We start from the raw sequence: 144,179 nt of genomic DNA on the forward strand, positions 1-144,179 counted from the left end.
ATGCAGGTAATCTCTTGATCTATTGATCTATCTGTCCCAGAGGTAAAAATAGCTACTAGATGTTTTTTTCAGAAGTACCTTGTTTGGTAACTTGTTTGGTTCTATTGTCTCTTAGAGAATCACCCCACAGCTATTGAGCTAGTGACTTATGTGTCTAAGAAAAAAAACACCAATCTTATCTAAAGCTCAACATTTCCACAAGTAATTCAACATTTTTTCCTTCATTACCATGACACAAGGGCCTCTAACCGACACATCCCGGGACACTAAGGGGAAATGTAGCATAGCTATTGCACCTAACCTGCACATTTTTGGACTGTGGGAGGAAACCAGAGCACCCGAAGGAAATCCATGCAGACCTAGGGAGAACGTGCAAACACACACAAGCCGGGAATCAAACTAGGTCCCTGGAGCTGTGAGGCAGCAGTGCTAACCACTGTGCCACCGTGTCGCCCAACTACTGTGTCACTGTGCCATCCCTATGTACCCCTAACACATAAGTGCTTTTTCCCAACTGAATGCAAATCAGAGGTGATATAAGGTGATTTGACTGGGAAATATGCCAATATTTTGAACCATGACCTAGGAGAGCATCATGTAAATAGCAATGTCATGTTGTTACTGAGAACTGCTGTTGTAATCCAAACTTACTGTTCTGTAGAATGAATGAATAGATTTATAAATGTGTTTCGAATGCTGGTTCCCAGCCAAGCATCTCTGGGTGTGTTACTAGGCATGCGCTTAAATGAAAAACAAACTGAATGCCTTACAATCAATATTTCTTATCTGGAAACTAGCCATGATGACATGTTGCTACTGTTTTTAAGTACTTACAATCTAGCGATCATTTCTAAGGGCAGAATTTGTGCCGTTTACTCTGCCACTTGAAGTTATGACGCCGGATCTGTCCACAGAATCACAGAATCGTTACGGTGCACAGGGAGTCATTTGGCCCATTGTGTCTGCACCAGCTCTTCAAATAAACATTATGACTTAAGTGCCATTCCCTTGCCTTCTCCCATATCCCTGCACACTGTTCCTATTCAAGGAATCACCTAATAGCCTCTTGAATGCCTTCCTTAAACCTGCCTCCACCATACTTCCAGCCAATGCATTCCAGACACAATTCACTCACTGTGTGAATAAGATTTTTCTCACATCACATTTGATACTTTGACAAATCACCTTAAATCTGTACCCTTTCATTCTTGTTCGTTTTACAAGCTGGAACAGTATCTCCCTATCTGTCCAGCCCCCTCATCATTTTGACATCGCTATGAAATCCTCTCTTAATCTTCTTCTTTCCAAGGAGAACGGTCCCAACATCTCCAATCCATCTTCAGAACAGAAATTTTTCATCCCTGGAACCATTCTTGTAAACCTCTTCTGCATTCTGTCCAATGTGTTCACATCCTTCCCATAGTGTGGTGCCCTGAACTGTACACAGTATTCCAGCTGAAGTCGAACTAGCATCTTGCGTAAGTTCAGCGTAATCTCTTACACTCTATACCCTTATTAATGAAGCCGAGGACGCTCTCTCCGTCTCTCCTGATACCTTCAATGATCAATGGTATATGTACATACTAAAGAATGTTACTTCTTATTTTATATTACCTCTCCAATTTCATGCACCAGCTGAATATTCAGTGTGGACTCAATATCCAGATTGAGTGCTCGCTAATGTCCAAAGATGTGTCGGTCAGGTTGATTGGCCATGCTAAAAATTGTTCTTAGTGTCCTGAGATGCGTAGACTAGAGGGATTAGTGGGTGAATATGTAGGGATATGGGGGTAGGGTCTGGATGGGATGGTGGTCGGTGCAGACTCAAAGGGCTGAATGGCCTTTTTCTATACTGTAGGGTTTCTATGATTCTATGTTTCTATAATGAAATGGTGATGCATTCAAATTAGGTTCACACCTGTTATACAGCTTTAATTTAAACACCTTTCAAGCATTCCAGTTTAATGAGACAAATAAGGATAGTAATTCAATTATTTATTTATTGAACGCTTTTAGTACCAACTCAAACAAACATTTGCAACTCAATAACTCTTTACTGAACTTTACTCTAACGAAACATCACTTTCAACTGAGCTTTAAATCTTAAACTGCATTTTGACTTTAACTGAACATCAGCTTTAACTATTTAAATGAAAATAGATATACTAAATAAAACCCTGGCCAAGAAATATCCTTGATGTAGAATCTATCTTCTTGTTCTCTGAAGCATCTGTCAGGGTACAAGTCTTCTTGCAATAGCTGGTCTCTTCGAGTTATCGCTGGCAAACAAAGGACTCACATGTCTCTTTATCCACAATTCTGCACTCCCTTCCAGAAGATTCTTTGCCATCCAGCTAACTGTGTAATCAGAAACTGATCACATGGCTCAAACATTCAGTGAAATTACTCATGAATAACACCATTACACTTAATTCATTTGACATGTACCTTATATAACAGCCATAGAAATCAGAGAAGCACTCTCTGGGTTAATGTAAACAACTTCCTTTATCTGGGCCAACAAAGGAAGCTTCAGATCATAGCTCCCAGACCAGAGCCTCTTTACAACTTGCATCTGGTTTTAATCGATAAGTTGACCAAAAGTCCCAGCATACTTAGCTCTCAACCAGAATAGCCAATTTAAAGCCACTATTACCATATTGTTGTTAAATTATTGGTATACTTGTTTTTCTCCATCCACATGCCCTTCCCCAGTGTGTTCACATCACTCCACTGTTGAGGTCAGCTCAAAATCAGGAAAATCAATCTCACTGGTGAGAGTCATGCTTTTCCGAACTCTCTGCAGTTTGAGCCCACACTGCTATTCCCATGGACAGCAAATGTGAGCTCAAGATCTCATCTATAGGTTAGAGGGGTTTGAAGAAGAATTTTTGTGAAAACTAGCGGATGGTGTGATAAAGTATTTTAGTAACAAGGTATCAGTGATAGAAGTGTTCACAGTGTTCCCTGAATATCTAAATGCCAGTGGACTTGCAGAGTGACTTCATTGCGGTATCTGGAGGTGTTTTCATTAATCCAGTAACACTTCAAGCTTTAGAGGTGACAGTAGCCTGGCCAGTGTAGAATCCATGCAATACAGAAGGAGGCCATTAGGCCCATCAAGTCTGCACCAACCCCAATCCCACCCCTATTCCCATTATTCCACACATTTACTCTGCTAATCCTCCTGACACTAGGGTTTAGAACAGCCAATCAATCTAACCCACACATCTTTGGACTGTGGGAGGAAACAGGAGTGCTGGAGGAAACCCACACGGGCACAGGGAGAATGTGCAGACTCCACACAGGCGGTGACCCGAGGCTGGTACTGAACCTGGGACCCAGGTGCTGTGAGGCAGCAGTGCTAACCACTGTGCCACTGTGCCACCCACAATGAACTGCCATTACAAAGAGCTGATTTTCTGTCTGAACGCTTCAACTTCATAACCCTACCAGGAATCATACTGGGAAATCATGGATTCATTCTCATGCTTTTCCATTAATTAAAATAAATGGATGGAGAGTCATGGTGAATGTGTCAGTAAATAACCTTTATACACTCCTTGCAGCAAGAGTCCAAGCCAAATGTACGTATTGAAAAAATTAATCTGGAGGTGCTGATGGTTATACAAAGTAACAGTGATTGTGGATCAGTGGAACTACGTTATGTTTATGGTTACTCACATTTATTTTTCTAGCCCTTTCAATACTTGTCAGTATGCAGACAATACTGAGAAATTTTGTTATCATTTCTGCTTATACTGCTGAACTCTACCCAAGTGCAATGAGGAACATATGAGTCAGGATAAGCATGATAGCCTCATGGTAGTATCATCTCATCTAATTTTGTTTACCTTGGCAAGGCACCAGACTTGTACTTATGAATTATCCAAGGCTATAGAGTTACTGTATGATTTATGGTCGAGAAGGAGGCCTCTTGTATTTATCTACTTTTTTAAAAAACATATACAACAACCCAAAATGTTTCACAAAGGAACAAGTGTGACTTTATTTAAGGGTTAGAAGACATACAAAGAACTCAGTTGAAGGCGTGTTTTAAGAATTACATAAGAATCCCTCTCTCTTTTCCCTTAAGGCACCATGGACACCCATGTGAATTTTTCTCTGAAGATATGTATCATCTTTCTAGTTGATACATTCATCCAGTTTGAAAAGCTCTTTAGAATTGTCCTTTTACCATTCATCTTTCCCATCAGCATCAGACTTTCTAAATCATGGTTTCTTATGTGCGCAAAATATTCAAACTTTTTCTTCCTGAACTTGGTCAGCAGAGTCCTTTTGATCTCAGATTTTACTGGCATCTCTTCATTGCTAGTGTGACTTATCCACCATGATGGCATGGTGGCACGATGGTTAGTATTGCTGCCTCGCAGCGCCAGGGATCCAGGTTCAATTCCTGGCTTGGGTCACTGTCTGTGTGGGGTTTGCATGTTCTCCCCATGTCTGCGTGGGTTTCCTCTGTGTGCTCTGGTTTCCTTCCACAGTCCTAAGATGTGCAGGTTAGGTGGATTGGCCATGGTAAATTGTTCCTTAGGGTTGGAGGGACTAGCTAGGGTAAATGCATGGGGTTATGGGGATAGAGCCTGGGTCAGTGCAGACTTAATAGGCTGTATGGCCTCCTTCTGCACTATATGGTTCTACAAAAAGATGTCTTCATTATTCATCCCCGATACGACAATTCTGCTGCCTCAGTTCTTCTCTCCATTGCTGCACTGATTATCTCACACACAATTCCATATTTTTTCAAATTAATTTACAGGATGTGGATGTTGCTTCTAGATCGAAATTTATTGCCCACCCCTAGTTGCCCTACAGAGGGTGGTGATAACCTGCCTTTTTGAAACATTGCAGTCCGTGAGGTGTACGTACACCCACAGTGCTGTTAGGGAGGGAATCACAGGATTGTGATCCAGCAGTAGTGAAAGAATGACAATATGTTTCCAAGTCAGGGTGATGAGTGACTTGGAGGGGAATCTTCAGGTGGTGGTGTTCCCATGTACCTGCTGCCTTTGTTCTTCAATGGTAGTGGCTTTTGAGTTTGGAAGGTGCTGCCTAAGGAACCTTGGTGAGTTCCTGTACATCTTGTAAATAGTACACTTGGCTGCCCCTCTTCTTCGGTGGTGGAAGGATTAAATGTTTGTGGAAGGGATTGCAAATAAGCAGGCTGCTTTGTCTTGTGTGGTTTTCAGTGTTGTTGGACCTGCACCCATCCAGGCAAGTCAAGAGTATCCCATTATACCCATGACTTGTGCCTTAGAGATGGTGGACAGGCTCTGGAGAGTCATGAGGTGAGTTACTCATTGAAGGATTCCTAGCCTTCAGCCTGCTCTGGTAGCCACCGTATTAATATGGCGAGTCCAGTTCAGTTTCTGGTTAATGGTAACCACCAGGATTTTGATGGTGAGAAATTCAGTGATAGTAATGCCATTAACTGTTAAGGGGTGATGGTTAGTCACTCTCAAGTGTATTCACAGACAGCATGTAAGCAGATGCTGAATGGAACCGGCCCAGTCTCAGCAATGACTTGAACTCAAGAGTCGATGGGGAAGTATTTGTCCAATGCAGGGTTGACAACAACTGTAATGTCTTCAAATCTGAGTTTGGTATATTCTCAATGAAGGAAACTATCACCAATATCTAGCAAGTATACTCTTGGAGATAATCATTGCCTGGCACTTGTTGTCGCACAAATGTTACTTGCCATTTGTCAGCCCAATCCTGGATATTGTCCAGATATTGCTGCATTTGGACATGTATTGTTTCAGTGTCTGAGGACATGGTCTGGGTCTTTTCAGCCTTTTCAGGAGCCTTTTCAGGAGTTTTCAATGTTTGGGCAGCACGGTGGCCCAGTGGTTAGCACTGCTGACTCACAACACCAGGATCCCGGGTTTGAATCCTGGCTTGGGTCACTGTCTCTGTGGAGTTTGCACATTTTCCCCATGTCTGTGTGGGTTTCCTCTGGATGTTCCGGTTTTCTCCCACAGTCCAAAGATGTGTGGGTTAGGTGGATTGGCCATGCTAAATTTCCCATTAGCATCAGGGGGACTCGATAGGGTAAATGCATGGGGTTATGGGGATAGCGCCTCGGTGGGATTGTGGTTGGTGCAGACTCGATGGACCGAATGGCCTCCTTCTGCACTGTAGGATTCTATGATGAGTTCTGAATGATGCTGACCAGAAGATCCAGCTACTGTCAGTGGCCTCCCACCGCAAGAAACGGACCCGTGGAAGGCAAGAAAACTACCCCCCCACCCCCCCCAAGGTTTCTTTCTTTCACCAAAATGCATCACCTCGTATTACCCCATGTAAAAGTTTATTTGCCATTTAACTGCCCAGGCTCTGAGCATTCCTCCTCAGAGTTAGTCATATTCCCTAACTTGGTATCATCCACAGATTTCACTATTCAGTTAAGTCAAAATCATTCATATAAATTATGAATAACAATAGTTCTACTACTGATCCTTGTGAAATTCTACTTTTCTCCATTCTCAATATCTACTTTATACCTTTACACCCTGTTTTCATGAAGATTGGAATTCAGGTAGAACAAAGTTAAAAGGAGCCATTGACATTGTTTGGGGACGGGTAATATCTTGGTGTGGGGGGAGGCATGAGGGCCTATAGCAGGTGAGTGGGGGTAATGAGGTTGAATGGATGGGAGTACATGGGGGGTACATGGCGGATGAGGGTTGAGGGTTGTGAAGAGTGAAGGAGCAGAGAGAGAGCTAAGATTTTACCTGTTAAAAACCTGTTTAAAATAAGTTTAAAGCACTTTGTTCTTTGTAGAACTGTTTAAAGCATTTATTTATTGTATTTACTGCTTTAAGAATTCTGAGGGAGTGGTTAGCAGGCAGTTGTGGGACATCAGCTTTAAATCAGCGCCAGGTTTAAAAGGAGGCCTGGTGTAGACAGCGGGCAGCGTCTGAGCGGGCAGTGGAGTGAGTGGGAAGCAGAGTGAGCTATTAGGGCTTAATATCAAAAAGGGCTTGAAGGAAAAAAGGACAGGTGAGTTCGTTTGAAAAACAAAAAAAACAAAAAAAATTTTTTTCAAAACTACTACAGTGAATAATGGAGGGGCATGTGATGTGTTGTTTCTGTATGATGTGGGAACTGGTGGACCCCAGGGTTCATCCCAGTGACCATGTCTGCAGTAAGTGCAGGTTGCTGGAGGAGCTCCAGCTCAGGGTAAATGAGCTGGCCTCTGAGCTACAGACACTGAGGCTCATCAGGGGGAGAGAGGGTGCCGTTGCCAATGGGGTGCAAGTGACATCCACCCCCCCTAGACTGGCTAACTCTAAGGGTCAGGGACAAGAGGGGGCTGCTGGGAGGAGGAAGGGGGGTGAGGAGCGGAGGCCTCAGCCTCTTAATCTGCATAACAGGTTTGAGGTTCTTGCTTCCAGGCTGGACGAGAACGAGGCAGGTGAGGTTGGTGAGCAAACTGCACACGGTACAGTGCTGCAGCAGGACATAGGCAAAGAGAAGGGGAAAAGGAACGTAGTAGTGATTGGGGATAGTGGGGTGAAGGGTATTGACACTGTCCTTTATCACAATGACAAAATGCACAGAAGGGTGTGTTGTCTGCCTGGTGCTCGGGTACGGGATGTCGCAGCTGGGCTGCAGAGGAACCTGGAGTGGGAGGATGAGAATCCGGTCGTTGTGGTACATGTGGGTGCCGGCGACGTAAGCAAAATGCAGACTGAGGATCTGGTGAGGGAGTATGAAAAGCTGGGAATGGAATTAAAAAGTAGAACCGACAAGGTGGTTATCTCTGGGCTACTGCCTGAACCGTGTGCAGATGGGCGTAGGGTTGACAGGATTAAGGAAGTGAATGGGTGGCTCAGGGATTGGTGTGGGAGGAATGGGTTTGAATTTATGGGGCATTGGCACCAGTATTGGGGTAGGTGGGACCTGTTCGGGCGGGATGGAGTTGGTCTGAACCGTGCTGGGACCAGAGTGCTGGCGAATCGAGTAAAGAGGACTGTAGACAGGGCTTTAAACTAATTAGGGGGGGGGAGGGTGCGAGGGTAGGTGATGGTACGAGGTCTAAAGTTAAGGAGAGGGTACATGTAAGGGAAGAGGCCGAGGATGTCCCAATAATAGAGGGAGTAGGGGGCGTGAGTATAGTTGGTGGCGTTGCGGCAAATAGGGTCCAGGTGAAGGCTGGGATGAAAGCACTTTATCTGAATGCACGAAGCATTCGGAATAAAGTGGATGAGCTGGTGGCGCAGATTGACACAAATGGATACGATCTGGTGGCCATTACAGAGACGTGGCTGCAGGGTGACAGGGACTGGGAGCTGAATGTACAGGGCTATCAAGTGTTTAGGAAGGGTAGGCAGGAGGGAAAAGGGGGGGGCGTATCTCTGCTGATTAAGGATAGCATCACGGTGGTAGCAAGGGATGATATTGGAGCCAAGGAGCAGAGGGTGGAATCATTGTGGGTGGAGATTAGGAACAGCAAAGGGAGGAAGACGCTGGTGGGCGTCTTTATTTTAAAATTTTAATTTTAAATAAAAACTGTTTAAAAGGCCTGCCTCACTGCTGTGGAACCTTGTCCCAGTTACGATGACAACATAAGAACATAAGAACATAAGAAATAGGAGCAGGAGTAGGCCATCCAGCCCTTCGAGCCTGCCCCGCCATTCAATAAGATCATGGCTGATCTGTCGCTGCTCAGTTCCACTTTCCCGCCCTCTCCCCATAACCCTTAATCCCCTCTCCTATCAAAAACCCATCAACCCGCATCTTAAAAATATTTAGCGAGGCAGCCTCCACCACTTCAACGGGCAGAGAATTCCAGAGATCCACCACCCTTTGAGTGAAGAAGTTCCTCCTCAACTCCGTTCTAAACCGCCCCCCTTTTATCTTGAGGCTGTGCCCCCTAGTCCTACTGTCCTTTTTGAGCGGGAAGAGTCTTTCCACCTCTATCCTATCCATCCCATTCATCATCTTATACGTCTCAATGAGATCTCCCCTCATTCTTCTAAACTCTAACGAGTACAAGCCCAGTTTATTCAGTCTCTCCTCATAGCTCAACCCCCTCAACTCCGGTATCAGCCTAGTAAACCTCCTCTGCACTCCCTCCAAGGCCAAAATATCTTTGCGCAGGTGCGGCGCTCAAAACTGCACACAGTACTCCAGCTGCGGCCTCACCAATGCCCTATACAGCTGCAGCAAGACCTCCCTACTTTTATATTCAATCCCCCTCGAGAGCAGTGGATCGTTTGGGTAGATGTTTGGACATCATCTTAAATCTTGTTGACCTGAAACATGAATGTTTATACTACCTTTTCTTGGAACACAAATCATGGCTGGAATTTTACTGCCCTGCCCGCCATGGGAATCGGAGTGGGCAAGGAACGAACAATGGGAAGGTCTGCTGACCTCGGGCAGGATTTTATGGTTTCAGTTCAAGCAGAGCTATAAGATCCTGCCCCATGTCTCAAGTGGAGTTTTTTGAAATGGATCTGCAACTATTGATTGCTTTTGGCGAATGATTGCAAATTTTACTTCAGTTTACCACTTTCCTCATACTATTCTTTTGCTTAATGGTTTTCCTGTTTGTGGGAAGCTTGATAATAAATTTTGGATTGAGTGTGAGCAATGGGGTTCTTAGCAAGATGTTTGTTTTAAGCAACAGGACTTGGTTGTGGTGATTTAGGAAAATACTTGAAATACCTGGACTGTATTCATTATCCAACATCGTTCATTAATATGTTCTCAAGAACTTTTGAATTGCAAATCAAATGAACACATGGACAATTATATCTGTTAATGAGTTTAATTGTGTTACATAGTTCACAAGTTATCCAAAGCATGCCCCAGATAATGCAGCAGGAAGCAAGGGTTAGTGGCCTTTTTATGTTTGTAGATTCTTCACATTCTTCCATTCTATGTATAGGTTTTACAGTTTTAAGCATTGGGCTTGTGACCATAATAATTTGCCAAAATAAATTCCTCATACATTATTTTGCCCCTTATGCAAAGGCAAAATTTAAAATTATTTCCCATCTTCATTCATTACCATAAGGGCATTTGTTACAATTACACACTCGTTTGGAGAAATCCTCTTTATTTCAGTGCACGTGGTTTATCACATTTCAATGAGGTTTCTCATTGTCTTTTCAAAATAAATAAAGCACTGAGGCAGTACTATAGTTACTTCACCTTTGGGTTACAAGCAAATGGTGCACTCCCCACTCTGCAGATGCAAAATTGAATAATTTTTCATAGAGTCCTCCACTGAGTAATACAGGATTAAGAATCTTCTTATTTATTGCTGTTGAAACCTATTTAATAGGAGAAGTTCTTCTGGGACACACCATGAAACTAAGGCAAGAATAGGGGTCATGGCAGCTCTCTCTCACTCTTGGCTCCTCCATGCTCACCTTTAACAGTGGACTGCTTTGTGCTAAGATTGAGATCACCTGATTAGCTGCCTTTGCCACAACCATCCCTTTCCCTTGCCCAAGGCCAAACTTCTTTGAACTTCTCTCTGTCCTAGCTCTGAATCAACATTACTTTCTTGCACCTCTCCTATCTTCCTGAGTACAACTGTCTCTACACTTTCAGATTGCTTGTCCAATACCCAGTGCTGGTTGAATGGCAATTTCCTCCAATTAAAACTGTTGGGTGGAATTTTTTGGCCATGCTCGCCCTAAGACCGAAACATCCTGCCCGAGGTCAACAGATGTTGCATGGCCCTGTTCCGCCCTCTACGACCGCTTTGGCAGGCAGGAAGGCAAAATTCCACCCGTTGTCTTCAGGCCTCACCACAAATCTTGTTCCCTAGTCCTAGATCCATCCTCTATCCAGCATCTTGATTTGATTTGATTTATTGTTGTCACATGTATTAGTATACAGTGAAAAGTATTGTTTCTTGTGCGCTGTACAGACAAAGCATACTGTTCGTAGAGAAGGAAACGAGAGAGTGCAGAATGTAGTGTTACAGTTATAGCTAGGTTGTAGAGAAAGATCAACTTAAAGTGAGATAGATCCATTTAAACGTCTCTTGGCAGCAGGGAAGAAGCTGTTCTTGAGTCAGTTGGTATGTGACCTCAGACTTTTGTATTTTTTTCCTGATGGAAGAAGGTGGAAGAGGATATGTCCGGGGTGTGTGCGGTCCTTAATTATGCTAACTGTTTTTCTGAGGCAGTCGGAACTGTAGACGGAGTCAATGGATGAGAAGATTGTTTGTGTGATGGACTGGGCTTCAGTTATGACCCTTTGTAGTTTCTTCTGGTCTTGGTCAAAAGAGGAGACATACCAAGCTGTGATTCAATCAGAAAGGATGCTTTCTATGGTGCATCTGTAAAAATTGGTGAGAGTCACAGTCGACATGTCAAGTTTTCTTAGCCTCCTGAGAAAGTAGATGCTTTCTTAACTATAGCTTCAATGTGGAGGGACCAGGACCGATTGTGGGTGATCTGCACACCTCAAAACTTGATTTGACCCAGGCAGAACATTGCTGAGCAATTGCTGTTTGAAAACACTGTCAAAGACAAATTCATTACTTAGCTGATGATTGAGAGGAGAGTCAATGGACGTGGGTGGTATTTGGTCAGTTTGGGTTTGGCCTTCTTGTAGACAGGACAGAACTGGACAATTTTTCACATCGTCAACCAGATGCCTCATTGGAGCTATTCTGGAATAGATTGTCCTTGTCTTTTTTTTTATTGGTTAGCCAATCATCTATTCAAGCAAATAAATCATCCCCAACCCTGTGTGATCTGACCTTGTGTATTAAAGTGTTGTACAGCACTTTATCAAATGACTTCTAAAAGTTCAGATACATTACATCCACAAGACTCTCATTATACATTTTGCTTGTTATATCTTTGATGAATTCTAGCAAATTAGTCAAACATGACTTACCTTTCATAAAAGCATGCTGACTCTGATGGATTGCTTTTTGCCTTTCCTTAATAGTTGATTTCAACAAGTTCTTTGGCTGAACGTCTTGGCATTGGCCTTGAACCCAATGCTTCTGCTCCAATGGTAGGGATGCTAACACAGCAGTACAAACCTCCTACTTGAAATGTTTTAAGGAGTCAACATGAACATGAACCCAGTTGTATTTACATACATTTATGGAATGTATCTACATTCCATCAATAAAACCTAAGATTGCACATTAATGCAGCTTAATGTCAGTGTGTAGCAGAAGTGTACTAATGTCAGCCATCAAATTTGTTTATGTGTTATTTTAGCAGCAGGAGTATGCATGATGATGGCACTTTGTGTGCAAAGGAGGTTTCTGGATTTGAGATGGATCTGCTTAAGGCTGTACCACTTTCACTATTGCATCCCAGTCTGGCCCAAAGCGTTGTCTACCAGAGGTATAGAAATCTAAACGTAGTGGCAGGAGCAACTGCCATTTCAACACCCTGGGAAATAACAATATTCTTCTTAGACAGTGTAGATGTACTTTCCTGTTAGTCCAGCCCACTCTTAGCCATAAGACCAGCACTGATCCTTGAGGCACACCACTAGCCATCGGCTGCCATCCTGAAAAAGACCCTTTTATCCCCACTGTCTACCTTCTGCTAGTCAGCCGATCCTTTATCCATGCCAGGATCTTACCCTTAACACCATGGGCACTTAACTAATTTAACAGTTTCTTATGTGGCACCTTGTCAAAGGCCTTCTGATAAGCTAAATAAATCATGTCTACTGGTTCTCCTCTATCTAACTTCCTTGTTACCTCCTCAAAGAACTCTAACAGGTTTGTCAGACATGACCTCCCCTTGACAAAGCCGTGCTGACTCAGTCCTACTTTATCATGCACTTCCAAGTATTCTGTGATCTCATCTTTAATAATGGACTCTAAAATCTTGCCAATGACCGAGGTCAGACTAACTGGCCTGCCTACCTCGCTCCTTAAACAGCAGTGTTACGTTCATTACTTTCCAGTCCTCTGGGATCCTCTCGCCTCCAGTGATTCCTGAAAGATCACCACTAATGCCTCCACAATTTCCTCAGCTATCTCGTTGAGAAACCTGGGGTGTAGTCCATCTGGTCCAGGTGATTTATCCACCACCAGACTTTCAGTTTCCCCAGAACATTCTTCTTAGTGATGTCTACCACACTGACTTGTGTCCCCCCGACTCTCCTGGAGCAGTGGCATCCCACCGGTATCTTCCACTGTGAAGACTGATTCAAAGTAAGTATTCAGTTCCTCTGCCATTTCTTTGTTTCCTATTCTTACTTCTCCAGCCTCATTTTCCGGTGGTCCAATGGCTATTTTTGCCTCTCACCTTTTATATATATAAAAAACTCTTCTTTTTTTATGTTACTGGCTAGCCTGTACTCATATTTCACCTTCTCCCCCCCTTACCGCTTTTTTAGCTGTCCTCTGCTTCCTTTTAAAGGCTTTCCAATCCTCTGGCTTTCCACTAATTCTTGCCACTTTGTATGTTTTCTCTTTCGCTTTTATGCTGTCCTTGACTTTCCTCATCAGCCATGGATGCCTCATTCTCCCCTTAGCATGTCTCCTAATCCTTGAAATGAATTTCTGTTGTGCCTCCGAATAATGTTGCGCCTCCGTCTTCACAGTGGAAGACACAAATAACATGCCAAAAATTGATAACAGGAAGGCTATGGCAGGTGAGAACCTAGAAACTATCATTATCACAAAGGAGGTAGTGTTGGGCAAGTTAACAGGACTAAAGGTAGACAAGTCTCCTGGTCCTGATGGAATGCATCCCAGAGTACTAAAAGAGATGGCAGGAGAAATAGCAAATGCACTAGTGGTAATTTACCAAAATTTGCTGGACTCTGTGGTAGTTCCCGCAGATTGGAAAACAGCAAATGCGATGCCACTGTTTAAAAAAGGAGGTAGACAAAAGGCAGGTAACTATAAGTCGGTTGGCTTAACTTCTGTAGTAGGGAAAATACTTGAATCTATCATCAAAGAAGAAATAACAAGACATCTGAATATGAATTGTCTCATTGGTAAAACGCAGCATAGGTTCATGAAGGGCAGGTCATGTTTGACTAATTTGGTGGAATTCTTTGAGTATATTACATGTGCAGTGGACAATGGGGAACCTGTGGATGTGGTGTATCTGGATTTCCAGAAGGCATTTGACAAGGTGCCGCTCCAAAGACTGCTACCTAAGATAAAGGTGCATAGTGTTACAGGTAATGTATTAGGATGGATAGAGGATTGGTTAACTAGCAGAAAGCAAAGAGTGGGGTAAATGGGTGTTTTTTTCGGTTGGCAATCAGTGGCTAGTGGTGTGTCTCAGGGATCAGTGTTGGGACCGCAATTGTTTTTGATTTACATAGATGATTTGGAGTTTGGGACCAAGTGCAGTGTGTCAAAATTCGCAGATGACACTAAGATGGGCGGAAGAGCAAAGTGTGCAGAGGACACTGAAAGTCTCCAAAGGGATATAGATAATCTAAGTGAGTGGGCGAGGGTCTGCCAGATGGAGTACAATGTTGGTAAATGTGAGGTCATCCATTTTGGTAGGAATAACAGCAAAATGGGCTATTATTTAAATGGTAAAACATTGCAGCATGCTGCTGTGCAGAGGGAGCTGGATATCCTTGTGCATGAAGTTCAAAGAGTTGGTTTGGTGGTGCAGCAGGAATTAAGAAGGCAAATGGAATGTTGTCATTCATTGCTGGAGGGATGGAGTTTAAAAACAGTGAGATTATGTTGCAGCTGTATAAGGTGCTGGTGAGGTCACACTTGGAGTACTGTACACAGTTTTGGTCTCCTTACTTGAGAAAAAATATACTGGCACTGGAGGGGGTGCAGAGGAGATTCACTAGGTTGATTCTGGAATTGAGAGGATTGGTTTATGAGGACAGACTGAGTAGACTGGGGCTATACTCATTGGAATTCAGAAGAATGAGGGGAGATCTCATAGGAACATAAGATTATGAATGGGATAGATAAGATAGAAGCAGGGAAGTTCTTTCCACTGGCGGGTGAAACTAGAACTAGAGGGCATAGCCTCAAAATAAGGGGAAGCAGATTTAAGATTGAGTTGAGGAGGAACTTCTTCACACAGAGGGTTGTGAATCTGTGGAATTCCCTGCCCAGTGAAGCAGTTGAGGTTACCTCATTAAATGTTTTTAAGGCAAGGATAGATAAATTTTTGAACAGTAAAGGAATTAAGGGTTATGGTGAGCGGGTGGGTGAGTGGAGCTAAATCCAAAAAGATCAGCCGTGATCTTATTGAATGGTGGAGCAGGCTTGAGGGGCCAGATGGCCTAGACCCGCTCCTAGTTCTTATGTTCTTAACTCTCAAAAACTCCTGCCATTGCTCTTCCACTGTCTTCCCTTTCCAACCAACTCTGGTCAGCTCCTCCCTCATGTATTTATAGTTACCTTTATTTAATTGTAATGCTCTCACTTCTGATTACAGCTTCTCCCTCTCAAACTGAAAGGTAAATTCTATCATATTGTGGTCACTGGTCCCTAAGGATTCCTTCACCTTAAGTTCCCTAATCAAGTCTGCCTCTTTGCACATCACCAAATCCAGAATTGCCTGTTCCCTAGTAGACTCTGTCGCAAGCTGCTCCAAAAAACCATCTCTTAGATATTCCACAAATTCTTTTTCCTGCGATCCACTACCTACCTGATGGCGATGGCTTGGGCAGCATGGTGGCATAGTGGTTAGCACTGCAGCCTCAGAGCTCCAGGGACCTGGATTTGATTCCTGGCTTGGGCCACTGTCTGTGAGGAGTTTGCACATTCTCTCCGTGTCTGTGTGGGTTTGCTCTGGGTGATCCCATTTCCTCCCATAGTCCAGTGCAAATTAGGTGCATTGGCCATGCTAAATTGCCCCTTAGTGTCCCGTGTAGGGATGTGCAGATTAGAGGGATTAGTGGGGTAAATATGTTGGGTTAAGAGGATAATGCCGAGGTGAAACTGCTTTCAGTGCAGCCTCAATGGGCTGAATAGCCTCCTTTTGCACTGTTCTATGATTCTATGAATTCTGACAGCAATACTGATCACAGTGCTTAATAAATTCCTATCTCATAGTTCTCTCAAAGTCAATCCCCAAGCCTATAAAAGCTAGAAGAGATAGTTTGTTCCAATTTAATACCCTTGCCACGTTGTATATGTGTCTGGTGTTGTCAGGGCTGCATATTGAAGAAAAGGTTATGTGACAATTGGTGGGAGAAATATGTGACACCTATTTTTCAGTCAAGTTAAATTCATGTTGTTAAACTGTCAGAGAAAACATTACACATGTCAGCAATTTATCCACCCCACACCCACCGATTAAGCCATAGGTGTAGCTGGATGAATTCCTAAAGGTTTCATCACATCCCACAACCAATGCTCTGTCCTTTCCCTCCAACTTTAATATCATTAGAACTAATAAACAGAAATGTTAAAGTGAAAAAGAACAAACTCATTTGTGCCTCAATGATGTTTCCTCTTGGTTTGCTCAGAACCATCTCCAGGAGATTACTCTTTAAATGTGGCAGACCCAGGATAATCCTGGAGTTTAGCAATTCCATGCCATCATCATCCACAGTAAGAAGTCTCACAACACCAGGTTAAAGTCCAACAGGAATCACAAGCTTTCGGAGCGCTGCTCATTCATCACAAAGGCTCTGATAGCTCGTGATTCCAAATAAATATGTTGGGCGTTAACCTAGTGTTGGGAGACTTCTTACTGAGTCCACCCCAGCCCAACGCCAGCATCTCCACTCATGATGATCATCATCTACAACATAGGCTGGACATGGTCTCCAATGGCTGCAGCCATGGTTGAGCCTCAGGATGCCTTTCTCTTCAAGACAGGTCCTGTAAAGGGCGGGTCCCCACGATCATCAGCTGCGATGGGATAGAAACAGTTTCCTTCTCCTCCTCTTCCACTCCCAGCAGCTCCTGCTCTCTCATGACGTGTGTGCGTGTCACACAGTGAACTCCGTCCTCTTGCTCTGCACTCTCTGGGATGTCAGTTTATAAACTGGTGTGTGGGTTTACATCCAGTTGAAAAAAAAATCAAAGTTATTTAGGAGGAGGGAATACTTGGAAAAAGTTGGTTTTGAGTCTGGATGACCCTTTGTCCAGATTCAGATGTTGGCTCTATTCTCTCTCCACAGCTGACAGACCTGCTGAGATTTTCCAGCATTTCACAATTTGCTCCCACTTTGTCCCAAAGGGAAAGCTGAACATGATGTCAATCCCTCAACGGGCAAAACAATCAGAAATATTAAATGACGCATAGTAGCACAGTGGTTAGCACTGCTGCTTCACTGTGTTAGGACTGGGGTTCAATTCCTGCGGCTTGGGTCACTGTCTATGTGGAGTTTGCACATTCTCCCTGTGTCTGAGTGGGTTTCCTCCAGATGCTCCGGTTTCCTCCCACAGTCTGAAAGACGTGCATTGACCTGAAAAGGTGTTGGACTGTGGTGGCGGGGGGAGTTTCACAGTAACTTCATTGCTGTATTAATGTAAGCCTTATTTGTGACTAATAAATGAATAGAAATAAAAAATGAGAACAGAAAATGATGAAAAATCTCAGCAAGTCTGACACTTGTGGAGAGAGAATCGCACTGATCCTGACTCGAAATGTTTGCTCTATTCTCTCTCAGTAAGAAGTCTCACAACACCAGGTTAAAGTCCAACCAATTTATTTGATAGTAATCCCACAAGTTGTCGGAAACGGTGTTCCTTCGTCAGGTTGTGGAAGGTTCAACACACCTGACGAAGGAACACCGTTTCCAAAAGCTTGTGGGATTACTATCAAATAAACTGGTTGGACTTTAACCTGGTGTTGTGAGACTTCTTACTGTGTTTACCCCAGTCCAACGCTGGCATCGCTACATCTCTTCTCTCTCCAGATGTTGTCCGAACTGCTGAGATTTTTCAGCATTGTGACAACTTGATTCAGATTCCTGCAGCCCCAGTATTTTGCCTTGATTACAGACTAATTGATCGACGGGCAAAAGTCTCCAGCACAAACGCAGTTAATAATTCATCCCACTGTCAGCAATGTCATTTGCCACGGCGTGAAGCTGGTTGAACTTCCTCGGACTGGCAGTCAGCAGGTGGGGAAGAGGGGGTGGGCACGCTAGTCCGTTTGAAATCTAAAGACATTCCACCACCACCACCACCCCAGCCCTCCCCCTGCACTGTCTCATCCCAGCAATCGGACTTCGGCTGCCTGAGACTGAGACTTCAGCAAGGAAGCAGCTCCAGGGAAGCTCCAGCACTGAACTGAATAAGGAACACACACACACACACACTCCATTCTCTCCTTTTATGGCAACAGCTGCCGTAAAGCAGGTGAGTGTGGAGGGACCGTTGGAAAGGACGAGGTGAGTTTCAAATGTCAATGAATGGGACACGGGTGGTGGGGGGGAGGGAGCCCAGATGTGGGTGGTAGGGGTAACTAACCAGGATAATCCCAAACACAGGGGAAAATGAGCTCGGAATGACTGTCTCCATATTCAATCCGCTTCAATAGATTGTTTTGTTTTAAAATGTACTTTTAATTCCATCCCAGTGGCAACAACAATCTTTGTGATAACATCAGTCGTGTCGTTTTTAAAAAAAAGTGTTTCCCCTTCTTGTGTAACAAGTTCAGTGCCGGCTGTTAACTGAAATAATAAAAAAATCTCTTTTAGAGTGCAGTAAGTTTTGGGAGGAGCTCTCTCAGAGCTGCGTGAGGATTGGATTAGTATTTATAGGTGGGAATGACTGAGATGGAAACAGAGTTTGAAAGCGCTCAAGGCTGTTCATTCCGTTCCGCCCTCCCTCCAACACAGATTGTTACAGTTTCTACGGAAGTTAATCGCTGCCAGTCTCTCCCTCCACTGTCACCAGCATGCGGGATTACGATGAAATCACCGCTTTCCTCGGAGAATGGGGACCCTACCAGAAAGTTATCTTCTTCCTCCTGAGCCTCAGCATCCTTCCCAATGGCTTCACTGGACTTTCCATGGTTTTCCTTGCGGATATCCCAGAGCATCGCTGTGTCATTCCCGGGAATCTCAATCTGAGTGAAGCGTGGATCAATAGGACTATCCCTCTGGAAATGGAAAATGGCAAACTCCAGCACAGCAAATGCAGACGGTACCGGCTGGATGTGATCGTGAATCTTTCACAGACTTCTCCCGACCCAGATTCCCTCAATATGTCTGAGCTAGAACAGGAGCCCTGTTTGGATGGTTGGGAGTACAGTAAGGATCAGTACATCTCCACCATCGTCAGCGAGGTAAGTGACTGAAGGAACACAATCATTGCGCTGACATATCTGAGAATAGATTGAGATATATTGGGATACCCTTTCTAAAATAAAAGGTCTCACAACACCAGGTTAAAGTCCAACAGATTTATTTTGAATCCCGAGTTTTCGGAGCGCTGCTCCTTTCTCAGGTGAGTGGAGAGTTGGATTCAGGAAGGGCAGATGTAGACACAGATTCAATTACAAGATAAAGGTTAGAATGTGAGTCTTTACAGGTAATCAAGTTTTTACAGGTACAGACAATCTGAGTGGCCAGAGGGATAATCACGGGTTAAACGGTGTGAATTGACAGTTGGTCAGATTTTGTAAGCCCAGGCAAAATGGTGAGGGTTACATGTAGTGTGACATAAACTCAAGATCCCAGTTGAACATAGAACATAGAACGTTACAGCGCAGAACAGGCCCTTCGGCCCTCGATGTTGCGCCGACCAATTAAGAAAAAAACAATGACCCTCTAACCTAAACCATTCCCTTTCCATCCATAAACCTATCCATGGACCTCTTAAACGCCCCCAAACTTGGCGCATCTACAACTGCAGCAGGCAGGGCATTCCATACCCTTACCACCCTCTGGGTAAAGAACCTACCTCTGACATCTGTCCTATAACTACCACCCCTTAATTTAAAGCTATGTCCCCTCGTGCTAGCTTTCTCCATCCGAGGAAAAAGGCTATCACTGTCCACCCTATCTAAACCTCTAATCATCTTGTACGTTTCAATAAGGTCTTCTCTTAGCCGCCTTCTTTCTAACGAAAACAACCTCAAATCCCTCCGCCTCTCCTCATAGGACCTTCCCTCCATACCAGGCAACATCCTGGTAAACCTCCTCTGCAACTTCTCCAATGCCTCCACATCTTTCTTATAATGTGGGGACAAGAACTGTACACAATACTCCAAGTGCGGCCGCACCAGAGTTTTGTACAGTTGCAACATGACGCTGCGGCTCTGAAATTCAATTCTCCTACCAATAAACACCAAGACACCGTATGCCTTCCTAACAACCTTATCGACTTGATTTCCAACTTTCAGGGATCTATGCACATATACACCTAGATCCCTCTGTTCGTCAACACTATTCAGAGTCCTACCGTTAGCCCTATACTCTACACATTCGTTATTCCTGCCAAAGTGAATTACCTCATACTTTTCTGCATTAAACTCCATTTGCCACCTCTCGGCCCAGCTCTGCAACTTGTCCAAGTCTCTCTGTAAACTATGACACCCCTCTTCACTATCTACCACTCCTCCGACTTTGGTGTCATCAGCAAATTTACTAATCCATCCTTCTATACTCTCATCCAGATCATTTATAAAGATTACAAACAGCAGTGGCTCAAAACAGATCCCTGAGGCACACCACTTGTAACTGAACTCCATGACGAATACTTTCCATCAACCACCACCCTCTGTCTTCTACCAGCTAGCCAATTCCTGATCCAATTAACTAAATCACCCTCAATCCCATACATCTGCATTTTCTGCAGAAGCCTTCCATGGGGAACCTTATCAAACGCCTTACTAAAGTCCATATATACCACGTCAACCGCCTTACCCCCATCCACCTCTTTGGTCACTTTTTCAAAAAACTCAATAAGGTTAGTAAGGCACGACCTACCCTTCACAAAACCATGATGACTATCTCCAAGCAATTCATTACTCTCTAAATAACTATAAATCCTATCCCTAATAATTTTTTCTAATACTTTGCCCACAACAGAAGTAAGACTTACCGGTCTATAATTCCCGGGAAAGTCTCTATTCCCCTTCTTAAACAATGGGACAAAATTCCCAGTTGAGGCTGGGATTATCTTGCAATTGCATCTCTGTCTATATATGCCATGTTTGTGAACCCAATTCTCCACTTCTCTGATGAAGGAGCAGCGCTCTGAAAGCTCGTGAATCCAAATAAACCTGATGGACTTTAAGCTGGTGTTATGAGACTTACTGTGCCTACCCCAGTTCAACGCCAGCATCTCCACATCACAAAATAAAATGAATAGATACATTTGAATCCAAACATTACCTGGCAACTGCAATTATCTTAATGTTTAACTTTGGTCATGAGGTGAAGATACCGGCGTTGGACTGGAGTGGGCACAATAAGAAGTCTCAGAAATTATATCCAAGTTCCGCATTCCTGAGGACGGCCTCAGCCGGGATCTTGCTTTCATGTCACACTACTTGTAACCCCTGTCATACTGCCTGGATTTGCAAAATCTTACCAACTGTCCTGGCTTGAGACAGTTTGCACTTCTTTAACCTGTGATTAGCCCTCTCTCCATACACACACTGTACCTGTAAGCATGGTGTGGAGATGTTGGCGTTGGACTCGGGTGGGCACAGTAAGAAGTCTCACAACACCAGCTTGTGGCTAAAAGTAGTGGGCGAGTAGAAGATTGGGAGAGGTTTAAAAATCAACAAAGATTGACGAAGAAGATGATAAAGAAAGGAAGGATAGACTATGAAGCTAAACTAGCACTAAATATAAAAAAAGGATAGTAAGAGTTTTTATAAATATATAAAGAGGAGGAGGCTGGCTAGGGTGAATGTTGGACCCTTAGAGGATGAGAGGGGGGATTTAGTGGTGGGGGATGAGGAAATGGCTGAGGCCTTAAATAAGTTTTTTGCCTCGGTCTTCACGGAGGAGGACGCGAATTGTTTGCCGGGTATTAAAGATAGGAGTATGGTAGGAGTTGAGGGCCTGAATGCGATTACTGTCACTAGAGAGGTAGTGCTTGATCGACTAGAGGAACTGATGGTGAACAAGTCCCCAGGACCAGATGGAATGCATCCCAGGGTTGTGAAGGAAATGGCAGAGGTGATAGTAGATGCCTTAGTGATTATTTTCCAAACCTCGCTGGATTCCAGGGAAGTGCCAGAAGATTGGAAAACGGCTAATGTTACGCCACTGTTTAAAAAGGGTAGCAGGCAAAAGGCAGGGAATTATAGGCTGGTTAGTTTAACGTCTGTTGTGGGAAAAATGCTTGAATCCGTCATCAAAGAAGAAATAGCGAGGCATCTTGAGAAGAATTGTTTGATAGAGCAGACGCAGCATGGATTCGTTAAGGGGAAGTCGTGTCTGACGAATTTATTGGAATTCTATGAGGATGTGACTAGTGCGGTAGACAGAGGGGAACTGGTGCATGTGGTGTTTCTCGATTTTCATAAGGTGCCGCACAAAATGTTGCTTCAGAAGGTTAGGGGGCATAGAGTTGGCGGTAAGGTGTTAGCGTGGATAGAGGATTGGTTGTCTAATAGGAGGCAGAGAGTTGGTATCAATGGGTGCTATTCTGATTGGCGGTTGGTGACTAGTGGAGTGCCCCAGGAATTGGTGCTGGGGCCTCAACTGTTTACCATTTATATAGTTGATCTGGAGGAGGGGGCTGAGTGTAGGGTGTCGAAATTTGCTGATGACACGAAGATAAGTGGAACAGCAAATTGTGCGGAGGGTGTGGAAAGCCTGCAGGGGGATCTGGATAGGCTGAGCGAGTGGGCGAGGACCTGGCAGATGGAGTACAATGTTAGCAAGTGTGAGGTTATCCACTTTGGCAGGAATAATAGTAGGAGGGATTACTATTTAAAGGGTGAAAAGCTGCAGCATGCTACGGTGCAGAGGGACCTGGGGGTCCTTGTGCATGAGTCGCAAAAACCCAGCCTGCAGGTGCAGCAGGTGATCAAGAAGGCGAATGGAATGCTGGCCTTCATAGCGAGGGGGATTGAATATAAAAGCAGGGAGGTCTTGCTGCAACTGTACAGGGCACTGGTGAAGTCGCAGCTGGAGTACTGTGTGCAGTTTTGGTCGCCGCACTTGCGCAAGGATATTTTGGCCTTGGAGGGAGTGCAGAGGAGGTTCACTAGGCTGACACCGGAGATGAGGGGGTTGAACTATGAAGAGAGGCTGAATAGACTGGGTTTGTACTCGTTGGAGTTTAGAAGGATGAGGGGGGATCTTATAGAGGTGTATAAGATGATGAATGGGATGGATAGAGTAGAGGTAGAGAGATTCTTCCCGCTGAGAAAGTACAGCAGGACTGGAGGGCACAGCCTCAAGATAAGGGGGGGGCAGTTCAGAACGGAGTTGAGGAGGAACTTTTTCACTCAAAGGGTGGTGAATCTCTGGAATTCTCTGCCCGTTGAAGTGGTGGAGGCTACCTCGCTAAATATATTTAAGACACGGGTAGATAGGTTTTTGGTAGGCAAAGAAATTAAGGGTTATAGGGAGAAAGCGGGAAAGTGGAACTGAGCCATTTCAGATCAGCCATGATTTTATTGAATGGCGGGGCAGGCTCGAAGGGCTAGATGGCCTACTCCTGCTCCTATTTCTTATGTTCTTAAGGTCCAACAGGTTTATTGGGAATCACGAGCTTTCGGAGCACTGCTCCTTCATCAGGTGGGTGGTCAGGACGCATAGTGTTGTGAGACTTCTTACTGTACTGTAAAGGCTTCATTACCTGTAAAGATTTGCACTCCAACCTTTCTTCACATTCTAATCTGTAATTATCTTGCCAGTTGTGTCTTTGCCTATATATGCCATATTTATGAACAAACCTCCACTCACCTGATGGAGGAGCAGTGCTCTGTAAGCTCGTGATTCCAAATAAATCTGTTGAACTTTAATTTTGTGTATTTGGTTTCCTGAGCATTAGGAATTTAAATTGTTTGTGATGTTGTTTCCCTCTTATATTGACTTTGCTCTGTTTCCAGTCTAAAATTTGCTACAATTAATGTCTTGCAATTCTAATTTCAATTAGAACTTCAACATAGTTGGATATTCTACAACCTCAAATTTGAGGCTAAGGGCATGAGAATACAGTTTAAATTTTGCTAGTTTATACCAGCTGCGGTGAATAAGAAATAGGAGAATTAGCCCCATAAGACTACTACGAGTCAACAAATCCTTCATAGCTGGTCTGATCAGGAGCAGCAAGGTGACACAGCGGTTAGCGCTGTTGCCTCATGGCACCAGGGACCCGGGTTCCATTTTGGCTTGAGGGTGACTGTATTTGTGGAATTGGATGATCTCTGTGTGGAGTTTGCACTTTCTCCCCGTGCCTGCTTGGTTTTCCTCCTAGTGCTCCGTTTTCCTTCCACAGTCCAAGGATGTACAGGTTAGGTGGATTGGCCATGCTCAATTGCCCTGTCCCAGTATGTGTAGGTTAGATGCATTAGCTGCAGTAAATGTGTGGAGTTACAGGGATAGAGAGGGGGAGGGGAGAGGCTAGTAAGAGATTCAGTGTGGGCTCAATGGGCCATATGGCCTCCTTCTGCACTAAGGATTCTGTGATTCTGGCTTTAATTCCAGTTTTCTGCCCTCTCCTAATCACAAACAGACAAGGAGCCCAACCCTCCCACCCCACTTCCTCCTGATCTAGGAATTAAGGCCAGCAATCTTGCATTTTTATGTGAGGTGCTTTAGGTTTAGTTTTGCTCTTGCAAAGTTTGTTCAGGCAGTGAGGAATTTGGAGATTTGTTGGTTTTGGATGGCAATGTTGCTCCATCCTGACAAAGAGGTCAGAAGTGATTTGTGACTTTGCCATTGAAAGGCTGCAGTACAACAATCTGGGCTGTAATTACACTCTCTTGGTCTGCAACACAGGGATATGGAACCCAAGCTGCAGAGAGGGAAAACTGCACACAGGAGGAGAAGGAAGGCTCTCCATAAAAGTCCTCACCACCACCCCCCCCGCCTGCCTTCAGACAGCACACCTCCTGCCTGCCTCCCATTCTCCTGCTTGGACACCAATAACTTGGGCCCCTGTTGTTCACTAATGAGATAGTCATTAATAGTCTGAAAGTAAGTGCGCATGTACAGCAGGCAGAAAAGCAGGCAAATGTTATGTTGGCTTTCATAGCAAGAGGATTTGAGTATAGAGAAAAGAAGGCTTTGTTGCAATTGTGTAGGGTGTTAGTGAGACTACACCAGGAGTATTGTGTGTAGTTTTGGTGACCTTATCTAAAGAAGGATGTGCCTGCTATAAAAGGAGTGCAACAAAAGTTGACCAGGCTGACTCCTGGGATGGCAGATCTGTCATATGAGAAGAGACTAAGTTGGTTTGGATTATATTCACTGGAGTTTAGAAGAGTGAGGGAGATTGCATAGAAACTTCCAAAATTCAAACAGGATTAGACAGGGTAGATTCAGAAATAATGTTCCCAATGGTGGGGGAGTTCAGAACTAGGGGGCATAGTTTGAGGAGAAGAGGTAAACCTTTTAGAATTGAGGTGAGGAGAAATTTCTTCACCCAGAGGCTGGTGAATGTGTGGAATTCACTACCACAAAAAGTAGTTGAAGCCAAAATGTTGTGTGATTTCAAGAAGAAATTAGACATAGCTCTTGGGGCTAAAGGGATCAAGGGCATGGGGAAAGGAGGGGGGGATTCAGAATATTGAATTCGGTGATCAATCATGATCAAAATGAACGGTGGAGCAGGCTCGAAGGGCCATATGGTCTACTCCTGCTTGTAGTCACAGAACTGAGCTGCCTCCTTCACCAGGACACCCAGCCTCACAGCTGGGTGAAGATGGCACTGCCGGTGGTTGTCTGTGTAACCATTGCTCTCAACTTCCACAGAAGTAGATTTTTCCAGGCAAGATCAGGTGGCATTGCCAACCTTTCTCAGTTTGCTCCCCACTGATAAATCTGAGCGTGTCTGTCACATTGGAGAGTGACAGGAGGACCAGGTTTGTGGTTTTGACAGTATAGTGGGTTCACTATTTAAAAAAATTGTCCATAGGATTAGGCCAGCATTTATTTCCCATCCTGAAGTGTTCTTGAGAAGGTGACGGTGAGCCGCTTTCTTGAATTGCTGCAGTCCATAGGATGTGAGTGCACCCAGAGTGCTGGTCGAGAGGTTATGGTAATGAAGGAATGGCAATATATTGCAAAATCAGGATGGTTGGTAGGGACCTTGCAGCTGGTGGCATTCCCATGCACTGCTGCCCCTGATGCTTTTTTGTTGCCTAAAAGCAACAAGGGCAGCAGTGAGATTGCGGGGGCGATCTTAGCAAAAAAATTCTAAGTGCCAAACGAGCGTGGGAATGAGAGAGTGTCAGACTTGTATTTTGGGTGAGTTAGGAAAAGCAATCTTATGGCACTTTATCAAAAAAAAGGTGCCAAGATGTGACTCTCGCCAGTAGGGGTGGGGCAGAGCCTAATCTTACCAGGGAAGCCAGCTGCTGATCTCTAGGAATACCATTGCATTCCCCCAACTGATCACCACCCCAAATCACTGCCCTGAACCACTGCCTCAAAAATCCCCCACCCTGATAACCGCCCTGGCCAATTGCACTCCTCCCCCCCCATGCAATCATTCATCACTTTGACCAATCCCACCCCACCCACCCCGCTGATGGCCATTCTGACTGATCACAGCAGGGCAAGGTTTATAATTGGGGCAGGGGTAATTATGGTGCAATTAGGCAAGAATTAGGGAGCATAAGATGGGAACAGAAACTGTCAGGTATGGGCACAAACGAAAAGTGGAACTTTTTCAAGGAACAAATACTGCGTGTCCTTGATAGGTATGTCCCTGGCAGGCAGGGAGGAAATGGCCGAGTGAGGGAACCATGGTTCACAAAGGAGGTTGAATGTCTTGTCAAGAGGAAAAAGGAAGCGTATGTAAGGATGAAAAAACAAGGTTCAGTTGGGTCGCTTGAGGGTTACAAGGTAGTAGGAATGAGTTAAAAAATGTGCTTAGGAGAGCTAGGAGGGTGCATGAGAAGTCCTTGTTGGGTCGGATAAAGGAAAACCCTAAGGCTTTTTACTCTTATGTGAGAAATAAAAGAGTAACCAGGGTGAGTTAGGGCCAGTTAAGGATAGTTGTGGGAACTTGTTCATGGAATCAGAAGAGATAGGTGAGGCTTTGAATGAATACTTTTCTTCAGTGTTCACTAAGGAGAGGGGCCATGTTTTTGAGGATGAGAGTGTGACACAGGCTGATAGGATGGAGGAGGTAGATGTTCTGAGGGAAGATGTATTAGTAATTTTGAAAAACCTGAGGGTTGATAAGTCTCCTGGGCCTGATGGGGTACATAAGAACATAAGAACATAAGAAATAGGAGCAGGAGTAGGCCATCTAGCCCTTCGAGCCTGCCCCGCCATTCAATAAGATCATGGCTGATCTGTCGTGGCTCAGTTCCACTTTCCCGCCCTCTCACCATAACCCTTAATCCCCTCTTTTATCAAGAACCCATCAACCCGCTTCTTAAAAATATTTAGCGAGGCAGCCTCCATCACTTCAACGGGCAGAGAATTCCAGAGATTCACCACCCTTTGAGTGAAGAAGTTCCTCCTCAACTCCGTTCTAAACCGCCTCCCCTTTATCTTGAGGCTGTGCCCCCTAGTCCTACTGTCTTTTTTGAGCGGGAAGAGTCTCACATCCTAGGATACTTTGGGAGGCAAGGGATGAGATTGCAGAGCCTTTAGCTTTGATCTTTGGGTCCTCGCTGTCCACGGGGATTGTGCCAGAGGACTGGAGAGTGGCGAATGTTGTTCCTCTCTTTAAGCAAGGAAATAGGAATGACTCTGGTAATTATAGGCCAGTTAGTCTTACTTCGGTGGTCAGTAAGTTAATGGAAAGCGTCCTGAGAGACAGGATTATGACCATTTGGAAAGATGCAGTTTAATCCGGGATAATCAGCATGGTTTTGTGAGGGGTAAGTCCTGCTTCACAAACTTGATTGAATTCTTTGAGGAGGTAATTAAGTGTGTGGATGAAGGTAGAGCAGTTGATGTCGTATAAATGGATTTTATAAGGCGTTTGACAAGATTCTCCATGGTAAGCTCATGAAGAAAGTAAGGAGGTGTGGGATAGAAGGAAATTTGGCCGATTGGATAAGTAACTGGCTGTCTCATAGAAGCCAGGGGGTAGTAGTAGAGGGAAAATTTTCAGACTGGAGGCCAGTTACCAGCGGTGTACCACAGGGATCAGTGCTGGGCCCTCTGCTATTTGTGATTTTTATCAATGACTTGAAAGAGGGGGCTGAGTGGTGGGTTAGTAAATTCGCTGATGACTCCAAGATTGATGGAGTAGTGGATGAGGTGGAGGGCTCTTGTAGGCTGCAAAGAGACATTGATAGAGTGCAGAGCTGGGCCGAAAAGTGGCAGTTGGAGTTTAACTCTGATAAGTGCAAGGTGATTCATTTTGGTAGGACAGACTTGAATGCGGATTACAGGGTCAACGGCAGGGTTCTGAGGAATGTGGAGGAACAGAGAGATCTTGGGGTTCATATCCACAGATTTCTGAACGTTGCTACTCAAGTGGATAGAGCCATGAAGAAGGCTTATAGTGGGTTAGCGTTTATTAACAGGGGGTTTGAGTTTAAGAGCTGTGGGGTTATGCTGCAACTATACCGGACCATGGTGAGACCACATTTGGAATATTGTGTGCAATTCTGGTCATCTCACTATAAGAAGGATGCGGAAACATTGGAGAGAGTGCAGAGGAGATTTACCAGAATGCTGTCTGGTTTGGAGGAGAGGTCTTATGAGGAAAGGTCGAGGGAGCTGGGGCTTTTCTCTTTTGAGCGGAGGAGGATGAGAGATGACTTAACAGAGGTTTATAAGATGATAAGGGGGATAGATAGATGGACGTGCAGAGGCTATTTCCTTGGGTGGATGTAGCTGTTAATTAGGGCATAACTTTAAGGTTCATGTTGGGAGATATAGGAGGGATGTGTGAGGGAGATTCTTTACCTTTGGGGTGTGGAATGCACTGCCTGCTGTGATAGTGGAGTCAGACACTTTAGGATCTTTCAAGCGGTTATTGGATAGGCACATGGAGCGCACCAGAATGATAGGGAGTGGGGAAGCTTGATCTTGGGTTTGGACATAGCTCGGCACAACATCAAGGGCTGAAGGGCCTGTACTATGTTGTACCTTTCTATGTTTCTATCAACCCCTCCTCTACAGAGTTTATTCCCCCCCCCCCCAACAGAACTCACCTCTCTCAGGGAGTACTGATGGGCAGTGTCAGGGTGCCAGGCTGTTAGTACTAGGCTGGCCCTGCCCAAGGGGCACTGCCCAGCTCTATCCCCGATCACCGGTGAGGCCATCTCGTCTGCTCTGCGTTGGTGGGAAAGCATTGAAGGAATCTTGAAATCAGCTTCACACCCAAGCTGATTTCACTGGCAAATCAGTGTCGATAACACTGCAACAGGTAAGAAACTGGGCGTGAACTTGATCTTTCCCCGTTGTCCGATCTTACTGGCTCACCACGTCAATCAACTGGCATGACAAGCCGATAACATCACCCCTGTGGGATTGGAAGGTACTGTCAAAGAAGTCTTGGTGCATTGCTCCAGTGCCCCTTGTAGATGGTACACACTGCTGCCACTGTGTAAAGGTGGTTAAGGGAGTCAATTTTCAATATGGTCGTTGTAGTGGTAACCATGCGGGTTTTTTTGACTGGCTAATGTCAAGTTTCTTCAGTGTTGTTGGAACTACACGTATCCAGACAACTGCAAGCTTTTCATCATACATACATATACAATAGCACGAATTAGGAGCAGGAGTAGGCCTCTCAAGCCATTGATATTTCTCCGTTGTTCAAAAAGATCATAGCTGATCTGGTTGTAACTTCTATCCCACATCCGTGATAACCTTTCATCCCATCGTTAATCAATAAACTATCTAGTGAACTATCTAGTGGGATTTAGAACAGTTTTCCCACCAATTCAGCACTTTTGGGAGAATCGTGCCCCCCCTCCCCAGATTTTTTTTGTCACAGAATACTCGACCTCTGACCGATTTGTGCATCCGCTATGTATATGTGGCTGTTTCATTAAGTTTCCGGTCAATGGTGTTCACCAGCATGTTGATGGTTGGGGATGACAATACCTTTGAATGCCAAAAGGAAGTTGTTAAGACTCTCCCTCTTATTGGAGATGGTCATTGTCTGCCATTCCCAACTTTGGAGCCTGGGCCTAAATGTTGTCTAAGTCTTGCTGCATGTGAGCAAGGACTAGTTCATTGTCTCAACAGTCATGAGTAGAACTTTGAATGCTATGCACTCATCAAAGAGGGCGTGACCTTATGATAGAGTGAAGGCTATTAATGAAGCAATTGAAGATTGTTAGGCTGAGGACACTGTACTAAGAAATTCATAAGGACTCTCCTAGGAGAAAGTTGATTGGCCTCAAACAACCCTTCCTTTGTGTTAACTATGAGTTCAAGCATGTGAAAAGATTTGACGATAATTCTTATTGACTTAAATTTTAATTGAATTAAGATACTACCTTGATGTCTCCAGCCATCCACATCCTACTGCCGCCACCAGCGAGAAAGGAGAATTTGGCACTCAGACAAATCTCTATTCATTGCAGCGGGATTGGAGACTCCCAACTGTGAGTGAGGTCAGATAACCCAGTTCACCATTATCTTGCATGTTTTGTCTTGTCCATGTTCAGACCAATACTATAATGAGCTCTGGACATAAGTTGTCTTTGCAGAACCCACACTGACCATTGGTAAGCATGTTGGTGGCATTGATAGTACTGTGGATGACCCTTTCATAGCTTTGCTGTGATTGAGCTTAGACGGGTAAGAGTGGAGGGGATTTAGGGGCTTTAATTGCTGAATTAAATTTGCTTTTTGTGGACAGGACATTTTACTTGTTAATGTTGTAGCTATATGAAGTAACTTAGCTAAAGACACAGCTAATTCTGGAGCCCTAGGGATGTTGTCATGGCCCATAATTGCATTCAGTACATCCAACTGTTTTCTTTCATTCATTTGTAGAATATGGGCATCACTGGCTGGCCAACATTTATTGCCTGTCACTGGTTGCCCTTGAGAAGGTGGTGGTGAGCCACTTCTTGAAATGCTACATTCCACCTGCTGTAGGTAGACCCCTCATGTCATTAGGGAAGGAATTCCAGCACTTTGACCCAGTGACTGCGAAGAAATGGCAATGTATTTGTAAGTCAGGATCGCGAGTGGCTTGGAGGGGACCTTGTAGATGGTGGTGTTCCCAAGGGTGTGCTGCCCTTGTCCTCCTAGTTAGAAATGGTCATGGATTTGGAAGGTGCTGCCTAAGGGCCTTTGGTGAATTGGTGAACTTACTAGTTCAGAAAATTGCAACAATGGCCTTTAAGAAACTGAAGGGGTAAAACATTGCGATTGTGCTAAGGCATCAAGTGGCCATGGCATGAAAATGAACTGGCGGGCTAGGCTGCAGGGGACATCACAATCCCACCTGGATCCTGCCTTCACAGGTTCACACCTAAATAGATCAGTGATTGAGATCGGCTGATTCTACTTACTGTCCTGATACTGCGATGAAACATCCACCATGTCAGGTTGACCACATCAAACTCCAGGATCAGCCTCTGCACAAATAGGCAGTGAAGTATTTGGGTCCTCTTAGTTTGGATGACCATGAGGACCATGGGGAAATCACCGAGAATGAGTTTCCATGGTAACAGGCAGTGGCCTGCTCATCTGGAACTCATTGCCTGAGGCTGTCAGGGTGCATGCATAATAGAGTCCTCAATTCTCCTCATACATCAAGTTTTTCATTCCTGAAATCATTCTCGTGAACCTCCTCTGGATCCTTTCCAGGACCAGCACATCTGTCCTTAGATACAGGGCACAAAATTGCTCACATTATTCCAAATGTGGCCTGACCAAAGTCTTATAAAGCCTCAGCAGTACATCCCTACCTTTGTATTCTAGTCCTCGTGAAATGAATGCTAACATTGAACAAAGAACAAAGAGCAACACAGCACGGGAAACAGGCCCTTCAGCCCAACGAGCCCGTGCCGCCATTTTAACAAATTGCATTTGCTTTCCTAACTACCAACATAACCTGCAAATTAACCTTAAGAGAATCCTGAATTCAAGACTCCCATGTCCTTTGTGCTTCTGATTTCTGAATTCTCTCCCAATTTAGAAAATAATTTATGCCTCAATTCTTCCTAGCAAATTTCATAACCTCACATTTTCCCACATTGTATTCCATCTGCTACTTCTTTGCCCATTTTCCTAACTCATCCATGTGCTTCTCCAGCCTACCACCTCCACAATGCTACTTGTCCCTCCGCCTGTCTTTGTATCATCTGCAAACTTAGCCACAATGCCCTCAGTTCCTTCATCCAGATCATTGATGTATAAAGTGAAAAGCTGTGGTCCCGACAATGGTCTCTGTGGAATTCACCAGCTGCCCTCCTGAAAGGACCCTTTTATCCCCACTCTCTGCCTTCTGCCAGTCAGCCAATCTTCAATCCATGCTAGTACCTTGTCTCTAAGGAAGGATATGCTGGTCCTGGAAAGGGTCCAGAGGAGGTTCACGAGAATGATGCCAGGAATGAAAAGCTTGATGTATGAGGAGGATTGAGGACTCTATCACGCATGCACCCTTGACAGAGTCAAGTAAGGAGTTCCAGCTGGGCAGGCCCCTGCCTGTTGTCATGGAAACTCATACTCAGTGATTTCCCCATGGACCTACCTCATGGGGGATATCACAGTTGGTAAAGGCAACATATAACTGAGCCATCCAAACTAAGAGAACCCACATATTTCACTGCCCATTTGTGTGGAGGCTGATGCCAGAGTTTGATGTGGTCAACTTGACATGGCAGACATTTCATTTCAGTCTTAGGACAATAAGTAGAATGGATTCTTATCTTACTCAGCAGCCTCCTGTGGCACATCTTGTCAAAGGCCTTCGGGAAATCCATGTAGATAACATCATTGGCTCTCCTTTGTGTAACCTGCTTGTTACCTCCTCAATGAATTCTACCAGATTTGTCAGACATGGCCTCCTGTTTATGAACCATGCTGACTTTGCCCTATTTTACCATGCGCTTCCAAATACTCCAAAATCTCATCTTAATAACAGACACTAACATCTTAGCAATCTGTACTCGATGGAGTTTAGAAGGATGAGGGGGGAATCTAGTCGAAACTTGCAGAATACTGAGAGGCCTAGATAGAATAGACATGGAGAAGATGGTTCCACTAATGGGAGATACTAGAACTTGAGGGCTCAGAGTGAAATTCCTTTAAAACTGAGATGAGGAGGAATTTCTTCAGCTAGAGAGTGGTGGATCTGTGGAACTTATTGCTACAGAAGGCTGAGGAGGTCAGGGCATTGAGTGTCTTTAAAATAGAGATGAATAGGCTCTTGATCAATAGGGGATCAAGGGTTACAGGAAAAAGACAGAAGAATGGAGATGAGAATCATATAGGCCTTGATTAAATGGCAGAGCAGACGTGGTGAGCTGAATGGCCTAATTCTGCTCCTATGTCTCATGGTCTAATTACCAAGGTCAGGCTAACCTGCCTGTAATTTCCTGTCATTTTCCTCCCTCCCATCTTAAGTAGGGCGTCCTCTGGGCCTCTCCCTGACTGCAGTGATTCCTGAAAGATCACCCCCAATGCCTCCACTATTGCTTCAGCTTATCTCCTTCAGAACTCCGGGGTGTAGTCCATCCAGTCCAGGTGATTTATCCGCCTTCCGACCTTGCAGCTTCCCTAGACTAAACTTGGGGAGGAGAGGGGGTGGGGGGTTGGTGTTGTGTGGATAGCCCCACAAGGTCCATGAGGAATCACTGACTGATCTCCCTGTGGAGTTCATTGAGTATGAGTTCCTCTGGTAACAGGCAATGGCTTGCCCAGTTGGAACTCATTCCCTGATCCTTTTATAAGGCAGGCCTAGGACTGGGCCTGCTGAACTTTAGTCCCAAACAGGAACTAGCGTGTGTATGTACGCCACAGTAGTGATTTTACTTCGCATTTTGTAATAAACTATGTCCTTATTCAGTCGGGCTTCCTGAGCTATTACAGCAGCTAAATGATCTGGAAGGGTTGATTTATGATGACCATGCTAAATTGCCCCTTAGTGTCCAAAGGTGTGTAGGTTAGGTGGATTGGCCATGCAAAATTGCCCCTTAGTATTCAAAGATGTGTAGGCTAAGTGGATTTGCCAATGGTAAATGTGTGGGGCTACGGGGTTGGGTGGGGACGGAGGTGTGAGCCTGGATAAGATGCTGTTTCGAAGAGTGGGTGCAGACTTGATGGGCTGAATGGCCTCTTTCTGCACTGTAGGGATTCTGTGGATTCTACAGTGCTGAATCATTTACCCTGCACCACCCATCCCACTCCTGCCGCCCAGCTAGATGCATGAGCACAAAACCTTCCTTGTTGTTGATTCAGTTCAGAAGCTTCAAGGGGAGCTGGATTGTTGAGCAAGTGGTGGTGTGCGCTGTGATCTGTCCTTTCTAACACCAAAACGGTTCTAATTAGCAGATTGTGCGGCGGCACCCTTTTAATTGATTGTTGAAGTTAGGAATCTGTGAGGTTCCGTGTGAGCTGCAGCCAGTGGAGCTGTTAGTCCACCCCCATTTGGCCTGCCCTCACCTTTTGTGCCCTGTACTAATCTCAAGTGACTGGATTTGAATAACTGATTTCAGCTCACACTGAGCACAAAATTGGAAAGGATTGTCAGCAATGACGGCGTTCCATGGCCCCAAGCCACGTGCTGATCTGATCTGCGAATCTGTTCATATTGGCAGTGAGTAATGGAGGCACAGCCTTCTCTCATCACGCAGGCATTTCTGATACTTTGGCTCATAGTCTGCTCTTTCACATTGAGAGAAAGGGGGAGCCAGATCAAGTGCTATATTTAGATTCCGAACTTGATTTTGTTCACCTCATAGTATTTTAACAATTCCTGATGTGTCAGACGATCAAAGGTTGATCAGTCCAAAGATTCCAGTTTACAGTAGTTAATAGTTGAACAAATCCAGTAATTAAATCATTATCAACTGCAGGAGTCATTAGGTACTTTCAACCAGTCATTAGTTCAGACATCCAGTTACTCGTGCATGGAGGATGGTCAAGTACAGTAATTTCCCATGATTTTGCCAATTTTTCTTATGGTCCCTAAAAGGGTAGGGGGTTTTAATTCAATTGGGCGTCATGGTCAGTGCAGGCTTGGAAGGCCGAAGAGCCTGTTCCTATGCTGTAATTTTTTTTTGTTCTTTTCCTTACCTTGTCCCATAGGCAATAATGTGTATGTGTTGAAATGCTGAGTTCACGTTTGGTGATTTGATACAGATGCATTAGTTTACAGTCACTGTTTGTTATGACCAGGTCAATAGGGGTGAAGTGACTTCTCTCTTTGTCCCACTCCTGGGATGGTTATAACAGGGTGTGAATTTTAAAAAGGAGATAAAATGGTAATTCAATATCCATATACATACCTGTGTGTAGCTTAATGATTGCTTAGTAAATAAGTCAGCCAGGTTTTTTACATTAAAAGGAAAGAGATAGTTTTATTGCTAAAACTTACTCAGGTTAGGATGCAGAAACTATTAACAAAACATTTAAGTTGCACAAATGCATCCAGCTACATCTAGGGGATAGCACGGTGGCACAGTAGTTAGCAATGCTGCCTCAGACCGCTCAGGGACCCTGGTTCAATTCTGACCTTGGGTCACTGTGTGGAATTTGCACATTTTCCCCATACCTGCATGGGTTTCCTCTGGGTACTCTGGTTTCCTCCCACACTCCAAAAATGTGCGGGTTAGGTGGACAGGCCATGCTAAATTGCCCTTTAGTGTCAGGGGAATTAACAGAGTAAATGCGTGAGGTTGCGGGGATGGAGCCTGGGTGGGATTGTTGTCGGTGCAGGCTCAATGGCCTCCTCCTGCACTGTAGGGATTCTATGATTCTATTCTGTTCTATACCCACTAATGTAAGAACAATACTCAGATAATCCCCCTGTCCCAAGCATGCAACTAAAAAATTATATCTGCAGAATATCAGATCTTAAAACTTAGCCAACAAAAAATTGCAGTAAAAGAAAACATGGAATATCCAGATGCTTGTTTACAACAGCAGCTGCTGGTACTTGGGTTTCTCACTGAAACAGCCATTCTGCAATCATAGCTGGTTAATTTCCTTGACTCTTGAAGACAGTGGAGTTAATTCACAATTCCCCTTTAACTCTCGGTTTGCAGCAATGAGGTTTTCTGGTGGCTTTTCAAATCACAAACAGCTTTGATGCAAGGTGTTTCAGCTGTTGTCTCTTCTGTCCTGGTATTAGTCCCTCCCTGACTATTAGTTCAAATCCAATATCCTTTTACACCCAGGAGCTGGGTGGCTTGACTTTTTTCTGGTTCCAATATAGGCCACTATCTGTGAGAGCTCTGTAAACTCCAAACACTGGGTTAGACATGCCTCCGATTGGGGCGATTTTGGTTGGGGAGGGGGGGAGGGAGGGTGGTAATGTAAAATAGCATGGACGCCAGCCTCCCCACGTTTCTACCCAGCCCCGAGATCACCCCAATAATATGAAGGGCATTGACATAGTTTTCAGCATACCTTTTAACATGTTATAACGAATAACAAATGGTCACTTGAGCTTATTGATGCTGTTCATACCATAACATGTTTGGCACGGGCAGTTAAGCATGAAGTGCTCACAATTTGTGTGGACAAAAGCGAAGTCTACAAAGTGAATCAGCAGACTGACCAAGCCACCCAGATTTGTACAAAAATCTGTCCTCTGTTGGAGGAACAGGAATTTAGTGATAATAGGAGGTAGTATCATGAGGGGGACTGGCAAAGTTCTCTGCAGTTAAAAGTGAGAGTAAAGTAGGCTTGATATCACTATTGATTTTGAATTCAATAAAAAATATCTGGAATTAAAAATTTACCGATGACCATGAAACCATTGTCAATTGTCGGAAAAACCCATCTGGTTCACGTATGTCCTTTAGGGAAGGAAATCTGCCCTCCTTACCTGGTCTGGCCTACCTGTGACTCCAGGGTCACAGCAATGTCGTTAACTTTCAAATGCTCTCTGAAATGGCCCAGAAAGCCACTTCATTCAAGGGCTACTAGGGTTGGACAATAAATGCTGGCCAGCTAGCGACACCCACGTCCCACAACTAAGTAAAAAAAGTTATTGCTGCCTGCTGGGTGCCAGGGCTCAGGACATTTTCTCAAGGCTGGAGAGGAACTTACGTTGGGAGGGGGGAGGATCCAGTGTCATTGCCTTAGAGGTTCCTCTCCAAGTCACTAACCAGACTTGGAAATATATCATCTTTCCTTCATTGTCGCTGGATCAAAATCTGGGAATTCGCTTCCTAACAGCACTGTTGTTGTACCTACACATCAGGGACTACAGCAGTTCAAGAAGGTAGCTCACTACCACCTTCTGGATGATAATTAGTGATGGGCAATAAATGCTGGCCTCGGCAGTGACATCCCAAAAGTGAATTAAAAAAGATTGAATTTTGTATCCAGTTTGAAAGGGTCAAAGTCCAGTGTGGGTCTAAGTCCAGTTCTTTAAACTTAAATAGAGACAACTATATTGACATGAAAGCTGAGCTAACTAAAGCGAAATGGATACCAAGCTAAAGGATAGATCAATACAAAATCATTGGCAGATTTGTAAGGAAATATTTCAGAATAAAAATATTCCAGCTAGAAATAAAAATTCTAAGTGGCAGATCCATCATCTAGAGTTAACTCAAGAAGTTAGGGAAAGTATCAAACTTAAGGAGAAAGAATATAACTGCCAAAGGTGAGTTGCAGGTCAGAAAATAAAGCATGGCAGAGAATGACTAAAAGATTAATCAGGAGAAAGAAATAAGTCTGAAAGAAAGATGGAAGATGGCTGTATGAGAGGAGAAATGTGTATGAGAAGAAGATCGTTCAGAATATAAAAACAGATAGCTTTTAAAGGTATTTCAAAAGGAGGAATGTAAGTGAAGTGGGTGTTGATTCTGTAGAGAGTGAGAATGGGGAGTTAATAATAGACAATATGAAAATGACAAATTAAATGAATAAATATTTTACTTCTGTCTTCACTATAGAAGATGCAGAAACATTCCAGGATTAGCTGTAAATCAGAAAGTGGAAGGGAGAGAGGAACTTGGTGAAATTGCAATCCTTGAGAAGCAGTACTCAGCAACCCGATGGAGTTATAGAGTCATAGAATCATAGAAGTTTACCGCTTGGAAATAGGCCCTTCAGCCCAATTTGCTCAGATAAATCCCTGGTCCTGATGGACTTCATCCTTAGTTTTTATAAGATGTGGTGATGTTTTGGCTCAAATCTGGAATAGTTCCATCAGACTGGAAATTGGAAAATATCATCCCTCCTCTATTCATGCAGGGAGGGAGATAGAAAGCAGGAAACTGTAGGCAAGTTCACTAGACATCTGCCAGGCGGAAGATGCCAGAATTGATCATTAAAGAGGTTGCACCCAGACACTTAGAGAATCTCAAAGCCTTGGGATGAGTCAGCATGGTTTGGTGAAAAGAATATGATACTTTGAGTTTTTCGATGGAGTAACATGCATTCTGAATAAGTATACTTGAATTTCCAAAGACATTTCGTAAAATGCCACATCAGAAGTTATTGCAGAACATGGAAGTTCATGGTGTAGGGTTAACATAATAATGAGACTTGAGGATTGGCTTGCAGGCAGAAAACAGAGAGTATGCATAAATGGATATTTTCTGATTAGCAGGATGTGCCAAGTAGCACAGGACTAGGTACTGAACCTCCGTTTTCTACAATTTGTATCAATGACTTAGATGAAGGAAGAGAAGGCATGATTAGCATAATTTGCAGATAGGTCAGAAAATATGCTGTGAAGAGGACATAAGGAGGCTGCTGATGGGTATATATAGATTGAGTGAGTGAAAGATGCTGTATAATGGGGGAAAATGAGAAATTGTTCACTTGGTTATAAAGAATAAAAAAACAGAATATTGCTTAAATAGAGAGTAGCTGCAGAATTCCAAGGTGCCGATGGATTTAGCTATTCTAGGCCATGAGTCACAAAATGATAGCGTGCAGGTAGAACAAGCAATGGAGAAGGCTAATGTTAACCTTTATTAAGACAGGAATTGAACATAAAAATGAGGATGGATGGTGAGGGGTAACCTGTTTGAAATATGTAAGAACTGAATGGTGTTAGTAAGGTGAACTTTGAAAGAATATTTCCTCATGTAGTTGAGTCCAGAACCAAGGGCACAGGTTTAAAATTAGGGGTCGCCCTTTTAGGATAAAGATTAGGAGATTTTTCTTTCTCAGAAGGTTGTGCAGCTTTGGAACTCTGTCCAAGAACGTAGTGCAGGTGGGGGTGGTGGTAGTGGTGGGGGCCAGCGGGGGTGGGGGAGGGGGGGGGGACACCACTTATCTCCAGCTTCCTGAATATTCACACGTGCACTGAGGTCAGCATATTTTGCATGATCGTAATGCATATCATAGAATCAATACAGTGCAGAAGGAAGCTAGTCAGCCCAATGATTCTGCACCGACCATCTGACAGAGCATCCTACCCAGGCCCTATTCCCGTAACCCCATGAATTTACTGCGCAAATTCCCTCACCCACACACCTTAGTACATGAAGGGACAATTTAGCATGGTCAATCCTCCTAACCCACACATCTTTGGACTATGGGAGGAAACCGGAGCACCCAGAGAAAACACGTACAGACATGGAAGAATGTGCAAACTCCATACAGTTATCCAAGGCTGGAATTGAACCGGTGTCCCTGAAGCTGTGAGGCAGCAGTGCTAACAGGGGAAGGTCATTGAGTATTTTTTTTGGTGGAGTTAGGTAGGTTCTTGTTAAGCAAGGGAATCATAGGCTATTGGGGGTAAATGGGAATGTGGAATTCGAACACAGATCTTATTGACTGGCGGAGAAGGCTTGAGGGGGTCAAATGGCATACCTCTATTCATATTTTGTATGTTCGTATGAGTGGGCAAGCCACCTCAGTAGTGTGCTATGCACTTTGCAGGGCGAAGGGGGCGGGGTGGCAGGATTGGGGGATGGGGTAACCTCTTTAATATAGTACAGCCCTGCTGTGTAAAACACACTACCTTACCTCACCTCTTCCTAAACTGCACAAACACTCTCCAAGCCCATGTGAGAAACACAGCTCACAGTTAAACAATTTAGTCAAGTCAAGTTCTGAAGGAGCAAGATTTTATTTGACGTTCTTGCAAGACCGGGTGTCTAGCGAAATAGGCACACCTCACATAGATTTGCAGCACATTTTATACCTTTTTTACAAGCATTGTGATGGCTTTGCAATGTGATGTTCTCTCCTAATTGGTGGTCCCTGTCCCATCTATGTGTTGACATTCTCCTATTGGCTCAAGGTACCCTAAGTTCCTATCACCTCTACTCCCCATCTAACAATGTCTCCTGTTATCACAAGAGTGCATTAGCAAACTCATCCATCTTATCCAATACTGTTACATGTCCAGTTCAGATTGGCAGTAATCAATCCTTTGCCAACTTAATCACTGCTGTCCCGACTATCTCAGTGACCCCTTCCCCCTTTTATGCTTAGTTGTATAAACAACACATCTTGCAGACCATTTGCTTTTTATAACATGGGCCTCTTACATTCCTGCAGGATGTGGTGTATGCTTCACTGCACATCACATCTCTGATGTTATCTCTATATTACAGGCAGTCTTTTTATTATCCCTAATTATTGCTGTGTTAGCAGCATCGAACCCTATGTCCTATGTTTGTGACTAAACTCACAGTTGTTTCCATAAAGTGGGTTATCAATATGCCTAACTATATCCAATCTATTTAACTTCAAGCTATTTCTCTATGCTCTACAAATATATGTGTTAACAACATCTTTACCTATTGCTCACAGCCCAGACTTACATGGCTCCGGAGTCCATGGGCCTTCTTCCTTGGCTTGCTTGCACTCCAAGCAGTGCCCACTGATGCACACTTGGTGCGGTTGGGGCTGCAGGAGCTGTTGGTTAATCTGATTGTCCAGCAGCTCCTGAGGGTGGGATTTCCTCCACAGTGAGGAGTGGAAGTCCCACTGGTGGCTAGTTTAGCCAGTCCTCAGCCCACTAAGGCCAAGGCATTCAATGAGTCATCTCCACACTGGAGAAGGAGGAGAGGTTGATCCATCTGCCGCTGCTCTCCCCCCACCCACCTTCATGTAATAATGGTCTGTCTCCATAAAGCAGCTTGTGTTCTTCATAAATGAAACACTGTAGCTGCTATAGGCCAGTGTCTTCTGCTTATCAAAAGTGTTCTTTCCAAAAATTTCAAAACATGTCCAGCTGATGACGTTATAAATTAATACACTATGTCTCCATAACAAAAGGAAAAATTAACATTTCTGCCAACTAAGTCTAATGATTCCATCCATTTGAAGTGGTTTGAAGTATTCGTTACAAATCACAAAAAGTGCTTAAATTACATCCTTGTCGCAAAAACATTTTGTATCTTTCTGTCTTTTGCTGCTAATTTTCAACTCTTTTTGTCTGCCACCACTTCAGCTTCCTGGACATTCACGCATGCACTGAGGTCAGCATATTTTGCATGATCATAATGCATATTATAGAATTGCCACAGTGCAGAAGGAAGCTATTCAGCCCAGCGAGTCTGCACTGACCATCTGACAGACCATCCTACCCAGGCCCTATCCCCGTAACCCCATGTATTTACTGTGCTAATTCCCTAACCCACGCATCTTAGTACGTGAAGGGACAACTTAGCGTGGTCAATCCTCTTAACCTACACATCTTTGGACTGTGGGAGGAAACCGGAGCACCCGGAGGAAACACATACAGACATGGGAGAATGTGCAAACTCCACACAGTTACCCAAGGCTGGAATTGAACCGATGTCTGTGGAGCTGTGAGGCAGCGGTGCTAACCACTGTGCCACCATGCTGCCCCTATGATTGTATCTCAGTTGCTCTTGACATGAAGTCAATATGATGAGTGTTGTGTGACTGTTGATGTCCATAATTTCATTCAGTCACCAAATGGGGAGACCCCACTGTTCATTGTTTCTCTTGCAATACAGAACCTGTTTCCCTAGCTCATGGCCAAGTTAATAGCCAGTGGATAGTTTCATGGGTAGCTGAATGTGATCATCCATCAGGATGTTCTTCTAACAGTGATTCTTGGCAAGTAGACTGCAGGCAAAGATCACAGAGGAGTCTGTCCTCACTCAGTGATAAACACACTCTTGCAGTAACCCGAATACCTATTCATTTATATCTTCAGTTCGGGTAGAAGGGAATAACATTTTTCAATTAATATCCATTATTGGGATGTTGATGTGTCTGGAAAGGCCGCATTTAACCCGCTTCCAATTAGTCTGGGAGGTGCTGGGCCTTATTGAGCCATCTCAGAAGCCGTCCCCAGCTTCAGTGCATCCTTCAGTACAATACTCCTGGACCTGGAATGTGTCATTCTGTGATACTCAACTGTGCACAGCTTTCTGCACTGAAGAACCAGTAAGTTTCAGGCAAACGAAAGAGTGTCCTTCAGCAAGTTGATGATCCTCCAGTAGTAGTTAATGCTTGCTTCAGTATGTGTCCTTGGGAACAGTTAATCGAACACAGAATCCTGCATTATAGAGCTACTTGGGACGAACATAGACGAAAATTACTGCATCCCTTTCCAGACATGCTTTGAAAAGGCACATTCCAGAATGAGTTGGACGATGCTTTCATTCTCACTGCAGCCATCTCAAGGACAGCACGCATGGTGTTGAGACATTGATTCCCATCAAAGAAGATTGTACATACTTTTCTACATTCAGGACCTCTCCCTATTGCCCTGTCTCATCTTCCAAACACGTTGAAGAAAAAAATAAACTCTTGTTGTTCACCTTGACTACTTCCCACTTGTGTGTCAGAGACTTAAAGAAGGATTTCACGGTTCTCCAATCCCTTTTAACTTGGTCAGTGTTTTCTGGGGTCAACAGTTTCATATTTAGCTTCCTCTACTCTACCAATCTTCCTGTAGGTGACAATGAGCTAGTACAAGGCAGTTGTCTGGCCTGATGTCAGAAGGTCTAATTGCGAGCCCTCAGGAGACAATTAAGAAACTATCCTGGAACAGGCAGACCGTCTACACAGTGTTCCGTCTGCAGGTTTGCTCAAGAAATCACATTGCTTGGTGTCTTTTATTGCTTTCATCAGGAGCCAGGACTAGTGTCCAATTTTCGCTTGATTCTGTTGAATCATTCAACCAGATCAGTAGGTCGTTGAATTCACTGCCCAGAATGGCCAGCCTGGATGTCTCTAACAACAATGGCCAGTTGTTCATTGTACAGAGCCTGATGTACACATTAGTTAATTGGAGTGGAACATTTTTATGTCCATTGCGAGAAGGAGGCCGACAGCAACCTCCTTAACTTAAGTGATGGAGAAATTTTGCCCCCGCAAGTGAATACTCAGACCAGAGGAGTGATTATCGTTGCTTGCTAACGAGATTGGTGCCCTTTAGGCCACCAGCATGACCTGTATGTGTTGAGGTTTGGTAGTCCACAGTCCTTCAGGAACAGCCGGGTGGCTTTCACTGCCCCAACCTCACAAAACACATTGCACAGTAGCTTTACTGTTATGCTAGTTATTGAAGGCAATTTTTAATCCAAATCATACTGTGTATATTTTACCACTATGGTCCCTCAACACCCATGGTGTTTACAAATTGTTACACTCAAGCCTGGCTGAGATACCTGTCCTATTCTTGAATGGGTGCAATTTTCTACAGGTTAGGAACTATGTAACTACAACGGTTTGGCTTGTCCCGAGATTGTACTATTGCTGCTCTTAATGCAAAAGGAAGTTAATACGCAGCCCAGTTTCATAGGTGATTATCCAATCAGGATTCCTTCACGACTGGGCCAACTCAGTGATCATAGAACATAGAACACTGCAGCACAAACAGGCCCTTCGGCCCACGAGTTGCGCCGATCACATCAACACCTTCCAATCTATAGACCTATCTATAACCCCCAATCCCATTAAACCCCATATACTCATCCAGAAGTCTTTTAAAAGACCCCAGCGAGTTCGCCTCCACCACCACTGACGGCAGCCGATTCCATTCACTCACCACCCTCTGAGTGAAAAACTTACCCCTAACATCACCTCTGTACTTCCCTCCCCGCACCTTAAATCTGTGTCCTCTCGTAGCGACCATTTCAACCCGGGGAAATAGCCTCTGAGAGTCCACCCTATCTATTCCTCTCAACATTTTATAAACTTCTATCAGGTCGCCTCTCAACCTTCGCCTCTCCAGGGAAAAGAGTCCCAGCTCCCTCAACCTATCCTCATAAGGCATGCCTCCCAGTCCAGGCAACATCCTTGTAAATCTCCTCTGTACCCTTTCAATAGCTTCTACGTCTTTCCTATAGTGAGGCGACCAGAACTGCGCACAGTACTCCAAATGAGGCCTGACAAGGGTCTTATAAAGTTGCAGCATTACCTCCCGACTCCTAAACTCAATCCCTCGATTAATGAAGGCCAGTACACCATACGCCTTCTTGACCACCTCCTCCACCTGCAAGGCCGATTTAAGAGTCCTGTGGACCCGGACCCCGAGATCCTTCTGCTCTTCAACGCTACTAAGACTCCTGCCCTTGATAGTGTACTCGTTCATCCCGTTGGTTCTGCCAAAATGGACGACTACACATTTATCCGCGTTGAAGTCCATCTGCCACTTCTCCGCCCATTCCTGCATCCTATCTATGTCCTGCTGCAACTTTTGACATCCTTCCAGACCATCCACAACACCACCAACCTTCGTGTCATCAGCAAACTTGCTAACCCATCCCTCCACTTCCTCATCCAGGTCATTTATGAAAATGACAAACAGCAAGGGTCCCAGAACAGATCCCTGGGGCACTCCACTGGTGACTGACCTCCATTCCGAAAAAGACCCATCCACAACCACTCTCTGCCTTCTGCAGGCAAGCCAGTTCTGGATCCACAAGGCCAAAGGCCCTTGGATCCCATGCCCTCTCACCTTCACAAGATCCTCAGCAAGTAAACCGTGGGGCAAAGATCACACTCAGCCCGACTTGGTGATTACACATTCACTCACCAACAGATCACCCAGTAACAATCAGAGGCCAGAGTACTGACAGATTTAGCCCAGTTAGAATTCAAATTTTACTCTTTGATTATTGTCCATTCTCTGCCATTTATTACCCATCGCCAGTTGACTCGAAGTAGGTGGGTGTTCCTGAACTGCTGCTGATCTAATTGAATAACACGATGGCCAGGGAAGCAACATCAGAAGGTGGCTGATGTGGGACAGGAAAATCAAAGGTCAGACTGGATAAGAACAACAGGTTTCCTTCCTTAAAGGATATTATTGAAGTTATTGTTTTTTAAGATAACACAAGTAGCTTCATGGGCTTTTTTACTGATACTGGGGGGATTTTCCAGGGCAGCTAGCCCCAGTCAGGAATCCCAATGGCTCACTGATTTGGGCAAGAGGGGCAAATCAAGATTCTCACTGGGCACACAACCCATTGCCAGTCTCTCATCTTCCTGTGCCTGTTCCAGTGAGGTGAGTGAGAGCCTGAGCGTTGCTGATTTTACTTGCATTATATTGAATATATTTGCAGCTATATAAAACCTTGGTTAGGCCACATTTGGAGTATTGCATGCAGTTCTGGTCACCACACTACCAGAAGGATGTGGATGCTTTGAAGAAGGTGCAAAGAAGGTTTACCAGGATGTTGTCTAGTCTGGAGGGTTTAGGTTTGAGGAGAGGCTGGATAAACTTGGGTTCCATCTCTCCTCCCTGGAAAGATGGAGGAGACCTGATACAGGTCTGCAAAATTGTGAGAAGCATACACAGGGCAGGATAGTCAGAGGCTTTTTCCCAAGGTGGAAGGGTTGATTACAAGAGGACACAGGTTTAAGGTGAGAGATGGTCAGTTTAGGGGAGATGTGTGGGGAGAGTTTTTCACTCAGAGGGTAGTGGGTGCCTGGAATGCACTGCCAGTTGACGTGATGGAAACAGTCGCATTAGCAATGTTCGAGGTGTATCTTGATAGGCACATCAAACACGACACCCACTCTCCCTGAGCATTGAGGTCTGACCCCTGCCCCCCTCCCCCTACCCCACTCTGGTTCCAATCCCCAACTACCACGACCCAATATCTCCATCACCCCACCCCACTCAAGCCCTCAGTGCCTGATCCCCTCCAATGCTTGATCCCACCCCCCCACCATTCTCCACCACCCCCCCCCCCCCCCCCCCCCCCCCCCCCGCCAACCCACCACCCACCATTTCCCCATCCACTTATTTGACACATTTCTTTCTGGCTGGTCAAACGTCTTTAAACACCACTGCAGCTTTCAACTGAGCTGCTTCAGTGAAGCCGGGGTTGTAAAAGATGGGCTGTTTCTTCCTCCCCTTAGACGGGGCTTCACTTGACACAAGGCCCCTCCCCAGGGGTGGGGCGGGGTGGGGGTGGTGGGGGGAGGCGGGCGGAGGTTGCTCACTGCCCAGCTCTTACCTGTCCTGGGTCAGAAGGTCGGCTAAGCCCGGATTTCAGGGAAGAAACTGGGAGCAGAGTGGCAATCCGACCAATGCTGATTGCTACTCTGAGGAATTTCAGGCCCCTCCTGTTTCCTCCTGTTTTTGACTCCAGTGCAGTGAAATGATTTGCCTGTAATTTTCCTCGAACTATATGTAAGGAGTTTTTCATTTCTCTTTGTATTTCAGTGGGACTTAGTGTGTACCAATAATTGGAAGGGGCCTTTCTCTTTGTCAGTATTTTTCATTGGAGTACTGTTTGGATCAGTTGTTTCGGGACAGTTATCTGACAGGTGAGTTATTTCTTTTTCTTCAATTTGGCCCGACGTTTTAGCCCTACATACCTCACATAGACAGGGCATGTACGGAGTTTAATCTCAGCACCAAGTCTTCATCTCACTGATTCTGCTGCATTCCCAACAAGCACAATTTTAATTCCTGCTTTTCAAGAGACAAATTTTCCATTCTTGCTGGCAGCGGGGTAAAAATCGGAGCATCTCGGTCAAAACTATCATCAGAGAGAAAGTATTCCAAAAAATGAATGGGACTAATGGCTGATAAGGTTGGCACGGTGACACAGTGGTTAGCACTGCTATCACAAGCTCCAGGACCTGAGTTCGATTCTAGCCTTGGGTGACTTTTTTTTAAGAGTTTGCATGTTCTCCCCGTGTCTTTGTGGGGTTGCTCCGGTTTCCTCCCACAGCCCAAAGGTGTGCAGGTCGGAAGGACTCGCCATGCTAAACTTTTCTTGAGTATCCCAAGATGCGTAGGTTAGATGTATTAGCCATGGGGTTAAGGGACAGGGGTACTCTGGCAGAGAGTCAGTGCAGAATCAAAGGTCCGAATGGCCTCTTCTGCACTGAAAGGATTTGATGAATCTAAGTCCTCTGGATCTAGTGTCCTGCACCTTAGGATCCTTAAAGAAGCGGCTACAGAGATAGTGGCTAGAATTATCTGATAGTTCTTGCCAGTGGGATATTCCAATCCCACTGACAGTGAACCCCTGCTATGGGTTTCCCAGTGGCGGGGCACGCGTTCAACAGAAATTGCTGATGACAATATTGGGACCAGAAGATCCCACCACTGGTCAATGGCGGGCCACCTGTACCACCGCTAAATAACAAGCGGGGAGAGGGGTGGTGGGGGGGTGGGCAGGGAAAATTTCCAAAATTGCCTAGATTCCAAAAGGGTTCCCGCAAATTGGAAATCAAAACTGTAATATCTCTATTCGGGAAAGGAACCAGAGTGAAAGCAGGAAGTCATAGAGCAGTTAGCCTCGCATCTATCAATGGAAAATCCTGGAATCCATTATCAAGGAAGTAGTAAGAGGATATTTAGAAAATCAGAATGCAATCGAGTGAGCTCAACCTGGATTTTATGAGCGAGAAGCTGTGTTTTAAAAAGCCTTTTAGCTTCCTTTGAGAATGTAACTCACAAGATTGGTTGTCTCTAATTACTTACCAGCGTCTTCTCAAGGGCTATTAGAGTTGGGCAATAAATGTTGGCCTCATCATGGGATCCACATTCCATGAAAGAATTTTTAAAAATCAATAAACTGATTAACTAACAGGAAACAGAAAGGAGAGATAAATGTATAGTTTTCAGTTTGGGGGTAACACGGTGGTTTGCATTGCTGCCTCGCAGCTCTCAGGACCCCGGTTTGATTCCCGGCTTCAGTCACAGTCTGTGTGGAGTTTGTACCTTCTCCCCGTATCTGTGAAGGTTTCCCAGGTTTCCTTCAGGTGCTTCAGTTTTCTCCCACGATCCAAAGATGTGCTGGTTAGGTGCATTGGCCATGCTAAATTTTCCCTCAGTGTACCCGAACAGGCGCCGGAGTGCGGCGAGTAGGGGATTTTCACAGTAACATCATTGCAGTGTGAATATAAGCCTACTAGCGACTAATCAATAAATTGAAAAAAAACGTAACTATTGGAGCGCCACAGGGATTAGTGCCAGGGTCTCAATGACTTAATGATCTATGTTAAATACTTGTGTGAAATCTATGGTTTCAAAGCTTGTATTTCTTTCCGAGTCAGACCCTAATTGAAAGAGAAACTGAACTTTCTGGCTTCTAAGGATACAAAAGTAAAACTAAAACTTCAGTTTTCTGAAAGAACTGAAGCTGATTGAAACCACAGGTTCTATGGTTCTGTAAGTGTTCATGATGTGGGTATGCCGGCGTTGGACTGACGTAAACACAGTAAAAAGTCTGACAACACCAGGTTTTAGTCCAACCTATTTATTTGATAATATATGCTTTATGCTTTATATGCTCTGTCTGAGGCCAGAACTCTCCATTCACCTGACGAAGAGGGTAACCCCTCGAAAGCTTGCGAGTATATTATCAAATAAATAGGTTGGACTAAAACCTGGTGTTGTCAGACTTTTTACTCTGTAAGTGTTGGCAGATGGGATTAGGTGGGAGTTCAGATGTTCCTAATGCATCGGTGCTACTCAATGGGCCAAAGGGCTTCTTCTGCACTGTATGATTCTATGATTCGAAAAGACACTCAGCCATCTGAACTCTAATTACCCAGTGGTGTAATTGAAAAAAATAAAATTGGATATAAAGGCTGATCCTAGGAGCAGAGTTAAGGGGAAAAAAACTGTTGCTGCTTTAATAATTTTAAATGACCTGATGGACTAACACCAGTCATACAGTGTACAGAGCTGATACTGAGGGTTTAGAGAAAGGTGTTCCTGGTGGATCAATGCCGTCAAGACTGTTGTGGGCAATTGCTGAGGAGGCTCTCCAGAAGTGTGCTATTTTGGTGAAGACTGTGGCCCTGGATCTTGGGTTGTTTGGGACTTGCTGTTAGTTGAGGATTGGTGGTTAAATCTTTGAAGAAAAAGAGCTGGAATTTTACCTGAGGAGGTTTAGTGTTTGAAATATTTTACGGCTGAAACAAGTGCCATGTATGTCCAGTTATGCTGTGAGATCTTTCTGTGGTGTATTTGCTGTTTCAGTGTGTATTTTATCGTCTATATTCTGTAGTTTTGTCTGCTATTTCATGTTGGTTTTGGTTTGATTATAAAAATTCCATTGATTTCTAGTTGGGCCATTTGATGCTTTTGGTTTTTCTTTAGTCTCCAGTTGGGTGGAGGGACCAACAGTATTGTTGACAAGTAAAGATTGGAATGCAAGTTGTGAGGAGGATACAAAGGGTCCTCAAAGAGAAATAGGTAGATGAAGTAAATGAACAACAATTTGGCAGATAGCCATATTGGAAAATGCTGAATTGTCCATTCTGGTGGGAAGAATAGGAAAACAGAATATTACTTATGTTGAGAGAGACTGCAGCATATTGCATTACAGATGAAGGAGCAGCGCTCCAAGAGCTCGTGATTCCAAATAAACCTGTTGGACTTTAACCCAGTGTTGTGAGACTTCCTCCTGTATTTGAGAGAGTACCGATTATGGGTAGGGTTTTCTGTGCCACCAGTGGAAGAAGTGGCCCACCATTGCAACATGATCTTCTGGCCCTGCTGTTGTCCACAGGGTTTCCCATTGTATGCACCCCCTGCCACTGGGAAACTTTTGACTGGAAGATCCCACCAAGGGGAATGGCCAGAACATTCTGGCCATGGCATGTACATAGCATGCAAGTGTACAAATGTGTGCATTCTTAATCATATAAATAACAGTATGCATGTGCTTTTTTTGTATCTTAGTAAGTACTGAGTAGTATATGTAGTCAAAAGACTATTTGCTTCTGCTTTACAGGTTCGGGAGAAAGATCGTTCTGTTTGGAACTATGGGTATACAGACTGGATTCAGCATAATTCAAGCATTCTCCCCAAACTGGGAAATATTCTGCTTTCTGAATTTCATTGTGGGCCTTGGACAGATTTCAAACTATGTAGCTGCCTTTGTTCTTGGTATGTAGCTACAGAATTCCCTCTTTTATTTCCACTGCGTTAGGCCTGTCAATGATTTTGTCACTGTCAGTATGGAACTAAGTTGGCCCAGAGGACTGGTAGAACACCCACGGGATTTGGAGGAGTCATTTTTTTTCTGAAAAAATGGTCCAAAGAATGACCCAAGAATGTTTTGCTCGGCAGTATGAATCAGAGGATCGCTGAATTGTGCAGAAAAAAAATATGAACCTTGATTCACAAAATTCAGTACAATAGCAAAAAAGGCGAGAAAATTACCGCACATTATCAATCAGATCTGAAAATCCCTGGTCTTTCTGGTGCACCAGTTACATTTCTGGTAGGAATGAAGAGCAGCACAATGGTTAGCACTACTGCCCCACAACACCATGGATCCAGACTCAATCCAGGCCTTGGGTTACCGTTTGTGTGGAATTTTCATATCCTCCCTGTGTCTGCGCAGGTTTCCTCTGGGTGCTCCGGTTTCCTCCCACACTCTAAAGATGTGCGAGTTGGGTTGTTTGGCCAAGCTAAATTGCTCCTTAGTGTCAGGGGGACTAGAAGGGTAAATACATGGGGTTCCAGGGTGGGATTGTTGTCAGTGCAGGCTTGATGGGCTAAACTGCCTTGTCCTGCACTGTAGTGATTCCATGAAACTAGGTTGGGATAAAAATTACAATGGATCCTGTTCTAGAGCAGATTATTTTGAGCAGTTTGCTCATGTATTGTGAATATCTGGAACTATATCATTCAAAATATTTGCTGCTTTGAGATCAACTTCTATTTGTAGCTGATTTACTTATTTTATTGTTTCACCTTTTTTTCTGACCACCTTCTTGCTGCTGCAGCAGTGAAATAGTTCTCTATTGTGGCCCTTAGGCCAAGAACCCTTTTTTTCAGGTCTCAGGTCACTCTTTTTACACATTTCTGCATTTTCAAATATAGTAAAAAGTCTGACAACACCAGGTTTTAGTCCAACCGATTTATTTGATAATACTCACAAGCTTTCGAGGTTTCCCTCTTCGTCAGGTGAATGGAGAGTTCTGGCCTCAGACAGAGCATATAAAGCACAGACAGTTTAGAGATTACTGATTAGAATGCGAATCCTTACACCTAACCTGCTGTTCAAGACCTGAAGTGGCTGACAATGTGAGTGGAAGGAGCACTGATCACAGGTTACAGAGATGTGTATTGTCTCCAGACAGTACAGTAAGTGAGGTTTTGCAAACCCAGGCAAGTCACGGGGGTTACAGATAGTGCGACATGAACCCAAGATCCCTGTTGAGACCGTCCTCCTCTATTCTGGACTCACCATGGACTATTCCCCAGAATCAGTTGCATTCTTGGACACACGCATCTCCATTAAGGACGGTCACCTCAGCACCTCACTGTACCGCAAGCCCACAGACAATCTCACAATGCTCCACTTCTCCAGTTTCCACCCTAAACATGTTAAAGAAGCCATTCCCTATGGACAAGCCCTCCGTATACACAGGATTTGCTCAGATGAGGAGGATCGTGACAGACACCTCCAGACCCTGAAAGATGCCCTCATAAGAACAGGATATGGTGCTCGACTCATAGATCGACAGTTTCAATGCGCCACAGCGAAAAACCGCACCGATCTCCGCAGAAGGCAAACACGGGACACAGTGGACAGAGTACCCTTCGTCGTCCAGTACTTCCCCGGAGCGGAGAAGCTACGACATCTTCTCCGGAGTCTTCAACATGTCATTGATGAAGACGAACATCTCGCCAGGGCTATCCCCACACCCCCACTTCTTGCCTTCAGACAACCACACAACCTCAAACAGACCATTGTTCGCAGCAAACTACCCAGTCTTCAGGAGAACAGTGACCACAATTCCACACAACCCTGCCACAGCAACCTCTGCAAGACATGCCGGATCATCGACATGGATACCATCATCACACGTGAGAATACCATCCACCAGGTACATGGTAAATACTCTTGCAACTCGACCAACATTGTCTACCTGATACGTTGCAAGAAAGGATGCCCCGAAGCATGGTACATTGGGGAGACCATGCAGACGCTACGACAACGGATGAATGAACGTCGCTCGACAATCACCAGGCAAGACTGTTCCCTTCCTGTTGGCGAACACTTCAGTGGTCACGAGCATTCAGCCTCTGACCTTCGGGTAAGCATTCTCCAAGGCGGCCTTCACGACACACGACAGCGCAGAGTCGCTGAACAGAGACTGATAGCCAAGTTCCGCACACATGAGGACGGTCTCAACAGGGATCTTGGGTTCATGTCGCACTATCTGTAACCCCCGTGACTGGCCTGGGTTTGCAAAACCTCACTTACTGTACTGTCTGGAGACAATACACATCTCTGTAACCTGTGATCAGTGCTCCTTCCACTCACATTATCAGCCACTTCAGGTCTTGAACAGCAGGTTAGGTGTAAGGATTCGCATTCTAATCAGTAATCTCTAAACTGTCTGTGCTTTATATGCTCTGTCTGAGGCCAGAACTCTCCATTCACCTGACGAAGAGGGAAACCTCGAAAGCTTGTGAGTATTATTAAATAAATCGGTTGGACTAAAACCTGGTGTTGTCAGACTCTTTACTGTGTTTACGCCAGTCCAATGCCGGCATACCCACATCATTTTCAAATATACCCAGTACACCACATTCTATCTTCCTGCAGGATTTGTAAAAGCCAGCTTTCTGCTTCATTTAATGGGAAACTCAACTGTTAATCCATTTTGCACTGTGTTTGCTTTGTCCAGGCTAATCACTTGTGAGAATGTACCTTTGCAAAGTTCAGGATTATACTTTTGAAGCTTTGCATCGACTGAAGTGTTGTTGAATGACTTTGCATTTTATTTGCTTTATTGTTCCACAATTTCACGGAATTTGCCCTTGCACTGATTCTAGTCTTCAATATTTTCAATTCTCAGACCAAGTTAAATTTTATCAATCTGCAGAGACTTGCAAAACCCATATCTTATATATTTCCTGTGTTCTCCACAAATAGCAGATTGTGATACATGTTGTTATTTGTAGCATCACTGGTTCTCTGGGTCAATGTGCCATTTTCCAATTCCGACTAGAAGCCACTTGCATTTTTGCAGTTCATCAAAAAATCCAGTTGATTAAAAATTACCACTAAGATCACTTCCCTGTTCCTGCATACCTGAAATGTTACACGAATCAATTGTTTTATTTGTCAATCCATCTGTGGAATGTAGGTGTCGCTGGCAAGACCAGCAATTATCCCCATCCTTAATCTTCCTTGATAAGGTGGTCGTGAGCTGTCTTCCCGAACTACTGCAATTTAGATGGCGCACCCACAGTGCTACTAAGAAAGAAGTTCCAGGATTTTGATCCCATGACAGTAAAGGAACAGTGAAGTAGATCCAAATTAGGATGGTACGTGGTTTGGAGGGGAACTTGCAAGGAATGGTGTCATCATGCATTTGCTGCCCTTGTAGATAATTGAGGTCATGGGTTTGGAAAATGTAACTCAAGATGCTTTGGCGAGTTTCTGCAGTGTATCTTGTAGATGGTACACACTGCTGCGGTGGAGGGTGTGAATATTTAAGTTGGTGGATGGGGTGCCAATCAAACAGCTTGTTTTCTCCTGAATGGTACTGAGCTTGTTGAGTGTCATTGGAGCTGAACTCATCCAGGTAAACGGAGATTATTCCATCATACTGCTGACCTATATTTTGGACAGGCTTCACCTCAGTATTCCGAGCTTCTGACCACTCTTGCAGCCACTGTATTTAAATGACTGGTTTAGCTCAGTTTTTGATCAATGGTGATTCCCAGCATATTGATATGGGGGATTCAGAAATGTTAATGCCATTGAATGTCGTGGGGTAATGAAGAGATTGCCTCCTGTTGGAGGTGATCAATGCCTGGCACTTGTGTGGCACAAATATTACTCACCACTTTTCAGTCCAAGCCTGAATATTGTCCAGGTCATGCAGCGTATTGGCAATAACTGAGGAGTCATTAATATCTGAGGAATTGTGAATGATACTGAACGTTGTGCAAACTTAAGCAAACATCCCCATTTCTGATCTTATGATGGAGGCAGTGGCACAGTGGTATTGTCCTTGGACTATTAATCCAGAGACCCAGGGTAATGCTCTGTGGATCTGGATTTGAATTCCACTGTGGAAGATGATGAAATTTGAACTCAATAAAAGCCTGAGTCCATTGTCAATTTTCATAAAAGCCCACCTGGTTCACTCATGTCCTTTCAGGAAGGACATCTACCATCCTTACCAGGCCTGGTCCACATGTGACTCTGGATCCACAGCAGTGTGGTTAACTTTTAAAATGCCCTCTGAAGAAGCCACTCAGTTCAGGGTCAAGTAGGGATGGGCAATAAATGCTGACCCAGCAAGTGGCACCCAGATCCCAAGAGTGACTGAAAAAGAAGCTGTTGAAATCCATTGGGCTTGAGACACTACCTTGAGGAATTCCTGCAGCAATGTCCTAGACTGAGATGACAGCTTCCAACAGCCATTTTCCTTTGTGTTAGGTATGACTCAATGAAGGAGAGCTTTCCCCTTGATTTCCATGAACTTCATAGAATGCCAACAGTGCAGAAAAGGCCATTCAGCCCATCAGGTTTGCATTGAGTCTCTAAAAGAGCTTCCCAGCCAGGTCTAGATGGCCTACTCCTGCTCCTATTTCTTATGTTCTTATGTCTTCCCCTTTGCTCTATCCTCATGACCCAGCACATTTACCATGGCTAATCTACCCAAGCACATCTTGGGACACTGAAGGGCAATTTAAACCTACACGCCTTTGGACTATGGAAAAAAACTGGAGCAACCCCATAAAGACATGATAGGAATATGCAAACTTCTTACAGTCACCCAAGGCTGGAATTGAACCTGGGTCCCAAGCACTGTGAGGCAGCACTGCTAACCACTGTGCTACCAAGCAGTTTTGCCTCTATGATAATACGCTCAGTTAAACACTTCCCTTTATGAGTTCAGTTCTTTGCTCATTTGTTGGATCAAGACTGTAATGCTGTCAGCCTGCCTGTGGGAAATGCTGATGCTTTCAGCACTCATTCGGAGAAACTGATTTCAATGCTTCACAGGTGGTTTGATCTCCAACATTTTTTAGAAGTCATTTTATGCCTTGTTCTTAACTTACTTTTGTCTGATTTTCGCTGCAGCATGGGAGCAACTTATGCAGCTATGCATGTGTCTCTTGCGTAGAGCAAGAGACATGGACACCAATGGCAGCAACACAAGCAACCCCAGGAGCAGCAGCTACCTGCTCTTTAACCACATTCTACAGCACGGAACAGAGGGGAAAAGCACAGAGCTCAGGTTTGAAGAAGGCAATAAATAGTCTTAACTCAGGGTATAGAGGATGTCTTTCCCAACATGATGGAGCAATAGCACCTCAGAAGGCTTCTGCTTTCACGTTGGATCTTTGCTGATATCTACAGCTTTCATGAACAAAGTCTCCTCCCATGAGGGTCAAGTGGCCATTAAGGTCATCACAGCCTTGACTTTCTTCACCTCGTGCTTTTTCTATGGTTCTGCTGATGACACGTCCAAGATTTCAAAATCAGCTGACTGATGTTGTCATTCTTATCTAATTGAGAGTTAGGAGAGCAGCCAGACAGATAAGGCTCTTGCATTTGCTTAACATTTCTGGATTCCCACAGGTACAGAAAATCATAGAATGAGGCCGTCAAGGCATAATCACCAACCGATGGAAACAGCAGCATAGTGGGCACATTACCAGACTTGTTATCTAGGGCGAGGACTAATGCTTCAGATACGTGATTTGAAACCCCACCACAGTCACTGGGGAACTCAAATTCATTTAATTAATAAGAACAAACAAAGAACAAAGGAAATTACAGCACAGGAGCAGGCTCTTCAGCCCTCCAAGCCTGCACTGACCATGCTACCCAACTGAACTAAAACCCTTCCGGGGATTATATCCCTCTATTCCCATCCTATTCATGTATTTGACGATAAATCTGGAATAACATGCTCGTCTCACCAATAGTAATTAAGAAATGACCAGATTGTTCTAAAAACCCATTTGGTTGACTAATGTGTTTCAAGTGAGGAAATCCGCAGTTGTTGCCGGTCTGGCCTACATGTAATCCTAGACTCGCAGCAATGCGGCTAACTCCTAATTGCTCTCTGAATCTTTCCAGCTATGTTCGCATCTCAGGAACAATTTTAAAACCTTGATGGGGAATTTTCTCTCCTGTTTTCAGCAGGCTGGAAAACAGTGGGATTCAGCAGACAGGTTTAATGCCAGCATTTTCCCAGTGACGTGGCCCCTGCCCCTCCATCAATTAGGTTATGGTGTTCCAGCTATGAAAGGCGAAGAATCCCATCACCATACATTTAAATATCATCAGTGGGCTTCCCCACTGTATTATTCTCCCCCAGGAAGCATGGCTGTGTTTACAACAGGTCTGGACTAATAGGGACCTGGCATATTGTCCCTGCCGTTAAGTACAGCCCACCAGGGTCATGCCCAGGCAGTTTCCTGGTACTGCATCCAGGGGGCAGATTTGGGGCATTATTAGGGTGAGAGGCTTCTGTTGAGTAGGTTCAGAGTGGGGAGTAGTGGTTAAGTATCGCCTCAAGTATTTGTTAATTGGTGACATGTTAGGAATAGTGGATGTCCACAGGTTTTTGAGCCCATGTATCCAAATAACCATATGTAATAGTCGCGTACAAATACTAATCACAAAGGCTTACAAAGGTGTTGGCTTTGATATCTGGCAGGCCAAACTATAAATGGGAAGAGGTTTTTCTATAATCAGACAAAGCCGTTATTCAATCACTAGCGTACATTATACAGCTTTGGACAGCTGCACCTTAGAAAGAATATCTTGTTGTTGAAAGGATTATGCAGAGATTAATTTGCATGTGAGCTAGAATGCCAAGGGTTAACTAAGTTAGGGTTGTATTCCCTGGGATATGGAAGGTTAAGGGGGAATTTGGTTATGTTATTTTCAGATTTTGAAAGGATTTGTAAAAAAAACGTATTCTGCAGGTGGAGCATGAGGACATCAACTTTAAAACTGGAGCCAAGGCAATTGTGCAAAAGTTAGGGGTGGCATGGTAGCAACAGTGGTTAGCACTGCTGCTTCACAGCTCCTGGGTTCGAATCCTAGCTTGGGTCACTGTATGTGTGGAGTTTGCACATCCTCCCTGTGTCTGTGTGGGTTTCTTCTAGGTGCTCCGGTTTCCTCCCACAGTCCAAAGATGTATGGGCTAGTTGATTGGCCATGTTGAATTACCCCTTAGTGTCCCAGGATGCATAGGTTAGAGGGATTGGTGGGTAAATATAGGGAGGTAGGGATTGTTGTTGGTGCAGACTCGATGGGCCAAATGGCCTCTTCCTGCACTGTAGGATTCTTCTATCATTAAACAAAAAGTTCTCCATACAAAATATGGCAGAAACAGGAAACTTGTTCCCAAAAATCGGGAGTAAATCCCCAATCAATTAATGATTTTAAATTGGAGATCAGTAGATCTTTGCGATCCAGGGGTGTTGAGGGATACGAATTTAGGGATTAGGTTACAGATTGCTTATCTTATTGAATGTCACGGACACCGACTTGAGTGTCAGAACATTGTTTGCTGGAGCAGACGAGGAAGGAGCATCAGAGAGAAAGCTAAGACTTTACCTGTTAAAAACCTGTTTAAAATAAGTTTAAAGCACTTTGTTCTTTGTAGAACTGTTTAAAGCATTTACTTATTGTATTTACTGCTTTAAGAATTGTGAGGGAGTGATTATCAGGCAGTTGTGGCCCATCAGCTTTAATTATCAAGTGTCCACACGGTGAAGCCTTACATTGTTTGCTGGAGCAGACGAGGAAGGAGCATCAGAGAGAAAGCTAAGACTTTACCTGTTAAAAACCTGTTTAAAATAAGTTTAAAGCACTTTGTTCTTTGTAGAACTGTTTAAAGCATTTACTTATTGTATTTACTGCTTTAAGAATTGTGAGGGAGTGATTATCAGACAGTTGTGGCCCATCAGCTTTAAATCAGCGCCAAGTTTAAAAGGAGGCCTGGTGTAGATAGCGGGCAGCGTCGGAGCGGGCAGCGGAGTGAGAGGGAAGCAGAGTGAGCTATTAGGGCTTAATATCAAAAAGGGCTGGAAGGTAAAAAGGCCAGGTGGAAAGAACAAGGAAAAAAAAAATTTTTTTCAAAACTACTACAGCTAAAAACAAGGAAAAAATTTTTTCCCACAACAAATTATATTGAATAATGGAGGGGCATGTGATGTGCGGTTCCTGTATGATGTGGGAACTGGTGGACCCCAGGGTCCTTCCCAGTGGCCATGTCTGCAGTAAGTGCAGGTTGCTGGAGGAGCTCCAGCTCAAGGTGGATGAGCTGGCCTCTGAGCTACAGACACTGAGGCTCATCAGGGGGAGAGAGGGTGTCATTGTCAATGGGGTGCAAGTGACATCCACCCCCCCTAGACTGTCTAAATCTAAGGGTCAGGAACAAAAGGGGGCTGCTGGGAGGAGGAAGGGGGGTGAGGAGCGGAGGCCTCAGCCTCTTAATCTGCATAACAGGTTTGAGGTTCTTGCTTCCAGTCTGGAAGAGGACGAGGCAGGTGAGGTTGGTGAGCAAACTGCACACGGTACAGTGATGCAGCAGGACATAGGCAAAGAGAAGGGGAAAAGGAACGTAGTAGTGATTGGAGATAGTGGGGTGAAGGGTATTGACACTGTCCTTTGTCACAATGACAAAGTGCACAGAAGGGTGTGTTGTCTGCCTGGTGCTCGGGTACAGGATGTCGCAGCTGGGCTGCAGAGGAATCTGGAGTGGGAGGGTGAGAACCCAGTTGTGGTGGTACATGTGGGTGCCAGCGACGTAGGCAAAGTGCGGACTGAGGATCTGGGGAGGGAGTATGAGAAGCTGGGAATGGAATTAAAAAGTAGAACCGACAAGGTGGTCTTCTCTGGGCTACTGCCTGAACCGAGTGCAGACGGGTGTAGGGTTGACAGGATAAAGGAAGTGAATGGGTGGCTCAGAGATTGGTGTGGGAGGAATGGGATCGAATTTATGGGGCATTGGCACCAGTATTGGGGTAGGTGGGACTTGTTCGGGCGGGATGGGGTTGGTCTGAATCGTGCTGGGACCAGAGTGCTGGCGAATCGAGTAAAGAGGACTGTAGACAGGGCTTTAAACTAATTAGGGGGGGGGAGGGTGCGAGGGTAGGTGATGTTAGGAGGTCTACAGTTAAGGATAGGGTACAGGTAAGGGAGGAGGCTGAGGATGTCCCAAGTGGTGGCGTTACGGCAAATAGGGTCCAGAAGAAGGCTGGGATGAAAGCGCTTTATCTGAATGCACGAAGCATTCGGAATAAAGTGGATGAGCTGGTGGCGCAGATCGACACAAATGGATACGATCTGGTGGCCATTACAGAGACGTGGCTGCAAGGTGACAGGGACTGGGAGATGAATGTACAGGGCTATCAAGTGTTTAGGAAGGATAGGCAGGAGGAAAGAGGGGGTGGCGTAGCTCTGCTGATTAAGGACAGCATCAAGGTGGTAGCAAGGGATGATATTGGAGCCAAAGAGCAGAAAGTGGAATCGTTGTGGGTGGAGATTAGGAACAGCAAAGGGAGGAAGACGCTGGTGGGTGTCGTCTATAGGCCCCCGAATAATGATCTGGAGGTGGGGCGGGCTGTTAACGCGCAAATAAGTGCGGCGTGCAGGAATGGGACGGCAGTAGTTATGGGGGATTTCAATCTGCATATTGATTGGTCGACCCATGTTGGACGAGGTGGGCTCGAGGAGGAGTTCTTGGAATGCTGCCGGGATAGTTTCCTGGAACAGTGTGTGTTGGAGCCGACGAGGGAGCGAGCTATCTTGGATCTGGTGCTATGTAATGAGGCGGGTAGAATTAGGGACCTTGAGGTGAAGGATCCTCTTGGAGAGAGTGATCATTGTATGGTGGAGTTTCTGTTGCAGATGGAGGAGGAGAAAGTGGGTTCCCGGACACGTGTCCTTTGTTTGAATAGAGGGGAGTATGGTAGGATGAGAGAAGAATTGGCGAATGTGGACTGGGGGAGCGCGTTGGAAGGTAGGTCTGCTGAGGAGCAGTGGAGGATCTTTAAGGAGATCTTTCTTGGTGCTCAGCAGAAATTTATTCCGATGGTTAAAAAGGACAGTAGGAAGAGAGGTAATAAGCCGTGGATAACGAAGGAGGTGAAGGAAAGTGTTAAATTAAAAGCGGAGGAATTTAGAGTAGCTAAGAGCAGTGGGCGAGAAGAGGATTGGGAAAGGTTTAAATGTCAACAAAGATTGACAAAAAAGTTGATAAAGGAGGGTAGAAGAAGCTATGAAGCTGGGCTAGCGCTTAATATAAAAAAGGATAGCAAGAGTTTTTATCAATATATAAAAAGGAAGAGGCTGGCTAGGGTGAACGTTGGTCCCTTAGCGGATGAGAAAGGGGACCTAGTGGTAGGGGATGGGGATATGGCTAAGGTCTTGAATAACTTTTTTGTTTCTGTCTTCACGGAGGAGGACGTGAATAATTTGCCGGGTGTTAGCGATGGAAAGGTGGTAGGACTGGAGGGTCTTAATGACATTACTGTTACTAGAGAGGTGGTGCGCGACAGACTGGAGGGGCTGATTGTGGACAAGTCCCCAGGACCGGATGGAATGCATCCGAGGGTTCTGAAAGAAATGGCGGAGGTGATAGTGGATGCCTTGGTGGTTATTTTCCAGACGTCGCTGGATTCCGGGGAAGTGCCGGAGGATTGGAAAACGGCTAATGTTACGCCGTTGTTTAAGAAGGGTGCCAGGCAAAAGGCGGGGAATTACAGGCCGGTTAGTTTAACGTCTGTGGTAGGTAAAATGTTAGAATCCGTCATTAAGGAGGAAATTGCGAGGCATCTTGAAGGGAATTGCTTGATAGGGCAGACGCAACACGGTTTCATTAAAGGGAAGTCGTGTCTGACAAATTTACTGGAGTTCTATGAGGATGTGTCTAGGGCGGTGGATAGAGGAGAGCCGGTGGATGTGGTCTTTCTGGATTTTCAGAAGGCGTTTGATAAGGTACCTCACAAGAGGTTACTGCAGAAGGTCAGAGGACATGGAGTTGGGGGTAGGGTGTTAGCGTGGATAGAGGATTGGTTGTCAAATAGGAGGCAGAGAGTGGGGGTCAATGGGTGCTATTCGGATTGGCGGTTGGTGACTAGTGGGGTGCCCCAGGGGTCGGTGCTGGGGCCTCAGCTATTTACCATTTATATAGATGATCTGGAGGAGGGAACCGAGTGTAGGGTGTCGAAATTTGCTGATGACACCAAGATTGGGGGAAAGGCAAATTGTGCGGAGGGTGTGGAGAGTCTGCAGAAGGATCTAGATAGGCTGGGCGAATGGGCCAGGAAATGGCAAATGGAATTTAATGTTGGCAAGTGTGAGGTGGTCCACTTTGGTAGGAAGAATGGTAGGAAGGACTATTACTTACGGGGCGAAAAACTGCAGCAGGCGACGGTGCAGAGGGACCTCGGGGTCCTTGTGCATGAGTCGCAAAAACCCAGCCTGCAGGTGCAGCAGGTGGTCAGGAAGGCGAATGGGATGCTGGCCTTCATAGCGAGGGGGATTGAATATAAAAGTAGGGAGGTCTTGCTGCAGCTGTATAGGGCATTGGTGAGGCCGCAGCTGGAGTACTGTGTGCAGTTTTGGGCGCCGCACCTGCGCAAGGATATTTTGGCCTTGGAGGGAGTGCAGAGGAGGTTTACTAGGCTGATACCGGAGTTGAGGGGGTTGAGCTATGAGGAGAGGCTGAATAAACTAGGCTTGTACTCGTTAGAGTTTAGAAGAATGAGGGGAGATCTCATTGAGACGTATAAGATGATGAATGGGATGGATAGGATAGAGGTGGAAAGACTCTTCCCGCTCAAAAAAGACAGTAGGACTAGGGGGCACAGCCTCAAGATAAAGGGGGGGCGGTTCAGAACGGAGTTGAGGAGGAACTTCTTCACTCAAAGGGTGGTGAATCTCTGGAATTCTCTGCCCGTTGAAGTGGTGGAGGCTGCCTCGCTAAATATTTTTAAGAAGCGGGTTGATGGGTTTTTGATAAGAGAGGGGATTAAGGGTTATGGGGAGAGGGCGGGAAAGTGGAACTGAGCCACGACAGATCAGCCATGATCTTATTGAATGGCGGGGCAGGCTCGAAGGGCCAGATGGCCTACTCCTGCTCCTATTTCTTATGTTCTTATGTTCTAATTCCACCACCCCACCCACCATGGAATCGGAGTTGGTGAGGGGCAGACAATGGAAATGTCCGTTGACCTCAGGCGGGATTTCCCTGTCTCGCTTGAGCGAGGCCCTAAAATTCCGTCCCACGGAGGGGTTGAATAGCTGACTTCTGTTCCGATATCCCTGCGCTCACAGTTGTCTAAATGCTGTGTAAGATGATGGGTGTTTTTATTGTCCCGAACTAAATTCCACATGTGAAAATTAAACACAACCCACTACAATTTAACAATCAATCACCCAGACTTCACTAACACATCAAACCCCTGAACATAAACAATACTCATTCTGCTGAGCAGCACATTCCCGATGGCATTCTTTTACTGTGAGAAAATCGTTGCAGTCATAGTTTAAGTTTCGCATGTTTGGTCTTTCATGCTGTTGTGAGAGGGTCATTTATTTGTTTAATTTGCAAATTACATAAACATCCATTTATATTTCTCTTTTTCCACAGAGGTTATTGTTCTAATGCCTGCCTCTGGCCTCTAGCTAATCTTCGCCCACCCCTGATTAGTGCATGGGCACTCATTAACATAGGTTGACATCGATACTCTTTTAAATACTGTTCTTATTTCAGGGAATTATGTTAACAGCAGGCGTACACCCTGTATGGAAGCAATTTAAACTGTCAAACTCCTTCGATTCTTCAGCATCAAATCAAAGGAAGCGTCATCCACCCATTTCTATTCGCAAACATGGCAGCTGGTGGAGGAGATGCATCGCCAAGGGTGGTTCAGCATTGCCCACGCCCCCCCCCCACCTTCTGCCTGAATGATAGAGTGGTGCATTTCCATTTCGATAGCAGAAATAAGACTGGCCTAGGGCTTAACAAAAATATTCTTTCCTCTTTGATTCTGTGTGTTCAGTTGGGCAAACACCAGCCTCTGGAATTGACTTCCTTTCCCATGTGAAAATTTGTATAACGGCACCAATTCCAATTTACAGCTTTTTCAGTTCTGCTGAGATCTTAAGGTTTAAGTTTATTTATTAGTGTCACAAGTAGGCTTGCATTAACACTGCAATGAAGTTACTGTGAAAATCCCATAGTCGCCATCTGTTCGGGTAATACTGAAGGAGAACTTACAGTGGCCAATGCACCTAACCAGCACATCTTTCGGACTGTGGGCAGAAACCGAAGTATCCAAAGGAAACCCACATAGACACGGGGAGAGAGTGTGCAGACTCTACGCAGACAGTGACCCAAGCCAGAAATCGAACCCAGGTCCCTGAAGCTGTGAAGCAGCAGTGTTAACCACAGCCCTACTGTGCTGCCCATAAGGTGGAACTTCCCACAGGAGACCATTAGCTCCCCTGAATAGATCACCCTGATGTGTGGACCAGGTCGGGTAGAAAACACACTTACAGCAAATTTACAGGTACATGGATTTGAATCCTGGCAAAACTGGATGTTTTCCAAAGTTCCAAACATCCATGCGGACCCAGATCTCCCACTTGCCTCTTCTGCAATCCAAGAATTTCAGTGTCGTGCACAACAACGAGATCCCAGACTTAATCCATACTTTATGGTGAATTCCGTGATTTGAGTCATAGTCGTCAGGCAGATATTACAATTGACTTCTGACTTTCCAGACCAAAGATTGAGAAAAATTGGACAAGAAATCCTTACACACACATTAAAAGTTTATTTATTAATGTCACAAGTAGGCTTACATTAACACTGCAATGAAATTACTGTGAAAATCCACTCTCCGGCGCCTGTTTGGATACACTAAGGGAGAATTTAGCATGGCCAATGCACCTAATCATGTCTTTCAAGCTGTGGGAGGAAACCAAAGCACGTGGAGGAAACGCGGAGAAAGTACAGACCAGTTTCTTGCCCCAGATTACTTCTTCAGGCTAACATTCACTGACACACTGTGGGGACATCCTGTTAAACTAAATAAGAAGACTAAAGCTTGAAAATCACAAATTTTGACAGTAGCCTCAGTGCTCTCAAATACTCACTGACAGCTGACTGTTCCATACACTCTAATATCCACAAACATTGCTATTACCATAAAATCCCTACAGTGCCGAATAAGGCCATTTTACCCATCAAGTTTGCATCAACTCCCTAAAAGAGCTTCTTACCCAGGCCCATTACCCCCGTATCCCTGTAACCATGAGCATTTACCACACTAATCCACCTAGCTTGCACATCTGTGACACTCAAGGGCAATTTAGCCTGGGCAATCCATCTAACCTGAATATCTTTGGATTATGGGAAGAAACTGGAACACCCAAATGGAACTCACACAGCCACGGAGAAAACATGCCTTCTGCACACTGACAATCACCCAAGGGCCAGAATCGAACCCAGGTCCCTGGCACTGCGAGGCAGCAGCGCTAACCTAATGCTTTTATTAGGCTTCCAATTATACCCAGTCCTTTAAATTTCCCACTGATCTTAATAATATAAAGGTATCAAAATCTCTTTATTTTCTTTATGCCTAGAACTAATAGTGCATTGCTAAAATGTGTTTGTGCACACCTGCAGTTTGCAAACCAGACCCACGAAGATTTTCCTCCCAAAATGACGTGTTCATGATATACTGTGCCCACAATGCTTCCAGTACTTGTGGTGGCCATGACGCAGAGATGCTGGCGTTGGAGTGGGGTAGGCACAGTAAAATCCGACAAGTTTATTTGGTAGCATGAGCTTTTGGAGTGCCATTCCTTCATCAGGTCAATGAAGAAGCGGCACTCCGAAAACCCGTGCTACCAAGTAAACCTGTTGGACCTTAACCTGATGTTGTCAGACTGCTTACTGGTATTTGTGGTGCTATGTTCACAAATTATCTCTGGCACTTCTGGTATATTGTAGCCAAGTTGCCTCAGGCTGGAGTGAACAATCATCCCTTTAAAGTGTTTCATTTCAATGTTGAAACTTTTTAAAATGCATTACGGCTGGAATCAAATCAGAGCGTGAAGACTTAGAAGGAGAGAAACAGAGCTGCCAGAATTCTCAGTATAGTTGCTCTATTGTTGAAACTTTTGCAAAGCGGGAGTTCTGCCCACTTTAACAACCCATTTCCAATCTAAGCAAGTTTTAGCGTCAGTGGAATTTAAATATTGACATCGGTGTCTGTAATTCCCATCTTAGTTGGCCAGCCAACTTGGGTGGGAAGACACAAACAACAGCAAACATTTCAGTGTTGCATGGCCAAAGATCTCTGCGCCTGTCCTGAAATTTGTAGAATGTTTTGGGTTAGGAAATGTGTCCTCCAACAACATTATCCTTTGTAACCGCAATCAATTATATAACTGCAGTAGAGTATTAAAGTTAACAAAATGCAGGAATAAACAAAGGTCTGATAAACAAAGGTCATTGACTTTGATGTTATCCCTGTAGGGGCGGGGATAGTGTTCTGCCCCTCTTTATGAATGGCACAGAATTAGGTGAAAGTCCCAAACTAGATCTAACGCTAGTTGGATTTCTCTGTTTGATTGTCACCACCCCCCCCCGCTTTCCCTTACCAATGGCGTATCAGGAATTCTTACATCTAATTACCAATAGTTCTGATGTTTATGCCTGAGAGTCTCCCATGTTAGACAGTCCATTCTTTTCCACTGGCGAGAATCATAACAGGTTCCCCATGACACGCGAACAGAACATACAGGTGAATACAGCCCCGGGTGGGGTGTTGTGGGGGGAGGGGGGCGTGGATAGGGTTATATACCCTGGCACTGCTCTCTGGTACAGCCTTGTTTAAGTTTTAAGTTTATTCATTAGTGTCACAAGTGGCCTTAATTAACACTGCAGTGAAGTTACTGTGAAAATCCCCTCATCACCACACACCAGCGCCTGTTTGGGTATAAGAACATAAGAAATAGGAGCAGGAGTAGGCCATCTAGCCCTTCGAGCCTGCCCCGCCATTCAATAAGATCATGGCTGATCTGTCGTGGCTCAGTTCCACATTCCCGCCCTCTCCCCATAACCCTTAATCCCCTCGCTTATCAAAAACCCATCAACTCGCGTCTTAAAAATATTTAGCGAGGCAGCCTCCACCACTTCAACGGGCAGAGAATTCCAGAGATTCATCACCCTTTGAGTGAAGAAGTTCCTCCTCAACTCTGTTCTAAACCACCCCCCCCTTTATCTTGAGGCTGTGCCCCCTAGTCCTACTGTCCTTTCTGAGCGGGAAGAGTCTCTCCACCTCTATCCTATCCATCCCATTCATCATCTTATACGTCTCAATGAGATCTCCCCTCATTCTTCTAAACTCTAACGAGCACAAGCCTAGTTTATTCAGCCTCTCCTCATAGCTCAACCCCCTCAACTCCGGTATCAGCCTAGTAAACCTCCTCTGCACTCCGTCCAAGGCCAAAATATCCTTGCATAAGTGCATAAGTGCGGCGACCAAAACTGCACACAGTACTCCAGCTGCGGCCTCACCAATGCCCTGTACAGTTGCAGCAAGACCTCCCTACTTTTATATTCAATCCCCCTTGCTATGAAGGCCAGCATCCCATTAGCCTTCCTGACCACCTGCTGCACCTGCAGGCTGGGTTTTTACGACTCATGCACGAGGACCCCGAGGTCCCTCTGCACCGTTGCATGCTGCAGTTTTTTGCCACGTAAGTAATAGTCCTTCCTACCATTATTCCTACCAAAGTGGACCACCTCACACTTGCCAACATTAAATTCCATTTGCCAGTTCCTGGCCCATTCGCCCAGCCTATCTAGATCCTTCTGCAGACTCTCCACACCCTCCGCGCAATTTGCCGTTCCACCAATCTTGGTGTCATCAGCAAATTTGGACACCGTACACTCGGTTCCCTCCTCCAGATCATCTAGATAAATGGTAAATAGCTGAGGCCCCAGCACCAACCCCTGGGGCACTCCAGTAGTCACCAACCACCAATCTGAATAGCACCCATTAACCCCCACTCTCTGCCTCCTATTTGACAACCAATCCTCTATCCACGCTAACACCCTACCCCCAACTCCATGCCCCCTTACCTTCTGCAATAACCTCTTGTGAGGTACCTTGCCAAACGCCTTCTGAAAATCAAGAAAGACCACATCCACCGGCTCTCCTCTATCCACCGCCCTAGACACATCCTCATAGAACTCCAATAAATTTGTCAGACATGACTTCCCCTTAACGAAACCGTGCTGCGTCTGCTCTATCAAGCAATTCCCCTCAAGATGCCTCGCTATTTCCTCCTTGATGATGGATTCTAACATTTTACCTACAACAGACGTTAAACTAACCGGCCTATAATTCCCTGCCTTTTGCCTGCCACCTTTCTTAAACAACGGCGTAACATTAGCCGTTTTCCAATCTTCCGGCACGTCCCCGGAATCCAGCGACGTTTGGAAAATAACCACCAAGGCATCCACTATCACCTCCGCCATTTCTTTCAGAACCCTCGGATGCATTCCATCCGGTCCTGGGGACTTGTCCACAATCAGTCCCTCCAGTCTGTCGAGCACCGCCTCTCTAGTAACAATAATGTCATTAAGACCCTCCAGTCCTACCACCTTTCCATCGCTAACATGCTGAGAGAGAATTTAGCATGGCCAATTTACCTAACCAGCATGTCTTTGAGAACGTGGGAGGAAATCAGAGCACCTGGAGGACAAAGGGAGAATGTGCAGACTCTGCACAGACAGTGACCCAAACCAGGAATCGAACCAGTTTCCCTAGTGCTGTGAGGCAGCAGCGCTAACCACTGTGCCACCGTGCTGCCCGAGCAGTTCCAGGGAGCCGTGTCAGAGCCAAGTGTCGGGAGGTTCCCAGAGGAAGATATCAGGGGTTCCGTATCCATGTTTGGATGGGAAAGTGGGGATTCCTTTATTCTACTTTTTTATCTTTTAATCTATTTCTAATTTTATCCCCAATTGTTCACGAGTCTAAGTTGCTGGCAGGGTGGGTTCAATCAGAGTCCACCCCAGTAGCATGACAAAATGAGACCTGTCCATTCACTTTATTTTTCAGTGTCTGAAAATATAGCGAGAAAAGCTGAGATAACTGTAATGACTTCAATTAGGCCATTGAGGTTGGCCTATTGGAATATGAACTCCCTGATTAAGGAGTCAATTGATGGGCCAATCAGGGAGTCTTTTCCTTGTATTCAACGAGGTGTGTCAGTTCCTCTGGCACTCCCGAAGGTAGACTGCTGACTGATAGCACTCTGTGTACTGCTGTTGGAATTGTAAATAAAGGGATTTTGGTGAATGGACTTCTGCTTCGGGAGATGTGTTACACTGACATTCTGAAAAACAAATTGGAAAATTCCAGCATATTTCTGTCTCCACAGGTGTTAAAACTGTTGACTTTTCCAGCGTTTTCTGTCTTTGTCTAATACCTCCAGCATCTGCAGTATTTTGGTTGTGTTTGAATTTTAAGATGTTTGTGATGGAAAGGATAAGAGACAAGAAAAGAGACCTGTTCCAAGTGTAAAGAGAATTGCGATGTGAGGAAAAGATAGGTATCTTTTGCTTTAAATTCTGGAAAGAAGGCAGCTATGAAGAGGTCACCTGAATTATTTACAATAGGTGATAACAAATAGACTATACCTTAATAAGGACAAAGATCAATGGAAAACTTGATAATTAGTGAGAAATACATTAAAGAAAATCAGGTAAAGTTTCCTTACCAAAGTGCTGCCCTAAGCTGATAACGTATGTCTAGTGGGGTAGAAAAGGCAAAAATATTGTTATTTTTAATATAGAGGATGAGACAGTCAGATTATTAGCGAATGACTCCTTTATAAGCAGGAGAGACAGTGGAATAGTGGTAATGCCATTGGACAAGTAATCCCGAGCCCTAGGCCAACAGTCTGGGAATGGCATTTGGCAGAATTTTCATTCAGTTAATAAATCAGCAATTGAAAGCTAGTCTCAACAATGGTGACCGTGAAGCTGTCATCGGTTATTGTAAAAAAAGTAATCCCTTGATTCACAAATGCCCTTTAGGGAAGGAATTCCCTTTACTTTGTGTGGCCTACACATAAATCCACACCCACAGCAATGTGGTTGACTCAGGAATGACCTCAACTCAAGGGTAAATGGAAGACAGGCAACAAATGCTGGTCTTGCCAGCAATGCCCATATCCCATGAAAGAATAAAGAAAGAACAGTTTTTATTGGGTGACTAATCTATCATCATGTTTGTTGTTTTTGTACCCGTTTTTGTATTCTTTCCCAATGTCTGTGAGAGATTTACTAGTGAATTTTTACTTTGTATTTAATGCAATCCAATATTTTTTCTTCTCCTCCCTATCATGTGTCACAGTCTGTTGCTTCCTCATGCATGTTTATGTTTCACTGACTTCAGAGAACGGCCTATGATGATCCAAGATGATAGTTCTGCATTTTGAATCCTTCACACAGTTTGCTTTAGTAGGTTATGTTCAAAGAGCCTTTAACTAAATTCATGAAGGCTTTTTTTTTGAACACACAGTTGGACTTCCTTTTGACAGGCGGCGAAATAGGATGAGGAAATAACACAAAGTCAATATTGATATTGATTAATCTCTTGTTACAGGATCAGAAGTTCTTAGGAACTCTATCCGGGTTATATTCTCTACAGCAGGAATTGGCATTTCTTTTGCACTCGGCTATATGGTCCTACCTTTGGCTGCATACTTCATACGAAGCTGGTGGATGTTGATTTTGGCCCTGTCCATCCCTGGTCTGTTCTACATTCCTCTGTGGTGGTAGGTGGAAATTAGAACCTTAACCCATGTGAACAGTAGTTGAAACTTCTATTGCCTTCTTAAATGGAATTTGACCACTGTAAAGTAAATAAGAGTCTTTCTTGCATGATGAGCATCGTCCATGCATTACAAAGTGTAATTACATCCCTTTGACTGTGAAGGGAGGCTGGACCTGCAAAGGCAATTTTCATTTCTACTAGGCCCAATAGGTAATTGAGTCAGTTTGATTTCCAGCTCATTATAGGACTCACCGAATTTTACCAGAGTGAAATCAATGGGCAGATATCAGCTCCATCTGATTCCTGTCCAGGAGATGATGGTGAATATTACATCCAGCAGCTTGCAACCCTTGGATTTGAAATTAAACCCAGGGACTGGGTTCAATTCTGGCCTCGGGTCACTGTCTGTGTGGAGCCGACACAGTGTCCCCGTGTCTGCATGGGTTTCCTTCAGGTGCTCCGGTTTCCTCCCACACTCCAAAGATGTGCAGGCTAGGTTGATTGGCCGTGATAAATTGCCCCTTAGTGTCAGGGGGATTAGAAAGGTAAATATGTGGGGTTACGGGGATGGGTGGAATTGTTGTCGGTGCAGGCTTGCTGGGCCAAATGGCCTCCTTCTGCACTGTAGGGATTCTATGATCAATCTGGATACTCAGTGCATTCTACACCATCTGTTCAATTCATTGGCTTAAGGTGGGATCTAGTTGGTCAATGTGTTAAATCACTGCCCTTGCAGTGGTTCAGTTGGTCAGTGTCCAACATAATTATGAAAAGTAATAGGGATACATTTTCTGCCATTACTTATAAGAAATGACTTGATCAAAACCTTTAAGTTCCTGATGTGGAGGGGATATTTTCTCTTGCTGGAGAATTTCAAACTAGGGGTCGCTGTGTAAAAATAAGGGGATCACTCATTTAAGACACAGATGAGGAGAGATTTTTTCCTCTCAGAGGGTGTGTGTCTCTGGAACTCTCTTTCTTAAATGGCTGTGGAAATAGATTAGTGGAATATTTTTAAGGTTGAACTGGATAGATTCGTGATTAATAAGGGAGTGACAAGTTATGGGGGTTGCAGGTGTCTGAGGTTTTAGCTATAGGCAGATCACACATAATCTTACTGAATGGCGAAGTAGGCTTGAGGAGTCACTCCTGCTCCTAGTTCATATGTTAGTATATATGTTTGCATGTATGTTTATTGTGAAAGAATACTATTTTCATCAAAAGTATTCTTGAAAGATGTTAGACAGTTTTGATATCTATAAGTTGATCAAGTTATGCAGGTTTATTCCAAGTTATTCCAAGAAAAACCAGACTTATAGCCAACACAATTTCTGTTTCTTTGCATCAACTTCCTTGTGTGAGTATACCAGAAAATAGATGGGTATAAAGGTTACAGAGATGGAGGAAGAGGAAAGCTCAAGGATAGAATACTAAGACAGGATAAAAGAAATCAATAATAAAAAAATACAGAAATGCAAAGTGAGAAATGAAAAAAAGGAAAAGAAGAAAGGATTAAATGAAACAGGAAAAGAAAGAAACAGAAGTAAAGCAGATAAAGGTGTAAATGAGAAACAAATAATTTGTCCTCCTGAGAGGGATATTTCCTACCATCAAGCCACCCTTGAAACTTATAACTTACTATGATTGAGACATTAAAAATGCAAAGCACTGGTACTATAATAATGGCTGCCACAGAAGGAAACACCCAAAACCTCTTGGAAATACTCAATGGGTGAACTATTTCAAAGCAAGACTACCACTAGAGAGAGATTGCAAGTGACACAAGTGGTGTCAAGAGAGCAGAGGAATTAGGCTAAGGTTATTCTCTCCTACTCTCTTGATAAGACCTTAAGATGTAGGAACAGAAGTAGACTGAGCAATTGGGCTTGCTCTTCCATTCAGTGAGATCAGGAGTGATCTGATATGATAATCCACTTTCCCTCCTTATCCCTTTAACTCTTGATTCCCTTACTGATTAAGTACCTGTCAATCTCAGTCTTTGACATGCTTAATGACCCAGTCTCTACAGTCCTCTATGGTAAAGAATTCCACAGATTTACTACCCTCTTAGAGAAGAGGTTCCTCCTCACCGGGCTCAAATCGGTGACTCCTTATCTGCAATTATGCCCTCTGCTCCTAGACTGTCCCACAAGGGCCCTGTCAAGCCATTCTTTTGGAGTAAGCACACCAAAATCTCATAATACTCACAATATCTTCTGTACCCGGTGAAAAGAGAACCTGGAGGCAATAACCACCACCTAGAGGAGTGAGAGAGGAGCAGCAGGGTCATGAACATCGAGAGGTCAGTCCCACTCTCATGAGGCCACCACTGCACTTTATGAATTCCAGGGAAAGAGGTCTTGTGGAAAGGAGGAAGAGGGACAATAGAAAGACAGAACCTTGGTGAGACCATACCTGGAGTGTTGTGTGCAGTTTTGGTGTACTCACCTACAGAAGGAGATGCTATTGTTGATTTGGAAAATATTCCAAACTGAGGTTGTTGGATAGAGTGGAAACAGTTCACCCCTTCTCACCTAGTCATAACAGTTTATGTTCTAAATTTATCACCACATGTATAAATTACTGACATGCTGTACATCTAATTCTTGCACAATAATATTTCACCCAAGAGTTTTTTTATGTTGATAGCAGTTGGTTCATATGGCATAAATCCTGGAAAGAAGGCTGACAATAGACTAAATACTTGGAAGCTCTGTTCTTGGATGTGAGAGGCAGGGATACTAGGGAAATTATTCCTGTATTAAAAATAAATTAATGGTTGTTATAACAATGAGCTTTTAAAACGGCTGTGATTGTTGTCTCTGATTACAAATAACTGCCTGCTTGAGAATAAATCAATTTTCCGAATTAAATCCATTTCCACAGTTCTTGTGTTAACGAATCAAAACACTTTCACTTGCTGAATAATTTTGTGCACACTGTCGGAAATTTTAATTCGCAAAATCTTTAATCGCTAATTCATTCTGGGTTTACGGCTGATTTTCCAGCATGGTTTGATGTATGGTGTGAGAAGTTATTCATTAGAAAATAAGTTCCTGCAAGGTTATTATTGCCTGATGCATTGGTTGGTGCAGGTGATTTCTTAAGAAATCTGTGACTCAGAAGGGGAAAGAAGTTTGTCAGCTATCCTGGTACTTAGCTTGATGGTTTTGTGAGTTAATTGGCTAAAGTTAGAATTTTTAATAAACCTTTACCAAATTATAAGAGAAAATGCTGGAAAATCTTAGCAGATTTGCTAAGCAGATCTGTAAGGAGAATAAGGACTGATGTTTCAAGTCCAGACAATCCTTCGTCAAAGCTAAAAGGCATAGAAAGGGGGAGACATTTATACTGCAGGGGGAGGGAATGGAAGATGAGGCATAGCCACAAAAACTAGGGAAACCAGCTAATAGCTGTCCACAGAGAGAATAAAGGGTGTGAATGGCCAAACAGCAGAAAAGCTAAAATGAAAATGTTGGGCGGGCAGGAAAATGGAAGGATTTAGAAAAGGAGAGCAAAAGGGAGAAAAGATAAGTGAAGGGACGTATAGTGGGGGAAGAGTTGTGGGGGGGAGATTAGAAAAATGAAGAAAGGCAATAAAGAAACAAAAGGTAGAGAACAGTAAAAATTTAAATAAAATAGAATGAAAACAAAGGGGGTTGAAGTGGGGTAGAGCAAATCATCTGAAGTTGTTGAATTTGACGTTGAGCCTGGAAGGCTGTAAAGTCCCTAGCAGGAAGATGAACTGTTCCTCCAGTTTGTGTTGAGCTTCACTGGAGCATTGCAGCAAGCCAAGAACAGACATATGGGCATGGGAGCAGTATCGTGTGTTAAATTGGCAAGCGACCTCAAGGTCAGAATCCTGACTGTGCATAGACCGAAGGTGCTTAGCAAAGTGATCATCCAATCTACGTTTGGTCTCTCCGATATAGAGGAAACCACATTGGAAGCAGCGAATGCAGTACACCAAATTGAAAGAGGTGCCAGTGAAACACTGCTTAACCTGCAATGAGTGTTTTGGACCTTGGATGGTGAGCACAGAAGAGGTAAAGGGACAGGTGTTACACCTTCTGCGATTGCATGGGAAGGTGGCATGTATGAAGGGAGAAGTGTTGGGTATGGTGTTGGAGTGGGCTGTGTTATCCAAGAGGGAACGGTCTCTACAGAATGCTAACAGAGGGAGTGAAGGGAAAATGTGTTTGGTGGTGGCATCATGCTGGAGTTGGTGAAAATGGTGGAGGATTATGCTTTGCATATGGAGGCTGGTGAGGTAAAATGTGAGAACAAGGGGGTCTCTATCCTTGTTCTGGAAAGGAGGGAAGGAAGTGAGGATTGTGGCGCAGTAGAAGGACTGCACGCTGTTGACAACTGTAGATGGGAATCCACAGTTGAGGAAAAAGGTGCACATATTATAAGCACCCCTTTGGAAGGTGGCATCATTGGAACAAATGCAATGGAGGCGAAGGAGCTGAGAGAAAGGAAAGGAGTCCTTATAGGATATGGGATGCAATGAGCTGTAGTCCAGATAGCTGAGGGGGTCAGTGGGTTTGTAATGGATATTGGTAGATAGATTAATGCTGGAACTGGAGACAGAAAGGTCAAGGAAGCGAAGAGAAGTGCCTGAGATAGAGCACATGAAGATGATGGAGGGTGGAAACTGGAAGCGAAGTTGATGAATCATTTGAGGTCTGGACGAGAGCATGCAGGGGCACCAAAATAAATTTTCCAGCATTTTCTCTTTTGGTTTCAGGTTTCAGCACCCGCAGTAATTTGCTTTTATCTTTACCACATTATATCAGTTGGATAGCACTTTCCTGTCAATAGAATAAGTAAAACTTGCCAACTGTTGCATTAAACACATTGGAGCGGAGAGTGAGGAGTTTTTTTTTTCCTCTACAACTCCATAGATGTGGCAGGACAGGATTTCCATCCATCCTGAGCTCATGCTGCGGAAACCAGTGTTAGATGTTTCTGGCTGAACTCCTTCATTGCTGAAACATCGGCGGGGAGATGTTGAAGATGGGTGTGGGGAAGTGCCGGGGTCAAGGCCCAGGGTAGGGCCGCACGAGATAAAAAAGACCAGGCTTATCTTGCGGTTTTCGTTTTACCAGCAGCACTGTCCCTCTGCGCCACAGTGAACGTTTGGCCCGATTCGATGGAGCCCTTGACGCAGCACCCTGAGGGGCCATCTTCAGGAGTGACCCAGCTGAGAAATGCACTGCTGCCTCTGCATATCCACTCCTTGGGGAGACTCGCACCCTCTGCTGTGTACAAAGTCCACAAGCATTTCTGGATCAGCCTTGGGCCAATGCTGCAATTCTTTAACTAAATCATTGAGGGGAAATGAGTGTCACTGGCTGGGCCATCATTTATTGCTGCCCCCTAACTGCCCGCCATTTCCAAAGGCATTTTAGAGTCAACCAAACACATTGCCGAGCATCTGTACCATGTAAGGATGGCAGATTTCCTTCCCTAAAGGACATTAGTGAACCAGATTAGTTATTACTACAATTGGCAATGCTTTCATGGTCGTCATTAGACTTTTAATTCCAGATTTTTATTAAATTCAAATTTTACCATCCGCCATGGTGGGATTCACACCCAGGTCTTGCCCTGGCTCACTGGATTGCTAGCCCAGTGACAATATCACTGCGTCACCTCTTCTCCAAGGATATAGGTAAAGTGGGTACATGAAAATTGCTTGGTCTGCACCTGGATTTGCATGGGGGCAGGGAGGTCACAGCAAGCACTCCCATTTCCCCCATGCCACAGTCTGCCCAAGAAACCAACATTTTAAAAGTTTGCAACTGCTGAAAGGGAGAAAAATGAGTATAAATTTCCAAAATTGTGTAGATAAGTGAAGCTTCAATGATGGAAAGAAATTAAAAAGAGAGAATTGCTTAGTCTTTTAGAATTGGTTTAGCTCTTAAAGCTTTTTTCAAGGACTAACCCTTTCCATTCAATATCACAATTGTTAATCCCATTCCCATTATGTTCCACTTCAAATTCCAGTAACCTAAAGACTAATTTATGCTTGAAGGAAAGCCTTTGGACAGTCCACTTCCAGGTTCTGATTAATGCCAACTTGAAAGTCCTGGAAGGATGTGCAAGTGCAGCTTCCTTGTGCACTCTTCAAGATTTTCATTAACTCTCCACAAACTGGCAGAAAGCACTTATCCCAGAATAGCAAAGTGTTAGTCAATTAGCAAAGGGAAGATCACCGATACAGTATAAAGTCAGACACTTTTGGGCTGCACAATGACACAGTGATTAGGACTGCTGTCCCACAATGCCGGAGACCTGGGTTCAATTCCTCCTGGGATGACTGCGGAGTCTACACGTTCCCACCATGTCTGCGTGGGTTTCCTCTAGGTCCTCTGAGTTCTTCCCACAGTCCAAAGATGTGCAGTTTAGGTGGATTGGCTATTCTAAATTGCCACTTTGTGTCCCAAGATGTGTAGGTTAGATGGATTAGTCATGGTAAATGTGCAGGGTTATGGAGTTAGGGTGGAGGAGAGGGCCTGTGTAAGAAACGGTCAGAGAGTGACTGCAGACTTGATAGGCCAAATGGCTTCCTTCTGTCCTGTAGGGATTCTGTGAAAAACTAATGTGCTGCTGCTACTTACACATGATGTTTTTTTTACATGAAGCATTAATGTGCCAGCCAGCTAGGTCTGGAGACAGTTCCTGTTCTATTCCTAGAGAAAACATTTCCTGGCGTCATCCTGCTTGACACAAGATGTGTTTGTTCTGCCCTCCAGCACTTCCATTGTTAATCACTGTGAGGGAATGAAGAAGGTGTTATTAAGTTAACTGAGATGATCAGAAGGAAGATACACACAGAAAGCTATTCAGTCCATCCAGACAACAAACTAAAGTTCCTTGGTCACAGAATGGAATTGTCTTTACTTGATTTCTAATTTGGTCAGAGGAAGTCTTGCAGCACAGTCATCCCTGCCTCTGGGCCAGAACACAGTAAGAAGTCTCACAACACCTGGTTAAAGTCCAACAGGTTTACGTGGTAGCAAATGCCACTAGCTTTCGGAGCACTACTCCTTCGTCAGATGAGTGGGACCAGAAGCCCTGGATTCAAGCCCCACTCCAAGAGTTGATGGCCGTGAAAAGTGTAATCTTAATATGGCCAATCAGGCAGAATATCAGTCCGTCCCAATGTCCTTCCGGTGCATCTAATGACAAGAGAGTTTCCTGGCCAGCCATTTTGCAGAAGGCAATGACAAGCCACCGCAATACTTTGTCAAGTGTAATCATGTACCAATCCAGTGGAAGACCATGGTTGCCAGTGACCTCTTAAGGCATGGTACCTGAATGAATTTGGTCAGAAGTTATTTCCATGGAGTCAGTTTTAACTGTCAAAAAGATTTAAATGGGTAGAGGATTAATTCAAAACATAACTCTTCGCCACAAAGGCAGACTTAATGTATTGTTTTATTCATTCGTGGAAAATGGGCGTCGCTGGCTGGCAATTGCCCATCCCTAGTTGCCCTTGAGAAGGTGGTGGTGACAACTAATAGCTTGATAGACCATTTCAGAGGGCAGTTGAAAGTCAACCATATTGCTGTAGCCATGGAGTCAGATGAAGGCCGGAAAGGTAAGGACGGCAAATTTCCTTCCCTAAAGGACATTAGTGTACCAAATGGATTTTTCTGTCAATCAACAATGGTTTCATGGCCATCAGTAGATTCTTCATTCCAGATTTTTTAAAAATTGAATTCAAATTCTACCATCTGCCGTGGCGGGATTCGAACCCGGGTCCCCAAAACATTAGTTGAGTTTCTGGACTAATATTTGAGTGATAATACTACTAGGCCGTCGCCTCCCCAGACTTCAGCTGTGTACACATGGTTAGCCGCTGCCCTGTAACAGATGAAAGCAGTAGTAAGCTAATGAACGTGAATAGAAATTCAGGTCTCATTGACCACCTGTTGACAGCTCAGAAGGGCACTAGTAGGTAGGTTGCTGGAAAGGCTTTTGCAGATGGTTAATAGAGGTGAGTATTTGGTACGCAGGCTATGATTCTTTATCTTGTAGGTTGTAGAGGAATATACACTCGCTCCTCCTGGCCTCAGAAAGGAAAGACAGTCTGCTTCAGCTGAGAAAGTCACACCAACTTCCACGTTCAAGCCTGATTTAAAATGAAACCATTGGCAGCCCCTTCACATAATGGGAATCTGAATAATATTAAGCATATGTGGCTCCCGCCACCTTTCTGAAGGACCCCCAACAACCAAACTGTAGAATGATAACCAATAAAATTCCAGTGAGGATGATGTGATAATGTGCATTCCTGCCCATCAAGGTAAGTGGCCATTCCCACCAAGGGACATCCTGGGTTGCAGATGATGGCCCAATCAGAATTTTACCCCCGTCTGTCTAATCATCCGCGCTGACATCATGGAACATATTCCGGACTAATGTGTCATGGACCTGCCAGGATTTACCTGGAAGAAGGTCTGGGGTAGCCTCTGGAGGTCAGAAAATGGAAGCCTCCAACGACCGTGGCTCCTGGAACGTCCACCACTTGGATCTTCACACTACAGGAGCTTCCAGGAGGTGGATCTTCATTCTGAACCTCCCTTCCTTCACAATTCAGTTAATGCAGAAGTTTGTGACTTGAGTCTTCTCTCGCACGCATTCTCCCTGTAAAGCTTTGCTGGTCATCATACCTGCTTTTGGGTTCCGTCACATTCCTGAACATTCTTGAGCCTCTCCCTTTATCTTTATGCCCCGTTGACACGCACCACTTTCTGAAACTAAATGAATGCTTTTCTCACAAATGTTTAGTTACTATATCCTCTGGAATTCTCTCCAAATCCCCTTTGCCTTCTGTATGTTCGACATGTCTAAGCCTGTAAAAAAAAACTGTGTGCACTCTCTTTCTTTTTCTCTCTCTCTCTCTCGTCCCTTGCTTTCTTTCCTCTCTACCAAGGGCACACACCAGTAGCCATGTACAAAAAGTGACAGAGAAAGCCATGTTCCTCTTCCTATTGCTGATCTTCACGCATAAAATATGTTTAAGTCCAGCTTCATTCTTTTTCTGACTATGGTTGGTTAATCCAATATTCCATAATTTGTCTCAATCCTTGTCCTAGAATTTCAAAAATAAACACAAACAAACAGCCCAATAACTTTGTTAATTTGCCTTTGTAAAAGAACAGACTTGTATTTTTTTTCTGCTAATCAGAAATGGTTTTGACCCTGGAGCTTGTTTTAAATGTTTTTGGTTGGATTTTCATCATGACCACATGTGTATTACACATTGCCAGGGAGGAATGCAGAGCAGAAAATTGTAATGACCTCAATGAGGCCCATGAGGTTGGCCTCGTGGAGTATGAGATCCCTGATTGAGGTAATACAAAGAACAAAGAACAATGCAGCATGGGAAACAGGCCCTTCGGCCCAACGAGCCCGCACCGCCATTTTAACATTATGAGTCCCCTCTCCACCCATGACCCTTGTCTATGCTTATGGCATTCCACATTGAGGGAAGACTAATTTAGGGACAATTTGTTACACCAATCAGCCTAAGAGCACATCTTTGGGGTGTGGGAGGAAACCGGAGCACCCGCAGAAAACCAACGCAAGCACTGGGAGAATGCACAAACTCCTGCAGACACTGGCCCAAATCCATGTGTCTGCACAGCAAACAGTGATAGTCACTGAGCTGTCATGTTGCCCAGCATCTGGTCCCGTTTAAGCGTACACTAACGATGTGGAGTACTAGGCTACTCTCGAAACAACCAAGAACAGCCCTAGTACGACCCATCGCGTGTATGCCCCTTGTTGGACAACAAGGCAGACCGAAGCACCTGTGGATTAAAAGAGAAAAACATCAATACCATGCGCATCCTTATACAAACATTTAAGGGAATCCCCAGAAGCTCCAAAGTAAAACAAGTGAGCCAAACAGTATGTTGGAAGGTCCATAGGAATCAGTTGATTCCCAGAGACGTCCCAAGGCTCCTGAACCTTATTTAAAACAGTCTCCTATATCCCTCCATCTCCATCCCGCTCATGTGCCTACCTATGTAACTCTTAAACAACTCCAGCGTGCCTGCCTCCACCACCTTGCTTGGCAGAGCATTCCATACCCGCACTACCCTCTGCGTGAAAAACCTCCCTCTAACATCCGAATTATACCTCCCCCCCTCAACCTAAGCCCATGGCCCCTCGTAATGTGCGTTTCCAATCTAGGAAACAGCTTACCACTGTTTATCTATACCCTTCATAATCTTATATACCTGTATTAGATCTCCCCTCAGTCTCCGTCTTTCTAGGGAAAACAGTCCCAATTTGCCCAATCTTTCCTCATAACCCAGTCCTTCCATACTAGGCAGGGTCCTGGTAAACCTCCTCTGCACTCTCTCCAGGGTGTCCACGTCTTTCTGGTAGTAAGGCGACCAGAACTGGATGCAGTACTGCAAATGCAGCCTAACAACGTTCTATACAACTGCAACATTAGACTCCAGCTATTGTACTCTATACCCATTCCTATACAGGCTAACATACCATAAGCTTTCTTCACAACCTTCTCCACCTGTACTGCCACCTTCAAAGACTTGTGCACTTGCACCCCCAGGTCCCTCTGCATTTCTATACTCTTTATAGGTCTACCCTTTATCATATAACTCCCCCCTACATTATTTTTCCCAAAATGCATCACCTCACATTTATCAGGATTAAATTCCATCTGCCATTTATCTGCCCAATATACCAGCCTATCTATATCCTGTTGTATTTCCTGACACTGCTCCTCACTGTCTGCCAGTCCAGCCATCTTAGTGTCATCTGCAAACTTGCTGATCACACCACGTAAGAGATGGGCAATCTTTATTGCTAGCTTTCCGATTCTAAGCAGTGCTTAACAAATTTATTTATTTTGTTTATTAGTGTCACAGGTAGGCTTATATTAACACTGCAATGAAGTTACTGTGAAAATCCCCTAGTTCCCCCACTCCGGCGCCTGTTCAGGTACACTGAGGGAGAATTTAGCATGGCCAATGTACCTAACCAGCACATCTTTTGGACTGTGGCAGGAAACTGGAGCACCTGGAGGAAACCCATGCAGACACAGGGAGAATGTGCAGACTCCACATAGACAGTGACCCAAGCTGGGAATCAAACCTGGGTCCCTGCACTGTGGGGCAGTAGTGCTAATTACTGTGCCACCGTGCTACCCATATGTGTGGTAATAGAGACAGGAATCTGCCCCAGTTTCTGCTTTAGATTGGCCTAAAGCATATTCCGCATCAGAGCATGACACAGTCCAAGTTTAGCAGACCTTTGCCAATGAAACTCATGATCCAAGCCTGTCCAATTCTATATTAAACATCTTTCATACTGTCCTCTGCCATTGCCTTTCCTGAATCCATATCTAAATTTAAATGTAATTATGCATTAATTTATACCATAATGGAGTGTTTAATATCCTTTGTAATTGTGTTTAGTATTCCTTGTTTAAAATAAAATGCTTTAAACTCTAGGTTTGTTCATGAATCTCCACGTTGGCTGTTGTCAAAGGGGAAGGTTTCGGAGGCTGAAGCAATTCTCCAATATGCAGCAAAGAAAAATAATGTCACTGCACCAGCAGTCCTCTTCAGTAGCCTTGAGGTACTGCCACACAACATTAGAATTTGTTTCTATGCTGTTCTCAATGCAGACCTTTTTGTTACCAATTTTATTGTCCCACCTGAATGTGGTGCTAAATCTGTTTCTCTCTCCACAGATGCTGCCAGGCCTGCTGAGTTTATCCAGCATTTTCTGTTTCTATTTCTCTTTTGAAGGTACTGACGCTTGGCTGTGGTATGGCTTCACCAGTGTTGGTTACCTCTCTTGTTCAAGCTATTATTGTTTTTCATATGAGCCCTGAGTATTATCAGGTTATTTGGCCATCAGAACCTACAACTTGTATTCATTCAAAAGCAGATGTGCGCACACTTTCCAGCACAATTAATTTCATTGGTGCTTTATTTATGTACACAGCCATCTGTGCTTCAAAACAAAAGGCAAACAAATGTAATCTGTGAGTTATCACAATTCAATTAGTTTATTGTTTTCATTCTTTCATGGGATATAAGAGAGAGGATTGGGTGATGAGACCTGGGTCTCCTTATACACCAACCGCTGAAGGTAAGCATGCAGGCACAGCAGGCAGTGAAGAAGGCAAATGGTTTGTTGGCCTTCATAGCGAGGGAATTTGAGTACAGGAGCAAGGATGTTTTGCTGCAGTTATATAGGGCCTTGGTGTGACCATATCTAGAATATTGGGTGCAGTTTTGGTCTCCTTACCTAAGGAAGGATGTTTTTGTTATGGAGGGAGTGCAGAGAAGGTTTACCAGACTGATTCCTAGAATAGCGGGACTGATGTATGAGGAGCGATTGAGTTCATCAGGACTATATTTGCTGGACCTTAGTAGAATAAGGTGAGGAGGGACTGAATCTCATAAAAACCTAGAAAATTCTAACAAGACTAGACAGCTAGGTGCAGGATGTTCCTGATGTTCAGAAGCAGGGTTCACAGTCTGAGGATACAGAGTAGAATGAGGACTGAGATGAGGGAGAAATTTCTTCACCAGGAGAATAGTGAGCCTGTGGAATTTGCGACCACAGGAAGTGGTTGAGGCCAGAAGATTGTATGTTTTCAAAAAAGAAGTAGATATAGCTCTTGGGGCTAAAGGGATCAAAGGATGGTAGGGGGGTGGGTGGGGGAAGTGGGAACAAGTTACTGAGTTGGATAATCAGTCATGGTCATAATGAATCACAGAGCAGGCTCAGAGGGCTGAATGGCCTACTCCTGCTCCTATTTTCTATATTTCTATGTGTGTCGCTGGCAGGGCCAGCGGGTGTTGCCCATCCCTGGATGCCCTTGAACTCAGTGGCTTGCCACACCATTTCAGAGGCCAGTTAAAGAGTCAGCCACATTGCTGATGGGCTGGAGTCACATGTGGAGCAGACTGGATAAGGATGGCAGTTTTCTAAAGGGCATTAGTGAGCCAGGTGTGTTTTTATGACAATCAACAACAATAATAGATTTTAATACCAATATTTTCTAATCATGGTGAATCATGTCTGTTTTCTTTCAGCTTGAATACATGATGACTAAAACGAAGAAAACATATGCAATTTTTCACTTATTTAAAACCCCTAATATTCGAGCTATTACTATCATAAACCTTCTACTGTGGTGAGTATTCATTTGAATCGTGGAACGGTACAGAAGTGAAAGAGAGTATTTGGGCATCAAAACTGCATTGGATCTTTCAAAGAATGATGCATTTAGTCCCATTCCTCTCCCCGTTTAACTTTACAACTTCATCTCCTTCAGACATTAATTCAATTCCCATTTAAATAATGCATTGAATTTATCTCAAGCGTGACATTCCATATCCTAATTGTTAATTGCAGACAAAAGCTTTTCATCACTTTGCCTCTTCTCTTTGCCAGACATTTTTTAAAATCTGTTCCCTATGATTTTTATTGTTACACCAGATGTGGATGTTACTGGTGAGACCAACATTTTGGTGCCCATCCCTGTTTGCCTTTGAGAAGGTGGTGGTGAGTGCCTTCTTGAAAAGCTGTAGTCTGTGTGATGTAGGAACACCCACAGGACAGTAAGGAAGGGAATTCCAGGATTTTAACCGAATAATTTGGAAGGGCATTTCCAGGCGATGGGGTTCCCATGCACCTGCTGCTGTTCTGATCGTTCTAAGTGATAGAGGTCATGGGCTTGAAAGGTGCTGTTAAAGGAGCCTTACTGATTTGCTACAATGCATCTGATAGACAATACACACTGCTGCCAATATTCATTGTTGGTGGAGGGATTGAAGATTTAAGATGATGGAAGGGGTACCGTTTCTTGCTATCATGTGCAATGAATTGAATTGGCTGAAGACTGGCATTGTGATGTTAAGAATCACCAGAAGGGTCTGAGATGGATCATCTGCTCGACACCTCTAATTAAAGATTGTTGCAAATGCTTCAGCTTTATCTTTTGCAGTGCTGTGATGGGCTTCCCATTCATCGAAGATGGGGATACTTGTGGAATCTCCTCTTCTGGTAAGTTGCTTAATTATCCTTTACCACTCATGACTGGGTGTGGCAGGACTGAAGAACTTAGATCTGATACACTGGTTATGAGATCTCTGAGTTCTGCCACTCGCATGCTACATACGTTGTTTGGCATGCAAGTAGCCCTGAGTTGTAGCTTCACCAGGTTGACACCTCATTTTTAACTATGCCTGATGTTGCTCCTGGCTTGTACTCCTGCACTGTTCATTGAATCAGGGTTGACCTTTGGCTTGGTAGTGATGGTAGCGTGGGGATATTTAAGTTCAATTATCTCTGTTCCAGGACATTGCTGTAGGGATTCCTCAAGATACCGTCTTAGGCCCAACTATCTTCAATTGCTTCATCAATGACTTTCCTTTCATCATAAGTTCAGAAGTGGCGATGTTCGCTGATGATTGCGCAATGTTTAGCACCATCCATGATTCCTCAGATACTGAAGCAGTCCATGTCTAAATGCAGCAAGACCCAGAAAATACATAAGTTTGGGCTGACAAGTGGCAAACAGTATTTTTGTCACGTAAGTGCCAGACAATGACCATCTCCAAAAAGAGACATTCTAACCATTGCCTTTGACATTACATGGCATTAGAATCAACACTATTGACATCCTGACCAGAAACTGAGCTGGACTAGCTATATAAATACCATGGCTACAAAAGCAGGTCAAAGGCTGGGAATCCTGTGGTGGGTAACTTACTTCCTAACTCCCCAAAAGCCTGTCTACCATCTGCAAAGCACAAAGCAGGAGCATGATGGCATACTCTCCACTTGCCTGGATGACTGCAGCTCCAACAACACTCAAGAAGCTTGACATCAACCATCCCATCCACAAACACTCACTCCGTCCATCACTGATGCACAATGGCAGCATTGCGTACCATCTCCAAGATGTACTGCAGAAACTCACCAATGCTCCTTAGACAACACCTTCCAAATCCATGACCATCTAGAAAGACAAAGGCAGCAGACACATGGAAACAACACCACCATCTGGAAGTACTCTTCCAAGCCATTCACCTGGAAATATGTCATCATCCCTTTACTGACGCTGGGTCAGGATTCTGGATCTCCCTTTGTAACAGCACTGTGGATGTACCTACACCTCAGGGATGGCAGCATTTCAAGATGGAAGATCACCACATCCTCCTCAAGGGCAATCTGTGATGGTAATAAACATTGACCTAGCCAGTGACACCCAAATTCCATGAATGAATATATAAAAAAAAAAATTATTTAAATGAAAAGTGATTCTAGGGCTCTATAGAACAGAGAGAACTGAGAGTCGTCACAAATGAGTCATAAAAAGATAGCATGCAGGTGCAGATAGTAATTAGAGAGGCAAATGGATTAATAGCAAAAATAGGGTAGTTTGTGGTTGTGGGCGCAAGCCCCATCCCCAGCCAATTAATACTCCTTTGAACCATAAGTAGTTGTGGGTTTGCCATCCTGCCAACTCTTTGGAAAATTCCTGGCCATAGTCTGCAATCTCCTGTGAAGACATGGGTGCAGTAGATGTGCTAGGATTGCCATGCAAAGGAAAGGACCTTCTCCAATCTCAAACCATCTGCCTGGGTATCCAAGGTTCTTAATTTTCTCCTTTTTATGAAAGGAAAGGATTTTTCCTCTTTTCATATTATACGTTTTGCATTTATAACAAATACAGAATTATGCGAAGTGATATTAAGAGAGATGATGTAAAAGTCAGAGAATAGCGATACTGGTTTGACATGTTTCCTTCACATGTATCAGCTGCTGGTTCAATGAGATTTTTCTTACTTTGCCAGTGGTTTGCGAATGATCAATATTTAATTTTTTTCAAAACTGTTTATTTACACTATTTCCATCCAAATACATTATTCCCTGCAAACAGTGTTCTGCATCTGGTTCCCTTGGAGCCTGTTGATCATCTGCCTTAGATGCCATGGTTATACCATGATTTGCATTATTGTGTAATAAACCCTTTAGTCTATATCTGAGCCAAATTAGAACCTCCAAAATGGTTAACCTTTTTGCTAAACTATTTAAGCTAGGATTCCCACCTCATATTCTGTTTGCATGAGTTTTTATCCAACTCTGACCATGCTTTCCCCTCCCCCCAAGTCACTTTGGCCAAAGGCTTCAACCCCCACAGTTTTCTCAATTCTACTGAAGGATCCATTGGATATTCCCTACCTACTCCTTGGAAAGCAAACACATTGTTGGAATTAATTCTCATAACAGCCAGCTCCTGGCCTGTGATTCCTACGATGAACTGAATGAAACAGCACTGAAAACCAATCAAGGAGATTCAATAGAAAACCCTTCAGCACTCGAGCACTTGCAACCCATTGGAAAGGAAGACAACAGGCTGAAATCCTCTCTCATATCTTCTTTAATGTTGCTCACTGAGCCATGGATGAATCTGGCAGATGAAAAGAATGAAGAACAACTTGAAAATTCTGCAGGTTATGAGGAAAAGAGGATTTCCTTACTACTAAGGTAGGAATTTCATTTTCTGTAGGTGGTGATATAATTTCCATGCGTGCTCTGCTGCAAAGGGATCTCAGAGTCAACGGGAGAATGTAGGATTGCACCATCATCAACAATGGAATAAACATCTGGACTGGGATCTATGGGAAGTTCATGACTAATACTCTTGCTCGTGAGATCAACATCAGTAACAGGAGCTGTTACTATAAGCATCTCAGTAGTAATAGGAAAGAGAGCTAGTGTCAGTACTTCTTCAGCTGTTCTGCAGGCAACTCTGCTGTCTGATGCTGTGGCCATTTCCTTAGATGCGGTACAGCATTTTTACACTCCTATAAGGCCATATGTTCACTTTGTTGCACCATGTGAATCTTCTGTGGTTAGATATTGCTGTGTGACTGCTAATGGCTGGGGTTTTGGTTCAACATTCTCTTTTAGCTAGTTAGACTACTCCAACTCTTACTTAGGTTCAGTGTGCTCAAGCTCCATTTACTATTCAACTTTTGAGTTTTTCTAAGGTACTGTGCAGCTTTAGAAGGTCTGTAGTTTGGGCCTTTACTGAAAGAAAAGCTTTAGTGCATCTGCGAATTTTTAACAGTATCCAAGAGTGGGCTCCAGCTTACATTTGTACAAGTTAGTAAGCTCTGAACTTTCAACATTGGTTCGCTGCAATTTAGAACCAGGCATTTCATTCTCACTGGATAGCTTTCTGCTAGCTGCTGGCAATTGTTGATGCATCGGTGGAATACGTAGACAACTTCATCTTCAAAGGGATGATTCTGCTCAAAAGAGACAACAAAAGACTTCATAATCATAAGCAGCGGAATCAAAGAGTGTGTCAAAGAATTTTCTTACAATGGACCATCTGCTTCTGTGGTGGCTTCATTGTCTTGAACTTTGTCCTGAAAGAGCAATGACGTGGACATACCAGCGTTGGACTGGGGAAACACAGTAACAGGTCTCACAACACCAGGTTAAAGTCCAACACGTTTATTTGGTAGCAAATGCCACTACCTTTCAGAGTGCTGCCCCTTTGTCAGGTGACTGGGGGTTCTAGTCACAAACAGGGTATATAAAGACACAAACTCAATTTACAAAATAATGTTTGGGATGGCAGTCTTTATAGGTAATCAAGTCTTAAAGGTACAGACAATGTGAGTGGAGAGAGCGTACTCCATCGTCTCTACTCGCTTTGTCTGTACCATTAAGACTTGATTACCTGTGAAGAGTCACATTCCGATCATTATTTTGTATATTGAGTTTGTGTCTTTATATGCCCTGTTTGTGAACAAAACTCTCATCTTACAAAGGGGCAGCGCTCTGAAAGCTAGTGGCGTTTGCTACCAAATAAACCTGTTGGACTTTAACCTGGTGTTGTGAGACCTGTTACTGAAAGAACAAGCCGCAGTCTGGAAGCAAACTGAGCGGTCACCATCTTTGATAGTGCATCCTGTTCCTGCCTCTTTTGGCCTGTACTAAAGAGAAGTGAAAGATTTACAGTCTCCTTCCGTAGTCCAACGGATAGTATTCATTCAGTAAAGATGGACTGTGTTGACTTCTCAATTTCTGCTGCAGTTTTGAGCATTTCCAGTCCTTTCTAGGAGCAATTTTAGAAATTCAACCCTGAATATTGCTTCACTGTCATATATTGTTACCTCTTTGACAGTTTGTAGAAACACCAGTCCTGAACATGCTGCCATGCGGAGTAATTTGCTGGCTCCGTAAGATACAAATAGTTTCATTAATTTCTTTATCCTCATGTCGGGGGGGGCGGTATAGTGAATTGACCTCTCACTCTGGCATCTGTGCCCACAGCCTCTTAGATGGCTAGATCTTTAAATCTATCAGTCAGTCCTGAATCAAGTTCAATTGGGGCCAATAGGTTTTTGATCCCAGCCTCAGTCTAGTTTGGCTGCCAACGATACTGCTTATCTTTGACTTATTTTCAGAAATTTCAGGGCTAAAACGCTGCACTTCCAATTTCTTGGATTTTGGAATGGCTGGAAACTTGTTCCAGCTTTCTTCTTTTCAATCATGCTTTAGATCTGCAGAATTGTTTAAAATGCCTGATCTTGCTGCAGAGAAAGCGGTCGGCTCCCCCTGCTGGGCATTCTTTGTAGCGATGCCGCTTTTTGACACCAGGACCGCAAATCTTCCACCTTGCCCACCTAGAATCAGAGCAGGCAAGGGTCTGACAGTGGGGAAAGCTCCATTGAGCTCAGGTGGAAGTTTCCGGTCTCGCTCGAGTGAGGCTGTAAAATCCAGTCCCACGTCTGGATCATTTTAGAAACAGTTGTTTTTTACCCCCGTCCCTTTAACGGCTTTTTCAGCCCTGTCTACATCAACAGGGACGAGGTAGAAAGGGTCGAGAGCTTCAAATGTTTAGGTGTCCAGCTCACTGACAACCTGTCCTGGTGCCCCTCATGCCGACACTATAATTAAGAAAGCCCACCGGCGTACCTACTTTCTCAGAGGCCTAAGGAAATTTGGCACGTCAGCTATGAGTCTCACCAACTTTTACAGATGCACCATAGAAAGCATTCTTTCTGGTTGTATCACAGCTCGGTATGGCTCCTGCTCTGCCCAAGACCACAAGGAACTACAAAACATAGAACATAGAACATAGAACATTACAGCGCAGAACAGGCCCTTCGGCCCACGATGTTGCGCCGACCAGTTAAAAACAAAAACAACAACAATGACCCACTAACCTAAACCAATCCCTTTTCGTCCATAAACCTGTCCACAGACCTCTTAAACGCCCCCAAACTAGGCGCATTTACAACTGCAGCAGGCAGGGCATTCCAATCCCTCACCACCCTCTGGGTAAAGAACCTACCCCTGACATCTGTCCTATAACTACCCCCCCTTAGTTTAAAGCCATGCCCCCTCGTGCCAGATTTTTCCATCAGAGGAAAAAGGCTATCACTATCCACCCTATCTAAACCTCTAATCATCTTATATGTTTCAATAAGATCCCCTCTTAGCCGCCTTCTTTCCAGCGAAAACAACCCCAAATCCCTCAGCCTCTCCTCATAGGATCTCCCCTCCATACCAGGCAACATCCTGGTAAACCTCCTCTGCACCCTCTCCAAAGCCTCCACATCCTTCCTGTAATGTGGGGACCAGAACTGCACACAATACTCCAAGTGCGGCCGCACCAGAGTTGTGTACAGTTGCAACATAACGCTACGACTCCTAAATTCAATCCCCCTACCAATAAACGCCAAGACACTGTATGCCTTCTTAACAACCTTATCTACTTGATTCCCAACTTTCAGGGATCTATGTACACATACACCTAGATCCCTCTGCTCCTCCACACTATTCAAAGTCTTCCCGTTAGCCCTATACTCAACACATCTGTTATTCCTACCAAAGTGAATTACCTCACATTTCTCTGCATTAAACTCCATCCGCCACCTCTCGGCCCAGCTCTGCAACCTGTCTAAGTCTTCCTGCAAACTATGACACCCTTCCTCACTATCTACCACACCTCCGACTTTGGTGTCATCAGCAAATTTACTGATCCACCCAACTATACCCTCATCCAGATCATTAATAAAAATCACAAACAGCAGTGGCCCCAACACAGATCCCTGAGGCACACCACTTGTAACCGAACTCCATGATGAATATTTACCTTCAACCACCACCCTCTGTCTCCTATCCGCTAGCCAATTCCTAATCCAGTTCCCTAGATCACCCCCAATCCCATACATCTGCATTTTGTGCAGAAGCCTACCATGGTGAACCTTATCAAACGCCTTACTAAAATCCATATACACCACGTCCACTGCCTTACCCCCATCCACCTCTTTGGTCACTTTCTCAAAAAACTCAATAAGGTTAGTAAGGCACGGCCTACCCGCCACAAAACCATGCTGACTATCTCCAATCAACTCATTACTCTCCAAATAACTATAAATCCTATCCCTAATAATTTTTTCCAAAACCTTGCCCACAACAGAAGTGAGACTCACCGGTCTATAATTCCCGGGGAAGTCTCTGTTCCCCTTCTTAAACAATGGGACAACATTCGCTAACCTCTAATCATCTGGTACTATACCAGAGGCCAACGACGACCTGAAGATCAGAGCCAGAGGCTCTGCAATCACTTCTCTTGCCTCCCAGAGAATCCTGGGGTAAATCCCATCCGGACCAGGGGACTTATCTATTTTCAGACCCTCCAGAATATCCAGCACATCCTCCTTATCAACTGTAACACTGTCAATTCTACTCCCCTGCAACCCAGTGTCCTCCTCAGCTATATCCATGTCCCCCTGCGTGAACACCGAAGAGAAATATTGGTTCAATGCTTCACCAATCTCCTCCGGTTCCACACATAACTTCCCTCTGCCGTCTATAACTGGCCCTAACCTTGCTCTAACCAACCTTCTGTTCTTGACATACCTATAGAACGCCTTAGGATTCTCCTTAACCCTATCAGCCAAAGTCTTCTCGTGTCCTCTTTTAGCCCTCCTTAGCTCGCTCTTCAACTCCCTCCTAGCCAATCTAAAGCTCTCTAGTGCACTATCCGAGTGCTCACGTCTCATCCGAACATAAGCCTCCTTTTTCTTTTTAACCAACGAATCAACTTTTTTGGTGCACCACGGTTCCCTAGCCTTACCAATTCCACCTTGCCTGACAGGGACATACCTATCACAGACTCGCAGTAGCTGCTCCTTGAAAAAACTCCACATTTCAGACGTTCCCAATCCCTGTAATCTCCTAGTCCAACCTATGTTTCCTAATTCTCCCCTAATAGCCTCATAATTACCCTTCCCCCAGCTAAAACCACTGGCCCGAGGTTCATGCCTATCCCTTTCCATCACTACGGTGAACGTAACCGAATTGTGGTCACTATCACCAAAATGCACACCAACTTCCAAATCCAACACCTGATCTGGCTCATTTCCCAGCACCAAATCCAATATAGCCTCACCTCTAGTTGGCCTATCTACATACTGAGTCAAAAAACCTTCCTGCACACTTTGCACAAAAACTGACCCTTCTAACGAGCTAGAGCTATAACAATTCCAATCAATATTAGTAAAGTTAAAATCCCCCATAACAATTACCCTATTACTTTCACTCCTAACCAGGATCGTCTCCGCAATCCTTTCCTCAACCTCTCTAGAACTTTTAGGAGGTCTATAAAAGACTCCCAACAGGGTGACCTCTCCTCTCCTATTTCTAATCTCCGCCCATACTACCTCAACAGACAAGTCCTCATCAAACCTCCTCTCTGACACTGTAATACAATCCCTGACCAATAATGCTACCCCTCCCCCCCTTCTACCTCCTTCTCTACTTCGACTAAAACATTTAAACCCCGGGACCTGCAGCATCCATTCCTGCCCCTGCTCTATCCATGTCTCTGAAATGGCCACAACATCGAAGTCCCAGGTACTGATCCACGCTGCAAGTTCACCCACTTTATTGCGAATACTCCTCGCATTGAAGTATACACATTTTAAACCCTGCTCCACCCCACCCCTGCGATGCCATGCATTGCAGTCCCCATCCATGCACCCCTCACTTTCAACCCCTCTACTCAGGATCCCTCCCCCCCTCCGAATCAGTTTAAACTTCCCTGCATAGCCCTAGCAAACTTACCCCCCAGGATATTGGTCCCCTTCTGATTCAGGTGTAGACCATCACTCTTATAGAGGTCCCACCTTCCCCAGAACGAGCCCCAATTGCTTAAGTACCTGAACCCCTCCCTCCTGCACCATCCTCTCAGCCACAAGTTCAAACTTTCCCTTTCTCTATTCCTCTCTAAACTATCTCGTGGCACAGGCAAGAGTCCGGAGATAACCACTCTATCAGTCTTGGCCTTTAGTTTCCACCCCAACTCCATAAATCTCTGCTTAATATCCCCTTCCCTTAACCTCCCTATGTCATGTGTCCCCACATGAACAATAACTTGGGGTTGATCTCCCTCTCCTCTAAGAGTCCTGAATACCTTTTCAGATACATCCCGGACCCCAGCCCCTGGTAGGCAACACACCAGCCCTGAGTCCCTACCTTTACTTCCGACCCTCCTATCTGTCCCCTTAACCGTGGAGTCCCCAATCACGAGGCCCAATCGTTTACAGCCCCTAACCACCTGAGCTTTCACACTAGGCTCACCCCCAGTGACCTGGTCCCTTTGACTATCCCCAGTTGTTTCCTCCTCAACTGTAGCCTCCAGGACCGAAAACCTATTTTGGAGGGGAACCGCCCCAGGGGATTGTCCCCCCGATTGCTTCTTTCCCCTCTTCCTGGCAGTGACCCAAGACTCATTTTTAGGAGTGACTATTTCCTTATAACTCCTATCGATTTCCACCTCTGCCTCCCGAATTATGCGGAGTTCCTCTAACTCCACCTCCAGCTCCTTTACACGCTCCTCCAGAAGCTGCAATCTAACACACTTCCTACAAGTAAACTCCCCTGAAACACTACTAGATTCCCTCACCACATACATCCCACAGGAGATGCAGCTTACTGCCTGAACTGCCATCCCTGAAGCAATTACCAGCAGAAAAATAAATTAAAAAAAAACAAACAACAAACTTCCCCCACTCTTATAATTAGGTTAGAGGAGGTGGGAGGGTGGGATTCTCTACCAGTGTAGAGGATCGGGTATCCTCTCTACACTAATTTATAGGGTTAGGGGCCCGAGAAAAAAAAACTACAAATACCAGCAAGCGTCCTAGTGACGACTTCCGGTTTCTAACTAATTTAAAAAAAAACGCCGAAACTCGCAACTTTAAAACTATAAATAAAACGTTAAACAATAAAAACAGAAAAATGTACCTGTTTGCTGCCTCCTCTCACGCCCAAAAATCGCTGCCTCTCGATACTGCTCCTCAGGAGCAAAAGGTCGTGAATGTAGCCCAATCCATCACGCAAACCAGTCTCCCATTCATTGACTCTGTCTACACTTCCCACTGCCTCGGCAAAGCAGCCAGCATAATTAAGGACCCCATGCACCCCGGACATTCTCTCTTCCATCTTCTTCCTTGGGGAAAAATGTGCAAAAGACTGAGGTCACATACCAACCGACTCAAGAATAGCTTCTTCCTTGCTGCTGTCAGACTTTTGCATTCAGTTGATCTTTCTTTACACTCTAGCTATGACTGTAACACTATATTCTGCACTGTCTCATTTCCTTTTCTATGAACGTTATGCTTTGTCTATATAGTGCACAAGAAACAATACTTTTCACTGTATGATAATATATGTGACAATAATAAATCAAGTAAAATCAAATCTTTTCAGTGGTCTTTTCAGTGGGCAGGGCTTCCAACTTGGGCCTACATACTGCTGTTGATCTCTCTCAAGCCTCAACACCTCCCCAAAGTACACCCTAATCCTGCTTTCGTAGCTCCATCTTCTGCTTAAACAGTTTAGTTTTCTCCCATGTTAAATCCTCCCTGGTTTGAACAATATACTACAACACCTTATTAAGCATACTATCTACAATGCAGCCACAAATTAATTCATGCTTTAAAGCTCTGGAGTTGCAACTAATAGGTCAATACAAATCATTATAAATTGATGAATTCACCCAGGATTTGGCTGCTTTGGTTGAATCTCACCTGTTTAATGCCCAGATTCTTTGTAGGGCTGAAGTAATTATCAAAGGCCATCAAAACTTTCTTCTAGGATACCAAGAAAAAAATATCCTAGAAGAAGATTTCTTGTCTCACCAGGACAGCATCAGCTATGGCCCCCAATCATATATGAGTGTATTGACCTGATGTTTTTGTGCCTTCTCCATAAATCTAAAACTTCTTAGTACCTTTCAAACTGTCACCTCCAGAACTCATATTGCTGTACTGGCTATGGACCCTCAATGTGTTTGAAGGGTAATGGCTGTTCACTAGCCGTTAACACCAAGACATGTTCATTCAATATCCTTTCCCAAGGTATAGCTTACTTCTGTTCTTCACAAAGCCACACTATTCCTCAAGTCTTGATCTGTGGGATTTTGCCAATTTGTGGTCTCAATTTTCTCAAACTGTGGCTTCCAGCACTGCCACCATGGTTTGGTTTATTGCCCTTCACGTGTATTGTCTAATGGTTCAATGAGGTTTCTCTTTGTGAGTGACTTGGTGATGGTCAATATTCAAGTTTTCTTGAAACAGTTTATTAATACTATTTACATTTAGGACCTCATGGTAATTACATTATCGCTGGAGACACAGTGACCATTTTGTGTCTTGCTCCTTTGGAGTCTATTGGTTATCTGTTTCTGATCTCATGTTTGTGCATAGAACATAGAAGACAGAACAGTACAGCCAAGGAACAGGCCTTTCAGCCCATGATACTGTGCTGAACATGATGCCAAATTAAACTATTCCCTTTTGCCTGTCCTGGGTCCATATTACTCTATTCCTTCCATATTCATGTGCTTATCTAAAAGCCCCTTAAACACCCCTATCGTATCTGCCTCAACCACCACCCCTGGCAGTGTGTCATCATTAACATTATTGCCTAATCAATATAACCATTAACCCTTTACAAACATTTCAAGATATTACAATTGTTGAGTGATAGAAACAGTGCAGTATATCAAGTTAAATCCAAATGGAAGCATTTAACAACCAAATCCAATTGTATTAGGTGTGTGAACTAATGGAAATACTTCAATAAATTGAAGTGAAAGTTAAAAATATGTATCTCTGTTGCACAGAGGGAAGGAGATGAGAAATCTGCTCAGTATCTCAGCAGCTGGATGAATGATTTGATAGCCAGTATGCTGCATTACTCCTTCATCGAATGGAAGGGTAGAAGTTTCAGTGGAATCAGACATACAGATATTGTAATGATTTTCCAAACAAATTCTAACAGGAATGTTGCTGTTTCTCAGAAGTGAATGGGGGTAGGGTGTACACTTTGCAGGGTAGTTACCTGCGGGCAATGTTCAGTTCACTATATAAAGTTTGGCATTAATAATGTGTATGGTGAGCAGGTCTGCTTCCCAACTTGGTGGAAAATGATAGATAAATAGGGAGCACATGTGAATGAGAAAGAGAATCTGATAAAAACCAAAATGGAAAATATGGAATAAGGGAGGAAAGTTTTTAAAAGTTGTTTTTACTAATTGATGTTACCTTTGTTTGTTTTTTGTTAACTTTGTTTTAAACAGGATGATTATGGCAGTTGGATACTTTGGACTGTCTTTGAGTACACCCAATCTCCATGGTGATAGCTACCTCAACTGTTTCTTCTCTGCTGTCACCGAAGTTCCGGCCTATCTAGCAGCTTGGCTTTGCCTCCAGTATTTTTCTCGAAGGTTCAGCCTCTCAGGCTCATTTTTTCTTGGTGGAATTGTCCTTTTCTTCATCCAACTCATACCTTCAGGTAATTTTTGTACAGTGTAGCTATCTCGAGTGTTGTTGGAGCTGCAATCATCCAGGCAAGTGAAGCGTATTCCATCACACTGCTAACTTGTGCCTTGTAGATTCTTGACTGACTTTAGGAAGTTAGGAGCTGAGTTAGTCTCCACAGAATTTCCAGACTATGAACGTGACATTTTGTTCCATAGATAAACTTACCAAAAAAACACAGGGATTGCCTTTGTTCCAGGTGTGACACCAGCAGTGGTGGTTTATTTCTGAGGAGGTTATTTTGTAGCCCCTTAGATGTAGACTGTTTCCCTTTATACCTGTTCCTATCACTGTGACAACACTGCTACAACTCATTGCCTCATATGACCCAGAATTACTGACCATAGTAGTAGCAGATGAATCCTCAACAGGTTTGGGATTCATACTATATCAATTGCAGAGAGATGACAAGCATAGAACAGTCTTCTATACCTCCAGGAGACAAGCAATTCACCAAAGAACCTTAGATAACAGTTACCAAACCCACAGCCACTTCCATCTAGAAGGACAAGGGCAGCAGATGCATGGGAACACCACCACTTAGAAGTTCCCCTCCAAATCACTCACCATCCTAACTAGTAAATATATAAATAAATCACCATTCCTTCACAGTTGTTGGGTTAAAATCCTGTAATTCCCCCCCCGTTGGCACTTTGGGTCAATCCATAGCACGTGGACTGCAGCATTTCACAAAGGCAGCACACCACCACCTTCTCAAGGGCGACTTGGGATGGGCAATAAATGCTGGCCAGCCAGCGAGGCCCATGCCCCATGAATGAATGAAAAAAATCCTCCAGGTCACGAACAGAAATGGAACAATGGAAAACCATTACAGAAAAAGAAGTTTTGGCAGAAACATTGGCAAGTAAAAAATATAGACCATCAACCTCTAGTCACCCTTCTGAACATGAAAAAAATTGTGAAGGTGCCACCCAGAATTCAATAGTTCAGATTAAAGTTAATGACTCCATCATAAGAGAAGTAACAAGTAATGGCAGACAAACCGTAACGAATATCAGTTGAAGGAGCTGAGCAAGAGGATTTACACTTCGTCGAGGAGGTTGAAGCATATATAATCTTAAATCACCCAGCATTTACCAGCTTCTGCAAGAAAGCTGCAGGAGAAAGCAAGCCCGGGAACAAAATGAAAAACCTCTTCAAATTTTTGATTGGAAGGCCGGACTAAACCTTCCCTGTCATCTTATACTGCACCTGTACTTTGAATATTTCAATTAGTTCACTATTATTGACAATTTCATAGAATCCTACAGAGCAGAATGAGGCCATTCGGCCCATTGAGTCTGCACCAACCACAATCCCACCCAGGCCCTATTCCAGTAACCCCACATATTTACCCTGCTAATCCCCTAACACTATGGTCAATTTCACATGGCCAAATCAACCTAACCTGCACAGCTTTGGACTGCAGGAGGAAATCAGAGCTCCTGGAGGAAACCCACGCAGACACGGGGAGAATGTGCAAACTCCACACAGACGGTGACCCGAGGCCAGAATTGAATCCCTGGCACTGTGAGGTAGCAGTGCTAACCACTACGCCACTCTGTTGCGGTGTCTTACTAGTCTTCAGTGACAAAATAGTCATACTTAGGGCATTTTGTCTTAAAATTCCTCAAACTCTTTACCAAGATTATCTGATGTAAAATATTGTGCAAGAGCGCAACAATCAGCGTGGTAAGCAGGCATTACTCGCTCTTTTGAGGAACTGATTCCGAACTGTCTTGTTTGTGCTGTAAACAACCAAGAATAAAATGAATCATTATTAGCTTCTACGGGAATGCTTGGGAGATATTCTTATTTTAATTTAGGGGAAAACCTTCCTTATTTTCATTGATTACTGCTCACGGCGGATTAGAGTAAGCTGATTACATAGTATCACAACAGAAACAGTTATTCAGTCCCTCAGGAGAATTTATTCAATGCATGGCATTGCAGATATTTAACTGTCTGACAAAGGGCCACAATTTGCAAACGAGTTATTGCAAGATTTTGTGTTCGAATCTGGCTTTGTTCATGTAACCAGCCTCACTATCCTTCAGCAAATGCAAAGTCTGAGAGAGGTATGCGAAACATTAATAATGTATTAAAGCAAAGCAAAGACCTAGATCCAGTTCTTCTGAGTTATCGAATCTCACCAATACGAAATGGCTACTCACCATCAGAGTTACAAATAGGAAGGAGATTGAGAAGCCAGTTTCCAGCCCTGACACAAAAGTTCAAAACCCACCTGCACTGTAAATGACCATGAGAGGGAGAGTAATAAAACAACCAGGCTTGGAACTTTAATCACAGGTATAGAATACCTGAGTTTCTAATGCGTAAGGAGAGCGTATGGGTCTGAGACCGGCAGAGGGATGGTACACTGATTGAAATACTCCACAACCAATATTGTACAGGGTTAAGACAGACAAGGTATCACCAGGAGAAACTACAGTAGCTTAACATCCTTGGAAGAAAAGCCAATTGAAACTTGGGTTTACTACGAAGATCCTGAAGAAGAAGGAAGACTTTCTACAAGCTCTTCACCCGCGCAGCGAGAGTACCAAATATCGTTAACCTCAAAAAGAGATAAGCACCAGCTTAGGGAGATTGATCAAGATATTGATGGGCTAAAAGGCCTCCTTCTTGACTGTAAGGATTCTATGATAGCTCAGAGTTTAACCCTATATGGTCTGAGACTTTGCAGGAAAATGTTGGAGGGTGCAAATGTGATGGGGATAATGACTTGGCAAGAGATGTGGAGTAAATGGTTTCCATCAGAAGCATATGTGATATTGATGAAACAATGATGTCAGATTACATGACGGAAAAGTAATGGAGATCCAGACGAAGATAAGCTCTAACCTTGTTGCAGGTCCTAAGCATTTGCTGTAAATACACAGTTGTTTATGGTTAAAGGACTGCAGACTCGAGCAGCATACATTTGGGAGATGAGACTACCACAAATTCACTACCCCACAGCAAAAACATAAACCTGTGCACCTTCCAATAAGTTTGTGTATCTGTCAATTTTATTTCTAGATCTTTCAGCACTTGCTACAGTGTTGGTGATGATTGGAAAGTTTGGGGTCACATGTGCTTTTTCCTTAATTTACGTCTACACTGCTGAGCTGTACCCAACTGTGGTGAGAAACATGGGTGTCGGAATAAGTTCCATGTCTGGGAGGTTTGGTGCCATCATCTCACCTTACGTTTTATATATTGGTAAGGTAATTATTTGTCATCTTTATGTAGATAGAATATGAGAAGATTTCTTGCATTGTTCCAACACTCGCACACCATTCCCAAATATACATCTGTTAGCGTGCATAAGGTGTATGTGAAGCTAGAAATATGCAGGGGATATCTGACCAGCCCCTCCCTCCTCAAAGCCAACATCTAACTATGGCTTATCTCACTGAACGAGACAAAGGGTGGTAACATTACAGTGAAAGTATGTCAATGAATGGCTGAGATTTTTTTAAAAATAATCTTCATGTTCTGTTTATGAAGAAGTGACTAAGCAATAACTGGTGTCATTTCAATTAATCAGGAAGTTTGAAGAAGGTTCTCACTAACCTGAAGGACAATGATCTCATTGCCAAGTCAAACCTGAAGGCTGCCTTTCAGCTTTTCCATCTCCCGCCACCTCCCCGGTGTGTCTCCCCAGGAGTTGTAGACCTTCTTCCTCAAGTCCATTGAAGACATTACTGGTTGCGGGTCATCCACCCTGTTACTTTGATTGTGCACCGATTGTGGATGATCTTTCCCTGTACAAAGGTACAGAAAGGTTAGCATTTAATTCAGAACATAATTCTACCCTGCTGTCTGCAAACATTCCATTACAAAAAATATTATCAGGTTTAAGAAGCTTGGCAATCCCTTCAGTTTTCACTTTAATGCCATCACCTTTGATGGAAGAAGCTCTGTGTTAGGAGAATGAGAGGAAAGGAGTGTGTGGCTCTGGGTATAGTGATGTATCTTGTGATGATGCAGCATAGACTGCCTACGCTATCTTTCCCCATGAAAATGGCAGTGATGCAGAATAAGTATGTCTGTTCCTAATTTAATCATTCAGATATTCTAAATTTAAGCCCGGGGTCAATATAGTTTCGGATTCTAAACAATTCAAGCTATATGGTGATCAGGTGGGAAATGAAGGGTCATTCAGACTCGGAACGTTGGCTGTATCCTTTCTCCACAGATGCTGTCAAACCTGCTGAGATTTTCCAATATTTTCTGTTTTACATGTGGCTGCCGATTTATGTTGTTACGCTGATCTTCACCTTGCAATTTTATGGCTTATATCTTCACAGGTTCCTCCAAAGCGTTTCTCCCTTTTATTCTGATGGGGAGTTTTACAGTGTTGGCAGCAATTCTAGTCCTGATTCTGCCCGAAACATTCCATGTTCCTCTCCCAGAAACCATTGACCAGATGCTGAAAATAAAGGGGTAAGCGTGTATAATCCGTATGTTTCAATCTTTCCTCTCAGCTTTCTGCTCTCAGCAGCTCACCATATCTTTACTGCAGAATCCACCCCCCCCCCCACAAGGTGCTCCACAGAGGAGAAAAGGACAAGTACATGTCCTTTGTTAAGTTGAAGCTGTGTTCTTTATAAATATGATGAAAGGCAGAGAGTGGGAGCTTTTTTGAGATAACAAATTCTAAAGAGCACAACTATGTTAGTTGGAGGCTCTGCTGTGGAAGATGGGGCAGAGAGCATGGCCAACCAAGAGGAGTTAAAGCCCAGAGGCCTAGCCAGTGAGAAGAGGCTATACATTGAGAAGTTTATAGTGATAAGACAATGGAGAGATTTGTAAATATGAATAACATTTTTAAATTAAGTCCCTTGGGGTGCAAGGATCTCAGCAATGAATGGAGGTGCTGGGTGAGTGGAACTTAGAATTTACTGTTTGTGAGACTTCAGGCAGTGCCTTTCCCATTGGCCAAAATGCTAGGATCCCATGCCAGATTTTACACTTTAATTACACACAGGCGAGTTCCCCACGTAGTCACCTGGTGGGTGGCAGCTGATTCATCTGCCCACTGTCAGCTAATGGGTTCAAAGGCCACAGCTCCATATTTAAATGCCAGTCTAGCACATTCATAACATTCTCCAGCTCACAGGTCTTCACCAGACTGTGCAGGATGTCAGCGGCCCAGAAAGAAAAGACTATAGCCTCAAGAAGAAGTTTGTTACCCGATTCAACCACCCCCTGCAAGAGCTCATTGCCTCAAGCTCGTCATGCCCATATGGACATAAGAACATAAGAAATAGGAGCAGGAGTAGGCCATCTAGCCCTTCGAGCCTGCCCCGCCATTCAATAAGATCATGGCTGATCTGTGGTGGCTCAGTTCTACATTCTCGCCCTCTCCCCATAACCCTTAATCCCCTTGCCTATCAAAAACCTATCAACCCGCGTCTTAAAAATATTGAGCGAGACAGCCTCCACCACTTCAACGGGCAGAGAATTCCAGGGGGAAGGAAACCCCTGTACTCCCCAACCCCAGGCAAAGTACTGATCCAAAACTGATACAGGAGGGTCCGTGGAACAGGCAGTATGGTGCTATCCATGAAGACCAATGGGAGATGGAGGGCAGGAACCGGTGTGTCCCAGCAGAGTGGTATACAGCACATCAGGAACAGCGCAGCACCACGGAAGAAAAGACTTTGTTGTACTCACCTTGCAGTCTACTGTAAACTGAGATCCGCCTTGTGCTTGCCACTCTTTATCGGTCTGGTTTTATACCAATGCAATTTTACATTGGCAAAAGTGAGGCAAAACGGAAGGTCAGAGAGGATGTCAGTGACAGCTGTTTTAATGAGCTTTCATGAGATACAAATGAATGCAAATGGCATTTGCGCCACTTGCCTGTGGATAGGCCAACCCGCATTAACCTGCCATTGGGAGAATTGTAGTGTGATTTTACACCAAAAAGTGTGTGACTTTTTGGCTCCTGCTGGAGCCTGGAATTAAAAAGTCTATGGCCATAAAACTATTGCCGATGGTTGTTAAAAACCATGTGGTTCACTAATGCCCGTCAGGGAAGGAAATCTGCCGTCCTTACCTGGTCTGGCCTACACATGATTCCAGAGCCGCAACAATGTGGTTGACACTTAAGCGTCCTCTGAAATGGCCTGGCAAACCATGTAGATCAAGGGCAATTAGGGATGGGCAACCAGTGCTGACCCGGTCAGCCACGGCCGCATCTCCTGAACGAATAAAATAATATTCTCCACTTCCGCCTGTCACCAAACTGATGTCCAAGGGCTGCAGGCAGATGGGAACATCACCACCAGCAAGCTGTCCTCATTATCATTCTGACTGCAAATATAGCACTAAACATAGAACATAGAACACTACAGCACAAACAGGCCCTTCGGCCCACGAGTTGTGCCGATCGCATCAACACCTACCAATCCATAGACCTATCTATAATCCCCAATCCCATTAAATCCCATATACTCATCCAGAAGTCTTTTAAAAGACCCCAGCGAGTTTGCCTCCACCACCACTGACGGCAGCCGATTCCATTCACTCACCACCCTCTGAGTGAAAAACTTACCCTAACATCACTTTTGTATTTGCCTCCCCGCACCTTAAATCTGTGTCCTCTCGTAGCGACCATTTCAACCCGGGGAAATAGCCTCTGAGAATCCACCCTATCTATTCCTCTCAACATTTTATAAACTTCTATCAGGTCGCCTCTCAACCTTCGTCTCTCCAGGGAGAAGAGTCCCAGCTCACTCAACCTAACTTCATAAGGCATGCCTCCCAGTCCAGGCAACATCCTTGTAGATCTCCTCTGTACCCTTTCAATAGCTTCTACGTCCTTCCTATAGTGAGGCGACCAGAATTGCGCACAGTACTCCAAGTGAGGCCTGACAAGGGTCTTATAAACCTTCATTGTTCATCGGATAAAATGCTGGAATTTCCTATATAACTGCAGCTGCACCAAATAGACTGCAGAATTTCAAGTTGAAGGCTCACTACTACCTTATCAAGGGTATTAAATGTTGGCATTGCCAATGACACACACATACAATGATTGAATGAAACAAGCTTTTTTATCACAATTCCTGCATTAAAAAGAAACAATGGGCAGGATTTTTTGGCCATGTGTACCCCTAGACCAGAACTTCCTGCCCCGAGCTCAATGCACTTTTAAATGGTCCACTGAATTTTCTGTTGGGAAATTTTTGGCCAGAGAAAATACTTCTCCATTGACTGTCAGGCCCTGAGTTCATGAATATGCGATATAAAGATAGATCTTTCTTTTAGAATTAATAAAGGAAAGTTCCAAATTTGAAAAAGATCACGGCTGGAATTTTCCAAAAGAATTCTAACCGTTGAATTTGCGTGAAAACTGGAGTAATTCATGCCGTTTTTTTTCAGTGGGAGATCAGAGAAGGATCTCCCACTCTCTGAGAACTGCAGAAGTCACTGGCGTGAATATCATTATAAAGCTGGAAGCAGGGCCTATTCCTGCGGGAGAGACTGGCACCATAGCACTGAGCGGGCCACTGTGCAGTAGCACCGCACTGCTGAGCATCCCCCTCCCCCCACAATTGCTGGTCAACTCACTCGCTGGCCAGCCCCACGATCCCTGCATCCACCCCCCCACGGCCCCATTACTGGCCCTCCAACCATTCCTAACTAGCCCCGAACCTCCCCACTTGGCCCACCTCCAGGCCCTTCCCCCTCATTCCCATCACCTCCAACAGGCTTCCCTGATCCACTGGCTTCCTTCCTGCCCCCACCAATCTAGTCTGCTGAGTGGCAGTGGGACCCCCTTCCCCTCCATCAATTGGCCCAGCAAGCCCCGTCCCCTACGTCCTGCCCCCATAGACCCTGCTCCCTTGGCACTGCCCCATAGCCAATGGCCAGTGCCAAGGTACCCCCTGGGCATTGGCACTTTGCCCTAGGGCAGTGCCGGGGGGCACAGGCTGACACTGTCAACATGCAATTTCCCAGGGGATCCTTGTCGCCCGACCCTCTAGGTGGCCCCGATTGGCCCCTTCACTCCAGTGGGCTCGGACTGCTGGTACCCCGTTAGTGGGAAGCTACTATAATCCCTCCTGGCGTGAACCACTCTGGCTGAAGAGAGATACTAGCGGACATGAGGACTTCAGTCCTGGGCTCACTAATTACATCGAAATTGAATTACATTGATATTAAAATGACCACTTAAATGGGTCTTTGTGCCTCCCCGCCAGTTTCTGGTGCAGAGCTGATGCTGCCGGAAGTCCTGCACTGAGAGGCACTTTCAGGGCTGGAGTGCACGCACGAACTCTGTGAATCGCCGACGTGAGAATGTCCCAGCCCATTCATTTTTTAGCACAGTGGGATGGGAGAATCACCCTCTACATTTTCGTAATATCCCAAATATCCTTCTCTTGTGTTGCTTGCAGCAGTCACCTGAAGTTTCATGTGTAGTTGCTGAAGACGTCAGGACGTTCCCGGCTTGGGTCACTCTCTGTGTGGAATTTGCACATTCTCCTTGTGTCTGTATGGGTTTTTTCCGGGTACTCCGGTTTCCTCCCGTAGTCCAAAGATATGCGGGTTAGGCTGATTGGCCATGCTAAAATTGCCCCTTAGTGTGCTGAGATGCGTAGGTTAGAGGGATTAGTGGGTAAAATATGTAGGGATATGGGGGTAGGGCCTGGGTGGGATTGTGGCCGGTGCAGACTTGATGGGTCTAATGGCCTCTTTCTGTACTGTTGGATTTCTATGATGATTTCATAAAGCTTATTTATTAGCCACAAGTAAGGCTTATTGCAGTAAAATTACTGTGAAATTCCCCTCTGGTGTCACATAGGCCAGACCCGGTAAGGAAAATATTCCTTAAGGGTCTTGGTGAACCAAATGGGCTTTTACCACAATCGCCGCTGATTTCACAATCATTAGACATTTTTTAGACTCTGGATCCACAGGGCATTAACCTGGGTTTCTGGATTACTAGTCTAATGATCATAGCGTTATGCCTCCACTTCCATTCCTCTCAGTCTTTGGCATAGTAATGCACTGATACAGTAACATACCATATCACATAACATGAAATCCTTTTGAATGATTGAATCAAACCAATGTGGTATGAATTAAACAACTGTATCTATTTATTGAAACGTGATAGGTAAGTTGCAGGCATTTGGTCATGCGTTATAACAGTGCTCTTTCTGATTTGATTCTAGGTTCAAATGTAGACGTTCTCAGATAACTGATGATCATTTGAAAAAGAATGGAACAACTCGAGAAACCAATACAATGGTTACTAAAAAGGAGGAAGCTTAACACAGTTAACACAGCCCTGGCTAAAAATCGGCAGCATGACGGATGAGACAATCAATTGTGTCTTTCCAATACATGTCGCAGACTAACGTTATCTCCCGTTGAAATGTACTTAGCAATGTAATCAAGATACTCAGGGATCACTGTCAAATATTCAGACCAACTGGACACAATGCCATTTTGTGCTTTCTTTTTACATTGTCCCACTTCTATTTGGAATCAAGAATGTATTTTCATGCAACGTAAAATTTGCATCTCAGTTTGTGCTGAAAGTGTAATCTGGGGTGAATCTTGACATTTGGACAACAGGTGAACGGAGCGTGCAAGCTGACCTTTCATCTATACAAGCAGCAGAGAAGTGGCTGCTATTTTAAGGTGCTAGCCTCATTAATTCCCCGCACTGCGGGCTGCTGTAGGCAGTTCTGTTGCACTCATTAGATTGAAGCTTTTTAATAACTGGCTGTCCTACCTGGCAGCAAGAGAGTGCGGCCACAGCCATAAGAGGGTAAGGTCTCAGGGTGATAGCGGCACAGGTTATTTTTATGGCACCTTGAGGAGTATTATTCTCTATCCCCTTGCACCCAACAGAAATACTTTGGCTGGATCTCATCAGTTCCCAGCCTTCCCCAGGGACTGGTTATTATGTGCACAGCACATGCTCTGATCAGTTCTAATCTAAAATGGCAGTCAAGCCCCTCAGGTTTCTGATTTGCAGATAAAGTGAACCTACTGTTGAAAACAATGGGCGTTTTTTAAATTGTCAACAGCTTTGTCACCAGTGCCAATGGGGCATGTAAGGCTATCAACCCCAATTTTAGTCCATCGCTCCCTATCCTTGCCAAATAATAGTGAAAATTAAACCCCAGTGAATCATTTGCTCAGTTGGTTTCTCTTCCAAAGGAAGCAATTTTGTCAAAGACCACAAACCAACCAGCAGCTGCAAGCTAGTACCTACCTTTCAGCTATTAGCTGAAATATACTGGTAATTAGTCTGTCAATTGTTACTCCTGCTCCATTCCTCCAACTTGAGTTCAAGCTCGCTCTGCTGGTGTAAAACGGGAAATAGACCATCAGAGATTTCAAAGCAGCAACAAGGAACTGGGCTAAAATTGGGAGAGATAATTCTCCTTCAAGTGGCTTAATGTCAGTTAAGTTCAATATAGGATTTTTAAAAATTCCGATCGAAATAGGAATTCCTGTATTTGAGGGTGTAGGTGAGGTGGGAAAGAAGCATATATGCGGCCATTATTTTGGGTAGAGGTTCAGGAATTACTTGACACATGGTATGTATTATAAACAAGTATTTATGGAGTCTTTTACAGACATAAATCATATTTTAGAACAAGATTTGCACATGCGTCTGCAGTAATGATTTGATTGTGAATTGCAAATGCATTCATTAATAATGTTCAGTTCAGGCAGACTAATATTTGCCTGCAGTATTTTTTTGCTCATTAATCTCAGAATTACAATGGTTCTCCTTGCCCGGAGGTGTTATTTTTAAATCAACGATTATGAATTGATGAGTGTGAGTAGTAAGGTTATAATGGAGGCTTCTAGGTTATTAATCTAAATTACAGGATTTGGATGTGGCTAATTAAACCCCCTGATTTTATTTGGTTTCTACGTGGTCTCAATAGCGTGACAATTTAAATAATATTATTGGAAGGGCTATGGAATTATTAATACTGTCATACAACTCAAAAGCTGAACAGTGTTGAATGACGGAGTTGGATGCTTAGGATGAAAAGCTATTTTATGATTGTAAGTATTAGAAACCCACATGCCCAATTTTGTTAATAACACTAAGTTATTAAATAGCGTAGATGAGAACAGAAAATTGCAAACAGGCATTGAAGGACTGGGCTGGAGTTCAGTGTGGGAAAGTACAAGATTATCCACTCGGGATTCAAGAAGACAGATCAGAGTATTTTCCAACTGGCGATAAACTGGTGGGAATTGTGCAGGAAGCAACAAGTGAGGGGTATACGTACAGAAGTAAGCTTACAGCGAAGTGGATAAGTGCAAGTATTACCAAAAAGATTAGTGGAAGGTTACCCTACATCACAAGGTAGCTTTAATACTGAAAAGTAGAGGTTAGGTGGCAGTTGTCCAAAGCTGTGGTTAGATGCCATGTAGGGTATTGGATTCTGTTCTGGGCACCACAGCTCACTTGGCTTTGGACAGGGTCCAATGCAGATTCATGATAGTGGGACTAAGTGTTAAATTATGAGGACAGGTTTCACTGACAAAGATTTATTCCCTCATGTGATATTGCAGTCATGTTCCTGCACTAATAATCTTAAAGCCCAGACTTATGCTGCAGAGACATGAGTTCAAATTTCACCATGACAGCTGGGGGAATTTAAATTTGGTTCAATAATAAATTTGGAGTAAAAATGTAATCATTAGTAATGACAATCACGGTACGACCAGATTATCAAAAGAAAACATCTGATTCATTCATATCCTTCAAGGAAGGAACTCTTCAAGGAAGAAACTCTGCTGGTGGAACCAAGATAGGTAAATGGAGTTCAGATACATGATGTAACTGAGTGCTAATAGTTTATTGTTTTGAAGCCAAATTATCAGGCTTTGATAATCTCGAGTAGAGTGTAATCTCTAGTAGTGTTTCTCTAAGTTATGTGCATAAGTGAATGTGAGTTCACGCGTGAATGTGTGATTAGAAATTGAAATCCTCAACTCAAATAAATATAGTTTACCAAAAAATGAAGTATTTTCTGACTCAAATGAAATTAAGCACTGCATAGAGACTTTTCTATCTTTATTCTGTTGTGGGAGTTTTCAATAACTTCAAGGAGCCTGAGAAGCTGTGCTCCATCAATCTTTATTGGACCATCGTTGGGAGAACCCAGAATGAACTCTAATTTACTGGCAACTTTACAGACGATTGCGAACAGCTGAATTGAACCAATTATTTAGTTCCATTGTTGGGTTATCCATAGCTACAGGAAGAGAGAAGGCAGAATGTGTTTTCAGCAAAGACTACCTTCTTACTTTAGCTAGGCCTATTGTTGGACTCAGATTCATAATTAGAGCTGGACTGTTTGATGTAATCAATTCGGTTAACCTCATTAACTGTGTTAATCCTTCCATGTAGGTTCTTTACCCAGCGGGTGGTGAGGGATTGGAATGCCCTGCCTGCTGCTGTTGTAAATGCGTCTAGTTTGGGGGCGTTTAAGAGATCTCTGGATAGGTTTATGGACGAAAAGGGATTGGTATAGGCTAGTGGGTCATTGTTTTTGTAACTGGTCGGCGCAACATCGTGGGCCGAAGGGCCTGTTCTGCGCTGTAATGTTCTATGTTCTATGTTCTATGTTCTATGTCCAAAGCTCCTGTCAACATAACCTCATCAACTGATTACTCCTTCCTCCCAGGTAAAGTATAAACCATGCGAGCTTTAATGTCGAATTATGAATTATGAGGTGACTTATGAATTGCAGCAACATTTCCAATTATACTGAGTTATTCCGAAGACTGATGGATAACTATCTACTCCCCGTACCACGGATGCAAAGCTTACCTGTTTTCATACAATCTTCTATGTGTTGATACACCCACATGCCTATGGAAATCTTTCAGTTTGGCAGTGGTGCATTCCACACAATAGCACAAACCCTTCTTGTTGTTCCAAGGATAATACATTGTGGCCCCCATGTGACCCTGCCAAAAACAATGCTGTTCTGATAGTGCATATGCCCAGACTGCAATGAGCTGCCCTTGTGCTGTGAAATGAGACCAAGACATTTCTATTTCATGGTTTTCTTGGCACAAAACACAGGCCACATTCAGAAGATGTAGAAAGCCATAGATCCAATTTTGCAGATGACTGGACAAAGATTGGATGGCATTATAAGCAGGATAGATGAAAGTATCCAATTATAAGGCATTATGATCCCAGCTGATGTTACCGCTGCACATCTCGGATCCCAGGATAGAACCTGGCACGATAGATCCTCACTTCTATTTTTTGTTTAGACACAGAACAATAGGACTGCTGAATAATTTTTAACAAAAAAGTAAAATAATCATTAAACAAACAAAGATGAACTATAATACATTCTTTCACGCCAACTTTACCTTTACAGATATACACAGATCTATGAGGATAATGCAACTTCCAAAATTTGGCTACTCTAATGTTTTCATCAAGTACACAATCCATGTAAACCAGTAGAAAAAATGTGATCAGACTTCTCATGCTCTGAATCCAACAACTCAAAATAACTCTCAAGAATTTCTCAATTTCCTCCCAAATGCTTGTCACATGGGTCTCACTGAAACTTTCTCTTCCACGTGAGAATTCCCAAAAATTCCAGGAACAACATACTTTGGAATCTTCTCCCATGCATCACTTTTTCTCAGATGTCTTCACCAAGGATCCACATTCAGTGTTTCAACCTCTTCTTCCAGTACTCCTCTTCCATGCGTCACCATGTACATGCAATCACTCAGGTACCCGACCATGCTAACAGAACACTACTGTTTGACGAGTTGTATTAAGGTTTCACCAAATGTTTGATCACTTCAGATATCTGACTTCTCACCTAGCTGACTTTAAATCTACTTCCTGCTGCTGTCTCTAATTTGGAACCTTTCTCTGCTTGCAACTTGAATTCCCCTGAACAGGGCCATGTTTAAATTCCTATTTTGTTTACCGTTTTGATTCAGTTTTCGTGGAACTTTCCCATTCTCTGCTTTCTGGGACTTTCTTCTGCTTTTTCTGGAGGGGAGGGGAAAGCCACCCTTTAAGATTCCCTGTTTCGTGTCCATCTTCTTCAGGCACTAGCTTACAACTAATTCAAAAGCTCTGGTTGTTTCAGTGTGGTCTCTGGTTGCTAAACAAGTGCCTGGTCTTTCTTTAAATTTTATTTGCTTTAATATTATAAATTACAATCATTAGAATCTGCTCCAAACTTCTATCAACCTTTGTACATGGAATTGTTTCCTAATTTCATTCCTGAAAGGCCTACTTTTAATAGACTATGCCCTCCCCATGCCCCCAGTTCCAGACACTCCAGCACACACTGATATCTATCTGTCGCAGTTTTGCCAATTCATTTAATCTGTCAGGAATAGAAGTAGTTTTAAGTTTTATATTTATATTAGTGAGTATTAGAAATAAGGCATAGATTTAAGTAAGTTTAATTTCATGTTTCTGAATTTGAAAGGGATAAGAACATCAGTTTGGTTCAGATGCCTGCATTGAAATGAAGGTTTATGACATTAAAGCAAATAAGATTTAAAGAGGCTTTTGAATTAGTTGAGAGCTAGTGCCCAGAGAAACTGAAGTTAGAGGTGAAATGTGGCGGAAGCTGAAATACAAACAAGTAATGCTGGAAATGTTCTGCAGATGTGGCAGCATCTGTGCTGCAAAGCAGAGTTTATGTTTCAGATTTGTGACCTTGCATGCAATGAAAGTAAACACAGTGGGCAGTTCTCCATGGTCCACAGAGCCGAGCATTCTTCATCAACCACAACAACTTGCATTTATAAAGTTCTACTATTATACTAGAAATGTCATGAGTGACAAGGAGAATTCTCAGAGGAATGCAAATGTTGTTGATAGCGCTTTAGAGTGGAACTTACACCATGCTTACTGATGTTCTGTGTGAGTTCTGCCAAGGTCGCTGTGTGCCAGACAACCTTCAGCTGCTGCATCAATGACCTTCCCAATATGACATAATGTCATAGTGCACAGTGTTCAGCACCATCCTCCTCAAATACTGAAGCAGTACATTCTCATCCACTGCAACATTCGGTGTGGAGTTTAAATAGAAACTTAACATTTTCAGCACACAATTACCAGGCAATCTCTGTCTCCTCCAAGAGAGTGTTTAACCACATCCCCTTGTCATTCGTAGATGTTGCTCTTGTATTAGATTCTGACACATTCAGGGTCAATGTGGGACTGAGTACAGCACTGCCCACATAGCGCGGTTAGAAGACACATGACCCTGATCCAGAGTTAGTGTGGTGTTGAGTAGAAATGTGTTAAAACTTGGACTCGGGGATCCTTGCCTCTGTGACCTTTACTGCTTATACGGTAGATGCAGAAAGGATGTTCCCGAAGGTGAGGGAGTCGAGAACCAGGAGTGACAGTCGGAAGATTCAGGATAGACCATTTAGGATGGAGGTGAGGAGACATTTCTTCACTCAAAGATTGGTGAGCCTGTGGAATTCATTACCACAGGAAGTAGTTGATGCCAAAACATTGAATGTATTCAAGAGAGCAGAGTTGAGGAGGAACTTCTTCTCTCAGAGGGTAGTGAATCTCTGGAATTCTCTGCCCATTGAAGTGGTGGAGGCTACCTTGTTGAGCACGTTTAAGTCACGAGTAGATAGATTTCTGATCAATAAGGGAATTAGGGGTTATGAGGAGCAGGTGGGTAAGTGGAACTGATCCACTTCAGATCTGCCATGATCTTACTGAATGGCGGGGCAGGCTCGAAGAGCTAGATGGCCTATTCCTGCTCCTGTTTCTTATGTTCTTATAAGAGGCGGGTAGATATAGCACTTGGGGTGAATGGGATTAAAGGTTAGGGGGAGAAAGCAGGATTGGATTGGATGATCAGCCATGATCGTAATGAATGACGAAGCAGGCTCGAAGGGCCAAATGTCCTCCTCCTTCTCCTACCTTCTATATTTCTATGTTTATCTTTCTATATGTAAATAGTTTCACATAGTTCATGAAAACTTGCTGTTAACATGCTAAGGCTACAAATACACCTTAAACAGACACGTTGGGATTTTACTGCCTTGCCAGCCATGGAAATCAGAGCGGGCGAGGGGGCGGATCATGGAAAGGTCTGTTGAACTTGAGTAGGATTTTATGGTTTCAGGTTGAGCGACACTGTAAATCCCACCTGTCCTGTTATTGTTGAATTCCCATCATCAACACCGTAGGTTTTATTATCAATCAGAAACTGAACTGGACCAGCCATATATAGCTGCAGAAATAAGTCAGAGGCTGAGAATTCTGCAGCAAGTAACCCACCTCACAAAACTATCCGTACTGCAGGGGTGTAATAAAATATGTTCCATTTTGGATATGTGAAGCCCCAAAATACTTGAGAAGTTCAGTATCTTCCAGGAAGCAGCCCACTTGATTGGCAATTCACCCAATTGTGAAGTTGTACGAATGAAATAGTGGCATGATGGGAAAATTGGTCAAGTATTTGGTGCAAAATAAGGAACACTGACTCCGCATAACCTAAGACACAAATAAGACCAAGAAGGTCAAGACCTGATAAGGCTGATTCCACATGACCTAGTGATGTATGAGTGAGGCGAGATAAGGTCAGAAATGACAAAGTCATCAGCCTTCTTCTGTTCTATCAAAGGGACAAGATAAAAGTATGAATGATGAGACAAAGAGGTCTCGGAGGTCACTGGGTATAACACAATTAATGATGTTGCTACTGTTTGTATTACTAATCAAATTCCTGAAGTCATGTAAACTGACAAGAAAAAGACATAATTATTGAATTGATTCTTTATGTAAGGGCGGACTTGAGGGCAGAATTAGCAAGTCATAACGACCACTCTCTGAACTCAAGTTTTTGCCAGTACTGCATGAGCCTTTTGGAAATAAAGGTAAGTTGTTTTGTTGGAATGAATTTTGTTGACTCTCTCTACCACAGTCAAGAAGCAAGAAAAATTTCCACTTCAACATACCAACTTAAACATTCACTCCCTCTAACACTGATGCAGTGGCAGCAGACAGTATATACTATCCACGAGAAGCAACTCGGCAAGGTTCCTTCAACAGTATCATCCAATTCTACAACCTGTATCACCTCAAGGAACAACAGCAACAGATGCAAGGGGTGCACAACCAACTCCAGGTGGTGAGCATCTGAAACAAGATGCCAGTGGTAATATTAGAGGTGGGTACAATTTTGTCTATTAAAAAGCACTTAGTTACATGGGTAAGATGGGTATAGAGGGATATGGGCCAAATGCGGGCAACTGGGACTAGCTTAGTGGTTTAAAAAAAAGGGTGGCATGGACAAGTTGGGCCAAAGGGCCTGCTTCCATGCTGTAAATCTCTGTAACTCTATGACACCAAGTTTCCCTTCAAGTCACATGCCATCCTGACTTGAAACTATCACGGGAGAGCTCGAACCTCATCCATGGCTGGGATTCACCAGTACCACTACACACCATCACCTCCCCATAAGTCTTGGTAGGGAACACTTGAGTTTCTTCCAAAATGAAGAAAGCAGCTTGAAAACAAGATCAATGTGAGATTGCCATAGCTGCAGTTCTTGATCAAGCCATTTGGTGGCAGTATCATACTGGTTCTGATCACTGATACTTTAAGCACCAATCTTAGTTCATCTCAACCATATTTTGATGAACACTTTGAAACCTTCGGTTGTCGGAGATGGAGGATCTACCCTCCAATCTACAGGGACTGTTCCAGAGTCTTTAGAATCTTGGGAGATGACCACCAATGCATCCATTATTTCTAGAGCCACTTCCTTAATGTGGATTATCAGGCCCTGGGGATTTATCCGGCTTCAATCCTATTAATTTTCCCAGCACCATTTCTCTACTAATATTGATCACCCTCAGTTCTTCCTTCTCACTAGATCTTGCATTCTCTAACATTTCTGGCATTTGTATCCTCTTTTGTGAAGACACAACCAAAATATGTATTCAGTTGCTCGGGCATTTCTTTGCATTCACCCATTTCTCTCTGTAGGGGATCTACATTTGTCTTCACCAACCTCTTATTCTTCACATATCTAGAGAAACTCTTAGTGTCAGTCTTCATGTTCCCTGCAAGCTTACTTCTGTACCGTGTTTTCCCCTTCTTTATCAATCTCTTGGTCCTTTTTCGCTGAATTCTAAACTGCTCCCAATCCTCAGACCTACTATTTACTTGGCCAATCTGTATGTTTCTTCCTTGGATCGGATACTCTCTCTAATTTCCTGTAAGCTCTGGATTGGCCCTCTTACCCAATTTGCTTTTGTGCCAAACAGAAATAAACAGTTGCTGCAGTTCCCACATGCATTCCTTAAATGTTTGCCATTGCCTATCCACTGTCATCCTTTAAGTGACTCTTCCCAATCTATCAAGGCCAGCTCACGCCTTATATCCTCATAGTTTCCTTTATTAAGATTCAGCAGCCTAGTCTCCAAATCAACTAATTCACTCTCCATTTTGATAAAAAGTTTGACCATGTTATGGTCACTCATCCCCAAGGGGTCTCGTACAGCTAGATTGGCAATGATTCTCTTCTCATTACACAGTACCCAGTCTAAGATGGCCTGCTCTCTAGTTGGTTCCTCCACATATTGGTCAAGAGAACCATCCCATATACACGCCAGGAATTCCTCCTCTATGGCCTTGTGGCTAATTTGACTTGCCCAATCTATGTACAGATTAAAATCACCCACAATCGCTGATATTCTCTTATCACATGCATCTCTAATTTCATGTTTAACGCCATTCCCAACATCACCACCGCAGTTTCGGGGTCTATATATGACATCCACTAAATGTTTTTTGCCCCTTGATATTTCTCAACTCTTCCAATACAGACTCCATCTTGTCAGAGCTAATATACTTTCGCACATCAGTAATAAGAGCCGCGATTTTCCCAAAAGCACTGAATTGGCGGAAAAACTTTTCAAAATCCCGACTGTTTTGTCAGTTCAGCTTCTCATCTGAATCTCCGCACTCTGTGCACTGCAGGGGTCCAAATCGTGAATCTCATTAAAAACCCAGGGGGGCGGAGCCTATTTGTGCCAGTGTTTGACAATTCTGGAAATCTGCGCGTGCGCAGTGGTCCCAATCTGTCGATCTCCCTGTTTGCTGGCCAGTGATTGAGCTGGCCACCCTGGGACCCCCCCCACAGTGTTGCCCCTTCACCAGCCCACCCCCCACCCCAACCTCCCCCCCCCCCCTTTGCCATGGCCTGATGGCGGTCCCCACAACAATTACTGGGCCACCCCTGGCCACACCGCCCCCCCCCTCCCCAACCCCGGACCACCCTGATGTCCCAGTCCACCACCCCCCACAGCAGTGGCGATCCCCCAACCCCCTCACTTCAGCAGAACCTCCCTGCTCTGAACCCCCAGGGGTCAGAAGCAGGTCCCACCGCCCCCCCCACCCCCCCACCCCAGCAAATCACCCCCCACAGCCCGCCCCAGTTGCTGGCCTCCTTCCAGTCCAGACCGATCACCTTGCAGAGTGGCAGCAGGACTCCCCACCCCCATCAATTGCCCTTCAGTTCTACCTACAATAGGCCCTGTCCCCTTGGCACTGCCTTGGTGCCCAGTGGGCAGTGCCAAGATGCCCCCAGGGCATGGGCACTTTGTCCCTTGGGCAATGCCAGGGGCACAGGCTGGCACTATCAGGGTTCCCATGCCGAGGGGGTACTGCCCCCTGCTGTCCAACCCTTTGGTGGACCCTGATTACCCCTTTCACTCTGGTGGGGTCTCCTGCTAGTTCCCCAAATGTAAAGAGCTAGTCTAAATCCTGTTGGAATTAAGTATTCCTGGCAGAGTGGGAGATTCAATCGGGACTGGTAAGTTCCCGATAATTACAATTAAAAGACATTTAAAACATATTTTAAAAAGATTCAAATTACCTGCCTGTCTTCCCACTGGTTTCCAGCATGGGTCTGGCCTGCAACTGTTCACCGGCGCTGGGAGATGTGCCTGCGTTCCCAGCACACACACAAATCCCGGAACAAAGCCGGTGATGCATATCTCCCAACCCGACCTGCCAGAAAAGTTGCAGGTCGTGATGGGAGAATCACGGCCAAGAGTTCAATAAGAAAAACTTTAGAATTAAAAATTCTGATGATGATCATGAAACCATTGTCTTAGCAATGCATCTGGTTCACTAATGTCCTTTAGGAAGTGAAATCTGCTATCTTTATCTAGGGTCTGGCTCCAGATGCACAGAAGCATGGATGCCCCCTGTTCAATGTTCAAGGGGAACATAGGAGTCGGCAGTAACACCAACATCCCATAAATTAATTTTACAAAAGATTACACGGTGTTGGGAAACAATTCAGGGCCAATCTCCCATAGCTGGTGACCTATATGAATGGGTCTGGTGAACAAGGTTAGATTAAACTGTCATTCAAGTGCATGCATTTACATTGTGTTTCTTTTTGCATTTCCTGCAAAATATTCATAGAACATTGGAATTTACACTCACAGGATAATAAAAATATTTCTCACAAAATCATTCAATCTTCTGAATATAAAGAGAAGCTGAGTGAGAAATTTCAAGCCCAGTCAACCCTTATAATCAAAATTAACTGTAGCATGGTGGTATAGTGGTTAGCACTGCTGCCTCACTGCGTCAGGGATCCGGGTTTGACTCCCGGCTTGGGTCGCTGTGTGGGGTTTGCGCATCTTCTCCATGTCTGTGTGGGTTTTGTCTGGGTGCTCCGGATTCCCCTCACGGTCCAAGAACGTGGGGTTGGGTGGATTGGCCATGCGAAATTGTCCCTTAGTGTCAGGGAGTTTAGAAGGGTAAATATGTGGAGTTGTGGGGATAGGACCTAGTGGGATTGTTGTCAGTGCAGCCTCAATGGGCCGAATGGCCTCCTTCTGCACTAGGGATTCTATTCTAGTCTATGAAATGATAAATTGGAACAAGTCAATAAACAGAAGGGAACATGTTGAGGAGAATAAAGCAAGAATTCAAACACCTCACATTCTTCTCGGAATTGTGACCATTGAAAAGTGAATTTGGGGCTGTGCACTGCAGTACCAGATAAGAAAAGAATAACTGAATCAGTTTTAAATAGATTTCGTATTCTGTCGCTGACAGATAACCCAAATGAAGAGAGCTTAGGATAATGTTGACAGGACCCAAGTGTTACAGATGCCAAATGTGCCCAGCTTTCTGGCTAGGGGAAATTTATGAACTAATATAAATAAATAAATAGCATGAGAGTTATTAATGAGACCAAGTGGTGACACTGAGTGGAGTTGAGGACCTGTTTTTAAAAGAGGGAACTACAGAGTTAGTGAGTGCATTGGTTCTGATCTTCCGGAATTCCTGAGATTCTAGAACAGCTCCCAAGGATTGGAAGGCTTTTTTCAATTCTTTCTTGGGATGTGGGCATCATTAGTAAGACCAGCATTTGCTGCCCATCCTGAATTGTCCTCTAACTGGGTGGTTCGCTCGTGGCTCTGAAGTCAGATGTAGGCCAGACTGGGTAAGGAAGGGAATTTCCTTCTCTAAAGGATGTTAGCAAACCAGATGGGGGTTTTTAAATCATCGACAATGTTTTCATGGTCACCATTACTGAGTCTAGCTTTCCATTCCAGGTTTATTATTAATTGAATTTAAATTCAACCTGCAATAGAATTCCTACAGTGCAGAAAGAAGCCACTGGGTGGCAGTATCATCCCTTTCATCCACCTAAGCAATTTGGCCCATAGAGTCTGCACCGACTCGCGTTGAAATTTGAACCTGTGTCCCCAGAACATTATTACAAATATAGTGACATTCTGACAATTCCATTGTCTTTCCCCCCAGCCCCTCCCAAAAAAAATGTAGCAAACATAATCCTGCTATTTAAGAAAGAAACAAAGAGACACAATGAGACACAGTTAGACTGTGGAGTTTTTACAATGTGGAGATACCGGCGTTGGACCGGGGTAAACACAGCAAGAAGTCTCACAGCACCAGGTTAAAGTCCAACATGTTTATTTGGTAGCAAATGCCATTAGCTTTCAGAGCGCTGCTCCTTCGAGTGGAGACCTCCCCACTCACCTGACGAAGGAGCAGCGCTTCGAAAGCTAGTGGCGTTTACTATCAAATAAACCTGTTGGACTTTAACCTGGTGCTGTGAGACTTCTTACTGTGTTTTTACAATCCAGCCCCGTTATTTTGGAACCACGGAGTCAGATGTATCTCTGATATAATTTCCTTCAATGTCAGCCAGAGGAAGCTGGACACATTTTTGGATCCAGTGAATCTAATTTGCCATTTAGCCAAGGGAGAAAAATAACCCAAGAGTTTTGCTTTCCTCCTAATGGTCTAAATGTCAATAATATTTTTAACTAGATTGTAATATTTCCAAATATTATAAGGGTCCAGGTTAAATCCCCAGTCAATATTATCCAGATATTAAAGATAGAATAGGAATTGGGTGCACTGAGTACTTGATACAGGACAGCACAATGGCACAGTGGTTAGTGCTGTTGCCTCACAGTGCTGCAGACCTGGGTTCAATTCCGGCCTTGGGTGACTGTATGGAGTTTCCTACGGGTGTTCCAGATTCCTCCCACAATGCAAAGATGCATGGGTTGGGTTGATTGGCCATGCTAAATTCTGCCTAGTGCCAGTTGGACTAGCAGGGTAAATATGTGGGGTAATGGGGATAGGCCCTGGATGGAATTGTGGTTGGTGCAGACTCAATGGGCCAAATAGCCTCCTTCTGCACTGTAGGGATTCTGAGTTTAGGTGAGACAATTTAATTTTTAAGAATACACACAAATGGATTACAATAAGAAAGCATGCAGTTTGGAGGTTATACAAAGAGCATAATTCACAAAGCTAAATAAATCCCAAAAAGAATAGTTCTTACTTCTGTAAGAGAATCCAGTAATTATTTCACTTGGTTCTTTACTAAGCAAGAATATCCATTGAATGAAAAAGCAACATGACTTTAATTCCCAAAGGAGATTTGTTCAGTTCAGAACTGGTCTGAACTCAATCTACAGGACCTGAACTATCTGATGGTTCAAGTTTGGGTTGAGATGTTCATAGTAAATTTTGGGGTTGCATAATTAAAAGCACCATGGAAGATGTTCATTTGTTCAATCATAGTTCACTCCTAATTAGTGTTCTATACTTGGTGAAAGGATCATCTATGATTGTAACTGTCTATGCTTTCTGATTCTACATTACTCAGTGTTTGATAATATCGAAATGGGTCTATTCACCAAAAGAGGTAGCTATTTTTTCAGACTTCCATTAAAGCAGGGTACTCACAAGTGCCGGCCGGAGGCAGTACCACGATAGTTTTATCCTCACCACCAAATATAAAGATGTACTTTCACTGACTTCATTACTGAACAGAAAAGGTAATTATTAATTGAAAATTATGCTGCAGTTTACACCCTGACTCCCAATTGGTCCTACAAGCCAGTTGATAATCTGACAGTACAATCTGTTGTGTTGCCATTAAGGAGACAATCACCGTACTGCCCACAGTTATATCAAATGAGGTTTCCTCACCACAATAGATAGGTGGTAATTTGTAAAAGTTCAGAGATAGTCGTATCATCAGCAATGTCTGCAAACTATCCATCAAATAACATTGGCAATGGAGAGTGGCTGTGGCTGAATGGCAATGGTCTGAGAGGGATGGGAAGATTATGTCAGCAGTTTAACGTGTTGATACCACATCGATGGGCTATCCTTCTTCAATTGTGTTACGCAGTTATGAACGATGAGTTGCTAATGGACCTTGTTATGGTGCTCTTTCCGCTCTTGGGAGTGTCCACTATGAAAAAGCCATTGACCATCGTGGATAAGAGGGGTGAGGGCTTCACTCGAGGGGTGAACTCAGTGCAATCACCCTGATGAATTTGAAGATTCCTACAAGGAAAGGATAACCTAAGTGCCGATAGCTTCATACTCATTGTCTACATCAATGGGGGCAAAGTAGAAAGGATCGAGATCTTCAAGTTTTTTAGGTGTCCAGACCACCAACAACCTGTCCTGGTCCCCCCACGCCAACACTACAGTTAAGAAAGCCCACCAATGCTTCTACTTTCTCAGAAGACTAAGGAAATTTGAGATGTCAGCTACAACTCCCACCAACTTTTACAGATGCACCATAGAAAGCATTCTTTCTGTTTGTATCACAGTTTAGTATGGCTCCTGCTCTGCCCAAGACCACAAGAAACTACAAAAGGTCGTGAATGTAGCCCAATCCATCACACAAACCAGCCTCCCATCCATTGACTCTGTCTAACTTCCCAATGCTTCAGAAAAGCAGCCAGCATAATCAAGGATCCCACGCACCCTGGACATTCCCTCTTCCACCTTCTTCCTTCGAAAAAAAGATACAAAAGTCTGAGGTCACGTACCAACCGACTCAGGAACAGCTTCTTCCCTGCTGCTATCAGGCTTTTGAATGGACTTACCTTGCATTAAGTTGATCTTTCTCTACATCCTAGCTATGACTGTAACATTACATTCCGCACTCTCTCATTTCCACTTCCTTTTCTATGAATGGTATGTTTTGCCTGCATAGTGCACAAGAAACAATACTTTTCATTATGTGTAAATACATGTGACAATAATAAATCAAATCAAATCAAATCAATCAAAGCTAGGAGGTATAAAATTCAGAATGATGTAAAATTAAGTAGAAGCTGTAATGGAATGGAGTCCATGACTGGCCTCACCACACACTGTCTTGATACATTTTGACAAGTTGAGGAGACCAGAAGAGAATTATGCTTACTAATACCAAACAGGCACATTGTTTTCTTTGTAGTGGGGAGCCAGGTTGGGTAAGATCATATAGGTTTATCTATTACCTGTTGAAGGCAATATTATCACAAATCAAATAGTCACTGAAACCCCCTAAAATGGCAAATCCTCCTTTAAGGTGACTACAGAGACTTTTATTAAACATGATTAGGTCCTTGATTCATATAATGAAAGCAAATAACAACAGATGCTGGAATCTGAAACCAAAAGAGAAAATGCTGGAAAATCTCAGCAGGTCTGGCAGCATCTTGTAAGGAGAGAAAAGAGTTGACATTTTGAGTCCACATGACCCTTCATCAGAGCTGGCTTTTGCATTGTCATGTGTCTTGAGGGCCACCTTGGAGAACGCTTATGTGAAGATCGGAGGCTAAGTACCCTTGACTGCTGAAGTACTCCCTGATTGGAAGGGAACACTCCTGCCTAGCCATTACATTACATGTAACCCTCACCATACTGTCTGCATTTGCAAAATCCGACTAACTATCCTGGTTTGAGACAATCCACACCTCTTTAACCTATGCTGATCCCTTGCTCCACTCACACTATATGCTCCTGTAAAGATTTGATTACCTATAAAGACTTGCAATTCAACCATTCTTCACATTCCAACTTGTAATTATCTTGTGATTGTGCCTTTGCCTATATACGCCACATTTGTGAACCTACCTCCACTCACCTGATGAAGGAGCAGTGCTCCAAAAGCTCATTCCCGATGTTAAATATCTGTATGACTCTTCCTCAGAGCTAAGTGCAGGGGGGGGGGGTGAGAAATATGATGGATTTTTTACCATTTTAAGAGGGGAGTCGAGTGGCTGGAACAGAGTGGGAGTCAGGGAAAGGTGGGAAATGGGAGGCATTTGATAAAGGCATTAGGGCACAAGACAAAAGGAATGTTCATGATTGTGTTAAAGACTTGAGTAGGAGCTAATTGTGGCATAAACATATGACAGCAAAACATGTTAATAACAGAATATAGGTCAGCGCCCAGTGAAAGCAAATCTTAAGAATAAGCAATGGATGGCTCTGTTGAATGGAAGGTGTGGAGGGAGATGCTGGGCCAAAAATAACTAAATCATAAATAACTGTGATTAAAAGGGGGTGTGTGGAGCAGCAAAGATGTACAAGTGAGTTCATGGTGTTATTTGGCTATTAACTTAAACTCCCTCCAAGCATTCCAGTTTGATGTGACAAACCAAAGATCAGATTTGACTCTAAATCACTCAACATTCTTCTCTTTATTGAACACTTTAGGTACCAAACTCAAATTTACAACAGTTGCAACATCTGAATTGTTTTACTGAACTTTAACCCTTAACTGAAAATTCATTCTTCACTGAAAATTAACTCTTCACAGAACATCAGCTCTTTAACTGAACATTAAATTTAATTCTTTAGCTAAAAATAGATACTTCCCAGTTTAGAATGAAACGGCTACGTATGTTCCCAAAGTAGAATCTGTCCTCGTGGTTTTTGTCTGAAGATGTTCTTCAGGGCATTTCTTGTGATGGTTAATCGCCAGAGTTATCATTGAAAACAAAAAGCTGCACATGCGCCTTTATCCCCAAAAATGTCCTAACCTTCTAGAAAGTTCTGTGATATCCAGATAATGGTGCAACCAGAAATCAATCGCATTGCTTGAACTGCCAATGGAATTACTTGAAAATGACTCCACAATGCCTAGTTCAAATAGTATGTAGTTCACACTGCCTTAACCCATGAATGGGTATGGCAGGAAATCTCAGTGTCATAGAATTTAGCTCCAGCTAAACAACTTTCCATATTTGGTCAACAAATGAAGCTCAGGTCACTGCTTGCAGACCAGATGATGTCTCACAGTAACTCTGCAGCCTGCCTCTGTTTTTATTTACATCTAGATCAAAAGTCCCAACATGCTTAACTCTCACTCAGAGTTTCTCTTTAAAGCCAATATCACCATAGTTGTAGCCATTCTTTCCCTGTCCACAGTCCCTCCTCTTGTTCCTGGAGCATAGAGTGAAATGGATCACAGGCCATAACCAAACTCCTTCCCAACCAGGTAGTATCAGAAACTAATGGGATTCTTGTCTTTGAACAATATTTCCATGTGCAATTGTTATTTCTCTTTTCCATTTTACAAACTGAACAGTAAATAGTATCATAAGAACATATGAACATAAGAAATAGGAGCAGGAGTAGGCCATCTAGCCCTTCGAGCCTGCCCCGCCATTCAATAAGATCATGGCTGATCTGTCGTGGCTCAGTTCCACATTCCCACCCTCTCCCCATAACCCTTAATCCCCTCGCTTATCAAAAACCCATCAACCCGCGTCTTAAAAATATTTAGCGAGGCAGCCTCCACCACCTCAACGGGCAGAGAATTCCAGAGATTCACCACCCTTTGAGTGAAGAAGTTCTTCCTCAACTCCATTCTAAACCGCCCCCCCCTTTATCTTGAGGCTGTGCCCCCTAGTCCTACTGTCCTTTCTGAGCGGGAAGAGTCTCTCCACCTCTATCCTATACATCCCATTCATCATCTTATATGTCTCATTCTTCTAAACTCTAACGAGTACAAGCCTAGTTTATTCAGCCTCTCCTCATAGTTCAACCCCCTCAACTCCGGCATCAGCCTAGTAAACCTCCTCTGCACTCCCTCCAAGGCCAAACTATCCTTGCGCATGAGACATTAATCAAACTAAAGAATGAATTTGTATGTTGGAACCCAATTCCAGAAATCACCCCACCAACTTATTTCCTTTATTTTCTTAATATCTTGATCAAGTTTGTTTGACTTGAATAAATATTTGATTAGCAATGGCTAAACATATTTTAATGTATTCCAGATGTTCAGGTGGTAGGTTGATAGTATTGTTCCTACATCATAGTCACCTAAAATGTCTTGTAGTTCATCCATTACATTTAATATCGACTCTTGCCTCTGATGTATTTCAACAGTTTAATATAGCCTATTCTTGCTGGTATTTGTGGAGTAACACAATAAGTAGCGTGGTCAATATTACAAATTAGAGCCCAATATTGATAATGGTTTAATGACGAAGTAATTAAATATTCACCCATTCCTTTATAAGCTACCGTTGTGATGTCTGTATCTAGTCGCCTAACTTCCATCATACAATTTAGATCCACCAGAAGCTTGTTCATTTGAATGTATGGCACAAGAGCAAATAATTATACTTTCTGATTGTGATATCCCTTTAAAGTAATGCCCACCAAAATTCCCTCTCTTTCTACAACATAAGGTGGAGTATTATCATATACCATCCATATACCATCCATAATGATACCAAAATTTTGAATCTGTGATGCTTTCTATCTCACTGCATCCATTGGAATCACTAGAATCCCTAATATTCATCCTAAAGCTTTATGTAAAATTGCACTACAATTATCCTCAAACCAAATCTTAGTCAACCATTGAAACTGATATTGGGACACATTGGGATGTTTTTGTCTATGACTTAGATAATCTATTTGTGCATTACTAATCCAGGAAGAAACCTTTTCCTGATTAGCTTGTTCTAAATTCTCTCTTATTTACTCTACCATCCAATACCCATGAACATTACATAAAGTTCCATTCTGCTTTTTCACATCATCAATTGCCTTGTCTTTAATAATTTTATTAAGTGTTTTAGCATTACCTTCCAATACAGTCACCATATATTTATTAGCATGCTGTAGGAACAGAAGTCCTGATGCAGAATTCTGTTTATTATTCACTTCAGCCATTACTTGTTTAATCTGCTGGGTTAATGTTTGAAGTTTAATGTCCAGGTTTGCTAAATAATTGTATTAACTGTGGATACTCCTGAGCTATAAGCAGTTGCCATATCATTAATTAACTCCCTTCTCTGGTGACCTTTTAAACCACCAGACCATTTCTACTCCTCACCTGTTACATCTTGATTTAGCAATCTCTATGTTAGATGAAAGAAAGTTCCCTAAGTTAAGAGAGATACCAATCTCGTAAATGAATTTTAGTGAAATCCAATACAATTGTATCAATTCATATTGAACATTATCAGACATTATCTACTTTGTATTTGCTACTACTAAACCATTTCAGGTCCAAGGGTATTCACAGGGCAAAAATATATCATTGGGCAAGACGGAGTAATGGAATAAAATTCACATTTGGCAAGGTCATGTACCAAAAAGTACCTAAGGGGTAGGTTTAACTTTCCAATGTATTCGATATTTAAGATGATCCTATCTGCATAATAAGCCTCATTGTCACAGCTACCATTGTAAATCTAAATTCCCATTAGCCCTGGCTCAAAGCCAGTCTCCTATTAGCATACACGTGGCTATGTTCTTTTAAGACTCAATTAGCCCAATGTACAAACAAGAAGTAACTCAAGTGATTCTATACTAGTTTAACAAATTGTAAAGGAAACTCCTCCGTTATTTCATCAGCTTTTGACCATTATTTTTAAAAAAAGAATAATGTTATCTGCACAAATGGTTTATTTTACTGCTCTTCTAAGGTTGACTCCCACAACTCCAAATAACTAAATAATAGGAAAATCCTGTAATACGTTGCAATGTCACTGACACTCCCCAGATTATCTCCATTTACCTTACTCATAAACACCTAACAGCCCTAATCCCTTCACAGAAAGATTAACTCCCTAGTTATTAGCATTTGAGTACATCGAATCAGAACAGATTTTACATGTTTGCATGTGCATTACCTGAGATAACATTTCCTCAAAATTGATAATACACAAAACAAAGCAAATATTACTTCATAAAAATTATCCCAGATACAAATGGTGACATGATGAATTGAGAATATGTTTCAATTTACCTCTTTTTAACAACAAAAGAAACATTATACTTCCTTGAAACCCAAAACCCATACAGCCCTTTTCATTGGGCTGAAAAGAGCCGAATGATCGAAAATTAAAATTTATTTATCCCTTTAAAATTTAGACAACTCCCCATTCATATGAGTTGGTTATCTTATGCACTCAATTTATTCAACCAACTAGGTATCAGAAACAGTAATGCTTAACATTAAGTGTAACCAATCACTTTAACTGCAAAGGTAACAGGAAAAATCTAAATGAGTCAAACCCTTCTGCAAAGGTAAAGAAAGCCTTTAAATCTCAATCATCAGCAAGTTGTGATATACAATCCGGAAGTCTTGAAGCTGCTAGATTTGTTAATTATCTAGCAGTAATTCACGATCCACCTATTTAAAACAAATCACAAAATACCACTTGGAACCAATGAGTTAATTTGGTCTAGAAATCTCTGTCAAATTAAAAGTAAAAATAAAATTCATAATCTCTGGTGTAGATAAATGCTCAATCACCAATTCGGGAGTAAAATGAATCGAACAGAAAATAGTGAATTTCTGCCAGTTTAAAAAAAACACGAGGATGTAATATTTTCCAATGTAATGACCTTACCACACCTTGAAAGACTAAAGACAATGAGAAAGAGAGCACACAGTTTTCCTGCTAAACTTTAAATTCTTTTCTTTTACATTTTGAACCCAGAGTTATTCAAAGTTCAAATTTTTTATTTGAAATCCTAATTTATGTACTTTGATTTTAAAATCTCAATTTACTTTCCAAAAGTTGTGTTCAAAATAACTTCCCACATATATATTATAGAATCATTATCGAATCCCTACAGTGCAGAAAGAGGCCATTCAACTCATCGAGCCTGCACTGGACAACAATGTCACTCGGGCCCTTTCCTGATAACCCCATGTATTTACCCTGCTAATCGCCCCACACTAAAGGGCAATTGAGCATGGCCAATTAACCTAACCTGCACAGCTTTGGACTATGGGAGGGAACTGGAGCACCCTGAGGAAACCCACGTGGACTGGGAGAATGTGCAAACTCTGCATAGGCAGTTACCCGTGGCTGGAATTGATCCCAGATCCCTGGCGCTGTGAGGCATCACTGCGAATCACTGAGACACTATGCCATCCAATACATATAATAGGAGTGGTTCTCCCAGGCCGCTCTAGCAGTGCAACGAGCAAGGAAACATCAGCACAGGCCATTTAGCAGCATCTCCTCGTAACTTCTTGGCTTCCTTGCAAAAATAGTCGCAGGATTCAGGGACAGGGACAACATGGTGGTGCTGAGGGATTAGATGCCTCTGGAAACGAAGGTGGGGATCCACAGTTAATGCCTTGTACCACACATCACTGGGCACTCTGTTCTAGCTTCTGCCAATCCACTCCATCACTCTCTTCCCCACATTTATTCATTTCCTGTTGACATTTTGAATGGTCTATTCTCTTTATTAACTTGGTGCAGAACTTTAATCACAGCCTGCAAATCCATGCACTTTTCACTTAGCTTGGTCACTGGCCTTTTGGCTACATCGTTATTATTGTTGGCACATTGAATTTCTTGATATACATTTTCACCTCTACATATGTATATCTTATATCTCTTGAGAACAACCACAGCCACTGATTATACTCAAGATTAAGGAATTTCAAACATATATCTTGTTTCAATTTACATGTTTAATCCAACTCACAACTCCCATTTGATTTTAAACTCTGCAACAGAGCCACTACTGTAAAATCACAATGAGGGGAAAGCGTGAAAGCAAGCAACAAACGAAGAAAATCCCCACAAATGTTAACACCGTGCACAACAAATTGTTCGGTAACCTGTTCTAGCTTCTCCCAGTTCACTCCATCATTCTCTTCCCCAGATTAATTCATCTTCTATTAACATTTTGAATGGTCTATTCTCTTTACTAACTTGATACAGAACTTTAATCACAGCCTGAAAATCCATGCACTTTTCACTTAGCTTGGTCGCTGGCCTTTTGGCTGCATCGTGATTACTGTTGGCATGTTGAATTTCTTGATATGCATTTTTACACAATTTTAAACTGACGCTTGCAAAATATTTATCTGACTGTTTTGCTTCTGCTCTGTTACATTCTCACATAGCATCTCTTAACTCCTCAGTTACTCTCATATTTGTTAACTCATCTCCTAACTTCATTGTTTCTGATTTCTCACCCTGTAACTCTTCTAACAAACGAGCAATTCTGATAGCTTTACACAGTTTCAATGTGCATTTTTCTTGATCTTAGTTTCTCTCATTCCAGCATTTCTGGCCTGCGGATCCCACACCTTCAAACAGCTTACTGCAATGTTCTATCCTCTTGACCCATTTCTTATTCAGATATTTTCTTAGTATCTTTTCCCGCTTGGGGGGAATTCTGTTATATATGTTATCTCTGTTTAATCCCAGGGACACAAGAAGTAACTGATTGCGGTACAGCTACTGCTAATTTCCCAGTAAGTCCGTCCAAAGTCAGTTTGTATTGGGAACATATGGAACTTTCTGTAAAGGGTCATTTCTGGACAACTGTGCTTCTTAACCCGCACACTAATCTGTCTCTAATGATGTTGTTTAAGGTATTTCCAAATTCACATTATTTAGCTGGTTTCTTTAAAGTCGTTATGAATTGTGTGATTGATTCATCTTCTCGCCAGTTACATTTCTGGAACCCAAATGGCTCGGTGATGATCAAGGATTTAGGAGAGAAGGGGCCTAAAATATCTCCACAATCTCATCATATATTTTTGAGCCAGTTTTTTCTGGTTACACCAAACTTCACAGGAGGTTAAAGCTCTTCCCCAATCTTGCTAGGAGGTTGGGATGGGTATGTACACTGAAACTTTGTTTGCTTGGACACAATATTCAAATCATTTGATGTATGATTCCATCATTCAAAATTGTCATCATATGGTCCCACCATGCCAAAATCCCCTGTCATTTTTACTGTGAAATGGCTTGTGTACACACAAATGTGCCATAAAGCTTTAGCATGACCACATTTCTTTTTCTTACAAAGAAGTTAACCTCAAGCTCACCTGTTGCTTCCCCAAGCTCTCATTTAATTGTTGTAATACTTGCTACTCACAGTAGGGAGAGCACTGGTCCAGAATATTCAGAGCACAGCAAATGGCAGCAATTTTGTTTGATGCTGTTTTTGTTCAAAATCTTTGTTTACGTTCAGATTTCTTCCCCAACAGCTGCTGTCATTTGGCACCCCTCTGTCATCAGCTTTGATGTAGCAATGTCTTTATCACCTTAATTCTGTTCAGACGCTGCAGCATAGATCAGTGATTTTCTTCATTTCACTGGACGTCTGTAACTCTTTTTCAAGTGTTTTCCATCTGGATTCCACTACCTCATCGCCAGATTTATCTGTGGTATTTTCAAAGAGGAACTGCAGAACACAAATATATGAAATAAATCAGAGTGTTTATTGGAGAAGATGTTGCTCTTTCAAGCCCTTTAGCTTAGACTGACCATAAGTTCGCTCAACTGCTCATCTGTACACTTCAGGCTGGCACAGTGGCACAATATTACTCTTTAAATTTTGGTTGGCAGAGTTAGTCCTCTTCATTCTCAAACTATTGTTCAAAGTCTGCCAGAGATTACACTTGCTTTTATAATTCTTGCAGGCGTGTCATCGTCAATGTGGACAACTCAAATGTGGGGTGGCATGGTGGCACAGTGGTTAGTACTGCTGCGTCACAGCGCCAGGGACCCAGGTTCAATTCCTGGCTAGTGTCACTATCTGTGCAAAGTCTGCACAGTCTCCCTGTGTCTGTGTGGGTTTCCTCCGGGTGGTCTGGTTTCCTCCCACAGTCTGAAAGGCAACCTGATTAGATACATTGACCCAGGATGATGCAATTAAGGGAATTTCACAGTAACTTCATTGCAGTGTTGATGTAAGCCTTGCCTGTGACTAATTAATAAATAAATAAAATCAGAGGAGTGTGCTGCTAAGATAAGTGAAATTAACCACTGCTGACACTTTGTGTCATGGACTGAGACCTGAGGCTCGAGATTGGTATACCCTGGAACTGGCTGATACATTACTTCATCTTACTTTGAGCTAATGATAAGACCAAAAAAATTTTCTTTTGTGTCCAAACAACGAGCCCCAGCTACGTGGCATGTCTAGAATTGCACTGCTCGTTAGCGTACATTCATTGGCAAACAGCATGTTCGAAAGATTTCCTTGGAAATCTTTGCCTCGTCTTTGTTTCAGGTTAAGCACATTCCTATTCTTGTGATATCAGATTTTGATACCAGAGTCAACATCACAAAGTCATTAAGGTGCACACAAGCTCTGCAAATGTATTCATGTTGGGAGCATCCCAGGACAGTAAACTTCAGATCAAGTTATACTTCTGGGTTCCACATATGGTAAACAAAATGACTTTTTTCTTATTCTCTCCCTCTATTAGCCCTGAAAAAATACTCCAACCATTCCACATACTGTACTCAGTTCACAGTGATCACATTGAAAGTTTCAGCTTCCCAGAGAGAGGCATGCCTGCATCCTCTTTTTCTGGCTGGGATCAAACTGATTCACTCTGCAGATTTGCATCAACAATTTTTTTGAATTCTTCATTGCAAATGGAGTGATTCTGATTTACCTCATCGCCAGTGTAGTAATTTCACTGATTGGCAACCCCCAGTTAGTATAACAGACTATTATAGTTTCTTTACAATTAGATAAACACACAGAGTGCTTTCACAATGTTAACACGTGCAGCTCAAAGAGCCTATGCTCTGCACAGCAGTCCTTATTGGGTGATCAGGTCACGTGACCCTCTTGATGTGTGCCCCTCTACCTGGCCTGGCCTACACAAGACTGTGGACCCACAGTAAAGTATTTGTCTCTTAGCTGACCTCTGATATTGGTCTAACAAGTTACTCAGTTCAAGGGTGATTGTGGATGGGGAACAATACTGGCCTTGCCAGCAATGCCCACATCCCATAAAAGAATAAATTAAAGTAAAAGATAACTGTAGACACACATAGGTCACCTCAGATCCTTGTTCAACGCATTAAGCTGTGTTTTATGTTGGCGTAATCCACTTTTATTCAACGTTTGCTACCTGTAATGATTATGTCAACGTGAGGAACCTTACAAATACAAGATAATGATAAGGATGGTAACCATGGTCACTTCCAATGGATCTCTGAGACTCCGAGATGAGAGACATGTTGATATGGGTTTTTGGGATGTCCTTCCAATTGGGGTTGGCAAAATAAGGTGTTCTTTTGTTACTGCTAGTGGCAATGGGCCTCCAGATCTTCAAGTGAATTGTGTCAGTGTCAGAAAATCCCACATCCTCCCGGCACTCATTCTCTGCTAAATGGTGTGACATGCAGATCTTAAACTGAATGTTCCTCAACTGGGTCATTGTTTGATTTTTCATCTGAGTTTGATGATGAAAATATCTTTGTTTGTGAATTGTACCCCCCCCACCTCACACACACACCATGGGCAGAGTCAAGCTAAGAAGCAAACTGGGAGACCCGGGTCAATGCATGTTGCAGGTTAGCAGGAGATCAGTCAAGGTATTAGCATTTCAATTTTTTGAAAAAAAATTCATTTTTTGGCCCTTTCAGTGGTGGAATTTGGGCTTCTATGAACAGCTGAGGTCCCAACACAGATCCTTGTTGGACACAATATGGTGTCATAGGATTTTTTTAAGGGGTGGGACCAGAGGGGCAGGGCTTACTGGGCCCAGAGACTACAGGGGGCCAAATGGTGTGGGTTAGATGTCCCACTGCCACTCCGCATATAGATCGGTGGATTGGTGGGGAGAAATGAATGATCGAGGCTGGCCATCCGGGAAGGAGGGCAGTTCTGGGCTGCCGGGGGGACCAGAGGTGCCAGGCAATTTGGGGCCACGGGAGACTCGGGTGGTGGGGGGATAGGGGTGGGTGGTGGGGAGGCGGGGGGGGTTGTGGGTCGAGACTGCCGTGGGTAGAGTTTGGGACTTCCAGTGAGGGGAACAAGGGAGATTGGCCAGAGAGGTCCAGGAGGCCAGCAGTGGTGGGATAAGGGGTGTCAATGGGGCTGGGATGGGTAGTCGCAGGGCTGACCAGCAATCAGGCTGGCCAATGATTATGACGCCAGCAATGCAGGTTCACTGCCCATGCATCTTTCTATGGTCTAACAGATAGGTGCTTGCACAATGGCCCACTCAGTACTATACTGCCGACCTCTCCAGTGGGAATAGGCCCTGCCCACTGATTTTCAGTGTGATCTCACCAGGGCACTCTGCAGTGTGGAGTGTGGGAGATTCATTCTGATAATCATGCTAAAAGATCAGCGCGGGTTATGCCAGTTATAAGGCAAATTCAACATTTAGAATCGTTTTGGGAGAATTGTCCCCTATCTATGTTATCTTATACCCCTCCAGAACACCGAAGGCCTTTGATTATACTCGAGGTTAAGGAATTTCAAATATCTATCTTGTTTCAATTTACAGGTTTATTCCAACTCATTTTTCCCATTTTATTTTAATCTCTGCAATAGAATCATTGTTGTCAAATCACACTTAGGGGAAAACATAAAAGCAAGCAACAAAGAAAATCCACACAACTGTAAATACCGTGTACGACACATCACCAGGTACCCTGTTCTAGCTTTCCCTGGTCCACTCCATCACCCTCATCCCCAGATTTATTCACCTTCTATTGACATTTTGAATGGTCTATTCTCTTTACTAACTTGATGCAGAATTTTAATCACAGCCTGAAAATCCATGCACTCTTCACTCAGCTCAGTCACTGCCCTTTTGGCTGCATCTTGATCACTGTTGGCACTTTGAATTTCTTGATATACATTTTCACATTGAATTTTAAACTGACTCATGTGCGATATATCTATCTGATTCTTTTGCTTCTGCTCTACAACTTTCTCATGTAATGTCTCATTTTGTTCTCTTAACTTTTCAACTACTCTCATATCGTTAACTCATCTCTTAACTTCATTGTCTCTGATTTCTTCTAACAAACTAGCAACTGTGATAGCTTTACTCAATTACAAAGTGTGTTTTCCTTGATCTTTGTCTCATTCCAACATTTCTGACCTGCGGATCCCACACCTGGCAACAACTTACTACAATGTTCTGCCCACTTGGCCCATTTATTATTCAGATATTTTCTTAGTATCTTTTCCCACCCTGGGAGAGTTCTCTCATATATCTAGGTTTAGTCCCAGGGGCATGAGAAGTGACTGATTACAGTGTGGCTACTGCTAATTTCCCAGTCAGTCCCTCTAAAGTCAGTTTGTAGTGGGAATTTTCTAGAAAGAGTCATTTCTGCACAACTTTGCTTCTTAACCCGCACACTAATCTGTCTCAAATGGTGTTATTTAAGACATCCCCAAATTCACATAATTCAGCGGATTTCTTTAAAGTCATTATGAATTGCGTGATTGATTCATCTTCTTGCTCGTAACATTTCTGGAATCTGAGCGTCTCAGTGATGGCCAAGGGTTTAGGAGAGAAGGGGCCTGAAATATCTCCACAATCTCACCAAAAGCCTGTTTTTTTTTCTGGTTGCACCAAACTTCACAGGAGGTTAAAGTTTATTCCCCATCATGGTCAAGAAGATTGGGACTAAAATATCCACTGAAACTTTGTTCGCTTGGACACAATATCCAAATCTTTTGATATATGACCATTCAGGATTGTCATCATATGGTCCCACCATGCCAAAAACTCCTGCTATTTTTACTGTGAAATGGCTTGTGTACACACAAATGAGCCATAAAGTTTTAGCACAACCATACTTCTTTTACTTTCAAAAAAGGTAACCCAAAGCTCGCCTGTTGCTTCTCCAGCTCTCAATTAATTGTTGCAATACTTGCTACTTACAGCAAGGGGAGCACTGGTCCAGAATATTCAGAAAAAGAAGCCTCACAATACCAGGTTAAAATCCAACAGGTTTATTTGGTAGCAAAGGCCACGAGTGGCGTTTGCTACCAAATAAGCCTGTTGGACTTTAACCTGGTGTTGTGAGATTTTTTACTGTGTTTACCCCAGCCCAACGCTGGCATCTCCACATGCAGAATATTCGGAGCAGAGCACATGGCAGCAACTTTGTTTGATGCTGTTTTCATTCAAAATCTTTGTTTGCGTTCAGATTTCTTCCCTGACAGCTGCTGTCATTAGGCACCCCTTTATCATCAGCTTTGGTGTAGCAATGTCTTTATCACTTTAATTCTGTTTAGAGGCTGCAGCACGGATCAGTGATTTTCTTCACTTTACTGGATGTCTGTAGCTCTTTTTCAATTTTTTTTTACCTGAATTCCATCACCTCATCATCAGCTTTCTCTGTGGTATTTTCAAAGAGGAACTAGGGTGACAGGGTGACACGGTATTGCTCTTTAAACTTTCAGTTAGTCGACAGAATTAGTCCTCTTTATTCTCAGACGGTTGTTCAAAGTCTGCCAGAGATTACATTTGCTTTTATAATTCTTGCTGGTGTGTCATCGTCAATGTGGACAGCTCAAATGTGGGGCGTCGCAGTGGCACAGTGGTCAGCACTGTTGCCTTGCAGCACCAGGATCCAGGTTCGATTCCTGGCCTGTGTCACTGTCTGTGTGGAGTCTGCACATTCTCTCCGTGACTGCATGGGTTTCCTCCAGGTGCTCTAGTTTCCTTCCACTGTCTTAAAGACGTGATATATTGACCTGAACAAGTGCTGGAGTGTGGCGACGAGAAAAATTTCACAGTAACTTCATTGCAGTGTTAATGTAAGCCTTATTAGTGACTAATAAATAAGTAAGAAGAATCAAAGGAGTGTGCTAACCAAGATAAGGGAAATTATCCACTGTGACACACTGTGATCATGAACTGAAACCTGGGGCTAAAGAGAGGTATTCCCTGGAACTGGCTGATACATTACTTCATCTTACTTTGGGCTAATGATAAGGCCAAAATAATTTTCTTTTGTGTCCTGAAGAATAAGTCCCAGGCTCCGTGGCATGTCTAGATTTGAACAGCTAGCTAGAGTACAGTCATTGGCAAACGGCATGTCCCAAAGTACATGCTTGGAGACCTTAATCTTTGCCTCATCTTTGTCTCAGATTAAGCACATTCTCATCCTTGTTTATCAGATTTTGATACCAGAATCACCATCACGCAAGGCATTAAAAGCACACAGAAGCTTTGCAAATTTCTTCATCTTGGGAGCATTCCGGGATATTAAACTTTATATGTTTGGGTCCCACATGTGGTAAATAAAATGGCTTTCTTCTTATTCTCTCCCTCTATTAGCCTTGAAAAAATACTCCAACCGTTCTGCACACAGTACTCAGTTCACAGTGGTCACATTGAAAGTTTCAGCTTCCCAGAGAGAGGCATGCCTGTGTCATCTTTTTCTGGCTGGGATCTGCAGTTTTGCAACAACATTTTCTTTGAGTTCCCCGTCGCAAATGGAGTGATTCTGATTTACCTCATCGCCAGTGTAGTAATTGCATTGATTGGCAACCACCAGTTAGTATAACAGACTATAATGGTTTATTTACAAGTAGATAAACATACAGAATGCTTTCACAATGCTAATACTTCCAGCTCAAAGATCTACTCTGGCAGCAAAAGCCTGTGCTCTGCACCACATTTCCTGTTAGATGATCAGATCATGTGACCCTCTCAATGTACGCCTCTTAAAGGAGGCAGCTAATACACCATCCCTACCTGGTCTGGCCTACATGAGACTCAGACCCACATTAATGTATTTGTCTCTTAGCTGATCTCTGATATTGGTCTAGCAAGTCACTCAATTCAAACGGTGATTAGGGATGGGGAACAGTACTGGCCTTGCCAGCGATGCTAACATCTCATAAAAAAATAAATTAAAATAAAAGTTCACTGTAGATGCACATGGGTCACTCAGGTCCTTGTTCAATGTGCCAAGCTGTGTTTTATGCTGGCGTAATCTACTTTTATTCAATGTTTTCTACCTGTAATGATTATGTCAACATGAAGAATCTTACAAGTACGTGATGACAATAAGAACGGCAATCCATGGTCACTTCCAACGGTTCTCTGAGACTCTTGGATGAGAGACATGTTGAAGTGTATCTTTGGAATCTCTCCAAATTGGGGTTGACAGAAATAAGATGTTGTTTTGTTACTGCGAGTGGTAATGGCCCTCCAGATCTTCAAGTGAATTGTCTCAGTATCAGAAAGTCCCACATCCTCCCAGCACTCATTCTCTGCTAAACCTCATGTAGGGTGACATGCAGATCTTGAACCAAATGTTCCTTATCTGGGTCATTGTTGATTCCTCATCCTTTAAAAATACATTTGTTTGCTAATTGTTTCCTCTTCTGCAGAGTCAAGTTGCACAGCACACAGCAAAAAAACAGCAACTCATGTCAATGCATGCTGCAAGTTGGCAAGTGATCAGTCAAGACATCCGCATCTCAACTGCTTGAAGACCAGTGGATTTTTTCAGTGGCTGCCCTGGTCAGTTGGGCTCCTATGTTAAACAGTATTTGCCACATTCGGTCAGCACATTCTCACTCAGGTTCCAAAGTCTTAGCAGAACAAAGTATATAAATATTTACATCAGTGATGAAATAACAAACTAATAGGCTATTATCTTTATGTTTAGTGAGTTTCTTGTCATATAATACCATGCCAAATGCAACCATAGGGATCACATCAACTGAATTACTAAAGGAATGCCATTTACAGACCCATTTGGATTTAGTATTTCTAGATCTGGCTGTGAGAGTAGAGGCTAGGTGGATTTCCTAGAAAGAAAACCATGACTTGAGGGAAAAGGATAGAGTTTTCTAAATTGATGATCTAGTTATTGCCAGGAACTTTGCAGAAGGACAGACATAGGTGGTTGGTAAAATCATGGAAAGAATGGGACCAGTCTCCTACATTGTAGAAATACAAGATGATCACGTAAAAAAAATATGTGGACCATGTGAGGAAGAAAGTTGGTCTGTTATGGTCAGAAGTCCTACTTTAATTTTGCAGAGAATTCAGCAGTTTCTGTACTAGGGCTTACCAGCTCTGGAATTAGCCACTGTGCATTGATAGGTAACATTTAGGCGGGTGTTTCCTTTCCCTGTGAAATGCGAAATATGCGTTCCCTGACCCGGGATGGTTGCCACAGCTTTGTGAGTAATGTGGCATGCATTGAGAATTTAACATCCGATGCTATGTATACCAATCATGAATTTTCCTTCTGCTGTGACCTGCCATGGTGAATTGGGAAGTCTCCCGCTGGCAACTGGCAGGAAACCAGTTTGCACCCCACTAATGGGATGTACATCAAACTCAAATGCCCCTCCACTTCTGACTCTCCATAATGCCAGCAGAAAAGCACATTTGTCCAGAACTCATCTGGAAAAATATAGCATGCAGGTGTCAGAACTCCCTGAACAATGTCTAGGGCTGTTTCCAGAGTTCAGGATGGAGGATACCACGATCTTGGATCCCAGTGCTACAGTGGGGGGAGCGGGGCGGGGGGGAGGTGGGGGAGGACATCCAGAGGTAGATCTTCCAGGTTCAGTATCATGAGGAAGTTCATCTTCCAGCCTCAGAATGCTCTTGGAGAGCCTTACACTTTTTCAGGAGGTCTGTCTGCTTTCTTCAATGGTGGACCAGTGATATTAGGCACCTTTTCAATATGGCACCCAGAAATGCTGATGGGACCTGCACAGCCATGCCTGTCCTGTCACGGAATACAGAGCAAATACAGAGTGCTTAATTAACAAGGTCAGTGCCAGAAGACTTGATGTGGTTTCCCATTGGCCTCCACAGCCAGAAACAGCCATCATTCCCATTTCCACATGGGACTTAGTCCCAGATGGGAAAACTGAACCGACACAGTTAGGACAATAAAAGGCAGGTCATTAATGAGACATCACACTTCACAATCCAATCTACCCTATGTGCAGTTTCACATGATTCTTATACTAATTCTACGTTTGATTTCTCCTGCCAATTAGTCATAGTGCATTGGCAATATAGAAAAATGCCATCAGAATGGCAATGTCGAGTCAACAAAATACATGCAGCTCTGCTCAATTTCTTCCAATCATTTTGTTGGCATGTTTATATTATTGATTCAAACATGATGGTTATACAGCCTTCATAAACTCTTATCATTTTATTATTATGAACACAAGGACCTGATTAAGACATGATAGGCTTGCAGGTCAGTCTTCGGAACTGCAGTGATATATTTGCCTTTAACTTTTGATCAGCATAAATATGTTTTAATGCATCATGCGCTGATCCTACAAACAATGCAGGACAATAAAACACCCACATTGTGTAAGCTCTTGTTCCCACAGCAGTCATTTGTTTCTGCTAAGACAGGAGAAGAAATTTGGATTGAGTCAGTGCATCTGTTTCCAATCTTGACACATGTTACAGCTGTGGGTTGCAGATGATACACAATCCCCTCCAAATGTGGTAGGTTGAGAAAAGCAGTTGGAGGGAAACGCATCAAAAGCTTTGCTCTAGTCACCATGTGACTTTTGAGGTATGGAGCCTGAATAATGATAATAGTCAAACAAAGAATAAAGAAAATTACAGCACAAGAATAGGCCCTTTGGCCTCCAAACCTGCATCAACCATGCTGCCCAACTGAACTAAAACCCCCTACCCTTCCGGGGACCATATCCCTCTATTCCCATCCTATTCATGTACTTGTTCAGATTCCCCTTAAAAGTCACTATCGTATCTGCGAATTCTACCTTTGATTGCTACTGCCAATTAATCATAGTGTATTGACAATGTACAACTGGACCATCAGAATGGCAATGTAGGTTCAACAAAATACATGCAACCCTGCTCAATTTCTTCCAATCATTTTGCTGGCATGTTTATATTGTTAATTTAAGTGTGATGGTTATATTGCCAACTGTGCCAACAACCTTTATCTGTTGTTGGCTCCCCTTAATGACAGCAGATTTCACATGTCAAGCATATCCATCACATTGAAATCCCACTATCACCTCTGCAGAAAGTCTTGTCTGCTCTACTGCAGGGCTGATGATGCAGTCACTGCTGATAACTACATCCTTTTGGTCTACCAGAAAGTTTATTGGTTTCCCGTATAACCAAATTTGATCCATCTTGCTTCTAAAAAGGTAGGTCTGGATTTTTTTTAGGTTGTGCAGATGCATGGTGTGGCACACCACAAATAGTTTTATAATGGAGTGAAAAGGAGCTGGATTTGATATTTTGCAACAGTTCATAACTAGTTATTAGATTGGTATGTGGAGGCCAGGTGGGATCAAGCAATCCTTTAGCTGCAACTGTAGGCTTATTAAATGTTGTTTAAGATGTATAGAGCTAAATATTGGTTAGCTCAATTTTACTGGCATGGGGCCATGATTGTTGATCTGCTCATGGTCCTTATGGTGGAGATAGGTAGCAGATAAGTATGGAGTTCTCACCTAATTTACCAAATGATAACATTGGGTTGAGCAGCTCCCACTCCACTGACTGCCTCTGCTATGTTGCTGGCTACCATGATAGTTAGCAGAAATCGTTTGTAGTACAGCAGCCATCTATTCTGAAAGACAGCCTGTCACTCATAAAAGAAACTTCCATGAATCACAGGGCTGTGCTGTTGAATCATACTGCTACAATTCTAAACAAGGTAAGTGGAACTCAAGGACGGAGAGGGGGATTCAGTGCCACAGATGGGGTGTTCAAGGCCTTAGTAATCAAGTGCACCAGAGGAGAGATGATTTAGTTCTGCAGTAGACTAGGTGGCTACCATCAGAAGGAATTAGGTACCGTGTGGCTAAGAAAGGTAATTCTCAGATTCCGGACACAAGGACCCGGTAGCAAGCCACAAGATGCCTAAAGAAAGGATGCAAGTAGTCAAGGCCAGTGAATGTATCTTCAAACAACATGTCATACCCACCATACCACCAGCCTCTCCTACTACCAAAGGATCTACACAGCCATCACGCGCCCAGCAACAAATTCTTGGTAGTCCGGGTTCAAGGCCAACATCCAAATCCCACCTCATCCCAGTTACTGGCACTTGGTCCCTAGCCTTGAATGTTATGATGTGCCAAGTGCTCATCCAAGTACTTTTCAAAGGATGTGAGGCAACTTGCATCTACCACCCTCCTGGGCAGTGCTTTCCATACTGTCACCACCCACATTCCCTCGGGGCCAATGTAAAACAAGTTGATGTTACAGCAATGACTGGAAGGTTTCGCAGTCTCCTGTCTTTGTACCCAGACTGCATGTGCTTGATGAAGTTTGATGAAGAGGGTGCACAGAGCAAGCATTCTGTGAGCAGTCGATGAAGGCTCATCAGTTCAACTCTTGGCTGCAGAATCAGTAGCTCCAGATGAATTAGACATAACTGTTGCAATGGCTAAACTGGACAAGGCGAACACACTACTTGCTGATTTCATATGTTCAGTGAACACAGATTCAGACAATGACATTATGTCTAGTTTGCCATGATATAGTGATACGATGCAAATGCATATGGCTTCCTTGAGTGGCACTGACTAACAGTGAAGTCTTGCCTTGTTTGTTCTAACAAAGGTCTGAAGTTATACTTAAAAAGGTTGTGAAATCACAAGTCACAAATCTCCCCAAGTGAGTAAAATTATCAGAAGCCAAATTGAAGGGAAATAAGTCAAAAAATACATTTAGAAGAATTAAGTGGGCAGCAGGGTGGCACAGTTGGTAGCACGACTACCTCACAGTGCCATGAACCTGGATTTGATTCTAGCCTTGGATGACTGTTTGGATTTGTTGTAGGTTCTCCCCATGTCTGTGTGCATTTCCTTCGGGTGCTCCAGTTTCCTCTCACAGTCCAGTGATGTGTGCGTTAGGTAGATTGGCCATGACAAATTGCTCCTTAGTATCCAAAAATGTGTAGGTTAGGTAGATTAGCCATAGTAAATGCATGGGGTTACAGAGTCGCAGTGGAGAGGGGGGCCAGGTGGCTTTTTTTTTGCCTACAGGGATCCTATGTTTCTAATTAATCATTAAAAGCAAACTCTCAAGATTTATTTTGTAGCCTGAAAATTTACCAAATGGGAGCAGTGTTATAAACATTGGGTCTTGACAGAAATGGGCCTGTTACAGACAACAAAAGATCACCAACATAAAGAGAGACCCTATGACATAAAGCATCCTAGTAATTCCAATGACATTCTTATTAGATTGAAAGAATACACCAGGTGGTTCACCAGCAATACCAGAAAGTTATTGTGCTCCCAGTCTGGTGCCTCTGTGGAGGGGGAAATAAGCAGAACATGAAAGATTAGTATGGATTGAAGCTATGGTTGATGAATATAAAATTTTAAACCACAAGAAAAAACTGGACCAAAACCAATTGTTTTAGAACTTTTAATAAATGGTCCCATTCTACACAGTCAAATGATTTTACAGCGCCTAAAGAAATCATAACTACTGGAAGAGAAAGAAGAGTCTTGAATTAAATAATATTCAATATTAATTAGCCACCTTAAATTAGTGAATGGCTGTCGAACTTTCATTAAGTGGAGATGCTGGTGTTGGACTGGGGTAAACACAGTAAGAAGTCTCACAACACCAGGTTAAAGTCCAAAGGTTTATTTGGTAGCAAACCAGCTAGTGGCATACAGAAAGCTAGAGGCGTTTGCTACCAAATAAACCTGTTGGACTTTAACCTCGTGTTGTGATACTTCTTACTGTGTGAACCTTCATTAAGCCAGATTGATCAGGAGGGTCAATAGTTAAGAACATAAGAACATAAGAAATAGGAGCAGGAGTAGGCCATCTAGCCCTTCGAGCCTGCCCCGCCATTCAATAAGATCATGGCTGATCTGTCGTGGCTCAGTTCCACATTCCCGCCCTCTCCCCATAACCCTTAATCCCCTCTCTTATCAAAAACCCATCAACCCACGTCTTAAAAATATTTAGCGAGGTAGCCTCCACCACTTCAACGGGCAGAGAATTCCAGAGATTCACCACCCTTTGAGTGAAGAAGTTCTTCCTCAACTCTGTTCTAAACCGCCCCCCCTTTATCTTGAGGCTGTGCCCCCTAATCCTACTGTCCTTTCTGAGCAGGAAGAGTCTCTCCACCTCTATCCTATCCATCCCATTCATCATCTTATATGTCTCAATGAGATCTCCCCTCATTCTTCTAAACTCTAACGAGCACAAGCCTAGTTTATTCAGCCTCTTCTCATAGCTCAACCCCCTCAACTCCGGCATCAGCCTAGTAAACCTCCTCTGCACTCCCTCCAAGGCCAAAATATCCTTGCGTAAGCACGGCGCCCAAAAATGCACACAGTACTCCAGCTGCGGCCTCACCAATGCCTTATATAGCCGCAGCAAGACCTCCCTACTTTTATATTCAATCCCCCTCGCGATGAAGGCCAGCATCCCATTCGCCTTCCTGACCACCTGCTGCACCTGCAGGCTGGGTTTTTGCGACTCATGCACAAGGACCCCGAGGTCCCTCGGAAAAAAAGGGCTCCAAGCGGAGGGCAAGAGTTCTGGTTGAGATCTCGTAATCCATGTTTAGCAGAGAAATAGAGCAATTGGAGCTGCACTCAAGGAGCCCTTGCCCTTTATCTGCAATAATGTGGGCAGCAGGGTGGCACAGTGATTCGCACTGCTGCCTCTCAGCATCAGGGATCCGGGTTTGATTCCCAGCTTGGGTCACTATCTGTGTGGAGTCTGCACATTCCCCCCATGTCTGCGTGTGTTTCCTCCGGCTGCTGTGGTTTCCTCCCACAGTCCAAAGATGTGCAGGTTAGGTTGATTGGATATGATAAATTGAACCTAGTGTCAGGGGGATTAGCAGGGTAAATATGTGGGGTTCTGGGATAGGGCCGGGCTGGGATAATGGTCGGTGTAGACTTGATGGGTCGAATGTCCTCCTTCTGCACTGTAGGATTCTATGATAATGCGATGTTCGTCTGGATTAAAGTACAAAGGTAGATTGACATGAGAAACTGATTCTGAGAAGATTAAGTTAAGCAGAAGAGATAAATGGGAGGAGACAATATTCATTAAAAATCGATAGAAAAGCCTTCAGTTCCGGAGCCTTTCAAATTTGTGGTGCCTTGATGGTTTTAACTCTTTCTAGGGTTGAAAGGAAATTATTTAATGCAGACCTATTGACAGGGCTCAAGGTTAGGGTGTGACGCTTACCAAAAATAGACAAAGCTAGAATTGTCTACCTTCGAGGAATACAAGGTATAAAAGAAAGTTTTAAATTGATCACGTATATGCTTGGGATCCAGTCTAGAAGTACCAGATTCAGTGGAAATTTCCATGATCAGATTAGTGCTTGCAAAGTTGATAGGAAAGAATGCTGCTGGCTATTTTTTAACCGTGCTCATTATATTATTGTCTTGATTTCAGCAAAGATTCTCATCCTGTTTAGTGGATAAAAGATCAAATTCTGCCATAAACTATTTCTTTCCTTATAAAGCCCGGGAGATGGAGCAGAGGTGTAACAATAGTCAATTTGGAATGTCAGATCACCTAATTCAGGCGAGCGATGTGAGTACTGCTTACTGATCCTTGCAATGTATGAAATAATCTGACCACAGAAATGAACCCTAAATGCTTCCAAAATAGTAAACAAATTACATCAAGGGCTACACTGATGTCTCAGAAGAAATCGCTCTATGAGGAGATAAATTTAATAAATTCTTCACTGGAGAGAAGAACAGGATCAGAACACGAACTACATTGACAGGGCACATCCTCAGGAAAGCATAGTTTCATCATTAGGAGGCATGATCTCCTAATATAAGAGTACCATAGTATTCACTGGAGTCTAAAAACAAAAGAACTTTACTATCCAAAAGGAATAAATGAATAAAATGATCAAGTGAAGAGAAGGAAAGAAACATCTATTGCAGTAGGGAAAGGTAATCACCAAGGATCTGCAACTTGCTGACTTGTACAAAGGTATTAATAACAGAAGTTAATCAACAAAAGAAATTTGTTGAAGTAGAATTTGGAAGGGAGACAAACAGCAAGTATAGCAGCATTACTGGTTAATGATTTTACAAACATTGACGTGAAGTAGATACAAGAGCAAGCGTCAGAGGAAGAGAAACAGAAGTGGGAGAAAAAAGGGGGAGGGCAGAAAGAGAAGGCAAAGTTATAGCACCAGAATCAATACAGCAAATGTTGTTGAAAGTATGCAGTGGATTAGCTCATACAAGCAGAGACAAAATGGTGAAAACGGAACCAATTTTAGAGCAGGCAATGGAAGAATTAAAAATGCAATTGAAGTCCCCACCCAGGATCAGATGATGA

General features: G+C 43.6%; 1 protein-coding gene across 2 annotated transcripts; it reads left to right on the plus strand.

Annotated features, from left to right (window-relative positions):
• Positions 1–18,091: 18,091 nt before the first annotated feature.
• LOC145351775 (organic cation/carnitine transporter 2-like) lies at positions 18,092–106,740 on the plus strand. Of its 2 annotated transcripts, none has more exons than XM_080201399.1 (11): positions 18,092–18,315; positions 18,766–19,214; positions 46,739–46,842; positions 50,274–50,428; positions 70,184–70,355; positions 81,856–81,982; positions 83,455–83,555; positions 96,045–96,259; positions 99,325–99,507; positions 100,599–100,734; positions 105,477–106,740. In XM_080201399.1, exons 2-11 carry the CDS (start codon positions 18,825–18,827, stop codon positions 105,574–105,576), a joined length of 1,683 nt encoding a protein of 560 aa, XP_080057525.1. In that variant the 5' UTR covers positions 18,092–18,315; positions 18,766–18,824; the 3' UTR covers positions 105,577–106,740. The 2 variants fall into 2 exon arrangements, with proteins under 2 accessions (XP_080057525.1, XP_080057526.1); XM_080201400.1 differs by having other exon boundaries at positions 18,092–18,283.
• The last annotated feature ends 37,439 nt before the right edge of the window (positions 106,741–144,179 follow it).

This window comes from Carcharhinus amblyrhynchos, chromosome 13 (assembly GCF_965287045.1).
Source record: "Carcharhinus amblyrhynchos chromosome 13, sCarAmb.v2.hapA, whole genome shotgun sequence".
Lineage (NCBI taxonomy): Eukaryota > Metazoa > Chordata > Chondrichthyes > Carcharhiniformes > Carcharhinidae > Carcharhinus > Carcharhinus amblyrhynchos.

Excerpts from the sequence above, each read along its gene's own strand:
- LOC145351775 (XM_080201399.1), top strand. The coding sequence starts at position 18,825 with ATGCGGGATTACGATGAAATCACCGCTTTCCTCGGAGAATGGGGACCC. Across the intron at positions 50,429-70,183 it reads TGTAGCTGCCTTTGTTCTTG|GATCAGAAGTTCTTAGGAAC; the intron begins GTATGTAGCTAC and ends CTCTTGTTACAG. Across the intron at positions 81,983-83,454 it reads TCCTCTTCAGTAGCCTTGAG|CTTGAATACATGATGACTAA; the intron begins GTACTGCCACAC and ends GTTTTCTTTCAG.